The 141319-nt window shown below is 54.0% G+C and overlaps 2 protein-coding genes across 3 annotated transcripts; one reads left to right on the forward strand and one right to left on the reverse strand.

The window, feature by feature from the left end:
* The first annotated feature begins 8780 nt into the window (after positions 1–8780).
* SLC45A4 (solute carrier family 45 member 4) lies at positions 8781–38948 on the forward strand. 2 transcript variants are annotated; one of them, XM_068983675.1, is made up of 8 exons: positions 8781–9355; positions 29630–29818; positions 32708–32887; positions 33398–34431; positions 35086–35185; positions 36192–36403; positions 37281–37638; positions 38103–38948. In XM_068983675.1, the coding sequence occupies exons 1-8, from the start codon at positions 9112–9114 to the stop codon at positions 38183–38185; spliced, it is 2400 nt and encodes a 799-aa protein (XP_068839776.1). In that variant the 5' UTR covers positions 8781–9111; the 3' UTR covers positions 38186–38948. The 2 variants fall into 2 exon arrangements, with proteins under 2 accessions (XP_068839776.1, XP_068839777.1); XM_068983676.1 differs by having other exon boundaries at positions 37281–38202.
* Positions 38949–48604: 9656 nt separating this feature from the next.
* DENND3 (DENN domain containing 3) lies at positions 48605–99462 on the reverse strand. The gene is made up of 23 exons (XM_068983900.1): positions 99361–99462; positions 92194–92473; positions 91574–91689; positions 89302–89444; positions 88988–89099; positions 83304–83423; positions 82844–83062; positions 79866–79981; positions 76844–76999; positions 74996–75092; positions 74115–74218; positions 73397–73596; positions 71162–71683; positions 69275–69534; positions 68991–69161; positions 64169–64298; positions 61297–61404; positions 59390–59529; positions 55204–55364; positions 53851–53984; positions 49125–49243; positions 48906–49043; positions 48605–48805 (listed from the first exon to the last, which is right to left on the reverse strand). Exons 1-23 carry the CDS (start codon positions 99460–99462, stop codon positions 48605–48607), a joined length of 3849 nt encoding a protein of 1282 aa, XP_068840001.1.
* Between the last annotated feature and the right edge of the window lie 41857 nt (positions 99463–141319).

The following is a 141319-nucleotide window of genomic DNA, read 5'->3' on the forward strand; positions in this document are numbered from 1 at the left end:
AAGCTCAGTTTTCCTTGCCCAGTTAGGCAGGAGCAGTGTGGTTTAAAAGCTTGTTGCTGTTTCCATAGCAGCCAAAGCTTCATCCTGACCCCAGTGGCTAAAGTGGCAAATTGATGCTAGAAACATTTACAAGAAGAGGAAGGCAAAAAACCTCTCAGAGATTTTTAATTAGAAAACAAAAAAACCTCCTACTCACCTGACGTGCAAATGAAGGAGACCCGACCCATATAAAGGTCAGAGGCGACCCGTGTAAAGGTCAGAGGTGAGAAGTCAGGTGAGCAGGTCTTTGTTTTTAGCAGAAGGTGAAAGTCGTGGGGAATGTTTTCTCTGGGGACAGGGCAGTTTGTCCTTGTTTCAGGGTCATTTCCTCTGACACGAGCGTTCTGAGTTTTCCATCGAGTGTGGGTAGCAGTTTCCTTTAGCAGAGAGTGAAGACAGCTGCTGCTTGAGAACGTGCTCGGTGTCCACGCTAACGCTCTGGAAGCTGGGGGGAGGGGCGCACTGGGTCTTCGCTGCTGTGCTGGGCGTGCTCTAGTTGCGGCGAGCAGGGGCCACTCCTCGTTGTGGCGCGCGAGTTTCTCTTGGGGCAGAGCGCAGGCTCTAGGCACCGGACTTTGGTAGTCACATCACATGGGCTCAGCAGGTCATGCTTTCAGGCTTCCTTGCCCCGTGGCATGTGAAATCTTCCCAGACCAGGGATCGAAGCCGTGCCCCCTGCATTGGCAGATGGATCCTCACCCGCTGTGCCACCAGGCAAGTCCAGATGGGATGTGCTCTGACTGATCCACTGTTGAACATTTTTGCTGTCACTGGAGTTTGCCAGGTTTGCTTCCACGTGCCCTTCTGCGTGTTTGACCTGATGCCATGCTTTTAGGTGGTTCAGAGCAACTGCTTCCGCAGGGCGTGAGGGCAGGGGCAGCATGGAGTCCCATATGGTGGCGTGCGTCCTCTCTGCAGGGCTCGCAGTCTCCCGCACACCCGCATCAGAGCAGACCAGCCCCCCCGCCCCAGGGTGGTCGGGTGGTGGGGAGCCGAGCCTTCCGTGCTCCCCCTCGTCCTGCTGTACGCTGCCTTCCTAAGAGACGACTTTTAGAAAGTAGTTCTTAAACAGCGTATTTTGAGACTAAGTTGCAGTATGCCAGTTTACAGGCATTTAAAAAACCATCTCTAGGAGGGTGTGCTTCCTCCTGTCCTGAGGACGCACGAGAGGGGCCACATCCCTGCGTCCCTGCCGTGGGGACTGTGACCTGGCCTCCCAGGGGAGTGGGCAGCCTGGCCCAGGTTGGGTGCCCTTGACGGGGAGGTCTCGAGCACTGTCTGGGGAGGGACCAGGGGGCTGGGCCGGGCCAGGGAGTCACAGAAAAGCCGTCCAGGAGAAGCTCGCTGGATTGCCTGGGCCCATGGCTCCTGCACGTTGCTGGGATACTAATCCATTGAGAAACACTTTAATTAGACTGGCTTGTTACAGTGTAGCAATATTTTCATCCCCTCGCTCCCTGGGGCCCCTTTCCAGATTTCCTTTGATTCAGTCTCTGCATACTCCGAGTATTTGACACACGCAGTCACATGCCTCCTTACTCCCCCGCCCCCTCTGCCTGCACCAAGTTCCCAGCAAGCCAATCAGAATGCGCATCCGACATGGTGTTCAGTGTCTGAAGTGCCCTCGGCCAGGTCTCGTGGCACAGAACACACACAGGCGAGGTTACGAAGTCACAGACCAGTCATTTCTACCTAGAGGGGCAGTGGGCTGTTGGCCAGGTGCCTGCGGCCAGCGGCTCCCACCTGGGGCGAGCAGGCCTGCAGACCCTCGGGCCCTTCTCCAGAGCTGTGGTTCAGTGGCACAGAGGAGCCCTGGAGTCTGCGTTTTTAAACATGCTGCCTCGGCCTTCCTGGTTCACACGGATTCAGCGTGTCGGTCCATTCTGCTCCCGTAACAGGACACCACGTGGGGAGGTCCAAGACTCGCTGCTTTTCTGCCTTAGGCGGGCAGAAACCACTGGTCCTGGTACTGTGTCCATAGCTGTGCCTTTTCCAGAATGCCCTGTCGCTGGAATCTGGTAACACGTAGCCGTCGCAGATTGGCGTCTCTCATTGAACTGACATGCACTTAATGTTTCTCATGGCTTTCACGGTGTGATGGCTCGTTTCTTTTTAGTGCTGGTCACTGTTTCATTGATGTGCCGCAGATCGGCGATTCACCTACTGAAGGGCATCCTGGTTGTTTCCAAGTCTCGGTCATCGTGGATAAAGCTGCTGTATAGCATCCATGTGCAGGTGTTTATGGATAAGTTTGCAACTCCTTTGGGAAAATACCAGGGAACACGATTGCTGGATCGCATGCTAAGAGTATGTTTAGTTTGGTAAAAAGCCACCAAACTGTCCTCCAAAGTGGCTGCACCAGTCTGTCCCCACGCAGTGAGCACAGTTCCTACCGCTCCTCGTTCCCACCTGCGTTGGTGCTGGCGGCGCTCTGGGCCTGGACTGTTGGAACAGGTGTGGAGGGCTGTCTCGCTGCTGTTGGAATTTGCGTTTCCCTGATGACAGGCGCTCGATGTGGAGCATCTTTGCGGTGCTCATCTGCCACCTCTGTCTTCTCCAGTGAGCTGTCTGTTCGGGTCTTTGGCCCACCTTTATAACTGAGTTGTTCATTTCCTCACCGTCGGGTTTGTTTTGGATAGCATCCTGTATCACTGTGTCTTTTATAAGTATTTTCTCCCAGTCTGGGGCCTGTCTTCTCCTTCTCTTGATACGGCCTTGATTTTATGTTGGAAATCAATGGCGTTTCTGAAATGCTTTGAAGGACGTGACTTTATGAGCAGATTTTTACCAGAATGTTGTCCGCGTTTGTATCAGGGCCTCTGGCTTTGCTTGGCTCTGCCTTAGGCCTTCTTCCCTGGTGCAGCAGCTGGTCCTCTCTGGCGCACAGCCGTCTGCCCTGTGCCGCCGGCTTCGCTGCTGCCCTCAGGCAGTCGCCTTTGCCATGCATGTCTGGAGGGAGGGCACAGCGGGCTGATGGTAGTGGGGGGCCTATGCTTTGGTTGGGTGGGTTATTTGAGGCTGATAGTTGACGACGTCTTACGAAAACGTTAGCAGTTCTGATGAGTTTTTCCAGGGTAGAGATGCCTGTCTTAGATGATGAGTGTACAATCAAACAGCCCTTGCCACAAAACCAGACACCGCAAAGCACGGGCTGCTCGTCCCCTGCCTGTAATGCTGTGTGCACACGTGTGTGCGTGGGGCCGAGACAGGAGCCACGGCGCTTGAGCCCCCGTCCAGCCGTCCTCCGGCGCGTGTGGGTCCCCGACCTTCAAGATCGTGTTCCCATCGGATACTGTGACTTGCATAGACTCTTTACTGCCTGTCAAAAAATTATGCTTCAGTTAAGGTTTTGGTGACGTGAAGTTTACAGCCAGCTTTTCCACACAGCAGATTGTAGGAAGTCACGTGTCTTGGCATCAGTCCCCCTGAAATTAGAAGCAGGACAATAGAGGAAGTTGTTGATTGGAACAACTGTAGTTCCGCTTGTCTCGGTGCATCTGCGAATCACAACAGTATCGTCGTCAGGCAGGCTCCGGAGGGAGGCCTGACTTCAGAGTCCCTCCAGGCTCTGCAGAGCCTAGTGGAACAGGTCACAGCGGAAGCCTCGCCGCTCCTTCAAGCAAGTCAGGAGGAGGCTTTCGGGAGGCAGCAGCCTAGTCATCCTCAGATTGCTTCCGTGCGTTGTCACACTTTAGCTCGGGCCTCTTACATCAGGTGTTTCAGAGGAGAGCATTTTCGTGGTTTTAGATGTTGTAATTAACAGCCCTAGCCTTTCTAGATGATAGCTTCCTTAAAGAAAGCCCCTTGCTTTCTTTCTTTCTTCCTTAAAGCAAGCCCCTTTGCTTGCTGTACGAGTACTTCACGGCACTGCGTTACAGGAGTGAATCTGGCTTGGCGGTGTCCGATTGTCCCCCTGAATGGAGAGACACCCTCCCCACTCACACCTTCCTTTTCTCCTCAAAGCTGCTCTCCTTCCGTCTTCTTGTAGAGCAGAGCCCCGAGGAGAAGGGGCCCTCGCAGGAGAGTTGGCGGGGGAGGGCACGGATGTCAGAGCCTAGGAAGGGGCCAGCTCATGCCACCTGGGTCCCTGCTCCGTGTCCTGCGCAGGCGCCGTGCATAATTCAGACTGAGGGGACCCCAAGTCCAAGCCTCCATTGAGCTGGGGACTGGATGCATCTTGGTGCTGCTTAGACTTGCTGTCAGTCTGGGTATAGCCTCCTCCCCCCACCCATTCTCACTCAGACAATTAGAGAACCATGTTATCAACTTAAAATACAAATCCATGAGCCTTCAGTGGATGGGAAAGGACCCATGTGGGCTTGCCAGGGTGTTGGAAATGTCCTCCCTGTTGACATAGATTAGTCAAAACTGATTGAGTGGTACCTTTTCGCTGTGTGTGAGTACCTAAGAAAGTGAGCAAGCCCTGGTACCCTTCACGAGCACAGCCAACCACTTGGAAGGTATAAGGCAAGGGAAAATCGCATCCGCAGTGGCCACAGAGAAGATGAAATCACTAGGAAGAAACTTCACAAGAAATGTGCAAAACTGTAGGAGGAACGTGTTGAAATTCTCCCGAAAGGCACTGGGTTTGGACTCGGATATACGGAGACAGCCCTAAGGGTGGTGGCCCTCCTTCAGCTTATTTATAAAATCAGTGAAATCTCAGTAAAAATACTGACATTTCCCTCCAGAGCTAGTCAGACTCTTAAAGGTCATTTGCTCATAGAGTTCTTGCAAATAAACATGCCGGAGTGGATCGAGATTGTGGGAGAAGCCGCGAGAGGGAAGATGTGTTCCCAGCTCAGGACCTGCTGGTGGCCTTTGCTGGCCTCGCTGGACAGAGTCCGTGTGGGGAGAGGGAGGCGAAATTTCCGAGTGCTGGGGTGGGCTTGTATGGAAATCATGCAGCAGCAACCAGACGGCCACTGGGAAGGTGGGGTGTGGGGGGAAGTGGGGGGCAGGCCTTCTGCCCTGAAGCCTGGGTCCTTCCTGCTGCCCCCGCAAAGGGGCATCAGGGCCAGATCTAGAGGGTGGGTGAACCCCCTGACAGGCCACAGCACCAGCCCAACCCCGGCAGGCCCCCCCCTTTTGCGAAGACTGCGCACACTGCTGTGGTTGAGGTCTGGAAGTACACATTTCCTGGGCTGCCTGGTTGGCCAGCAGGACGCCCCGTGTGAGGCAGGCTCTGCTGACCAGTTAGGTGGCCGTGCCCGCCCCTGACCATGAGGGAGACGGCAGGTGGCTGGACCCTCTGCCTGGAAGAGTCCTGGGAGGGCAGGTGGCCACCACCACCACCACTAGGGGCTCCCTCTGAACTTTCTTTCCAGAGACCATGGCTGGGCCATTCTTAGATGTTTGGTGAGGACCCCAGATGTGAGGAGGGTCTCTGGTGTGGAAACTCGCTCTGCACCGCAGAGGGGGCGTGCTCGCACTGGCCTGGTGGTCTGACGGCGGGCGGCTTTCCTAAGGGCGCCGGGCCCTTCGCTCCCCCACGCGCAACCTCTGCCTCCTGGGCTTCCTGGCCATCTCTAGCTCATTCCGCAGGCCCTTGGGCAGGTGCAGCCCTGGGCCTGGGGTTGGATCCCACAGCCTGACCGTGACCGAGGCCAGGCGGCCGGCTGGGCTTCCTTCACTGCCCCTTGGCAGCGCTTACCTTCTCTTGGAAAATAAGTGCCCAGTAATGCCACCTCCTGTGGCCGGGGTGACTGACTGGGAGGGGACTGCTCACACCCCTTCCCACTTAAAAGCCAGACCCTAGACCCCTCCTCTGGGAGCCGGTGTCCTGAGCTCCCTGTGTTTCCTCTTCTGCTTTGGGCAGAGGCTGCGTAAGAAAACAAAGGGGAAGGAAGTGCAGTGGGGTTTGTAAGTTCTGGGCTGGTTGACGGATTCACAGTGTGATAGGGTTTCAGCATTTTAAAGAGCACTTTTCCTCTTGCTTAATAATAACCCTAGGAAACAGTCGTTCTCTGCTGTGGGGCACCCTGGGGCTGCAGGATGCTAAGCCCATCGCTGGACTCTCCCCCAAAGCATGATACCACCCCCTGCCTCCAGTGATAAGACCCAGAAACATCTCCAGGCATCGCCCAGTGCCCCCGGCGCTGAGACTCACAGCCTTAAAATAATCCTAGTGCAGAGCCCTGTTGCCTCAGTGTTAGCTGTTGCTGAAATGACTCTTCACTCTCCCACACGCAGTTGTTGTTCAGTTGCTAAGTCGTGTCCAGCTCTTAGTGACCCCATAGACTGCAGCACGCCAGGCCTCCCTGTCCGTCACTGTCTGCCAGAGCTTGCTCAGATTCATGCCCATTGAGTCAGTGATGCCATCTAACCATGTCATCCTCTGTCATCTCCTTCTCCTGCCCTCAGGATCAGAATCTGTTCCAGTGAGTTGATTCTTTGCATCAGGTGGCCAAAGTGTTGGAGGGTCAGGATCATTCCTTCCAGTGAATAGTCAGGGTTGGTTTCCTTTAGGATTGACAGGTAAGGATTGACTCTCAAGAGTCTTCTCCAGCACCACAGTTCAAAAAGCATCAATTCTTCAGTGCTCAGGCTTCTTTATTGGAGAAGGAAATGGCAACTCACTCCAGTATTCTTGCTTGGAGAATCCCAGGGACGGGGAGCCTGGTGGGCTGCCGTCTATGGGGTCGCACAGAGTCGGACACGACTGAAGTGACTTAGCAGTAGCAGCCTTCTTTATGGTCCAACTTTTAACATCCGTACGTGACTACTGGGAAAACCATAGCTGACTAGATGGACCTTTGTCGGCAAAGTGATGTCTCTGCTTTTTAACGCGCTGTCTAGGATTGTCATAGCGTTATTTCCAAGGTGCAAGTGCCTTTTAATTTCATGGCTGCAGCACAGTCCACAGTGATTTTGGAGCCCAAGAAGATGAAGTCTTCCACTGTTTCCACTTTTTCCCCATTTATTTGTCATGAAGCGATGAGTCCAGATGCCATGATTTTCATTTTTTGAATGTTGAGTTTTAAGCCAGCTTTTTCACTCTCGTCTTTCACTCTCATCAGCAGGCTCTTTAGTTCCTTTTCGCTTTTTCCCATTAGAGTGGTATCATCCGCATATCTGAGGTTGTTGATATTTCCCCTGGCAATCTGAATTCCAGTTTGTGCTTCAACCAGCCCAGCATCTCTCATATTGGTGGCTCAGACGGTAAAGAATCCGCCTGCCATGTAGGAGACCTGGGTTAGATCCCTGGGTTGGGAAGATCCCCTGGAGAAGGGAATGGCTGCCCACTCCAGTATTCTCGCCTGGAGAATTCCACGGACAGAGGAGCCTGATAGGCTGTAGTCCATGGAGTCACACAGAGTCGGACACAACTGAATGACTTCCACTTCCAACTCGCAGAGTTTCCTTTATTTCAGCTTGACTGTCAGGATAGACACACAGTGGGACCAGGGGCGAGGGGACAGAACTGATGGGTTTGAAGATGATAATTAAGTCCTTAGGGTCTCAGAGAAAACGGGTTACTGTCCTTCTTGCCAAGAGTTCAGCCGACCAGGGATGGCATGAGAGAGTGCTGCCAAGGGTTCACGCTGGGTGCTTTAACACTGCTCTGCTTACATTGCGTACCTGAGAACGGGTCACGATAACGTGTGTTTTAGAGAAGAGTGTAGGAAGCTGACAGTTTGGGAACACTGGCCTTAATGGAGATGAGCGATTGTATGGTGGAGGACATTTGTGAGTTTGATGGCAGCCGCGGTGAAGGGTGCAGCTGTGGACTTGCAGCGAAGTGGGAGGTGTAAGAAGCAGATACGTTGGTCGGACCCCTTGGACCAGTCAGTGATTGCCCGAGAGGTTTTGGTGGCAGGAAAGAGAGCATGAGAAAGCCTCAGTTTGGTGGAAGAGTGAGGCGGGGTCTCTGAACCCCCAGGGTCAGCAGCTCAGCTTTGCCAGCAGCTGGGCCAAGGACCCCCTATCACCTCCAAGGCTCCCTGAGAAGGAAGCTTAGTGAAGACTACCCCTCAACTTCTGGTCCTTTCTGGGGTGAAAAGTAGGAGTTAGATGTCTTGGATTAAGTGAATATTAAGCAGAAATATTTTTATTTAAAACAATTGGAATTTTTTGGTAAGATATCCACCCACCGACCCGCCTTAACATAAAGTCACTTGTTGTGTGATGTCAGGTCCCTTCAGCTTGAAAGGAGGCCCCCGTCCAGAGAGCAGGGATGTAAGAGCATCCTTGTCTGGCCTTTCACGGGGGTGCAGCAAGGGGGACGATTCTAGGCAGGTTCTCAGCAGTCGGCACCTGCTCCTGGCGTGTGCGTCTAGGTGGAGACTGGTCACCAGTACCAGGAAGGTGGAAAAGCAGGACCAGGGCCCGGGTTTCAGCACCCCCTGGAGTGCGCCTCAACATGGTGGTCAGCGTCTGGCCCTTTGGGGCCCAGTGCCTGTGGTCGGTCCCTGGCCTGGCCGAGGAGCAGAAATGGGAGCTCTTTCCAAAAGTGCCCTTTTCTCTCGTCCTGTCTCCCGTTGTTGTCCCGGCTATATCCTCCCCCAGGACCGATTCCATACTGGAAAACATTGTTTCTCCGGGGACTGGATTTGTTTTCTCCGCAGGTGACTCTGTCCCCTCCCTGCTCAGAGAACCAAGGGCCCCGGGTGGGCCCGGATGGCGGGTGAGGGCGGGCGGCCCCGGCCCGTGTGACCGGCTCTCGCTCCCTTGCAGATCGCCCAGCCGCTCGATGGGGCACGCCGGCGGCCTACCTCCGTGTGTCACCTGCCCACCTCTCAGCAGCAAGGAACGGAGCTTCAGCACCTCTTCAGTAATGATGATGAAACTGGTATTAACTGAATGGCATTTATGGATTTTTAACTCTAATTCACAGTAAGCCAGAAAGCCATATGTTCAATCCAACCAAAAATCATTCTGTTTTGCTGCGTGTCTCATCCGACTGTGAGAAGTTTCAAGATACCTGTTTGTACAAAGAGGAGTATAAGTGTTACTTGCCGGAGGAGCACAGCTGAAGCAGACAGCGAAGACGTCTTAATTTATCCTTAAAGATATATGATAGAATTATTTATTTAGGTAGAGTAAAGAGATATATATATTTTTTTGGTGGTGATGAAAATGGCTCCGCAGAATGCCGACGCAGAATCTATGCAAGTTCAGGAGCTCCCGGTGCCCCTGCCAGACCTACAGAAGCCGGGGAGGGCGGAGGCGGAGACGCAGGACGAGACCGTCAGTGAGGGCTCCATCGACCGCATCCCCGTGCGCCTGTGGGTGATGCACGGGGCCGTGATGTTCGGCAGGGAGTTCTGTTACGCCATGGAGACGGCGCTGGTCACGCCAGTCCTGTTACAGATCGGTGAGTGCCCCCCGCGTCCCGGGCTGAGCAGTGAACACAGGTGCGGGTAGGCACACGGGCTGACCACGTCCCTGGTCTCCCCTCATGGCAGCCTCCTCTGATGGGCTTTCCTCCTGTGTCGATGGGGGCAGGGTGGCGATCCTCCAGACGTGCACGTGGGGTCAGAGGCCCCGGCCAGGTGGTACTGGGTGTCCGGGTGCCTGTGGCCTTCTGAAGCTCTGACCTGGCACACCCTTGCCTCCCATGAGGTGCCGCTTGCCGAGCCCCGGGCCCCCCCACCCCCCAGTGCAGCCCCCAGTCGTGTCATCTGGCCGAGCCCGTGAGCCCCCACCCCCAGTGCGGCCCCCAACCATGTCATCCTGGCTGAAACTGTGAAGCCCAACCCCACTGCTTTTCCGTGGAGTGAGGTAAATCGCAGGCCAGGTCGGGGGCCAGGCACCTGCTCAGAACAAGGCCTCGCTGTAGAAAACACTGAAGAATTCTGTTTTCTTTATTTTCATCTTGTTATTGACTTAAATAGAAGTTTATTGTGGAAGTTAGCCTGAATGATGGGTATTTCCAGAAATATTGAGATTCTCAGAGAGACACTCTGTCATCCCTTCCACATTACTGCGAGAAATGTCTCAGGCCCTAAAAGAACATGGTCAGAATGTTTAATTTTCCTCATTGTCTAAGAAAGTCTTAAAATCTCTAAGCTCCCAACTTTGTAAGAGATCCGGGTAAGAAGCGTGCTTCATTCTAGAAGTCCACGTGTGCACTGTAAAATATTTTAAATATTTTAAAACTCTGATTTATTTTGGCTCTCCCTGGAATGTGTCTCTCTCTGAACTTGATGGCGTGATTCTTGTTCAGAGAGTACATGCTCAGGCCTGCCGGGCGCCGGCCCCTGCAGGGCGGTGGGCAGGGGCTGGTGCGGGTCCCAGCTCAGCAGGCGCCGCGCCTGCCCACACCGTGGCATCAGGCACGTGACCAAAGGGGCAGGCTGGTCACTCTGCATTTGCATCCCTGTGCTCCCGCGTGCTTTCCCTGTGACACCCCGGGTGTCTGTCTGTCTCATCTTTCATGAGGCTGGAGGGATGGCCCACACCTGGACAAGTCGAGACCCTCTCCTGGGGAGGTCCTGGGGAGCTGAGGACCGTGGGGTTGAACCACGTGGGCTGTGCTCTGTCCTCCATCTGCACGTTGGCCATCCCTGCACTCACCCCGCTCTGCTTCCTCGGGGCCCCCAGGTGCCAGGCCGCTGGGGGCAGATGGAACACCATGTCTGGCAGTCCCACGTGGCCTTGTTCTGGTGCTGGGAGCCAGCGAGTGACCAGCCCAGCAAGAGCCGCTTTGCTGGGAGGAGAGCTGGGCTGAGATGCCGGCCCCTGGAGGACCTGGGAAGACCTCTTGGGGGGAGAGGGTGGGAGTGCGTGGCGAGTCTTGGAGCCCACCTTTGTGGCCAGACCCCGGGCGGGCCGTATGCGGTGGCATGGAAACTTACCAGGCGCGTATTTCGCGCCTCAGATGTGCCGGGGTGTGGGTTCACGGTTGAGGTCATCACGAATGCAGTGTGGCCAGACTCGGGGGGTCAGAGGCAGGTCCCATGTTTACCTTCTATGGTCTCTCACGGTTCTGGCTCTGATATTTGAGGAGCAGGTTGGTAGCAGGAGTGCAGGTTTGGGAGCGTTTCCGTGGTGACGGGTCACGTGTATGGTGGCCCAGCACCCTGGTGCTCACACAGCCCCTTGGCACTTTCACACTGTACAGGTTCTGTGTCTCAGTTTCCACACACCTTACATTTCACTGTGTGGTTCTGAGTGTATACGTATCACACAAGACTTGCAACCATTTCAGATAATCCCGCATTATGTATATTCCAAGTTTTCTATATAATGCCTAGGCTATGCCTTAACTGTAGCTTTTAAAAGTTGCAAGTGTGTCTGTTCCACGTGACCATACACTAGTGATGATGAGAAGCAGGACAGTTGTCATCATAGTTAAACTGTGACGGAACGGCCCAAAGGGGATGGAGGTGACCCTTGTCACTGACCCTGGACACTGCACAGGAGAGCAGGACTCTGGCAGAAGCTGTTTCCATGGGCTGAAGGAGCAGAGCTTAACGAGAGTTGTTCTGAGATGGGCTTAGATAGGAGCCAGACAGTAAGGCCTGATCCTTTTCTCAAGGTTGTACTTGAATTTCACTCTTGGGGCAATGTTCAGTTCAGTCACTCAGTCATGTCCGACTCTTTGTGACCCCCATTGACTGCAGCACGCGAGGCTTCCCTGTCCATCACCAACTCCTGGAGCTTGCTCAAACCATCCAACCATCTCATCCTCTGTTATCCCCTTCTCCTCCCACCTTCGATCTTTCCCAGCATCAAGGTCTTTTCAAATGAGTCAGTTCTTTGCATAAAGTGGCCAAAGTATTGGAGTTTCAGTTTTAGCATCAGTCCTTCCAATGAACATTCAGAACTGATTTCCTTTAGGATGTACTGGTTGGATCTCCTTGTTGTCCAAGGGACTCTCAAGAGTCTTCTCCAACACTACAGTTAAAAGCATCAATTCTTCAGCGCTCAGCTTTCTCATAGTCCAACTCTCACATCCATACATGACTACTGGAAAAACCATAGACGGACCTAGGGGCAATGTAGTGGTCAGAGTGGTCTGTCACACCCAGAAATGCAATGTTTATTATTGGATTTTGTATATTAATAATTATTAAAGCTGAAACGGGAATTTCCCTGGTGATCCAATGGCTAAGACTCCAAGCTCCCAATGCCGGGGGCCTAGGGTTCGATGCCTGGCCAGGGAGCTAGATCTCACATCCCTCAACCGGAGTTTAAATGCTGCAACTAAAGATCTGGCATGGCACAATGAAAACTGAAGATCCTGCATGCTGCAACTAAGACCCAGCACAGCCAAATACATCCATACATATGTGTGTGTGTATATATGTTGTGTGTACATGTGTTGCATATGTACACATGTGTGTTGTATATGTATGTGTGTGAATGTGTTGTGTGTGTGAATGTGTATGCGTACATGTGTGTTATGTGTAAATGTGTGTTGTATGTCTATGCGTCTGTAGATGTGTGTATGTACGTGTGTGGTATATGTATTGCTGCTGCTGCTAAGTCGCTTCAGTCGTGTCTGACTCTGTGCGACCCCATAGACGGCAGCCCACCAGGCTCCCCTGTCCTTGGGATTCTCCAGGCAAGAACACTGGAGTGGGTTGCCATTGCCTTCTCCAATGCATGAAAGTGGACAGTGAAAGCGAAGTCTCTCAGTTGTGTCTGACTCTTAGCGACCCCATGGACTGCAGCCTACCGGGCTCCTCCAGCCATGGGATTTTCCAGGCAAGAGTACTGGAGTGGGGGTGGTATATGTACATGTGTGTATATGTGTGTATGTGTGTGTGTGTTGTATATGTACGTGTGTTGTATATGTACGTGTGTGTATGTGTTGTATATGTCCGTGTGTTGTATATGTACATATGTGTATATGTGTGTGTTGTATATGTACGTGTGTGTGTGTGTCTGTAGCTGAAGCTGTTGTCTCACTGTGGACACTTGGATCCCACCTGATAGATGTCTGCAGGTGTAAGCACCACCACAGCGCCCCCATCGTCCCAGGAGGCCCCCTGGTGGCCCGTCGCATCAGTGCTCCTCCGTGGCAGGGGTCGCCTCTGTCATGGTCCTGCCCTGTCTGAAGTTTGTACGAGTAGAATCACGCAGTAGGTGGTCTGGTTTCTGCCGTGCTTTGGCAGTTGGTTCGTCCATCCTGCTGCACTAAGTGGTCCACTGAGTGGACACACCCCCTTTCCCCTGCTCGTTCACCAGCTCAGAGCGTCTGCGTCGTTTCCATCTGGGGGCTGTTTTAAATAGAGCTGCTCTGAGTCTGCTTCGTTTCCCACAAGTGGAGACCTAGGAGTGGGGCGGCTGGTCCCACGTAAGCGCAGGTTCGCTTTACAGGCAGAGCCCATTCCAACCATTCCCCACGTCCTTGAGAACACTTGCATTCCTCTGACAAATAGCGATGTTAACCATCTATTCCTGTGCCTGTTGGGCATTCGTGTATCTTAGGTGGAGTGCGTGCTCAGATTTTTTTGCTGATATTTCAGTCAGGTGGTTTGTCTCATTAATGAGTGGTGAAGGTTCTTTATTAAGAAGTCCTTTATCAGATGTGTCTGCCCGGGGGCATCCAGTTCTGTCCTGGGGTGATGGACTTGCTCATCACTTGTGTGGTGAGCCCATCACAGGGCCGGGCTCTCACGGCCAGCTTGTTCGTGTGCTCCCCACCCGGGAGACTCCAAGGAGCCACCCGAAGTGCCGTCTTCCCATCACCATTCTGCGCAGTCTCCCCCATCCCCCACCCCTACCCCCCGGGCCCAGAGCAGTTTCAGACGCTCACCAGTGCTCCAGGCCCAGGGGATGCTCAGTGACCATTTGTGGGAGGAAAGAATGGGTGACGCAGCTTAGACGCCCGATGTGTCCGTGTACCTTCTTCAAAGCCCAGCTCCTGGTTTCCTGCCTTCCAGAGTCTGTCCCCGACGGCTGGCCCCCACCCGGGCTCTTGGGGCCTCTGGACCCATTGATGCACGCGACACAGAAGGCCCATGGGATTCCCCAGGGAGCCAGTCAGCGCTCACCCCAGCGGAACCACGTGCATTGCCTCTCATTCAAGTCACACGTGTTTGCTCTGGGAATGACCGGGCCTGTCTCCAGTGGAGATGAGGTCACAGGTAAATACTGTGGACGCAGCGCTGGTCACTCTCCCACCAGCAGGCTTTTTTCTGGTGGCAGCGTGAGGAAGCAGAGGCTGGGAGGGCTGGCCCGCCTGTCTTGGGGGAGCCCACCAGGGGCACATGGGCTGTGTTTAAACCTTGAAGCATCTGGCCTGAGTTTCAGCTTCAGCATCCCGGCCTTTCTGGTTTGGTCCGATGGCCATCCATGAACAGAGCTCGTTGCTACGTCTGCAGGGGGCTCAGATCCCCAGCCCTCTGCCTGGCCCCTCACCTGATATCGTGCATCTGCTGTGTTGAGGACCTGGGGAACAATGGCTGGAAGGCGGAGTGCCCTCCCCACCACGGCCACGGCCTGAGCTTACACATGGGCCCAGGAAGTTGAGTCTAACCTAAATACTGATCCCAGCCATCAGTTCTCAAAGTACCTTGTCACCCCCACCGCCCCGAGGGTGGGTGCGGGCTGAGGGCTGCCCAGGCCGCGGGAACCTGGGAAGAGGTGGTGGTTTCTAAGCCAGGCATGTGCTCCTCAAGCTCCACACCTGCCTGGCATGGCCGCCGGCCTGCGGGAGGAGCTAATTCCAGAGACACCTGCAATTATGAGGAGAGTTATTCCAGCCAAATAGAAAATACAGATTCTACAAAAGCCACTGCCCTTCGGCATGCCGCAAAATTACCATGTCAGTCCTCGATGGGCGGCCGCGGGTTGGGACGCCCGCCACTGGGGAGTACCGTGCAGTGAGGGCGTGGGGGACGTGCCCAGAAGCAGGTGGAGGGAGCCTGCTGGCAGGGGAGGTGAGCTCTGGCCCCGCTCTGAGGGGCCCCGCACCCAAGCTGTTAGGGTCTTGGTGGTCAGAACTCAGACCCTGTGGTGCCTTGTTCACTCCCGTCCACCTCCCCGAGGAAGGGCTCGGCTTCTCGGGGGGAAGGTTACCACTCCTGCTGTGGTCTGGAAGGCAGCTAGGCCTGGCCTGTTGCATTCCTGGGTTTGGGGAACTGAACTATAATTCCAGCACTTGCTTTGGTCTGTCTCTTAAATTCGGCTTGTCGCGTGAGCTGACTTGTCGATAGTCGTCCTAGCTATCACTCTCAGCTGTGCGTTCTTGTGTTTCGTTCACACGAGCTCGCGTCTTGGGGCTTTGGTGTTTGGTTACACGTTGTCTCCTGTGATCCTCAGCTAGTGGCACGTGTGTTGACAGATAGCCTTGGCAGGGCTTGTCTGATTCCAGCTCTGGGGTGATGGAGCCGTTCTGTTTTCATATCTTTTCATGAAGGGGGTTAGAGGACAGGGTCTCTGCCCATCCTCTCCTCCCTCCTCTCTCTGATCCTGGACCCGCTGACCCTGGTGGCTGCTTGGCCACCTGCCCTGTGGGGGGTGTAATAGGAAGTCAAATCACCACGCTGTTTTTGTACAGAGGTGAATAACTTTGGAAAGTGCAGTTTGAATCGCACCTCTGTGAGCCATCTCTGTGTGTTTGCTGGCCCAGGTGCCCCCGCCATCAAGGACACTGCAAGTGCTCGCCCACGGGGGTCCGCCGCAGGGAGGCCTTGCCTGGCCAGGCCGGTACCTGCAGTGAGAGCTCCTGACTCCACGTGAGCACATCTTTGTGCTGGCGCCTCTAGACCAGCAGCAGAGTCATCCCTCAGCGCTGGAAGGGCAACACTGAGCCAGCAGGCCTTGGGGACAGCGGCAGGGGGCTGGCAGGTGTGGCCGGGACAGCCGCCCCTCCTGGTCCCTCTGGCTGGGCCGCAGAGGGGCAGAAGGGCGGTGCGGGCGGGTGGCGCCCACCCCTTTGAAAAGATGCGGGGCAGCAGTCCTGAGACAGCGGCTCCGCGAGCTCAGGAAGAACATGGTACCGAGCTGGGGCAGCCACTGGTTCTCTGCTCTCCTTTGCAGGAGAAGGGCCTTTAAAAACTGGGCCTCTGCTTTCTTGGCCCAAAGCACTTTCCCCAGGTTCAGGATTCAGAGGTCAGGGAAGTGAGACTTCCGTCCGTCTCCTGTCCTCAGCACCTGGTTCTGTCCCTGGAGGAGCAGGTTTCATGAGTCTCCTTCTGGACGTCTCCCACATGTGTGACATGTGAGACACACTGTCCCCACTAGCAGCAGAGAGCGTCATAGACAGACGAGAACCCAGGTCCAGGTCAGGGCAGAAAGCCCGTTGGTTTATCCAGGCTCTTGCTGCGTCCTCCTGGTGAGCCTGCCGACCTTGGTTCCGACCTTGGGGCTGGCCCAGGTGCCTTCAGCCTCACCATCACCCCCCCGTCCCGTCTAAGAGGCTCCATCTCCTAGATCCCCACACCGTTAGTCAAGCGCCTCAGCTTCTGGAGGGGCCCTTTAAAGACACGTACCTTTTTAGGCTTCAGGCTCAGAGTGAAATCGCTCAGTTGCGTCTGACTCTGCTAACCCATGGACTGTAGCCTACCAGGCTCCTCCGTCCATGGAATTTTCCAGGCAAGAGTACTGGAGTGGGTTGCCATTTCCTTCTCCAGGGGATCTTTCCTACCAGGGATCGAACCTGGGTCCTCCCGCATTGTAAGCACATGCTTTACCGTCTGAGCCAAGGGAAGAGTAGCAGCTAAAAATTGTTGCTCTGTTAGTGCCAAGTGGGGTTCTGACAAGTAAGACCCACAAGCTTGCAGCCAAACAGAGGGTGAGAATGTGACGTGTTGGGACAAGGGGCCCACGGGCCCCACTAGGCGTAGCAGCATCCGTGCCTGCCTCCTGCAGGGCCAGTGGTCTGGGGGCTGAGAAGAGGCTGCCCAGGAACTTCTGCAGACCAACTCCTGGTGCGAGCCTGGCACTGCAGGTAGGTGCCCACGGTTTGCACGCCATGTGTGTGTATGCGCGCAGGCATGTATATGTGTGCCCACGTGTGTGATGTGTGCACGTGCTGTGTGTACACTCAGGTGCACCCGACGAGCCTGGCCTCAGAGTCAGGGTCAAGTGGGAATGAGGGGTCCCTGTCAGAGGAGAGTCTGGGAGTAGCCTGCCCAGAGCCAGAGCAGCCCCCCACGAAGCTCCAGAGTCCTCCTGGACGGACACAGTCTGGCCCCACAGAGCTTCCCCCTTGGGAAGGGGCATCTCCCCCCTGCCCCCCACTGGTTCCTTCTTCATTCTCGAAACATCCTTGAAGGAAAAGGAAAGTCCTAGAAGGGTGTCCTGTGGCCTCTCTGCTGACAGATGCATTTCTCTCCTGATGGAAGTTGTGGGGGGGGCGGGGCTGTGCTGTCCCGGAGTGACCAAGTGCTTCGTACATTTATGTATGGGGAAGCTTAGGTTTAATCTTGTCTGTCTCATTCAGGAGGAGTGAAACTGTGTTCATTTTGTGTATGTCTGTCTCTCTTTTTTTAAAAAGCACTCTTCCCACTTTCAGTCCTAACAATGTGAGTCAGAATTCCGAGGATGTGATGTGTCAGAACTGGAGCCTCACCTTGTCTTTCTGTGGGAAAAACCTGCCCTTTAGCAGCCGGCCTTAAAGAAAACACGGAAGCTCGAGGTACCGTAAGTGCCAGTCACTGTCCTCCACTCCCTGGATCGTGGAGAGAAGCGGACAGTGAGGCCGGCACCTGCGGAGCAGCGTGGGGCCGTGACCCGGTGGCCCCCAGCTGCACCCCCTGTAATCCAGCCCCCCTGCCCCCAGGACTCAGTGCCTGTCTCTAAAGCCGTGTGCCTTCTGGTGCCACCGACTCAGGCTAGCGCTTGACATCCATCGGGCAGCGCCCGGAAGCACACACACCTTTGGTGAGAATTGAGCGCTGTGGGCTCATGCTGTATCCAAAGTGAGGAGCGCACCATGCTGAGTGCCTGCGTGCTGGATGGACTCGAGAGCAGTCGTGCCTTGGAGCACACAAGCGTGCCCTGTACCCTTCTCGAGCGAGTGTGGATGTTGCCCGCAGGTGGCCGGTCATGAGTTACCTTTAGCGTCAGGCCTCCAACGTGGCCCTCCCAGCAGCTGCTTTTCACACCTCGTGCTTCCCCAGCTCAGATGCGCTTCCTAGAAATTCCCTTTGTGTATAGTGACCCTCGGGCCTTCTGCAGGGGGCGCTCCTGGTTGGTTTCCCTGTTTTGTCAAAGAGCTGCCAGCTCGATGCCCTGTCTCCTTTGTGCCACCGAGTTCCTAAGGTGCCCCTGTCTGGTTCTTGCGGGTCACCCGGCACTGTTGGCACAAAGCTGCGTCACCGAAAGAGGGACAGCTGAAGGAGGCCGGGAAGAGGGGCAAGTGGTGGAGGCTGGAGTGGTGGTTCTGGGGACCCGCGTGGGGAGGACACCCCACCCAGCCTGTGTCACTGCGCTGGCTGCCGAGACGGCGCCCACAGGCCCTCCAGCCCCTGGGCGGGGGGCTTTCAGGCTGGCTGCCCGCTGCTCTTCAGTGCGTGGGGATCTCTCCCTTTGTGGGGCTTCGGTCCTGGGCTGAGGTTAGCCCAGAGCATGTGAGCTTAAATTCTGCCTTGGTGCTTCGGTCGTTCTTCAGCAGCGAAAACCCCACCAGGCTTGGCCATCCTCCTCCGGTGGTAGAGCGGTCTTTGTGTTGCTTCTGATCTGACAGTTGTTTTCGCATCTGTGAAAGCTGATGCTGTGCAGACCTGGAGAATTTTATCAGCCGCTCTCAAGATGGGTTTCCCTGGGACCTGTCCGCCCTGTCTGGGCTTATACTTGGTCTGCAGGCCCGGAGGGCAGGGTCCCCCGGTGTTGGGGGAGGGGTCCCCAGGCTGCCCCGGGTTGGGACGCAGACCCAGGAAGAGAGCACTGGGCTCCAGGCCCTCATCCACCCCCATCCCAGAGCGCCGTCGGGGGAGGGGCAGCCGTGCCCGCAGGGCTTAGGCACAGAGGAGGATGGTAAGTGGATGAGATGGGCCTTCACAGGCGTCTGTACGAGTGAAACAGTCCAGACACGGAAGGACAAGCGCTGTGATTGCACCTCTGCTCGGGACCCAGGAGGGGGATGTGGGGGCTGAGGGAGGGGCCCGGGAGGGCTTTAAGGGGGACGGAGTTTCCGTTTCACAGGTGAAGGTCCTGTGGGGACAGCAGGGGACATGTACCTGAAGTCACTAAACCAAACTCCTCAAAGCGGTCAGAGAGGCAGCTTTCACACGATGGATATCTTACCCCCCCTTTTTAAATGTGGAAAAAAATTGGACGGGCCGTTCTATCTGGCTGAAAACTGGATTTCCTGCTGACGAGAGTCTGAGGAAGCCTGAAGGGTGACACATGGCCCGAGCTGGGAGGTGGCAGAGGGCCCACACTCGCCCACGGAGGGGAGGTCCAGACACGCGCATGTCCGTGCCTGGGGGGCCCTGACGTGACACCCACCCGGGCCAGGGGACCCTTGCGGTCCCCTCAGAGCCCAAGCAGCATGCTGGAAGGACAGGCAGGAGTCCGTCAGAATCTCCTGGAGTTTGATGAATTAATTGAAGAACTGTGGTGCAGGGCTGTTTTGTTTGGGTTGGGAAGTCTGGATTTCCTCGTGTTTCAGATCATTGTATTTTAGAGACAATGCAATGTCAGCCGCAGTCGCTTTTCCCAAGGAATTCCATGCCTGTTTTTCTTTCATCAAACGCTTATTGAGCACCTACCCGCCAGGTGCCGGGCGTTGTGCCAGGTCCCCGGGCGGGGTGAGCAGCCAAGGCTTCTGCTTCAATGGGGCCATGCACATGCAGGGACTGAGCATGTGGGGGTCTCTGTGGGGTGACGGGCACCTGCGCTCCAGGGACCGAAGGGTCCCAGGTCCAGGGAGGCCTGGAGGGGGTCACCGGTCCCGCACACCAGCTCTGAGCTCGCGGAGCCTGGGCTCAAGGCTGTGGTTTATGGTTTGGAGAAGGAAGGGCAGTCGGAATACAGGCCACTGCCCTCTCCGTTGAAGGTGAGCGTGGGGATGGCAGAAACAGGACAGGAGGCGACAGCTGGGCCCAGAGAGGAGGGGGTGGGGAGGTTCATGGGGGAGGTGGCCTGGCCTCCTGGTTGCCGAATGCACAGGGGTCAGGAGTGAAGGTGAGTCATTGCCACATTCCAGCCTGCGGCGTGGCAGGGAGAGGCAGAGGGAAGTGTGGCCTGCTGGGGGAACCGTGACTAAGTCTGAATGGCACAAGCTTGGTGCAAGTCCTGTTTGGGAAGCTCTGGCTCCTGGCGGGCCAGATCATAGGAGGCCTTAGAAGCCACTCCTCGGAGGTGATTTCCAGAGAAATCTGAGTGATTCTGTCCTTTGCCAATATTGCACACGTGACCCTTAGTTAAAGCAAGAATGGAGCAATTATGTTGCATTAGGTAAGTAATCTTAGAGACAATTTAAAATATATGGGAGGATGTGCGTAGGTTACGTAGGTTACGTGCAGATACCTACCGTCTGTATCAGGGACTTGAGCACCTGTGAGAAAGCTCAGGGAGGGTTCTGGGGCCAGCCTTCTGTGGACACTGAGGGGTGAGTGTACACTTGGGTGAAAGGACAGAAAATGCTGTCAGTTATTCCTGCAGAAAGTGATCATGTCATTTTGTAATGAAAGCCAGAAAGAAGTCAAATAAACTTTAGCAGAGCATTACAAGTATGTGTTGGAATGATAAGGAACCGGGTAACACAGAGCCGGGGTTTGGGGTGATCTGTCTTCCGTGGGTCCCTTCTCAGGAGAGCCTAGCCCACGGGCCTCCTGCTGCTTGTCAAAGCAGAGCTCTCCAGGGAATCACTCTAAATGTTAAGTTTTTCTCTTAAGCTTGCAACAAGATTGTAATCACAGAGAGGAATTTTTTTAATGGTAAATTTTGGAACAAACACTCTCTTTGCTGTTAAAAGCAGTCAGTGTAGAGTGTGTCCACCAGCAAGACATGTCCCTGATGGTAGTAATTTTGTCATTAAAAAGCCAACTATTTGAATCCCATGCAAAATGCATACATGTATAAATGACGGAAATGGTGTGTGGATAGGGTTTGTCTTCGGGTGCAGCGTAAGTAGTTTTCCCCATTGAACTGGAGAGACCGCATGAGTGTGTCTTATAGCTTGTAAGCTTCAGGGAAGCATCACAGAAAGAAACATGAAGGAACTGCCAGCCCTCGTGAGGACATGGGAATGGTTGTGTTAGTACTTTATCTGCAAACCTGGAAAAGCGGTTCCCACCCAGGAGATGTAGCTCACACTGCAAAACTGGGCAGAAACTGAAAGCCTGAGTCTTGCTCCGAGGCTATGAGGCTGGACGCCTCCCTGCTGGGCTGTTGACCGCAGCTGGAAGAGCCCTGCCCTGGGCAGGAGAGATGGAGGTAACTGGCACAGGCTCGGCTCAGGGTTGGGGGGTGGGGGGAGGTGACACCGATTCTAGCGAGTGTCAGGCTTTATCAGTTTCAACCAAGTTACGTGTCCTCAAATTCCCTCTGGATGTTCACGCGTGTCCCTTTCGCTGTCGTTTATTACCGGCATGGTCAGCGGGCATCTCTGCCTGCTCTGATCGATGCCGGGGCATCTCCGTGTGGCCCCCAAGCTCTGCCTCGGCCGAGACCCCGACCCTGAGCACCTCCCTTCCCTCCGCCCCTGGGGCTCTGCTGCCCAGAGCGCTCCACTGCAGGCCCGGCTGGAGCCCTGGGTCCCCATGTCCTCCCTGCAGTCTCTCAGACTGTGAAACTCCTTTCCTTCACCTTTGTCGTGCTAGAGTGTGACTGAAAAGCGGGAGTTAACCAGAGCCAGACAGGAAACGCAGCCCATGTAGACAGAGCCGCTGCCTGGGGAGCGCTTCCCCAGGCGCCCGCCCCTGTAATCGGACACTCATGGCAGATACACGGGGCCTCATGTGCAGCTCATTCATTTTAATCGTTTCACTGAAATGAAGAGCCAGGGTATACGTCTCATGCTGTGGATTTCTCCGTGTGGGGTGGTGGCCAGCGGCATGGCCCCCGAGGGTCAGGCCCAGCCTCGCCTTGGGTCTGGTGAGCAGAGCACAGGGGTGCAGGTCACTGGCATCGCTGGAGGTGGGCCCCCACCCCTTTCGGGGGCCCTGTAGCCCCGTCCTCAGGGAGAGCCGGCCAGCACAAGCAGAGCTCACTCCTTTAACCCCAAGCTCCAAGGTCAGCATGCAGGGCGGCCCCTGCACGCGGGCTTGGAAGCCCCAAGAGCCAGCTGCTGGGAGGAAGGCTCACCGCGGAGCCTGGCGTAGGGGCCAGGCCAGGCTGCCGCCTTCCCCCATTGCGGCTCTGGGCCCTGCCATGCTGCAGGCAGAGTGTGGTGAGACCATGGCTGTGGCCTGTGGGGGAGACCGTGCCGAAGGCAAGCAGTCTAGGACCAGGGTCGGACAGAGCGGCACGCTGCCTGACCACCAAGGCAGGCAGCATGGAGGGAGGCGAGGCTGGGCACAAAAGCTCGGTGTCAAACAGGCCGTGAGCGAGGCTCCCGGGCTGCTCCAGGTGCCTGGCCGTCTCCTCTCAGCCCTGGACAGGTCTGTTCTGCACTCTGGGAGTTGGGGCTCAGAGAGGGAGGTGACCTGCCCAGGGCTCCATGGCCAGAAAGCGTAGAATCAGGGTTTGAGCCTCTCCTTTTCTTCCGGCTGGGCCAGACCGGAGGCTGCCGTGAACTAGGAGAGAGCTAGGTGTTCCCTGCTCTTAGAAACGAGATGTGTGGACCCTGTGGTAACCATGCCAGCAGCAGCTGGTCCAGCGACCTGATCCTCCCACCAGCCTGGAGATGGCGTTACCGTGCAGATTCTTGCAGGGGAGGCAGCCCCCGGCGGCCCTGCCAGCTGTGCTGGCTGCAGCTGTGAGAAAGGGAATCCTGGTCAGCGGGTTTCAAACGTGCTCAAGATCTCTCTTGGTTAAGGTGGTGCAACCTTTCGTATGAATTCCACTTGTAAAGTTTCCGGACGGCCTGCTAGTTTTCCTGCCATCGTGTTTTCAGGAGGCAGACTGCAAAGGCCCTGCTGGCTGCAGCCCGGGGTGTGCCTGAGCTGGCTCCCAAACTTCCATGACTCCCCAGGGCCCTTGGCTGAGAACATCCACTATTTAAAAGTTAATTACACGCTTACAGTCAAATTGTGTTGACAGGAAGCTAGCACACACGCGTGCCTTCCTGCCTACTCGTCTGCACTTCACTGTCCTCGGCCCTTGGGCGATCCCGGCGCCTTGTGTCTGAGCTCCTGGTTCATTGACATCATGTAGGTGTTGTGACGTTGGCCGAGGCAGTGGAAGTCCGCTGGCGCCCCCAGGAGTCCCCATGCCCCTGGAAGCCCCACTTGTTGTTAAAACCAAAGCACTGTGAATCCCAGGAAATAGGGTGGTGCCTGGGGTCCCTCCCCACTGCAGATCGCGGACTCTCGGGGCTGGGAGAGACCTTGGCTGCCAGCACGTCCAGGCCTCCTATAGGCACCAGCCTGAGTCGGGCCCGAGTGGCCACCATGAGGCTCAGGGCAAACTTGATGCCCCCACCATGACCTGGGCACCGCAGCCTGGTGCAGCATCTGTGTCAGAGCCGGGATGCCGGGCTGTGGAGAGCGGCCAGTGCACCTGTCTGCGGGGAGCCACGCTCCTGGGAGCTGCCCGGAGGAGAGGCCCCTGCAGCCGGGCCCCAAGGACCCTGGAGGGGTGCCCACTGGCTTCCCAGAGGCCAGTGTCCAGTCCTGTCCGGCCAGGAGCACCCTGCTGGGCTGTGGAGGCCTCTCCTGGTCCACCAGAGGACCAGTGCCCCTGCGGAGTATTGGGCAACCCCCGTGTGGGGCTGCCAGTCCATTCCTGGAGAACCAGGCCCGGCCTCAGGGCCGACACGAGGGGCTGGAGGAGGTTTATTTTTACCAGAAGGGTTTATTTTGACCGTTCAGAACGTTCTGCTGCTTAAGTAATGGTGCCTTCAGTAAGTCTGAATCGTGCCGTTGCCGAGCAGTCACCTCCCTCCAGAACAGCTCCTTCTATAACCACGGTCCCCCCGCAGGGAGCACGTCCCCCCAAGCTGGACAGAAGTGGCCACGCTACACGGCTCTCCCCTGGCACTGATGCGACTGGCCCTGCGTGGCCTGGGCTCTCGGCCCTGCGCCTTGCACCTTCAGGTGCCTGTCCCGGCGCTTCTACTCTGATGAGGGGCGTCTCATTCAGTTCTGGGCTCCCAGGAACCAGCCCGTCGCACCTGGAGACACCAGGGCTTGCCATCCCAAGGGGGAGGCCCCCGAAGAGACTCCGGAGCGAGTCTTCCTCCTTCGTTGTCCTCTTTCTCCCTGCCTCCCTGGGGCTCTAGAAGCTTCCTTGCAGCTCTGTGGTCCTCCCTCCAGCTGGAGGAGGTGTTGCCTGCTGCCCGGTGCGGACCCTCCCGGCTTGGGGGTCCCGGCGGGGGGCCCTTTCCCCAGGACCCGGCCTCCAGTCCATGCCCGGGGTCTCGCGTGTGTGTTGCTCTTTCGCACCTGTACGCCTCCCCGGGCCCACGTGGTGACGGCTCCCCACGGGGCTGGCAGATCCTTCCGAGGTCACCCCAGGCTGCTGAGCAGTTCCCACGGAGAGCTGGTTCTCATGGCTCTGGTGTTATCATGAAGTTTTTGTCTGACAATACAAGCGTATCTTGATGAGGAAGGCTTTGTCTATTGAGAGAAAGAATGAAGTTCCTATTCCCATTTCAGATCTTTTGTTAAACAATTTATAGGCCACTTTCCCGGTACCCTGGTCCCCTCCCCCAAGAAGGACCAGTTTATCAAAAAAGCAGTTGTGTTGAATGGGAGGCCGCGCGTGACTGAGCGTGGCCGCAGTCGCCCGTGACCTCACTCAGCCCTCGGCGAGCCACGACGCCCCCGGCGTTTCCTGTGAACCGGCAGTCTTCCTGGTCCCACCATTGTTGTTCGCTTTTGCCTGGAAGAAAACAAAAATTATTTACTGCACACCGGTGCTGTGTGTGTTTAGAGCCTTGCTGGGAAATGCCATGTCCGGCTGTCCCAGCGGCAGCCGCGCCGGGGACAGATGGGGGCTGGCCCAGGGCTGTGTTCTCAGGCTCGTCGCTGCCTCAGGGATGTGATGGGACGCGTTCATCTTTGTTGCCCCAATGTTTAAACGAAGACATGTCCCTGCTGTGGTCAGCTCTGGGTGCATCCTGCCCTCCCCAACCCGACTCAGCTGCTGGGGACTCGTACCCCCTCTGTGACTTTCAGGAGAATCGGGGACAAAGCCGGGAGACGGAACCCACCAACGGTCCAGGCGGCCCCCTGGGCTCTGCAGCCTGACCAGCTCCTGGCCCAGCCACCTCTGCACAGAGGCCTCCCTGGGGTTGGCCTGGGGGTCCCGTGCAGGGTGGGGAGGAGCGGGTGTTTGGGGAAAGGGTCCTGGTGCTCAGCGTTGAGCCAGGGCAGCCGGCACGTGTGCCGACACGCTCTGCCCTCGTGGGGCTTTGGCCAAGCCTGCTGAATGCGGGCTGGCTGGGCTGGCAGGCAGGCGGCCTGGTGACCTGCGAGGGGGTTTTGGGGGAGCCAAAGGGGGGATCCAGGCTGCCATGGGTGGAGGGGGACGGTGGGGAGGGAGGTGACAGTGACAGCCTCGCCAGAGGGGATGCAGGCAGGCGCCGCAGGAGGGCCGCAAGGTGGTACTGGCGGAGGCGGAGCCACGACTCCGGGGTGGTCTCGCCCGGCCCCGTGGGTCATGGGCCGGCAGGCCCCGCTCAGGCCCCAGGAACCCGCCGACCAGCCGGGCCGTGTGCACCCGCGGCCACTCCTGCAGGGCCAGGGCTCCGGGCAGCTGATGCCGCGTGGCGGCGGTTTCCCTGGGCGAGCAGGACTCGGGTTTGGGGTGAATTGCTGAGCAGCACCCAGCTTGACAAGCTTCCCGAGATTCGCTTTCAGTTGCATGACCCCTTTCAGAAAGGGTTGACAGAACTCCCCAGGTCACATCTCTGAAGCCCCACAGCCCTGTGCTGTCCCAAAGCCCCACGTCTGAGGGGACGGACGCGCCCACATGGAGAACACGGGTCCCCGAGAGCCCTGCTCCCAAAGACTGCCTTGTGCAGACTTCACACCGAGCACAGCTCGCCACAGAGGCGTTGACCCAGAGTCCTGCACGCAGCAGAAATACCCGTGAGGGACAAAAGGAGGAGAACTGTGGTCAGCTGTCATCAGCAGACCTCTAGGGAATGCTGAAGAAGCTGAAGGCAGTTCTTCAAGCCAAAGGGAAGTGATACCCCGTGACCCTGGGATCCCGAGGAGGAAGGAAGGAAGGGTATGGGGATGGTAAGACGGGCAGGTAAGAAGAAAGACACGTTCGTCTTGGTTTCTTTAGAATGAGCGATTGTTCAGAGCTCCCTGCACACCAGGGTTTATCAAGTCTGCAGACGTTAACGTATGTGCCGCTTTAGCAGAGACGGACCTGGGGTGGATGGGCACAGACAGGTGCCGGGGTCTCACCAGACGGGCACAGTCTCCACTTGGGCTGAAGGTAAATACAGTAGCCTCTAAAGCTGCTGCTGCTGCTAACTCCCTTCAATCGTGTCCGACTCTGTGCGATCCCATGGATGGCAGCCCACCAGGCTCACCTGTCCCTGGGATTCTCCAGGCAAGAACACTGGAGTGGGTTGCCATTTCCTTCCCCAATGCATGAAAGTGAAAAGTGAAAGTGAAGTTGCTCAGTGGTGTCCAACCCTCAGCGACCCCATAGACTGCAGCCCACCAGGCTCCTCTGTCCATGGGATTTTCCAGGCAAGAGTACTGGAGTGGGATGCCATTGCCTTCTCTGAGTCTCTAGAGCAGCCACTGCCAAATAATGCTGAAACGCTAGTGTGCGGATCACCATGGAACGTGAAGGAGGACTTGAGTCACCAAGAGAAGTCAGGAGCAAGAGGGGCAGAGCCGGCCGGAAGGGCAGAGGAAGCAGGCGGTGGAGCGGCGGGCCCAGTCCCCCCACGACAGCTGCTAGCAGCAGGAGGGGCTGAGCACACCCCGGGAGGAGACACAGGAGACGGGGCCCACCCATTGGCTCCAGAAATACTGTGATCCAGAGGGATGGAGGCTGAAAAGGCAGGGACAGGAAGCCTGAGTCGGCTGGGGCAGTGCCGACCCAGATAAAAGGGACTTCAGGTGGACGGAGCTTTGCCCGAGGGGCAGAGAACCCGCTCAGGCTGGGAGGGGCAGCTCCGGAGTGAGCTGCCCGTGTCCCGGGGTCAGAGCCGTGAGACACCCTCTTCCTGCACTGACACAGACCCGGAAGGCAGACTCCAGACACCACGATTGCGCTGAGTCCAGAGCAGGGGTGGGCAGGCGTTTCCTGTCGGGGCTGCGGGGCATGTTCCCCTCAGGGTTCTGCCGGGAGCCAGGCAGGGAGGCGAGAGTCGGCAGGTGTAGAGTCTGGAGCATCTCCTGGTGCCTGAAGCAGGAAGGCCGGGCCCCCCGGGGAGACGGCAGGCATGTGCACACATGCCCGTGTGAGTGTGTGTGACTGTGAGTGTGCATGCGTGCTGCAGCTCTGCACGCAGCCCCGTCACTAGGCTAGTCAGTGTTCAGTAGTAAAGTTGTGACATTTGAAAAAGCCCAGCAAGAGAGACTGTGTCCCCCAGGGAAAGGATGCTCTCCTCTGTCTCTGAAGGTGACCACGGGCTCCCAGGAGTGGTGTGGGGAGGGAGTCATTCCTGAGAAGCCTGCTCTCCACGCCGCCCTCTTGAGGGTGGGCAGTGTCGGCCCAGCCCTGCCCTCCCCTGTGCCGGACCCTGATAGTGAGCGTCAAGGACCCAGGCCCACCGCATAGACCCCGGCGCGTCAGTGGAGCACGCTCAGCAAGCTCCCCATTTCCTGAACCAGCAGCTCATCCTGCTGACTTAGAAACAGGAGCACAGTTCACCCTTCCTAAGGTTCTGGAAAGGTCAAGGCCAACACCTCAAATTCTAGGCTGAACGCATCAATATTTTAATGGGCACGCCTGCAACAGTTCTGAAAGGTGCTTCCCTTTTCTGAAAATGATTTCCTCCTCCTACACAGTTTATTTTCCTTGGTAGTCAGCACGATATTCCGTTCCTCGGCGCCCTCGGCGGTGTAAAACATTCACTGACCCAGTTGCTGGCGGGCCAGAGCACCTTGTATTTTTTTTTAAGTCAGCTCTTCACTGAAGTTGACAAACAGAGGTGCGTGACCTGCATTCTCCAGCCAGGTGAGCTGTCCCCAGGGACCCCCGTCCAGGTCAAGGTCAGAACACACCAGCCTGAAGCCCCCATCTGCCCCCCCCCGACAAAGGGCTACCACCCCCCACCCCGGCCCCGCCAGCGGAGGCTGCTTCCCCGCTGTGTCTGTGGCGTGAATGGAACCCACAGAGTGTGCAGGATGCGGCCGAGGTGCATCCTGGGCGTAAGCGGGCCAGACCCATCTCTGTCCCAAGGATGGCAGGCCTCAGGGTTGTGTCAGCGGGTGACAGCGTGGAGGGTGGGGCTGGGGAGGGTCCGTGCTTATACGTAGACACCAGGCAGCCCTGGGTTTAAATGCTGGGGCTCCTGCTTTCGTGCTCTGTCAACGCAGGGCAGATCACCTGACCTCTCTGAGCTTCAGTTTGCCCGTCTGTGAAACGGGCATGGTCATCTCTGCCTCTGGGTGGGTGAGAAGGTTAGGTACCAGACCCGGCCTCCTGGCTCCAGCTGGACACACATGGAGGCGTCCCCTCTCATCACCCTCAGTAGCCACTTGGAAGCCCACTGCTGGGGCCGTTTAGCGCATCAGTGGCGCAGGGTCCCTCTGTAGGGCCCTGGTGATAGATTTTGGTCAGTGAGGCCCAGGGTCCCAGGATCACAGGTCCTCTACTCTCTGAAGCTGTAGCCCCCTGCCTTATGCCATGTTCTGGGCTGATATGGGCCCAGTCCCTGAGGGTGACATTGAGCAGCGCCCCTGAAACCCCAGGCCCCGATCAGCGCCAGTGGAGCGAGAGGGCCTCACCCTCATGCCATCACCCCCATGGGTGCCAGCTGCAGGGCCTGACACCATGTTCTCCACGCGTGCACGGCAGCCCGGGCCCACTGGGTCTGGGTGCTGCTCTGAAGGCTCTGTGCACCCCCGGGGCCGGCTGCATAGGGCTGACACCATGTTCTCCACGTGTGCACGGCGGCCTGGGCCTGCTGGATCTGGGTGCTGCTCTGAAGGCTCTGTGCACCCCCAGGGCCAGTTGCATGGGGCTGACACCGCATTCTCCACACGTGCACGGCAGCCCGGGCCCGCTGGGTCTGGGTGGGGTCTGGGTGCTGCTCTGAAGGCTCTGTGCACCCCCTGGGGCCAGCTGCATGGGGCTGACACCATGTTCTCCACGCGTGCACGGTGGCCCGGGCCCGCTGGGTCTGAGTGCTGCTCTGAAGGCTCTGTGCACCCCTGGGGCTGGCTGCATGGGGCTGACACCATGTTCTCCACGCGTGCACGGCAGCCCGGGCCCGCTGGGTCTGGGTGCTGCTCTGAAGGCTCTGTGCACGCCCGGGCCCGGCTCCACAGCCCGGGTCTGGCCTTGGGCCACTGGATGCTTCCCAGGTGGGCTTTAGTTGGTTTCAGACACTGGGCCTCGTGGGGGACGCGTGCCCGAGGGGTCTCCAGCTGGCGGGTGTGTGCGCAGGGCGCGTGCTGCCAGCCACCCACCTGCCCGAGGGTGACGGCCGTGTGTGTTGCAGGCCTCCCGGAGCAGTACTACAGCCTCACCTGGTTCCTGAGCCCCATCCTCGGCCTCATCTTCACGCCTCTCATCGGCTCCGCGAGCGACCGCTGCACCCTGAGCTGGGGCCGCCGGCGGCCTTTCATCCTGGCGCTCTGCGTGGGCGTGCTCTTTGGAGTGGCGCTGTTCCTCAACGGCTCTGCCATCGGTGAGTGTCCTGCCCCGGGGTCTGGGGGCATGGAGCCGGGCTCCACCGGGCGAGCAGGTATGAGGAGCCCAGACCGCCGATCCTGGCCGGGGCCGCTGGCGGGCGTCCTTGGCCCCGGGCGGTGGCCAGGCTGTGGGCCCCACGTGGGAATGCCATGGGAACCTGTTCTCAGGGAGCGCTTCCTGTTGTGACCCGTTTGTTTTTAATGCGTATCTGACACCACGTCCTGTTTCCAGCATTATTTCAGAAATTATCTTTTCTTTTTTTTTTTTCCTCCTTTTCTCAGACTTGGTATTGAAAATGTCCAGACCTAGTTTGCTACTTGTTTTTTTGGTTCATGTACTCAGGGTTTGTTTTGTTTCTTTCTGTTGTTTGTTTTCAGTTAAAGCAGCTATTTGTGGGAAAATAGCTTTTGTCTTGAGAGAACCGATCAGGAATGTGAAGAAGCAAAAGTCTTGTTTTCTGGTGACAGCTAAGACAGAAGCTTAACCTGTGTCCTGACACAGTGAACTTGCCCGCGTCCACATAGGTCCTCGGGCAATCACGGACGCTGGGAGGCTCAGGAAGGGAGGTAGCCGAAGAGGTCCGTGTGCAACAGAGCCTCGCTCAGCTCCTCCAGGGCCCGCGTGTGCTGGCAGGGTGGGTGCAGTCCCAGGCTTGGAGGGGGTGCAAGAGGGGCTTCCCTGAGCTGTGCACCATGCCCCGCCCCAAGCTGGCTGTCCCTGGGTCAGGAGTCCACAGGCTGCTACCCCCCAGGCACTTGCAGGCTCAGTTCAGAAGGAACACTGGTCTTTGCAGGGACCTGTCTGTGGGGGTGGCCCCAGCCGACTGTGGCCCACACACAGAAGTTGGAGCTCCTGACCCGCACCCAGGTGCGTCTCACTGTACCTGCGTCTCTCCTGGTCAGAAGCCCCTTTCCCAACCCTCATGTAGGGCAGGGCTGTCTGGGAACCCCCACTTGCAGAGTTGGGGGGGTCCCAGGCCCCACAGCACCTCTGTGCCAAGAGTGTTCCTCATCCAGTACAACCAGCAGCAGCTCAGCTGCTGGGGTCCAGCTCTGGTGGATCCAGGGTGATTCGAAGGTGGGGACAGAGTCGGCGTCCTTGGAAAAATACATATTTAATTACAGATATATAGAGAGATTAGAAATGGATAGTGTAGTAGGAAAATTAGTGGAGAAAAGAGGCTGAATAACTTGGTTTATGTGGAATAGCATCCATGCTCCAGATGGGAATTCAGCCAGAGAAACGGAGAGCAAGAAAGAAGCGACATGGGGGAATCAGTCTTTCCAGAAACTGATCCGATTTCTTTATTTTTGGGTTTGCTTATATACCTTTTGTTGCACATAGGGATGAATACAGTCACGCGGGGGTCAGCAGTCCTGACCTTTATCAAAATCAGGTGCTTCACATAAATGTATTAAAAAAAAAGGTCCTAGGGGTTTTACATCATCTTCTGGCCATGAGACCTGCTGACATTTTACGACCCTTTCTTTCTGATAACCAAAAACTTATTTTTTCCAAGTGTGTGTTTTCTTAAGCCAGGCACCACCCTCCAAATAACGTTGCATTCCTATAGGGTGAGGGTGTAGTGAGTTACAATCAAGAAAGGAATTTATTTAACCCATGGTTAACATGATTAATCTTAAAGGTTAATACTTATTTCTCCTATATGCTTAAAGGTTAATACTTATTTCTCCTATATGTTAGTTATATTCATTATAAGGGCAGGGAATATGGAGATTTAGCAGCAAACATTAGCCCAACAAATGAAAATCCTTTCCCCAATGTTCGCCTTAAGATCTATTTAGTCTTAAGATAGTGATAAAGTTACATTTTTACATAGCAAGGACACAGTGATTTATAACAAAGTACAGTGATCTATTACAAAAGAGAAAATCCATTAACTCAAAAAGTCTAGTATTGCTAACCTTAAAAACTACTATATTTCCTTTTCTATATTCCAAATACATTGATTAATATATTCCCAGGTGCCTAAGGATATGGAGGCCTGGCGGCAATCATTGACTCAACAGTGAGAAAAGCCCTATGCTAATTAAGACTGTCAAAATACTCCAAAACTCTCTGTGCTGTTTATGGTTGAGAGGTTGTAAACAATCATGTGCATAGTGGCAAGAGTATGGATAATCCTGTCACACAAGCTAGTCTGTCAGCAGAGAGGTTTGACCTGAGACACCCTTGTCACACCCAGGGCAGATAATTAGCAGTAATTATTGACACAACAAATGAAAAACCCTTCACCAATATAATTCCTAACCAACCCACTATACTGACAATTTCCCAAAAGAATTTGCCTTTAGTAAGTCTAAAACATCTCATGCCTCTCAGGTTGGGAGGCTGTAAACAATCACATGTGGCTGGACGAACCTATACAGGCGGGCTAGATAACCTTCAGAGGAGTCCGTAAGCTGAAACACTCTTGTCCCGCCCAGGAATTTTTATTGCCTTGGAGCTGCACGTTTACTCCTTCTCCGAGAGAAACGGTTATGGGGAGAGCCCCCCGTAAAGTCAGAGGTGTAGGTGAGAGCATAAAGCAGACTCTGGTTTTGGGGTAGATGCTCAGGAACAGGGGGTTTCCTGAGGCTTGATCACGCCTTTGCGTATACCAAGCCTCCTTCCTCATGACCTTTGCCATGGGCGGAGTTCCTCACTCTGGCCCCCGGCACTCAGCTTTCAGGGAGCAGGCTGGTCTCCGGGTTCAGGGGCAGACTCACCTGAGGCAGGTGTGAGATTACGGCTCATAACCCGCTTCAAAGCAGCGGGAGAGACGAAGCCTGCCTCCCGTGTGGTGAGGCTGCACCCAGGAGTGCAGAGCCCCCTGAGGCGGCCATGGGGGCCACTGAGCCGCTGCTCCTCTGTGCCCTGGCAGGCCTGGCCCTCGGCGATGTCCCCTCCCGGCAGCCCATTGGCATCGTCCTCACTGTGCTGGGGGTGGTGGTCCTGGATTTCAGCGCTGACGCCACGGAGGGGCCCATCCGTGCGTACCTGCTGGACGTGGTGGACAGCGAGGAGCAGGACATGGCCCTCAACATCCACGCCTTCTCTGCTGGTGAGCAGGCCCTGCCCCAGCTCTGAGCCCCACTCCTGGATCGTCGGGTCCAGGGGAGGCTGCTTCATGGCCCCCGAGCAGCTTCATGTAGACCCCGGTGGGTGAGGCAGTGAGCAGGGACTCGGCAGGGCCGAGTGACTGGTCTGAGGTGGGGGGCGTGCGAGGTTGCTGGCCCGAGGCCAGGGCCCCGTGCTGGCTGCCTCCTCCATTCGGGCAGCTTTCCCATCTGATGGGAACGTGGGCTCCTGAGCTTCGGGGATGGTGCTCAGTGGGGAGAGAGTCCCGGGCGGGACCAGTTTCCCTCCTAATTCAGGAAGCAGGAAACTGTCAGGTCAGGATTCCAAACCTGGGCTCAGCTGTCGTGCTTTATCCCTGCTCTTCCCGTTCTCTCTCTGAGTGACCCGGGAACCCCCCTTGGTGGGGGGAGTTGTGAACACCTGTCTGAGCTCTCCGCCCCGTGACCCGTGCCCCTGCTCTGCTCACATCTGCGCCATCCCCTCCCGTCCCCAGGCCTCGGCGGGGCCATCGGCTACGTGCTGGGTGGGCTGGACTGGACCCAGACCTTCCTGGGCTCCTGGTTCCGGACGCAGAACCAGGTGCTGTTCTTCTTCGCGGCCATCATCTTCACGGTGTCTGTGGCCCTGCACCTGTCCAGCATCGAGGAGGAGCAGTACAGCCCCCAGCAGGAGCGTGGCGGGGACCCGGCTGGCACGCCAGCCCCCGGCCCCCGCACCTGCGTGCTGGACGGCGGTGCCCTGTTCCTGGACGAGGTGCAGTCGGAGCATGAGCTGGCCCTGGACTTCCTGGACGAGGGCCTGGTGCGGAGCAAGAGCGATTCGGTGTTGCACGTGCCTGAGGCTGCACTGGGCCTGGAGCCCGAGCTCTTCCTGCAGGACGTTGAGCCCTCCATCTTCCACGACGCCTCCTGCCCCGGCACCCCCCGCAGCACCAGCCAGGAGCACGCCCCCACCCGGCCGCCCCGCCGGCCCCTGCCACTCCGCGCACCCACCAGCGAGGACGAGACCCTGCTGGAGGAGCCCCTGAGCGCAGCCAGGCTCCCGAACGGGGGCAGCGCGGGGCTGCAGGACGGCCCGGGCACCTGCATCTACAGCCGGGCCGCCCTGAAGGCCCCCGCCACGGCAGGCCCTGCCCGCCGGCGCCGGCACGTGTTCCGCCGACAGGCCTCCAGCACCTTCTCCTACTACGGCAAGATCGGCTCCCACCACTACCGCCACCGGCGCGCCAACGCCGTGGTGCTCATCAAGCCCTCGCGCAGCATGAGTGACCTCTACGACCTGCAGGCGCGGCCACGGCAGCACCGCCGCCGCCACCAGAGCGGGGCCACCACGTCCAGCGGGGACTCGGAGAGCGAGGAGGGCGAGGGCGAGACCACCGTGCGGCTGCTCTGGCTGTCCATGCTGAAGATGCCCCCCGAGCTGGTGCGCCTCTGCCTCTGCCACCTGCTCACCTGGTTCTCCGTCATCGCCGAGGCCGTGTTCTACACCGACTTCATGGGCCAGGTCATCTTCGAGGGGGACCCCAAGGTGAGCGCCCGGGCCCCCCTGCCCTGTGGGAGGGGGCCTGGGTGGCAGCCAGCCCGGATGCGGCCCTGTTGGGAACGTGGTCAGGGGTCCTCATGTATGAATGCGAGACGGCATCGGGCCTGGGTCTGTGGTGAGCACACCCTGCCTCGCCCCAGGCTTTGGAAGTGCGGGAACACCGGGAGCTGGAGGCAGGCGGGCCGGCTCTCTCATTACACAGGTGGCCGCAGAACCTGCAGGTTGAAGCAGCTTTCTGTTGTTGCTTGTGTCCAGGCCACGTGGGCGTGGCTTCTAGGCCCCAGGGCGTCCACGGGTTCACACCTGTGCTCCTGGCCCAGAGTGGCACCAGGAGGTCCAAGGTGGTCACGGCTCAGGCCTCCCTGCCCCACACGGCCCACCAGGCCGAGGCTGCTCCACGCAGCCACTGGGCTCAGGGAGGCCAGAGGCGGGAGCAGCAGGCATCCTGGGCCCAGACAGCGGAGTAGGGCTGGGGGAGGGTGCAGAGGGCCCACCACGGGCAGCGGCCTGGGCCGTGGCTGCTGCTCCCTGTGGCACCGCGGTTGAGATGCAGTAGTGATTTCGGGGTGAACGACCCCTCCCCTGGAGGCGCAGCACGCTGGCCCCACCCCCCGAACCCTCATCTTGTGTCCGGAACAGGCTCCATCCAACTCAACGGCGTGGCAGGCCTACAGCGCGGGTGTGAAGATGGGCTGCTGGGGCCTAGTCATCTACGCAGCCACTGGTGCCACCTGCTCAGGTAAGCGGCCCCCAGCCAGGTGAGCTGAGCACCTGGACTCACTCCGTGACCCGAAAGACCGACAGGCGTCCTGCTCCATGGGCCGCAGGCCCTGCCTTGACGGGGCTGGCCCTCAGGGACAGCAGCAGCGTCACCGTTCATCGTTGCCTGGAGGCGGAGCTGCTCGTGCCGCTGCTGCGAGCCCTCAGCTGTCCTCCACACGGCCGCCTGCCAGCTCCCAGGGAGGGCCTGCCAGGGCTCAGGGCGATGGCACGCTGCAGGAGCTGTGCTCTGAGCCTGAAGGGCAGGCGTCCCAGGTTCTGGCTGAGCACACGCAGTGTGTCTGGGGTCTGCTGGAGGTCGGGATGTCTGGAGGAGACAAGCGGCCTTCCCTGGGGTCCACTGTGCCCTGGAGAACAGAGGGTGGCAGTGACAGGCTTCAGGCTCAGGAGCGGGGCGCAGGCACGCCTTCTGGGAACGGGGCAGAGCCGCGGTTACGGGCCTCTGGCTGATCCTGCCCTGGACCCTGCTCAGTCTCTACCTGAGGATGATGGGGGACAGCCAGCCTGACAGTCACAGTGCTGTCTGCATTACTACAGGACTTCTCAGGAGGGCTGGGTCAGAAAGCCTGACCCAGAGGGGTCGGGACTCGCGAGGAAAACCAGCCACAACTCAGTCCCCGAGGCAGGGCAGGGCCCAAGGCCAGAGAGGGCACCGGGTGGGCCTAGACTGGCGGAAGGGTCGGAAGGCCTGGCTCTCCAAGGTGGGGAGTCCCCACGGGGCTGCAGGATGGAACCAGGTTATAGGTCTGGAACCACGAGGGTCAGCCTCCTTTTGAGGTGTGGAGCCCCTGGCGGTGGATTGGGGCACGGTGAGCTGGGGGCCCATCCAGGGGCTGTGCATGGTGGCCGGGGAGTGAGAGACGAGGGGCGTCCCGCCCCGGTTCCCGAGCCAGGCTGAGTGCAGTGGAGGCAGGGGAGCGAGCAGGCCGTGTGCCTCCCGGTCACCAGGCGGCCCCTCTCTGCAGCCCTGCTACAGAAGTACCTGGACAACTACGACCTGAGCATCAGGGTCATCTACGTGCTGGGCACGCTGGGCTTCTCCGTCGGCACGGCCGTGATGGCCATGTTCGCCAACGTCTACGTGGCCATGATCATGATCAGCACCATGGGCGTCGTCTCCATGAGCATCTCCTACTGCCCCTACGCCCTGCTCGGGCAGTACCACGACATCAGAGAGGTGGGCGGGCGGGCGCTGGAGGGCAGGCCCAGGCCACGAGGCCACCGGCTGTGGGCGGCTCTGCGGCTCTCACTGGCGCTTTCTGTGTGGAGCATTCTTGCCCACGTCTTCCCTTGCACTCACGCCCTCGCCTGTGGTCTGCCTGGGACAGAGTGTGTGTGTGTGTGGTCTTAGGTCGATCAGAGCTTTACGGCTCCCCCAAGTAAGGATGGTCATGTGACCGGTGTCCTGTCCCTCTCCCCCCACGCTGCCGAGCATGGACGTGGGTGGGGGTCTGGCTGGGGGATGTCTGTATTCCCTTCCATGGCTCGCTCTGTCCGCTCACAGTGGCTACACTGTCTTAAGTAGTTTTACAAGAAGAGCTGAATGAAACCTGGTAGTGTTAAGTTCTCCAGCTTGGTTTTTCAACATTGTTAATTGGTTACCTTGACCATTTCCTTTTTATTTAAATATTAGGATCAGCTTCTGGACTTCTTTTTTTTAATTGAAAACACATTGATTATATGGATCTATTTGGAGAGAGTTAAAACTTTGTAGTATTGAGCCTGTATAATATTCCCTAAATATGGTATATTGTATTAATTGTCATAGCATATTTATAGATTCTCCCAGGCTTTCTGCACACACAGTCACATCCTCCATGGGTAGTGAGTTTCATTTCTTCCTTTCTAATTCTTAAGGGTTTTATTTATTTTCCTTGCCTTCCTGCAGTGGCTGGAACCCCCAGTACCGTGTTCAGTATAAGTCGGGCGGACAGAGAGCCAGGCAAGCGAGTGTGTAGCCGCTGAGAGGAGGCAGTTCTGTCCCAGACCCTGGGGATGCCGGTGCATGGCTTCCCCTGGGCCCTGCCCTCATGCCCTGCCCGCCTCTCTTGCAGTATGTGCATCACAGCCCCGGCACCTCCAGGCGTGGCTTCGGCATCGACTGCGCCGTCCTGTCCTGCCAGGTCTACATCTCCCAGATCCTGGTGGCCTCCGCCCTGGGCAGCGTGGTCGACGCGGTGGGGACCGTGCGTGTCATCCCCATGGTGGCCTCCGTGGGCTCTTTCCTGGGCTTCCTGACGGCCGCCTTCCTGGTCATCTACCCAGAGGTGTCCGAAGAGGCCAAGGAAGAGCAGAAGGGCCTGTCTTCCCAGCCGCTGGGCGAAGGCTCGAGCGGCAGCGCCGAGAAGCCCACCGTGCTGAAGCTGTCCCGGAAGGAGGGCCCGCAGGGGCTCATCGAGACCGAGTCGATGGTCTGAGCCGCGGACGCACACACATTCCAGGGCGGCAGGGAGGTGGGGGTGGCACCCGGCAGGCCGGCTGCCGTGGCCTTGGCGGCCGCGCGCACCAGAGCCCTTCACCGACCCTGGTGGAGGCTCAGTAGCTGTAGGGTAGGTTTGCGCCAGTAGGTGAAAACACCTCATTAATTACTTTTTCCATAATTAAAATGAATCATTTTTTTAATCGAAAAACGATCTTTTAATTTCAACTGTCTCTTTTGTTCTGCAGGTATATTATTCTGCACGTTTTAAAATTATAAACCAGATTTACCATATAGAGAAGCGATTTAGAAAAAAATAAGATTTTTCCATTTCTAAAGTTATAATTGAAAGCAAAAAAGTATCTGATGTATTTTGCTATATCTTATCTGAATTCTTCAGATAACGGTTGTGTAGTCAGTGACTAAAACACTTTTTATCACATTTTTTCCCTGTGGATGCCTACAGGTATTTGGACGTTCTGTCAGATCTCGTCACATTTTGTTGGTGCTGCAGCTATTGGAGAGTATTTTTCTCTATGATTATTTTAGAAAAAAAATTTTTTGTCTTTATTTTCCAAAACTGTGGTTTTCTTGAAGAACACACCTCCTGCTTTCCTGTTTGACACGTTGTACCCGGGCGGCGGGCCGCAGTAGCTGTGACACCAAAGCTGGGAGGAGGCTGGGCCCCCGGGACACTGGTGGGGAGGCCCGCCAGGCTGGGCCGGACCACCCCCCAGGGGCAGCCCTGGAACTGGCGGAGCCGTCCCTGCACCGCCCGCATCTGTGCCCACGCCCTGCCTGTCGTCTGGTCCGGAGCTCCTGGCGACGCTGTGACTCTTTCATTGCACTTTGTTTTTGAACCATCTGGGGGGAGCCTGGGGGCAGAGCTCCTGGCGTGGCATGCCACCCGTGCCCGCCGCCAGGCCCACACACCGGACACTCCACGCCCGTCTGACCTCTGCGCCTGCTCACCCCCGAGTCAGGACCACCCCGCCGTGAAGAAAGCGAGCCTTGGACGGGGGACGGTCCGCCCCACAGGTCAGCTCAGCACGGCATTTCTGGTTTCAGCGCAGAACCAAACTTGCACCCCGGGGAAGCACGGTCGTCACATGCTGCAGCTGTTTGGAAATGCTTTTCAAACCACAATCTCTTTCTAAGTAAGCAGTTTCTGCTTTTCTTCTTTGGGACGGTCAGTCTAAGTCCGCTGATCTCAGGAGAAAGAGGGAGGCCTCCCACACATCACCCGGATAAAGTGAGAGGACTCTACCTCTTCGCTGCCTCAAGTCAATATGTTTTTAAATAAAGTACTTTAAAACGCATGAGAGTCATGCTGCAATATGATCATTCTAAAGCAAATATATATACATAGATATATATTTCAAGATGAAACTACGCAGTTTTTAAATAAACTACTTGAATTTCCTGTGTGTTGAGAGGAACAGCCGTGCTTCGTGTACTTGACCGGCCTCTGGTCCCATCCCGTCTCTCTGTCACTGGCGGCACTTTGCAGGTTGCAATTTGTCCCTGAGGAGCAGCAGTGCCTGTCCGTTTTGGATGCAGCCGCAAGCCACGTGTCCTCCCCTGGAACCCCAGGGTCACGGAGAACCAACTGGGAAATGGGAGTGTTTCTGACGTGCATCACGGCTGGAGAAGGGCCTTGGGGATCCTGTGCCCAGACGGGCAAGTCCTTCCCACTCCTGAGCCCCACATCCGGTCTGTGCTCCTCCCCTCGCCCCCCCGGCGGGTACCCAGCAGGTCACTTTGATGCCGTTCGACAGCCTTCGTGGCTTTAGGATGGAAAGTCCTCCTCCTGTGACTCTAGATCGCAGCCTCTGTTTAGCTGCTCTGGGTCTCCTGACAGAAAACGGGGGAGGGCAGTGAGCTGAAAATGTAGGGGTGTGGGGGAGAGCCCGAGTCAAGCTCTGCGATGAACCGGCCGGAAGGGCCGCACATCCTGGGCCCACCCTGTCCACAGCCCGGCCGGGGCTTGCTGTGTAGGAGCAAGCAGGGCCCCAGGGGTGCCAGCCTTAAACCTGGTCTGAAACAGCGAAGACACGGAAGGACAAGAACAACCCTGGTACGCGCTCGGGGCAGAGGCCCGCTGGGGAAGGGCGTCTGTCGGCGGCTGATGCAGAGAAGTGAGTGCGTGTGCGGCAGTCTCGAGTCCTGCAGACCGCCAAGCCTTCTGCCTGTGTGTGACTGGAGTGTGTCTTACCGTGTGGATCTGGGAGGGCGGGTGCCTCGTGGCCCGGGTCAGGAGACAGCAGTTGTGGAGCCAGCCTCCACCTCTCGACTGGCGATGAGCTTTGTAGGGGGGTGTTGTGGAGTGAATGCTTTTGCCTCAGCCCCATCCCCGCAGCGAGGTTATTCCCAGGTTGCACTGACCCGAGGCTCTGGCGTCACCTGGTGTCTTAAGCGGAGCAGGCTGTCCACGCGGTAGTGGCCGGCCGTGGCTGGGGGCTGTGGTTGGTTCCTAACGCTGTACCTCAGATAGCTGTGGGGTCCGCCGGCAGGCTGCTCCGGGAAGTGTGGCTTTGGCCCCTCATTGAAAGGTCCTCTGTCCGGTCTCCGGCCAAGGTGACCAGTGGGTGGTGCCACCCACGGGTGGGCTGGCCAGGTAGCCGATGCTAAAGTCGAGCCTGGAGTTGGCCTCGTGGGCCCTGGGGGTCATGGGCACCAGTCAGGGCTGGGTGCTGTGAACAGAGAGCTTGGTAGGGATTTGGCTGGTTGCCGGGTCATATCGATGGACTACCCAGATAGGGTGGCATGGATTTGGCATCTTTGGTTTCCTAAAAAGTCAGCTCGGTGAAGACAGGCAGCACCCTGTCCCCCTTTTGCCAGCAGTCAGCGTTGGCGATGTTTCTGGGTGGGTGGAGGGCTGCCACTCCCCACTGTCCCTTCTGGGTGGGGTGTCCCTGCCACTCCCCACTGTCCCTTGTGGGGGGCAGGCAACGGCTGGGCCCTAAGAAGGTCATTGGCTCCAAGTAGTCCTCAGGTGTGTTTATTAAAGGCATGAGCGTGTGGGGAAGTAGCTCTCTGCCCCCCAGAACCCCAAAGTCGAGCCTCTGAAGGGGCTGCCTGTGTGGTGTATCTGAAGAACACTCCAGAAGGTCCCAGCCGTTCCCTCCTGTGGCCAAGGGTGTGGGCTGCTAGCGCCAGAGACAGCCACTCGGAGCGAGTCTGTCAAACACCACATTCATTGGACAGAGCACCTTGAGCTGTTGGCTCACACCTGAGTCTCCGTCTCCGTTTGGCCACCCCCGCCCCGAGCACAGGCAAGGACCCTCCCGGAATGTTGCTACCAGTGACAGACGCACAACCGTTCACGTTCCATCTGCAAGTGGCTGCTTCTCAGACTCCCCATCTGTCTTCTGCCTGCTCCCCGGCCTGGGGGCTCAGGCCGGCCTAACGGGGCTGCCGGGGGCCCACTTCCTGAGCGCAGCTGCCCAGGGAGTGGTGTCCGCTCAGTGCGGCCCTCAAGCACGCAGCACGTCGGGGCCTCCCTCACTACCTCCTGGTGGGGAGCCGGCCCCTGCCATCCTGCCCCCTCGCCCAGCCTGTCCCTGGGTGTGGCCGCCTCTGCTGGGCCCTCCCCCAGGCGACCAGGGGCACGGCTCTGTGTGCTGTGGACCAGGACTGTGTCTCGGTGGCAGAATGAACTGATGATTGGAAATGCCTCTTGTTACCAGAGGAACTCCCCAGGCGTCTCGGAACAGGACTTAATTGGTTCCATTGTGAACTGGCCACAGGACAACATTTTTTTATCAACTTATTAAGTTGGAGCACTATAATAGCTCTTGCTGATTTTAGCAGTGATATAAGTGTGTGTTAAACACATAACATTTTATGAGGAAAAGGGATTATAAAGAGTAATATCGCACATTACTGAATTTTGTATCAGGTGGGCACAAGCAGCCTGGTGTTTCTGTGTCTCAGCGCCGAGCCCCCGGTCTCGCAGCTGCTCCCGGGGGCTGTGGCTGATGGCACTGTCTGCCCCCCCGCCCCCCGACACGCACAAGGTCCTATCTGTAACGTGCTCACCGCCCGGTGTAGACCGGGCTCCCCCTACGTCTGTTTCGCTCTGTTACTCTGTGGTTGAAGCTTAATAAACCTTTCCCTGCCAGATGCCAGTGTGGGTGTCTCTGCTGTGTCGCCAGAGCTCCTCCCTTCGCCCCTGCCTCCCTGCAGCCTGAGGGCCCAGTGTGGGGAGGGCCTGCCAGTGGGTGTGGGCTCCTGGGGTGGTGCTCAGAGGCCCTCCCAGCTCCCAACCTGGGGCCCATGTCTGAGCCCCCAACACCCTCGGGGCCCCTGCCTCACCTGGCTCAGGTGTGGGCTCAGGCTGAGCCAGCAGGGGATGAGACCCACCTGGCATCCGGTGACCTGGCAGAGCCCTTTCAGGCCAGACCCCGGGCTGGGCAAACGTCTGGCAGACCTTCCTTCCCAAGGCCTGTCCTGGTGGGTGGGTGGTAGGGTCCTGACTACTGGTAAGCGAGCCTTCCAGGAAAGAGCGGAGCTCGGGAGCCACCCTGGTTACCACTTGCCAGCCAGAGGGGCCAGGCTGCCATCAGGCAGGAGATGGGTGCCACAGGGCCTGGGTGGGGCCGCAGGCAGCTGCCAGTCACCGCCACCCTGACTTGGCAGTGGGGGTAGTGGAAGGGGAGGGGTTTGCCCAAGGTCACACAGGTGGTGAGATGTGATGCTGGAGGGGCTGATTTGATCAAAAGGGTCTGCTTGACCTGCACTGGAGGAGAGCGTGCATGCGTGTTAAGTCGTGTCTGACTCTGCAACCCTCTGAACCGGTGCAACTCACCAGGCTCCTCTGTCCATGGGATTCTCCAGGCTAAGAAGGCTGGAGTGGATTGCCATTCCCTTCTCCAGGGGGACCTTCCCACCCTAGGGATCAAACCTGCATCTCTCATTTCTCCTGCACTGGCAAGCGGGTTCTTTACCGCTAGCCTCACATGGGAACCCCAGTGGGGAGCAGGGTGGCCCTTAATTGGGGTTAGCAGAAGCCGGCCCCAGGATGGGGGATGGGAGAAGGGGGTCGGCTCGCGCAAGTCGGAGAGGGGGTGCGGTCACCAAGGGGCCTATCAGGGCGATCCATCCTGGTCATCAAAGGGATGGAGGCTGGGAGGCCCCGGGGCCTAGTCCTGCGCTGTGCCATGAGCGCCCCGCGGGCGGAACCCGAGCACACCTCCCGGTCGGAGGGACCAAGGGGCTCCTGGGGACTAAAGGGGACCATGCATCGCGCCTCCTGCGGCTGCGCCGGCCGTGAGAGGCGGGCCCTCCCTGCGGGGCGGAGCTTGGAGTCCGGGCACCGCCCTCGTCCCCTTCGCGGCCGAGCGAGTTGGCAGCGCCCTCTGGCGTCCGCACGGGGTGCGCAGAATCCGCGAGACGGGGGGCGGGCCGGGGCCTCCCGCCCCGGGGGCCGCACCAGGCGCCAGCAGGAGGGTGCGCAGGCTCGAGGGGTATGTCACCGAAAACGAGCGCCTCGGACCCCGTCTCAACCCGCAAGCCTCCACATCTGTCCCACCGCTGTTAGTGCAGAATCAATGTTTTGTTTGGGTTTTACAACTGAACCACCCAACATTTTGTGCTTTCCTGGTGGTTCAGCGGTTAAAGCATCTGCCCTCAATGCGGGAGACCTGGGTTCGATCCCTGGATCAGGAAGATCCCCTGGAGAAGGAAATGGCAACCCACTCCAGTATTCTTGCCATGGACAGAGGAGCCTGGTGGGCTACAGTGAACAGGGTCACAAAGAGTTGGACACAACTGAGCGACTTCACTTTCACGTAGAGTTTGCAATCTACATTTTTTGTTTACTAAAATACTTGTTCATCTTTCTTATTAGCACGGATTGGTCTACTACATTCTTTTAACAATATGAACAGAAGTTTTTGCGTGGGATGTTATTTTAATTTTTATTGGAAAATCAGAGAAAATTGTATTTATATTTTGTTCATCTTGTCTATTATCACCTGTCTGTAACTCATCTGTCATTGTAAAAATTCAGATTTGTGTTTCTGGTAGGTATGCCTTAGGATTTTCCTGGAAGTGGGGGAAGAAAAAATTATTAGTGAAAAGAGTTGAATTCTTAGTGGGAAATCTCACATTTGGCTTCAAACTCTACAGAGAACACACTGGCATTAATTACAGACTTTTTATCTGCTTCCCATTTGCACAGTTCTTTTTGCATCATTCTGTTCACATCATGCTTGGTTCTGCCAACAAAATTGAGAGATTGTATAATTGTATAACAATTATATAATTATATATATTATATAGTTATATAACATATATATATTATATAGTTATATAACATATATAGTTATATAACATATAGTTATATAACAATTATATATATTTGGCTGCACAGCACAGCATGTAAGATCTTAATTCCCCCACCAGGGATTAAACCTGTGCCCCCAGCAGTAGAAGCACAGAGTCCTAATCACTGGATTGCCAAGGAAGTCCCTGTATAATAATTTTTAGGTCAAGAAACTGAGCTCTGATACTAGAAGGTGGACACATAGTGTCTTTCCCAGGTGCTCAGAAATGATAGACACACACACAGATACACTCAAGGACAAGGCAGGACTCTTCCAGAGGTCCATAAACCACGAGGGAGCCTGGAAGGGTATGCAGTGGCGTCTCTGTGGTCTTCATCTGTGTTTCCTTAGATGCTAAGCATCTTTTCCTGTGTTTGCAATTGATGTATCTTCTCTGGTGAAATCTCTACCCTAGTTTTTTGTCCTATTTTTTTTTTGGTTGTTTTCCATGTTACTTTTGACTTCTCAGGATAGAATTCCTTTATCTGACATATAATTTGTAAAGATTTTCTCCCAATCTGTAAGAGAAAGAAGTCTGCCTTATTTCTGATTTCAGAGTGAAAACACTGTCTTCACCATTAAGTACCATGTCTGTGGGCTTTAGCTGCTCTTTATCCAGCTGAAGAAGTTTGCTTCTATTCCTAGTTTGCTGCGCGTTCTTAACATGAATGGATATTGAATTATGTCAGATATTGTTTCTGAATCTATTGAGGTGAACTTGTGTTTTCTCTTTTTGCATTTGCTAAGATGGCGAATCACATCAACTGGTCTTGAATACTAAGCCAACTTTGCATTCCTGTGCTGAATTTCCTTGACCATAAGGTAATGTCCTCTTTATGTACCGCTAGATTTGACTTTCTACACTTTTTAAAAAGATTTTAATGTTTATGAGGGAAATTGGTATTTTTTTTCTTTGTAATATCTGTTATTTTGTAGCCAGGTAATATTAGTCTTATTAATGCGATAGGAAGCATTCAACTCTTCTGTTTTCATGAAAAGAATGAGCAAATTTGTATTATTTATTCCTTTGTCATTTTTTTCCTGTCGTTTTTTTAAATTATGGATTAAATTTCTTTATTGTAAATAAGTCTATTCAGGTATCTATTTCTTCTTAGTCATGGTTGTTTATATCTCTTACATAAATTTTCCATTCCATCTAAGTTTGATGCCAAATTTACTGGCATCAAATTCAAAATATTCCCTAATTCTTTAACATCTGTAGAATCCGTAGTGATTTTCTTGTTTTTTTAAAGTGAGTGAATTTACACAGTGACACGAACAGGTCCAATGTTCTATGAACGTTCTGATACAAGCCTACTCCTAATACTCAATCTGCATGAAATGGTTTCTTCAGATAATTCTCTCGATGCCTTCCAGCTTACCCCTGATCCCCACTGATATGAATTCAGTTATCATGATTGTTTTTGTCTGGTTTGAACTTCATATAAACGAAAACAGCAGCCTTTGTGTCAACTTTGCCCAGCATGTTTTGGAGAATCAAACACGTTGCTGTTCCTTTTTTTTTTAACTGCTGTATAGAATTCCATTCTGCAGCTATATTATATCCATTCTCCAGCTGATGGGTGTTTCCAGCTCAGGGCTATTACAGATAAAGATGCTACGGAGATTCTCATGAGTCTCTGCGTAGACATATGTTTTGCTTTATCTTGGGGAAAAAGCTAAGCATGGCATTGCGGAGTTGTAGGGTGGGTATGTGTCTAAAAGAACCTGACAGCTTGCCCAGTGGTTCTGCTGTTTTTATCCAGTTATGGACACTCCATCTGCTCCACATCCTCTTATTTGTTGTTGTGAATCTTTAACATTAGCCATTTTCAAGTATACAAGTGTTATTTCACTGTGGTTTGACACTGCTGATGACTCATGATTTTAAGCCTCTTTTCAAGCTGGCCATTGATATACCTTCTTTAGTGAAGAATCTTTTGCCCATTTAAAAAATTTTCTTTTTATTGATCTGTAGGAGCACTTTATATATTTTGGATGCAAGTCTGTGTCAGACATAGTACTGTCAATATTTTCACCTCATCTGTGGTTTCTCTTTTCATTTAATGGCATATTTTGATGAAGCCTAATACATTAATTTCTTCTTTTGTATTTAGCACTTTTTGCATTGTTTCTAAAAAAATAATCTTTGTCTATACCAAGGTTGCAGATATTTTAATATTTTAAAATTGAAGTACAGTTGGTTTATAATGTACAGCAAAGTGATTGAGTTACACGCAAATATACTTTTTAAATATTTTCTATTATGGTTTATCACAGGATATGGACTATAGTTCTCCGTGCTATACAGCAGGACCTTGTATGTCCATTCTGTCCGTGAAAGCTTACACCTGCTAACCCCAGCCTCCTACCCCATTCCTCCCCAACCCCCTTACCTACCACCAGTCTGTTCTCTGTGTCCTTGAGTATGTTTGTCTCACGGATAGGTTCATTTGCCATATTTTAGAGTCCACAGGTGAGGCTTAGCACATGGTGTTTGTCTTTCTCTCTCTGACTTACTTCGCTCAGTACGATCCTGTGTAGCGGCACCCATGTTGCTGTAAACGGCGTCCTCTCGTTCATTTTATGGCGGGGTAGCATTCCACCGTGCGTACGGGCCCCATCTTCATCCGCTCTGTTGATGGACATCCAGGTTGCCTCCATGTTCGGCCGTTGTGTATAGTGCCACTATGAACAGGGGTGCATGTGTCTTTTTTTTTTTTTTTTTTTTAATATTTGGCTGTGTCGGGTCTCAGCTGTGGCTCGTGGGCTTAGCTGCTCTGTGGCATGTGGGATCTTAGTTCCCCGACCAGGGATCAAACCCATATCCCCTGCATTGCAAAGTGGATTCTTAACCAGCAGACCACCAGGGAAGTCCTGCATGTATCTTTCTGAATTATAGTTTTCTCTGGACATATGCCCAGGAGAGGGATGGCTGGATCATATGGCGATTCTATGTTTAGCTCTTTAAGGAACCTTCATGCTGTTTTCCGTAGTGGCGGCACCAACTTATCCACGCACCAGCAGTGTGGGAGGGCTCCCCTTCCTCCGCACCCCGCCAGCGTTTGTTATTTGTAGACTTTTGCACGATGTCCGTCCTGACTGCTGTAAGGTGCTACCTCACTGTCACTCTGATTTGAATTTCTCTGATAATTAGTGATGTCGAGCAGTCCTTTACTATTTTAAAGAAGCCCCCCACAAGTTAACGTTGGCTAAAGTACAGAAACTGGAAGCAGTGTTAGTACATGAGAATTTATTCCTGAAGAGGTGAAAATACCTGGGTGCACGTGGATGGGAATTCAATAATTTATGTGGATTTCTGACGGGCTTTTACCCTAGTTTTTCATGTGTGTACAAAGCCAGAATTCCACCTTCTGCCCTCTGCTGCTGGTCTTGTCTTCCCTCTAGAAGTCAGGGGAACACACCTTCCCCAGAAGGACGGACTGGGAGGATTCAGCCGCCTGGCTCTTCTCTGCACCACAGTCTCAGAACATGATCAGACCTTCCAGAATGTTTGGGTTCTATAGACCCAGCCAGAGGCTGGGCCACAGCTCTCAACCAACAGTCACTGCAGATGCCTCGGAAGCCTGGCTGTGTCCTGGGGGCCTGACAGAGACCTCGCTCACAAGGTCTGGCAGGATGTCTAACCAGGTTCCCCAAACCCAGGGCAGAGGGTGTGGCAGCCAACCTCCTGTGGCGGAGCGCACCATGGGTCCACGGGGGACAGCCTGGGGCCCGGACGCAGCGCTCCCTCCGTGCCCAGCAGCCAAGCCGAAACAGGGACGAAAGCTCAATGTTACAGTAAAATTGTACAAAACGTCTTTTGCTAGTATGATTCTCTTCAGTTAAATAATAAGGCACTGTCTACACATACATTACGCGCTGTGCGCCCAGGATCCAAATGCAGCAGAAATGGACACGTGTGTCTGGTAAGGGTCTGTTTGCACTGTTTTAGATAGAATGCTGATCTTTGGTATAAAAAGGGTCTCTTTTCATTATAAAAACACTGCATTTGTTAAAAAGAAAAAACGCAGAGCCTGTCTCAGCCCCATGCAGACAGCCTCACCCCAGTGCTGTCCCTCCCTGGGCAGGCTCTGCCACCTGCTGTGACGGGCAACAGCAAGGGCAGGTGCAAACCTGCTCAACCACAGTGCGGGCATTTAAAAGCAGCCCTTCTCGTGAGCTTTGCTGGAAACAGGAGGTCAGCGTGCGGCCGCCGGGCTCCTGTAAGCCTGGCGCCTGGTGTCTGGCGAGTGAGTGCGGGAAGCGGGCGGGAAGGCACGGCCAGAGACCAGCGGTCTACAGCTCACAGGTCCTTTGGCCCAACGGCTCCCTGCTGGCCTGGCGCTGGCCCAGGGCTTAGATTCTGGAACCATCCAGACATCACAGGAGGGCTTCTCAGCAGAGGCTGCCTGAGAAACCTCACCCCCAGCCAAAACGGTCCAGTTTCATCAGCCAGCATCCAGGAGGGGAAGTGTGCCAACAGCGGTCAGAGAGCCCAGCAGGCCCTGCAGTGGGCACCCCCCAACGCCGGGCGGACGGCCCCAGCCGGCTCGGACTGCCTCCCTTGGGGAAGCACCAGCAGCTGGCTGAAGGCACGTCCCTGGCTCACAGGGCACACACCCCCTCGTCACTCGACCTTCCAGATGGCGATCTTCCCCTCCTCACGGCCGGCGCCACTCAGCACGTATCTGTCCTCCGCGGAGCACAGCGTCTTCACCGTGTCCGCGTGGGCCAACAGCTCCTTCTCCACCGTCCTCCTCTCCGCATCCATCACGTAGATCTTCCCCTTCAGTCGCCCCTGCGACAGCCCCGTGGCGCCTACCCAGATCTGCCAGGAGAAGCGGGCATCACATGTGTAGCCCAGCTGGGAGGCATCTGGGGCCGCTGGGCAGGCAGCAAGGGGTACCCCTGGGCCCACATCCTCTCACCTGCTTCTTCACCTTGATCATGCAGTTGATCTCAGAGCAGTCCTCGAGGTGGATCCTCTGTGGGGGCTGGGCTAGGTCCTGCAGGCTCCAGACGTAGACGTCGGGGTACCCAGCACAGGCCGCCCAGAGCTGCTCCTGCTAAAGTGAAACGGGTCAGGGCGAGCACAGTGGCAGTCCCGCGGCTCGGGGGCACCAGCCCAGCCCAACGTGCCAGGGTACCTCAGGCATGAGCTGGAATCCCCGGAAGGAGGAGCCCGTCTCTTTAACTCTCCCGCTGATCTTCAGCTCTTGACAAGGATATCCATTCATGCTCACCACCAGGATGCTGTCTCCAGCGCCTGCAGGACCGAAGAGCGGGATGAGGGACGGGCACAGTGAACGTGACGCGCAGGGACGAAAGGGCCGTGAGGGCTTGGGGTGACCGGCAGGCCACGGCCCCTTCCCCACATCTGAGTGCGGCACGAGACACTCTGAACTGTAGCCTCCGTGTTACAGGCCTAGACAGCATATTAGAAAGCAGAGACATTACTCTGCTGACAAAGGTCCATCTAGTCAAAGCTATGATTTTTCCAGTAGTCATGTATGGATGTGAGAGTTGGACTATAAAGAAAGCTGAGCGCAGAAAAATTGATGCTTTTGAACTCTGGTGTTGGAGAAGACTCTTGAAAGTCCCTTGGACTGCAAGGAGAGCCAACCAGTCCATCCTAAAGGAAATCAGTCCTGAATATTCATTGGAAGGACTGATGCTGAAGCTGAAACTCCAATACTTCGGGCACCTGATGAGAAGAACTGACTCATTGGAAAAGACCCTGATACTGGGAAAGATCGAAGGTGGGAGGAGAAGGGGATGGCAGAGGATGAGATGCTTGGATGGCATCACTGACTCAATGGACATGACTTTGAGTAAACTCCAGGAGTTGGTGATGGACAGGGAGGCCTGGTGGGCTGCAGTCCATGGGGTTGCAAAGAGTTGGACATGACTGAGTGACTGAACTGAACCTCCACGTGGTGCTTTCACTCTTCCCTCAGAGACCTTTGGGCGGTTAGCACTATTTTTACCGACGAGGAAGCGAGTGGAATTCTTCCTGCTATGGTTATTTGCAGCCACGCCATGTGCTATCCGCATGGGTAAAGATCAGAGCTCTAGCTGATGGTTCCCAGCCTTGTGGGACACATCTCTCTGTTGAAGCTCCTCTCTGCTTCTGTTAATCACTCAAGCAAACCAAGTCTCCATATCATGAGAGCTACAGGTCATCAAAATTATCCAGCAGCGAGGTCATCAGATCAAGACTCCAGGGGAGATGGAGTCAGGTTCAAGATAAGCTGAGGAGCTGCAGGGCTGTCCTCTCGGGGTTTTTATTGCCTGCTCCCTCTGCCTCCCACTCTCCATGAAGCCACAGGGACAGGAGGACGCAGCCCCGCCCCGCGGGCTGCAGAGGGAGGAGGTGCAAGCCCCCATAAGGGCTCCAGCTTCCTGTCACAGTGGGTGGACTCCAAGCCCACCGAGAAGTAACCCTTGGCAGAGCTCAGGCCTCGGGAGCTCAGCTGGGCTCTCAGTCACAGGAGGCGAGAGCCTCCTTCCTGCCCGAGGCCTAATAGGAACCCCAGCATCCCTCCAGAAAGGCTTTCATCCCGAGATGCCATCATCCGCTTGGCCTAGTTACGAAGGTCCTTTCAGATGCTTCTACTTGTTAGGAATACCAGGGCAGCAGGACGTCCTGCCAAGAGGTGCTAATGCCCCCAGGGACCCCCCTCTTTAGTGCCGACCAGCACGCTCACTGCCCACCAACACTGCAGAGGGCGGCAGGCAGACTTCACAGCCACCCAGCCTGTGTGAGCGCACAGGGGCCTGCTGCACATGGAGCAGGGGGTGGGGCCACAGATGTGGGTGAACTGATCACTGGCCTCGAGGTGCCCAACCCACCAGGGCCGCCTTCTGGCGCAACTGTCAGTGACCTTCACAGTCACTGACACTCTGAGGCCCACGTTCTGCCTCTAGCATCTCCCAGCTGCCAGCCTGCTCTCCAGGGGAAAGATGATGGCATTTCCACCTCACTTTTGAGAGGAGCAGAGAGACTGAGGTGCCAGGGACCAGCCCAAAGTGACCAGTCGTCTGTGACGACCCCAGATCTGACACAATGCACACAGAGGCTGCAGCCTGGACCACACCTGCACCTCCCGGTGCCCACCTCCGACCACAGGGAGCAGGACCGGGTCGTTCCCTCCCAGTGACCGGAGCCGCGTCCTGTGAGGGGTGCTCAGGCCTAGGGGGCGGGGTGGTGCTGCAGCAGACGCAGACTTAGGAGAGGGCACAGAGGGTCCGGGACACTGGCCAGACTGGAGAGGGAAGGCAGGACCCCCAGGCTCGCCTCACCCGGGCCTGTGGGGGAGTCAGAGGCGTCACCCAGCCCCTCCACACTCACACCCTTTCAGGCTGTACCTCGGCGCCCACAGACCTCATCAGCTGAGTGACCGAGGTTTTAGCTTGTTATCCTTGCTTATAGACTTGGAACAGCACCTCACAGGAAACGCTGTTCTTTACCCAAAGAAATCCTGCTTTCCCCTTGTGCTTTTCTCATTGTTAAATAGGAAAACTACCTACTGTACTCATTAACTTGAAAACTATGAGGAATTCCACCCTGAAAACGAGGTTATCTACCCTTATTCTAATCTGTTGTATCCCTCCCCGTATTTAACAGGGACCTTTAAGTCCCAAATGCATCCGTGAATGGACACACACACATCTGACAGTCACCGGAGACCAACCAAAGCTGAAGGATATAGTCTTGGGAAGCACAAAACTTGGTGAGCGGCACAGTTCCCGGGGTTCCCCTCAATTCAAGAAAGTAAACCACAAGCAAGATCAACACAAAGCCCTTCACACCCAAGCACACTATTCCAACTCCTGCAAACCAGAGGCAGGACCTTAAAAGCAGCCACTGACCCCAGACACTTTCTGTTCAGCAGAACAGTGGGAATGACGGCCAACTGCTCATCAGGAGCAAGAAGAGCTGCGAGACGATGGAACGACATTTCTAGTGCAGGGAAACTACACCTGTCAGCCTGGACTCCGTTTACAGCAGACACAGGTCATCGGAAATCCTAAGGCTAAGAGGCAGCGTGATCCAAGGCAGAAACCTGAATTTTCAGAAGGGATGAAGCGCACCAGAAATGATAAATATATGGAACAAAATAAAGTTTTTTCTTAATTTCTTTGCAAGACCATTGAGTACTTGGGCAAAATTTTCTAAAATATGAAGTTTATCTCAATCATAGCAATAAAATATGGCATTTAACAGCAATGGGAAGGGGAAAGAAAGGTAAGTGGGATTGATTCTACTGCTGTGTCCTGTGTCCATTATACATGAAGTGGTGTAATAGTCACTGAAGGTATGTAGTGAGAAGTAAAGGCTACATATTGAAATTGAAATCCTTAGAGCTGTTGCTAAAAAGCAGAACAAAGCCCCAAGAACTAAAGAGACAACAAAGAAGATTAAATTGAATATTTAAAATAAAATTTTAAAAAAGCCCAAACGGAGGCAGGAAAGAAGTAACAAAAGAAGTACAGATGGGAAAACGGAGGAAAAAAAAAGAAAGGTTTACACCCAGCCATGACATGACTCAGCGACTTCCCTTTCACTTTTCACTTTCATGCACTGGAGAAGGAAATGGCAACCCACTCCAGCATTCTCGCCTGGAGAATCCCAGGGACGGGGGAGCCTGGTGGGCTGCCGTCTATGGGGTCGCACAGAGTCGGACATGACTGAAGCGACTTAGCAGCAGCAGCAGCATGTCATTAATCGCCTTGAAAGCAAGAAGGCCTATGACCACAGGATCTGAATAGCCATGTCTCTGAAGAAAACACAGACATGGCAAACAGTCCGAGTCATCAGGGGAAATGCAACCAAAGTCGCAGTGAGATACCACTTCACGCCCACCGGGTCGTTATAATAAAAATAGATGACAGGCTGGGTTAGCACGGGGAGGGACTGGAAGCCTCATATACCACTGGTGGGGGTATAAAACGATACGGCAGCTTCAGAAGATGACAGTTTCTCAGATGGTGAAACATTGCTAGCCCAGGTCCACCCCTGGGGAACCAGTAACATGTTGCCTGTCCCGAGCTGGATGAAAAGAGTGCACGCTGTAGAGCCCATCTACAGCAAGTTCGGGAACCAGGAAAACAAACCCAGAGAGAACTCAGAACAAGCGCTTCCCTGGAGAGGGGCACGGCCGGACCAGCAGCCCGGATGGAAACGTTCTGTGTCTCCTGCGTCAGCTGTTATGTGGTGTGCACTTTCAACACACAGCTAACTACACACACATTGTGCGTCTCATCACAAGTAAAACAACCTTCGATTTAGAAAGGTATACATGACCATCATGCGTGGGATCTGGCACACGCTAGCGAAGCCTTCAAAGCGCAGGCCACCTTTGTGGTGTGGCGTTCATATATACAGAAGCCACGCCTCAGGCGTCTGCACCTCCCCATCACCACCTGGCCCCCTCGGCGAAGTGCCTGCTTAGGACCACACACGTCAGCACACAGGATGGGGCCAGGAGGGCTGCAGAGGAGCAGCCACGGCCCCAGGGGCGAAGCGAGAGCAGGAGGGGAGGGGCAGTGGGAGGGGGAGGGGCAGTGGGGGAGGGGCAGTGAGAGGGGAAGGGGCACTGGGAGGGGGAAGGGCAGTGAGGGGGGAGGAGCACGGGGGAGGGGCACAGGGAGGGGAGGGGCAGCGAGAGAGGGAGGGGCACTGGGAGGGGAAGGAGGAATGGGAAGGGGGCACGGGAAGGGGTGGGGCAGCGGGCAGCCGCACACTCCGAAGGGATGTGGGGAGCAGGCGCGCAAAGAAGGAACCTGCATTCTGAAGCCCCATTCGAAGCGGAAGAAAGGGCGTGACCTCTTCCTGGCCTGGCGGGGCAGGGGCCGGGCCGGGGCACTTACAGCACCAGAGGCGGCCGCCGTGCAGTCTGATAGCCGAGAGCCCTCCACCGCGCACCTGGAACCTGCCGGTCACCTGCAGGGAGCTTGCGTTCCACGCCAGGACCGTTCCGTCCGCGCTGCACGAGTACACGGTGCTGGGGGGTGAACACACGCACACTTAACTGCGGCCCCGAGAAGACCACACGGTGGTGACGATGACGCTGATGATGGGAAGATGGCCCTTCCATCCAGAAAGAACTAGCTGCCACCCGGCACAGCACGTACGGCCCCGCCCGCGGGGACGCCAGGGTGTTGGGGGTAAGCTCAGCGCCCACGCCTGCCCCCAGCACCTCCCACCACGGTTCGCTGTCCCTCCATCAGGGATTGTGAGCAGAACCTCACTAAAATCTACCTCCCCCAACAAGGGGCCAGAAACCCAGTGCTCCCTGCACCCCTGCACAGGCGAAGTCAAGGGTCAGCAGGGCTCAGGCACTGGCAGCTGTAGGGGGCAGGCTCAGCTAGTGCTGTGTGTGCCCTTCACCTTCTGACGGCGTGTCACTTTCGACTGGGGACACACAGCACCCCTGAAACTCGGGGGACAGGAGGGTGTGGGTGGCTCCAAGGGAGCCCCCAAAAGGAGCCATGCCATGGTCACTTGTGCCCACTTGCTCCCAGGCCACAGTGGGAAGCGGGCTCCGCAGGGTGCTCAGTGCCCCCCACCCCTCACCTGCTGCGTGCCAGGCCCTGATCCAGGCCCAGGCCACAGCGAGAGGACAGACAGGGGCTGCCCTCGGGGCCTGCCAATCTCAATGAAGTAAGGACAGTGAGGAATGAGGTGAGGTTCAGCAGCTGGCGGGCTGAACTGCGGTCCCGAAGAGAGATATGTTGATGCCCTTACCCTCCGGCACTTCAAATGCCACCTCAGTTCACAGCAGCGTCTTCACAGAAGTAGTTAAATGACGCTACCAGGGTGGACCCTCATCCAGCTACTGACCAGCATCCTGATAAGAAGGGTACAGCTGGACACAGGCACACAGGGGTCCCATGAGAAGACGGAGGACTCCAGTGATGCGTCCACAGGCCAAGGACAGCAGGCCAACCCCAGAGCCAGGGAACAGGCGGGGAGGTGAGGGGCCCACTGCGTGCCCACCATGCTCTCCCGGAGGGGGTCTCTGACCATGTCTTCGGACCACTTCTCTGTACCCACAACCAGAGCCACACAGGGATGCCCCCTGGCTCGCAAAGACCCGCTTTGCTCCCCCTGCCCGGCCCGGGCCCTGCCAGCCGTCACCCACGGCCACCGAGATCCTGCCCTCTGGGACCCCGACCCCCCCATGAGCCAGGCAGCGCCCCACCCAGTACAGCCCGCCGCACCTGGGCGCCTGCAGCCCGTCCTGCACGGCCAGGCCCGTGACGCTGGCGCGGTGGTCGGTGAGCTGCTTGTTGCAAGACATGCTGTGGACATTGATGATGTAGATGACCGAGTCCTCCGAGCCGACCCACACCTGGCTCTGCTCCGCCATCACCATGCAGTTCTGTCGGCCCAAGGAGACAGCAGCGTGGTCAGCGGCTCGTGTGTCCCGCGCCGAGCCACCGCTCCTGGGGACCCACAGGCTCAGGTTCCTGCTGGCCTCAGGTCACACCACTGTCACGCGATCAACACGGCATCACTGATGTGCACTTCTGTTTAAGGACACCTTTGATCCTTGAACAACGCAGGTCCGAACTGCGTCCACACCTTCTCCATGGGGCTCTTCAGCTCTACACTAGGGCACCATTTTAAACAGCAAAATCACACACACACACACACACACACACACACACACACAAAGCACAAAAATGTGAAAAACGTGGCGCTAAATAGGCCGTGAAAAGGCCACCTGTGCACAGTTTGAGCTGACCCTAGAGGCAGAGTCGCCTCACCCGACCTCAGATAAAACATGCACTCAGCTCCCGGGCCCTGGACAACCACGAAAGCTCCATTAGCGTTTGTTTTGGGGCCACAAATCAGTGAGCGATGAGGCGAATCTGCAGACCGTGATGACTGACTGCACACTAGCAAGAAACAAAACCACCAGCGCTCCCGCAGACCACCAGCGCTCCCGCAGCTGGAGACAGCCCTCAGGGATTCCGGCGTGGCAAAAATGACAACAGTGGTTATCTGTAGAGTTTCCAAAATTAGAAATTAAGGGCCAAAACACTGAAGAGTCATAAGAGCCACGTAAACGTGTGAACTGTAAGTGTGTCTGCTGGTACATCTCAACCAACCCAACAGCATCCCTAAAAATGTCCTGAGCTGGTGTCCGACTTCATCCATGACACTAGCAACTTTTTACTGAAACTCAACAGATGTCTCAGGTTTCCAAAGACAAGAATAACAGTTACATCATGTTGGAGGGGCTGAGGCTAGATCTAATACAGTAAATCACTATCAGTGGTGGCTACTGTTACTTTATCTGGTGGTTACCATTACTTATCTGGTGGTTACTTTTACTTATGGTTGCCACATGAAAGAGCTTATAAAAACTGATAATTTTACCAATACGTATTCTCGAAAGATGCTACTTTGCTAATTTCAGAATTAATTATTTTAAAAAGCCCTTTCTTTTGTGGCATCTACCAGAGAATTATTATAATTTTAGTAAAATGTCTTTCTTTAGTGGCCCAAGGATATCTCAGATAACCACTCTGAACTTCAAATTTCAGAGGAGGCAGCATTTTCTAGAGATAATTGCCCAAGTTTCTGCCTTGTCAAATGATACAAAATGTCCCTCTGAAACTAGTGGGAAGATATTTTCACATAATTTGTTAACTTTCTGCTTTAATTAAATGTTGCCTGGCCTAACTGGCGATCAATAGACGATACAAAATGCAGCCATTCGATTTCATTTTCAAGAGGATTTTAAAGTTATTCTATTATTAAACAGTCTTTGAAATGCTTGCAACTAAGAAGCAACAGGAAAAAATTAAATTTTAGAGGAAGAGTGATGTCCTTAATTGTTCCTTCTTGTTTTTCGTTTGATCTAAAGCATTATTAGGCTTCTATAAGTATTCTGCTCTAGTGTGCCTTGGATCCCGTTCCTTTATCATCCGAAGCTCATCATTTGAGTGTGGAGGGGGATGGTGCTGAGCAGCTTTAAGAATGATCCCCATCCTTTGGCAACATGGACTTGAATCACAGTGTGTCTATCTCAGCCCAGTTCTGGAGGCATAGACCATGCCATAGATTGTCCCCTTGTTTTTAGATGATGGAACGTGACCATCAGAGTGGATATAAGCTGAACACTTAGGTATGCAAACTTCGCTTCACCTTGCTTTTCACATTAAAAAAAAAGAATTGTTTCACGTTAAAGGAGTTGGCATGAAAATTTTCCTAGCAAGACCCCTTGGGACAGTGGCTTCTTTTGTACCCTCTGAGGGTCCTGTATGGATGTGAGAGTTGGACTGTGAAGAAGGCTGAGCGCTGAAGAATTGATGCTTTTGAACTGTGCTGTTGGAGAAGACTCTTGAGAGTCCCTTGGACTGCAAGGAGATCCAACCAGTCCATTCTGAAGGAGATCAGCCCTGGGATTTCTTTGGAAGGAATGAGGCGAAAGCTGAATCTCCAGTACTTTGGCCACCTCATGCGAAGAGTTGACTCATTGGAAAAGACTCTGATGCTGGGAGGGATTGGGGGCAGGAGGAGAAGGGGACGACAGAGGATGAGATGGCTGGATGGCATCACTGACTCGATGGACATGAGTCTGAGTGAACTCTGGGAGTTGGTGATGGACAGGGAGGCCTGGCGTGCTGCGATTCATGGGGTCGCAAAGAGTCGGACACGACTGAGCGACTGAACTGAACTGAACTGAACTGAACTGAGGGTCTTGACAGGATGAAGCCCTCCAGAGAGTAGGTGTGACAGCATTTTGAACAGCAGGGTAGTGTCGCCAAAGACGCTCGAACCCCACCAGAAAGAGCACCGATCACCCCTCTCCTGGAAATACCAGAATTCACAAGGCCCGTTCCAGGTGTGGTTGTGTTAGGCCCTGGGGCATGTGGGTGACATCACACAGAAACAAATGATTTTCAAAGAGCCGTGAGGGGCCTTGAGAAACCTCCAAAAACCAGTGGGCTGATCCTGGTAGCACTAATGGCTAAAGACCTAACACTTGACCCTGGGTTTCTAGGGGGTCGGGTGAGGTGGTTTTTGCATGAAATTAAAAGACGCTTGCTCCTTGGAGGAAAAGCTATGACCAACCTAGACAGCGTATTAAAAAGCAGATATATTACTTTGCCAACAAACGTCTGTCTAGTCAAAGCTATGGTTTTTCCAGTAGTCATGTATGGATGTGAGAGTTGGACTATAAAGAAAGCTGAGCGCTAAAGATGCTTTTGAACTGTGGTGTTGGAGAAGATTCGTGAGAGTCCCTTGGACTGCAAGGAGATCCAACCAGTCCATCCTAAAGGAAATCAGTCTTAAATATTCATTGGAAGGACTGATGCTGAAGCTCCAATACTTTGGCCATCTGATGCTAAGAACTGACTCATCTGAAAAGACCATGATGCTGGAAAAGATTGAAGGAAGGAGGAGAAAGGGACGACAGAGGATGAGATGGTTGGATGGCATCACCGACTCAATGGACATGAGTTTAAGTAAACTCCGGGAGTTGGCGATGGACAGGGAAGCCTGGCGTGCTGCAGTCCATGGGGTCACAAAGAATCGGACTCGACTGAGTGACTGAACTGAACTTTCTTTTAATAAAGTAAAGTTGACTAAGTTATCAGTGTAAAAGCTCAAACAACTGAAGTTTCTCAACCACGTGATAACTATAATATTACGCCAATTTTATTTAAGTGGTTCTCAGTCTTGACCCCAAATATGTTAAAATAATTCCAGTGTCTGTTTTTGGTGACTGAAAATGTAAATGTGAGAAGACAGCCCTGCCCTTCACAGGACTGAAATCCAGTTTTATAATAGTTTTCAGAGTGCGGGGGGGTGGGGGGGGCAGGTAAAGCCATTATCTGCTCACTTAAACAAGAATAATTAAATGAAAGAGCAGGTTCACATTCAATTTAAAAGCTCGAGATAAAAATGAAAACCCCTCAGGCTTCCTTGGTGGCTCAGTGATAAAGACTCTGCCTGGAGACACGGGTTCGATCCCTGATCCGGAAGATCCCATGTGCTGTGGAGCGGCTAGGGCCGTGTGCCACAACTGCTGAGCCTGTGCACTGGTGCCCAGGAATCACAGCTACCGAAGCCTCAATGTTCAGGAACCCGTGCTCCGCAACAAGAGAAGCCGCTGCAATGAGAAGCACGGTGGCTAGAGAGTGGCCCCTGCTCACCACACCTACAGGAAAGCTGCACAGCGACAAAGACCCAGCACAGCCCAAAGCAGAGAAATGGAAACATAGAGCTTTAAAAAAGGAAAGCCCTAACCCCGACTCAACAGGACTCGGTGATGCCGTGGGCTTCAAGTATCCGCTGCCTACGCAGGTGGACATGTTCGCTTTCCGAAACCGCAACTTAACCCAGAAGCGGATGAAAACTGTCCACACTGACAGCACACTGTTTACTCACCAGCTTAGAAGTGCCCACTCTAAAGCAGTGCTGGTGAATCGTCCAGGAGGAAGCGTCGAACACGATCACCTTGCCCTCGTTCAGCGCGCACCATAATTTGGGGTGAGCGTCCTCCACTTTTTCCGCTGGGTCAAGATGCCCTGGAGAGGAAAGCAACCCGACATGTTGAAAGAAAACCCCCTGCCGCATCGGCATGGGATTTGTGATTTGTGCCAAGACGCAGGTCCTGCTCAGTGCCAGGTGCCACCCTGGGCGCCCAGGCTCCAAAGGCGAGCACAGCCTGAACCGCCAAGCCCCTTGGAGCTCAGAGTCGTGGACCGGCTGGTTCAGCCAGAGAAGCACAGACAGACCCCGCCCCCAGGCAGGATGGCAGGAGGCCTGAGCATTCTCTGGGGCAGCGCTTCAGGCAGCGGGAAGGGGGCTCAGGAACAGAGGGCAGGTCTGCGGCCACCGCACACACCCCCCCACCCCCCCACCCCCACCCCCCGCCGCCGCAACGAGCGCAGCCGGGTTCCTGCTGTACCCACGTGGCCACCCACACTGGGCACCATCGGTCTTTCCCACCGTGGCCACTCTGACACCGTGAAGATTTTGATTTTTCACTTGTGGTTTGTTTGCATTTCCTGGGCGCTCATGAGGCTGATGGCTTTAGCTGGGTGTCTGGATCTCCTCCATGGGAAAGTGTTTAGGCCTCCTGCCTGCTTCTGAATCGGGCTCTTACTCTCCTTGACTTGTAGCCGCTCTTTAAACACCACCGACTTAGAACACCCCGTGTCGAGTCTATTCTCTTACGAACATCCTTTCCAAGTCTGCAACCATCGATTTCACTCACTTGAAAGTTTCTTTTAAAAATCCTTTATATGGTCAAATTCACCAACCTGTTCCTTTATGGCCCGTAGTTTTTACGTGCTTTGTTTCCTTATCTTGAGGTCACGATTATCGTCTGTATTATCATCCCCAAGCTTCATTTGCTTATGATCGCTTTTGCCTTTCACGTTCTGATCTCCATCCCTGGAGCCGATGGCCGTGTGTGATCTGAGCTGTGCTTGAGCTCCATCTTCTCCACGTGGACCCACAGCGTCCCAGGGCCTCCTACGATGGAGACAGTCTTCCCCCAACCCCTGCTCTGTAGCACCAACCTCAGTCCTAGTCCAGGAAGTGTGAATCTGCCAGTCCTTCTGCGGTGTTCATGCCTTGGTCCCCTGGCCCCGTTGGGGTGATCTGCCCACTGAGACGCAGTCTGCAGTCCCCCAGAGCCTGAGATGCTCCGAAGCCAGGCTCAGTGCCCGGGGCCTGGCTCCCTGGCTCCCAGCGTTCTCGGAGGTGTTGACTGGTGCGCCCCTGGTCCCTGACCGGGGGGAACAGCCAGCCGTGTCATCAGACGTGCGCATCAGCCCAGGGTGGGCCGTCATCCCATCCCAGTGACACCAGGCTCGCCCCGACCAAAGATGAGTGTGCAGGGGCTTTATCCGTTGGACGTGAGAATGGCAAGGCTGGATGGGGACTCAGCCACGCACGGCCCCTTGTGGCCTCTGAGTCCGCAGAGCAGCTGCACCTGGTCACCCAGAGTTCTGCCTCCAACGGCAGAAAACCACCTGGGCCCTGTCCACCCTCATCCTGCCACTGCCCTTCCACTTCAGTGCTGGCCTTAAACACAAGTCTCAGCTCCCAGATTGTTGAAAAGAACAGCAGCAACACAGACAACATGGCCCTACTGGACAGCGCAGGGATCCGTAATCAATGTCCTGTGATAAACCACACGGGAAGAGAATATGAAGAAGAATGGGCACACGTGCGTTAACTGGATCACCTTGCCGTACAGCAAAAATGAACACAACGCTGTAAATCAAGTAGACGTCAATAAAGCTACGAAACCCAGCAGCGACGCAGCCAGGGTCAGGCCTCACCTGGGGTGTAGAGCAGCACGTCAATGGCTCGTGGGGCGGTCTCCCCCGCTGAGGGGTTGATCTTGTGTTTCAGGGTTTCCGAGGTTGTCTTCGGAACCGCCATGGGCACTGAAACGCAGACACGTAGGGGTCAGGTCCCCAGACTCCAGGACAAACTCGCACACTCTGCTTCCCTTAGGATATTAGTCCTGGGGTAAAGCCAGGATTTGCGAAGATGAAGCTCTCTTTAAACTGGACATAAGTAAAGCCAAGCATTTCCGGCCAGAGGGTGAGTGTGTCCCAAGGTCTCACACTGCTTGTCATCTAAACACAGCTGTCAAGCTAAATGACCTAACACTCAACTGGTAGGGACGCTCCAGCAGAGAGAAGACTTTGAATACTTCTCTATCAGTCTAAGCCACGAGCAGCTTCTCACCCCGCCCCATGGCGTGGCTGCTGTCGGGGGAGTCCTGTGCACTGCAAAAGCTTTAGCAGCATTCCTGGCCTCACCTGGTCAGGGCCAGTAACAACGCCCGTCCCCTACTCCCCGACACACACACAACAGATATCTCCAGTGCTTGCCAAGTGCCTCCCTCCAGGGACGGGGTGCAAACTTCAGAAAGTTTCATTTTCAGACCTTCCGTCACGAATGGACCACAAGCTATCACTGAAGCCCAGGATCACGTATCACTGCCTCATTACGCTTCATGCAGAGCAAACAGTCCTTGATTGGGAATGAGGGATCCGGGACACTGAGCTTGGGGGACCGCCCCTGCAGTATGGGGTCAAGAGTGAGTGTCATGTGCTGGGTCCCTCCATGGAGACTGCGGACGCGGTGCCCAGAGTGAGAAGGCTTTTCTGTAAACTCTTGACAAAGATCAGGCTTGAGCATGGAGTGGTCTCCACAGCTCAAGTGTAGGGTGTATTTGATTTGGTTCCTAATTAAGGGGGAGAAAAAACCCTGCCATCAACATCTGGCTCCAGGACTGTTGACAAGAGCTCTTCCAAGTCCCTCCAGCAACTGGAGCATCCTGGCTGCTCCCCGAGAGTGGGGTCCTGGGATGTGGGGGCAGTGCGGGGGGGAGGGTGTCCGGGGATACAGGAGAGGGGCTCCTGGCACCAGGAAGCACTAGTGATGTCACAGTTAGTGACAGACACGGCAAAGAGCAAATCGCCCCGAGGGGAATGAACACAAAACCAGGTTTGTTTCCCCTTATTCTGTGATGACATTTTAAACAGACTCTTCCTGGCTATTGACTCAAGAGGAATAAAAACATGTCCAAACAACAACTCGTATGGGAGCTATTCGTTAGACACAGTGTGTGCAACAGGTAGGAGGCGGAAACCTCAAATGGTCGGCGGAGGGAGGGATAAACTCCACTGTATCCACCCAGCACAGTACATTCAGCCACAAAAGCGCTGAAGGAGTGGCCCCTGCCGCACGGATGCACCCTGGAGTGCGTCACCGCGTGAAGGACGCCGGACACACAGGACACCTCTGCTGTGAGTTCACGTGTAGGAAGTGTTCACACTGGGCAAAAACGGGGCATTTCCCCAACGACAGAAAGTAGGTTAGGGGTTGCTCAGCAGCTGAGGGGCGGCTGCAAAACGTATGGGGCTTCTTACTGGGGTGAAGAAAATGTTTGAAACCCACTGTGCTCACGGCTGTAGAGCTCTGAATACACTCGAACCAGTAAGGTGTGCGCTGTGAAAGAGAATGGTGTGTGAATTATCTCTCAATAAGACTGCTACGTTTTTTAAAGTGCATGCAAGCAAAACTAGTTGTCATCTGAAAAACATCCCTACAGGACTTCCCTGGTGGTACAGAGGATAGGAATGCAGGGGTCACGTGTTCAATCCCTGGTCAGGACTATCGCACATATCCCAGAGCACCTAAGCCTGGGAGCCACAACTGCTGAGGCTGCGCACTGCGGCTATGGAAGCCCGCACGCCCCAGGGCCTGCGCTCCACAACCAGAGACGCCACCACTATGAGCGGCCCGCACGCCGCAGCAGAGAGTCGTCCCTGCTCGCCACAGCTAGAGAAAGCCTGCACCGCAACAAAGACCCAGCATGGCCAAAATAATTTTTAAAAAATCCCTACAACGTGCTCATCTGTGTTTCATGAATTCGCTTCACGTGGTGGGTTTAATCGAGCACATGGGACTTCCAGCACACAGCAAGGCTGATAGAGTTAGTGGTCCTCTATAGTCTCTGCTTCTTTATGCAAAGCGTAGGACAGCTCGTTTTAGGAGATCATTTAAAAGCGGACACAAAACAGAAGTAGCTAAAAATGTTGTGTAAACCTATTCTTATCTTCTATTTCCTGGACTTGAAAAATCTTCTAAAAATAAAAAACTGAGCTAACCACTGACCACTATGGCTTCCAGAATGTGAGAGCCAGATCTAAACCTACAAGCAAGAGACCAGAGAATTCCTAGGGGCGGGGAACTGACCGAATCAAGGGAAAAAAGTGAGACGGCCGTCGGGGGTCTCCCCACGCCCGAGCAGTGCAGTCCAGCAGTCAAGGACAACCACGCACAGGGGTCCCTGCAGCTCTGCAGCAGGCGTGTGTCTGACCACAGAGCTCCAGAGACTGCGATGGCGATTCTGTGAGCCACTCAACGGAAACCCTGTTGTCGGGTCACTGGTAATTCAGATTCAGGACCAACACCATACAGGGTAAAGTGGGCTGTTACTCAGACAATGAAATGGTGAGGTGCCTCAGTGTGTGTCTTGAGGAGCACAGAGCTCCAGGGGATTGCTAAGTGAGAAAAGGAAAGACGCAGAGGGAGATGTGGTGTTCAAAAGGGAAAAGTGCAGAAGAAAGAAGTTCGAGACATTTGGGTTGGTTCCAGCTGACAAGACAAAAGGCAACCAGATAAAAACCTTACTTTCATTCTTCATCCTATCAAAGTAGGACAACTTGGAGGCTGCATAGATGGCTCCCGGTGACTGCAGCGTGCCGACGACCGCGTCCATCAAGAGAATGTGGGTCAGCGCCTGCTGTACGTACTGGGGGTCCTGTGGGAGGCACAGTCATCTCCAGCACAGTGTCTCTGAAATCACGTCCCGCTAAGACTCTGTCCCATTACACACAGCAATACTTCAAAAAACGTGTGGTTTTCAAAGCCACCTGCAGAGTTTAAGTCTGGATTTCATGTCATGTACTTATGTTCTCTTAGTTGCGACAAATACTGGTTGTCTCCACCCCTTCCCCAAAATAGTTGGAATAATCCTCCCACTCACTAGCCTATAAAATTACCCAGCCAGTAAAAGCTAACAACCGAAGAACCAATGCTCTTGAACTGTGGTGTTGGAGAAGACTCTTGAGAGTCCCTTGGACCGCAAGGAGATCAAACCAGTCAATCCTCAAAGAAATCAATCCTGAATATGCATTGGAAGGACTGATGCTGAAGCTAAAGTGCCAATACTTTGGTCACCTGATGTGAAGAGCCAGCTCACTGGAAAAGACCCTAATGCTGGGAAAGGTTGAAGGTGGGAGGAGAAGGGGGTAACAGAGGATGAGGTGATTGGATGGCATCATTCGACTCAGTGCATATGAGTTTGAGCAAACTCCAGGAGATGGTGATGGACAGGGAAGCCTGGCTTGCTGCAGTCCATGGGGCTGCAAAGAGTCAGACACAACTTAGCAACTGAACAACAACAGCAACTTACTGCCAACAAAGCTAGTGGAAGTGATGGAATTCCAGTGGAGCTCTTTCAAATCCTGAAAGATGATGCTGTGAAAGTGCTGCACTCAATATGCCAGCAGATATGGAAAACTCAGCAATGGCCACAGGACTGGAAAAGGTCAGTTTTCATTCTAATCCCAAAGAAAAGCAATGCCAAAGAATGCTCAAACTACCGCAAAATTGCACTCATTTCACATGCTAGCAAAGTAATGCTCAAAATTCTCCAAGCCAGGCTTCAACAGTACGTGAACCGTGAACTTCCAGATGTTCAAGCTGGATTTAGAAAAGCCAGAGGAACAAAAGATCAAATTGTCAACATCCGCTGGGTCATGGAAAAAGCGAGAGAGTTCCAGAAAAACATCTATTTCTTCTTTATTGACTATGCCAAAGCCTTTGACTGTGTGGATCACAACAAACTGTGGAAAATTCTTAAAGAGATGGGAATACCAGACTACCTAACCTGCCTCTTGAGAAATGTGTATGCAGGTCAGGAAGCAACAGTTAGAACTGGACATGGAACAACAGACTGGTTCCAAATCGGGAAAGGAGTACATCAAGGTTGTATACTGTCACCCTGCTTATTTAACTTATATGCAGAGTACATCATGAGAAATGCTGGGCTAGATGAAGTACAAGCTGGAATCAAGATTGCCAGTAGAAATATCAATAACCTCAGATATGCAGATGACACCATCCTTATGGCAGAAAGCAAAGAACTAAAAAGCCTCTTGATGAAAGTGAAAGAGGAGAGTGAAAAAATTGGCTTAAAACTCAACATTCAGAAAACTAACATCATGGCATCTGGTCCCATCACTTCATAGCAAATAGATGGGAAAACAATGGAAACAGTGACAGACTTTTATTTTGGGGGGCTCCAAAATCACTGTAGATGGTGAGTGCAGCCATGAAATTGAGAGATGCTTGCTCCTTGGTAGAAAAGTTATGACCCACCTAGACAGCATATTAAGAAGCAGAGACATTACTTTGCCAACAAAGGTCCATCTAGTTAAGGCTATGGTTTTTCCAGGGGTCATATATGGATGTGAGAGTTGGACCATAAAGAAGGCTGACCACCAAACAATTGATAAAAAGCATCACTACGAACAAAGCCAATGGAGGTGATGGAATTCCAGTTGAGCTCTTTCAAATCCTGAAAGATGATGCTGTGAAAGTGTTGCACTCAATATGCCAGCACATTTGGAAAACTCAGCAGTGGCCACAGGGCTGGAAAAGGTCAGTTTTCATTCCAATCCCAAACAAAGGCAATGCCAAAGAATGCTCAAAGTATCACACAATTTCACTCATCTCACACACTAGTAAAGTAATGCTCAAAATTCTCCAAGCCAGGCTTCAACAGTACGTGAACCATGAACTTCCAAATGTTCAAGCTGGATTTAGAAAAGGCAGAGGAACCAGAGATCAAGTTGCCAACATCTGCTGGATCATGGAAAAAGCAAGAGAGTTCCAGAAAAACATCTATTTCTTCTTTATTGACTATGCCAAAGCCTTTGACTGTGTGGATCACAACAAACTGTGGAAAATTCTTCAAGAGATGGGAATACCAGACCATCTGACCTGTCTCTTGAGAAACCTATATGCAGGTCAGGAAGCAACAGTTAGAACTGGACATGGAACAACAGACTGGTTCCAAATAGGAAAAGGAGTACGTCAAGGGCGTATATTGTCACCCTGCTTATTTAACTTCTAGGCAGAGTGCATCATGAAAAATGCTGGGCTGGAAGAAGCACAAGCTGGAATCAAGCCGGGAGAAATATCAATAACCTCATATATGCAAATGACACCACCCTTATGGCAGAAAGTGAAGAGGAACTAAAAAGCCTCTTGATGAAAGTGAAAGAGGAGAGTGAAAAAGTTGGCTTAAAGCTCAACATTCAGAAAACGAAGATCATGACATCTGGTCCCATCACTCCATGGGAATTAGATGGGGAAACAGTGGAAATAGTGTCAGACTTTATTTTTTGGTGCTCCAAAAAATGGTGGCTGCAGATGGTGACTGCAGCCATGAAATTAAAAGACGCTTACTCCTTGGAAGAAAAGTTATGACCAATCTAGATAGCATATTAAAAAGCAGAGACATTACTTTGCCAACAAAGGTCCGTCTAGTCAAGGCTATGGTTTTCCCAGTGGTCATGTATGGATGTGAGAGTTGGACTGTGAAGAAGGCTGAGCGCTGAAGAATTGATGCTTTTGAACTGTGGTGTTGGAGAAGACTCTTGAGAGTCCCTTGGACTGCAAGGAGATCCAACCAGTCCATTCTGAAGGAGATCAGTCCTGGGATTTATTTGGAAGGAATGACATTAAAGCTGAAACTCCAGTACTCTGGCCACCTCATGCAAAGACTTGACTCATTGGAAAAGACTCTGATGCTGGGAGGGATTGGGGGCAGGAGAAGAAGGGGATGACAGAGGATGCGATGGCTGGATGGCATCACTGACTCGATGGACGTGAGTCTGAGTGAACTCCGGGAGTTGGTGATGGACAGGGAGGCCTGGCGTGCTGCGATTCATGGGGTCGCAAAGAGTTGGACATGACTGAGCGACTGAACTGAACTGAAACAATAGATGCTTTTGAACTGTGGTGTTGGAGAAGACTCTTGAGAGTCCCTTGGACAACAAGGAGATCCAACCAGTCTATCCTAAAGGAAATCAGTCCTGAATATTCATTGGAAGGACTGATGCTGAAGCTGAAGCTCCAATACTTTGGCCACCTGATGCGAAGAACTGACTTGTTGGGAAAGACCCTGGTGCTGGGAAAGACTGAAGGCGGGAGGAGAAGGGGACGACAGAGGATGAGATGGCTGGATGGCATCACTGACTCAACGGACATGAGTTTGAGTGAACTCTGGGAGCTGGTGATGGACAGGGAGGCCTGGCGTGCTGCAGCCCCTGTGCGGGTGGGCAGGGTGCGAGCCTGTGCGGCCGTCCCGGGTGCCTGCCGGCCACCAGCTGTGATGCGCTTTCTTGTTGTTGTTCAGTCGCTCAGTCGTGTCTGACTCTTCTCAACCCCATGGGCTGCAGCCCACAGGGCTCCTCTGTCCATGGAATTTTCCAGGCAAGAATACTGAAGTGGGTTACCATTCCCTTCTCCAAGGGATCTTCCCGGCCCAGGGATCAAACCCACATCTCCTGTGTTGGCAGGCAGAGTTTTTACCAGGGAGCCACCTGGGTTGTGCTAAATAGCCAAGTGGACGTAAAATCAGAGAGTCCGAAAGTCACAGAACATTGGAATCTTAGGACCTAGTCCTCCCTTTCTTATTTTAAACAGAAGCCTCCTTCCATTTCCTTGACCTCAGGCTCCTCCAGGGACGGGACGTCCATCACAGAGGGCAGCTCTTCCACTCCTGGACGTCCGTTCCTCCTGAAGTTTGCCACTGGGTGGCTGCCGCCCCCACCTGCGTCTCCCCGGTGACCAGTGAACTGCAGGTCTCAAGAACTTCAGAAACCGCTCCCTGTATGAGTTCCCAATTTAGACCCTTTGCTCACTCTGTTGTGGGTTTCCTGTCTCATCTTGCCATTCAGACAAGGCAAACATCGCCCCTCGTGTGTTACCTCCATCCAGGGTACCCTCCACGACTAGGAAGTCTTAACTTGCTGTAATCAAAGCCATCAATCTGGCCCAAAGTAAGTGAAGCTACAAACTTCCCTAGGATTTTGACCGTAGCCCTGTGGAAGGAACCTAACACACTCCTGCCCAGAACCCTAATCCCGTGAAGGGAAAGAGTTGAGAGCTGAGCTCACATCTGCCAGAGTCCAGCCCCGACGCTGCCCTCCCCGGGCGTCACCTGGAGCCGAGGAGGCGGAATGCAGAGGCCAAGCCCAGGTCCGCGCATACCGCCCTGCGGGCTGGCCTCCGTGTTTGCCCCCAAGGCCTCCCCCAGCACCCCAGGGCCTCGCACCGAGTCACGTGGAGCACAGCCACCTCAGTGCCTCTGACGAGATGCTGCGCCCGGGCGCTATGCTAAGCATCGCCGAGAGACCGGAGCCGCGGGGTGGGGACAGACCTTGTGGTCGTCGGCCAGCTTCCTGCCGGCCCACATCTCCTTCACCATCAGGTGCCAGAGGTCACACTCCGTCTTCAGGTTAGCTTCAAAGACTTCCTTCTTGGACGCCGTTTTGATTTTTAACGTGGGAATTCTCAGGAGCAGAAAAGTGGCCATGGTGCTTCTGACGTCCTGCAGAGGCAGCAAGAGAGGTGGGAGAGTGAATGTCGGGCCTGGGCGGGGGCCCGGGGTGAACAGCAGCCGCGAGGCGGGCCCACGGCGGGCGGCCCCAGGCCTGGCCTCACCTCTATGTTCCTGAAGGTGGAGATCTCCGCGTAGCCTGGCCGCCCGTCTGTGAGGAGGAACAGGCGCTTCTGGGTCATGGCGATCTTGCCCACCCCGCGATTCGTCTTGACGGAGCGCGACAGCTTGTACACACACTCGTTTTTGTCCAGCTGCTCCATCACCGACAAAGGCAGGCTGACCTCCTGCGCCTCTGCTTCTGCCTCCTTCCAGCAGTTGTAGAAATCTTTGAACGTTTCTGGGTCAATCTGTTTCTGGTGTCCTTAGTTTTATAAAGATAAAAAGAGGTTCTTAAAGCCACGGACACCTGGACGCTGCGCATTCCCCACAGGAGGCAGCAGGTGGCGCCAGCACCTAAGTCTACCTGGACGGGAAGCACGGCGGAAAGAGTCCCCTTCTCACCCAGTTTCCGCAGGCGGGCGCTTGGTCTGGGCTGAGTCCATCTGTCCTCTCTAGCCCCTACCTAGGCAGGCAGTCTCAGTGCCTCCCAGGGCACCAGTTGGGGACCCTGGGACAAGGATAGAGGAACTGGTGGGCAGCCATCCTGGGGCCAGTCCGAGGGTGTAGCTAGCACTAAGAGATCCTCAGACACTCCCTCAGTGCTGGATCAAGCCTGGCCTGAAGGCTTGATCTTTATCTCCGTACTCTGGTTACGTGAACAAATGCATCATTATTTGTAAGCATGATGATCTTAACTGATTCAGTAACCTTCCCAAATGTCCAATATTCAGAGGCTCTAGAGCTGGAGAAAGACCCAAGTCCAAAATCCAGCGTCACTGCTGCTCAGCCGTGTGATCACAGGCAAGACACGGAGCGAACCTGGCTCCCTATCTGTAACACGGAGCTGGGACCACCCCCAACTCCCACTCAGCTGCTGCGAGAAGTGGCTCGTCTTAACCCTGACGCTCCCCCGTGTCTGGCTCCTGTGGCTCCATTCCACGTCGTGGATCCATCTGCCCTCCATCCTCAGCGGGCCCCTCACACCCTGCACAGGGAGTGTCCCCCAGCAGGCCTGTTTCACTTCACGCCCAGGCTGAGGCTCCCCCTGCTCATGAGGCCGACTCCTCCAAGGTCAGGCCCCTCCTCCGGTCACGCTCTAGCCTCCCAGCACAGTGACAACATGTGGTAACATGCCTCTGTACACACTGCTCTGTAGTGCCCAGACCAGAAAACTCCTACCCATCCTTCAAAACCCAGATAGAGAGTCCATGGGCAGCCTTCCTGGACAAGGTGGTCTTCCTGGCTGGACACCCCCTGAGCTGGCATGCTCTTTCCTCATGGCGTCTAATAACACTTCCTGTGCTCTACCCTCCACACAGGCCCAACCACTGTGGCACTCTGTCACAGGGAGACTGAGGCCTGGAAGGAAACCCTGCTGGCTGGTGGGCAGGTGCCAGGCAGACGGCCCCACCAATGCTGTGCTGCTCTGTGTGCTCCTGGGCCTGTATGATCCGCTGGGCTCCTGCTCCAAACGCAGGGACCTTCCCATCCCAGCCGTGGGTCCCCATGTCAGAGGGAGGGATCATCACACCGTGAGCAGGTCCCCCAGGACCGATATCGCCAAGCTTCCCCAGACCCTCCGCCTTTCTCGGCCAGCTGCTGGGTCCGTCAGCAGGTAAAGCCCCCACCCATGAGGCTTTCTGGAAGGCAAAAGTGGCTCAGACAGTAAAGAATCCACCTGTAGTGTAGGAGACCCAGCTTTGATCCCTGGGTCAGGAAGATCCCCTGGAGGAGGGCATGGCAACCCACTCCAGCATTCTGGCCTGGAGAATCCCATAGACAGAGGAGCCTGGTAGGCTCCACACTGAGTGACCCACACACACACGAGGCTCTCCCTGGCTGGGCCAACCTGCCGTCCAGGGCGGCCCCGGCCACAGGTGTCCTCCTACCTACAGTCAGCGCCTCGAACAGTCGGTGTATGACACTGGTGTCCTTCACGATGCCCGACTCCTGCACCCTCTTCACGAAGTCGTCCAGCTGCATGTGCTTCTTGGGCAGCTCAAAGTTCTTGACGCGGTCGTCGGCCTTGGGGGCGTCCGCTGGCCTGTCCATGACCTCGCTGATGAGCCGGAGCAGCTCGGGCGTGCGTTCGGCCTGCGTGCGCTCGGGTGCCGACAGGGACTCCACGGTCATCTGGACGAGGTCGGCGGGGAAGACGCACACATCGGTCTTGTACAGGCTCTGGAAGTCCAGCAGAGCGCCCAGCAGCTGGCCCTGCATCAGCCGCACCAGCCCCCGCAGGTAGAAGTACCTGGCCAGCAGCACCGAGTTCTCGGGGGTCAGCGAGCCTATGGCCTTGCTCAGCTGGGCCACACAGTCCGCGTAGAACGCCTGCACGCACTGGGCCACCAGCGGGAAGTGGATTTCTGGGATCTTGAAGGTGTGCGTCGACTTGGGGGGCATGTCCAGAACTGGGGGTGAAGGGGAAGTGAGCGGTAAGCGCAGACCTTAGAGGCAGACGTGCATTCCCACCCCAGCACTCTGTTGTTTCTGGGCCCTGGGTACAGCATGGAGCAGGAACCAGGTACATCTTCCAGGAAGTTCCACGAACCCCACGCTAAAGGAGGCCCCCAGCGGCCTCCTGTGGCACCCTGAGAGTATGGCATTATTTTATTTGCTAAAACTGCTGATGGCTAAATTGAAACACGTGATGCTGAGTCTTTGCTGGAGGATTAAGCTAATAACCTAGGTTGAGAGGTACCTGCCAGGCAAGCAAGCCCTGTTAAACAGCCATTTCTTTTACCTTAGCAGCAGCTCTGTGCACGGGTACTGTTGCCACACTCATCTCACAGGTGTGGGGTGGAGGTCTCCACTAGCCCCCAGCACACAGCTGCTGCATGTCACACCTAACCAGCCGTGTGTCACGCCAGTGCCTTCCACAGCCTCACCCCCATGGCTCCTGGGCAGCGCCAGTGGACGAGGCCAGGCCGCAGGAAGCAGCTCACCCCAAGGAGGTGGGGTCTCAGTAACAAAGCCTGGAGGATGGCGGAGGAGCCTGGGGGAGGGGCAGAGGGCAGAGGGAGTGGAACATCGTCCTCCAGCGAGCGGGCCCAGTGCAGAGCACAGAGCCCCACGATGCTCTACAAGAGAGGGCGTGCAGGCCCAGAGAGGCAGAGCGGCATGCCCAGGGTCACAGAGCTGGCAGGCAGCTGCGCAGGGGACTCAGACCCACCAGGGGCCTCCAGAAGGTTGCTCATTTGGACACACAGCCCCTCCCGGCAGCGAGGACATGCTCCTCCCTCAGCCTCTGGCTCTCAGGCCAATGCACAGGAGACACCGGCTGGTACCCGGTGCCTCCACCCACAGCACCGTCTCCCCCCTACTTCTCCGTCCACTGAGGAGGGGTGGAGACCCCTCCCTGGGGCTTCGAGGAGAAGCCCCAAGCACCCACAAGTGGCATCACACGTGACCGGCTTCGCTGCGGCTCACATTGGAAGGACACAAGGGCTCACACAGGTCCAAACGGGTTTTACAGCAACTCATCAGCAAGGGGACCCGAAGCAGATGCTCTGCATGTGGGTGGAGCTGCAGCCGCTGCCTCCCATGGCACGCCCTTCCCCTAGCGTCCACCTCCTGAGACCACAGCACAGCCCCCCACCCCACAGCACGGCCCTGCCCGTCACCACCCTGACCATGTCACGATACTGAAGACCTCAGCTAACCCCCCACCAGTGTTACGCATTTCTATCATCTGCCTTCCTCCCCATCCACGGGGGCAGGGCACTGGCCTGGCATCACTGGAGGCTTAATAGTCGCTGCACCTCATTAGACAGTGATACACGTAAACAGGTGTCTCCTAGGTAAATATGCATATACACGCATATACCCACACATGTTTGACAGACATGAAAACCATGAATAGCTGTGGTCTTCAGCAGTTGGGAACCAGGTGATTGATGGAAAATACAGACAAGAAATCATTTTCTATAATGAACATAGTTTGCGAAATAAATATTCTAAGAATATTTCAAATAATCAAACTATTAGAACCTGCCCCCTTCCACCACCCCCCCCAAAAAAGGCCCATTCCCTTCTCCTGGAATGAGCTCTGACTTCTTTCAGCAACTGGCAGGGTTAGAATCACGTGACTGGGAAAGGTCACGGAAGGGGTGTGGCTGGCCCACCTGCGCCGCTGCTCCCACACTCCGTGGTCTGTATCTTCCGAAGCGACGAATTCCGGGGCGGCAGCTCTGGCACTGCGATGTCCTGCAGGTTGGGCATGCTGACCACCATGCGCCGGTGGGCCGCATGTGGGGTTGAGGACTTCCGGCTGGCCATCTTCTCGATCGTGGGTCTCCTCGGACTCAGGAGCATCCCATTTATCCTGGGTGGAAAGTCCCAACATCTTACGTGTACAATAATGATCAAAGAATGGGCTCAACTGGGCATTTTCCAAGTGTCCAGTATCCCCGTGCCAAGGGAGAAATGGCGGGAGCTTGCCTGGCTCTCCCACGTGTAGTGAAGGCTGAGTGCAGGCCACGCCCCCCCAGGAGAGGTCTCACACACAGGATAAACGAGGGCATTGCTGACGGTGATGCATGTTTCAGGAGTTCAGGAAAAGCAACACAGAGGAGGCAGGAAACGGCGAAGATGTCGGGAGAGCGTGAGAAGGAAGACGGGGAGAGAACGGCCCGAACGCAGAGCCGGAGCTGCTCTGGGGGCATGTCAGTGTCCCCCCCACAGGAGACAGAGCCGCCGGGAGGAGCCAGGCCCGCCAGCCAGCTCCCACACATCAAAATGTCAGACTCCTCCGATTTATTGTTCTTCCGTCCAGAGACAGCTGCTGCTTGAGCGTCTCGACCCCCAGAGAGCGGCGCATCCTTCAGAACCTAACGTGCATACCTGTCCTCCTCAGACTGCGTGTGGAGGTCCATCTGGGCAAAGGCATCCATCCTTCTGCTGAGCTGGGCCTTGAGGAAGGCGTGAAACATGTATGTATCCAGGACCTGGAAGAGACGCCGAGGGGCGGTCACTGCGCCTGCTCCACTGCCCTTCTGAGCCACCAGGGGCCCTGCAGCTGCTGCACGAGTGGCCCTTCCCCAACCCACCGAGGCCTCTGGCCAGCACCTCTAGACCCAAGTTCCCAACACAGGCAGCTTTCTTAGTTCATCAGAATCTAAACTAAGATCCTCCTCAATCCCTCACCAGCCAACCTCAAAGAATAAGACACTCTTTACGTTTGAAAAAAAAAAACAAAAAATTCGAAAGCCCAAACCACTCTGCCCTCTAGGACAACAGCAGCTGAGTCATCAATTGTGGGATCTCCTGGGGATGGTGGCCTCCCCCACATGCCCACCTCACAGCCACCCCACCCACCCACAGACTCACGCAGAACAACCTCCCAGGCAGATCCCAGGGAGAGCGGACATGGCGGTGAGGAGGCGGTGATGGGAAGGGCATGGAATTGTGCGGGCTGATAGGATGCGCCCAGATCCAGGCTGAGGAAGGGGCTACCAGGCATGGGCCTTGGCCACAACTCAGCACTCCACACTTAAAACAGGTGCACTGAGTTACATGTATATCACTCTAAAAAGCCGATCAAGAAAATAAGAGCTGGGCAAAGGATCAGCAGGACCCACGCTCAAACAAACTTCTAGAAAAGCTAAAACACCGAATAAAGTATTAACAGATGCTGGAAACCCTGGATGTGAAAAGTATTTTAAGCACAGAAAAGTGCGAAGGATGGAATATAGACACGCACACAAACCCCATACGCCTCTCACCTGTTTATAAAACTGCTGGTCCCCTAGAGCTCTTGTTTTGAGAAACTCTTCACTATTGAACACTCTGTGTTCATAATTCAAGTGATTCTTCACTTCCCTGATGAAGAAAGACAGTCTAAATGTTGAAATGCTTTCAAACACATGAAAAGCATATTGTGTTAGCAGAAAAATGATGGCAAGAAACACACAGTTTGAAAAGCCCTGTCTGCACAAGGATTATTGAGCTCCGAGGGTTTGAGTGTAACCCGTGGTCAGGCTGGCCTGTCACTTCAATATAGCTTTCCTCCAGCTGGAATGAAGCTCTGGGGGGCGGGCAGGGGGACGTGGGTCTGTCTTGAGCCCCTTAGCTTCTTATTCAGATGAAGAAGATGTGATTGTCCGTGATTGTTCATGCTAATAAGACTGAGTTCAGGGTGATGACACAGGAAGGGCAGACAGACCCTGGGCATTAGCCCAGCTTGGCTGCCAGCTGGGCCCCTACTGGCCACTTCCAAATCTGCATTCCACGGGGACTGGGCCACACGACGCCCCAGATCTCACGAGATAGCTACCAACAGAATCAATAACCATACAGAGCATATTCAGGACGTGGATGTTCAATGTTTTCCCTCTCCTGTGAGGAGAGGCGTGACTTCATCTAGGGGAAGCCAGCTTTTAGAATCATACTGTCTGCTTTTTAATGACCTAAACTCATCAAGCTTGCATGTTCATGCTCAGTCGTGTCCAACTCTTTGTGACCCCATGAACTGTAGCCCACCAGGCTCCTCTGTCCACAGGGATTCTCCAGGCAAGAACACTGGCGTGGGTTGCCGTCTCCTACTCCAGGGGAGCTTCCCGACCCAGGGATCGAACCCTTACGTGTCTCTTATGTCTCCTGCATTGGCAAGCAGGTTCTTTACCACTAGCGCTACCTGGGAAATCATTCATAAAAGATTCCATATTAAAAGAACAAAAGGAAAACAACGTTTCTACGACCACACAAATTGCAGTGCCTTAAGCAGAGAGCTAACGCAACCCACCTATAAGGTAACATCCCATTTTTCTTCTAATAGATTATTTGCTTTATGTAAGGAAAGACGGCTAAAAAACACAACCGTTAAAATGTTGAATCACACAGTGCTGTCAAGCGGGCCGGCTCTGGTCTAAACCATTCCCAGGCTGGGTCCGTCCAGATCAGAAGAGGACCTGGAGTTGCCACTTTCCCTGCCACGCACGACCCAAGGGCGGGAGGAGGAGCAGAGGGGTGAGACAGGGGAGAGAGAGGCTGCAAGACAAAGCAGAGAAAAGAGAACTGGAAGGAAAAAAAGGCTTTCCTACCAATAACTTTGCCACAAAGTTAACATGAATGTCGGCATAGACCTATCGGACATTCCTTAAAGGACTGCACATTTAGGCCAGAACAGCCACTGGACCCTGCGCTATATCTCGGTACAGCAAACACACTGCGCTGTCCCCTCGACCGACTGGGCTCAAGAGCTGGCTCCCAACAACACACAACAGACTCCAATGCTGAAGGTGACGGCAATGGGGAGAAAGAAGAAAAGCTTCTAATGGGGGCCAGTCCTGGGTGCTAACCAGCCTGGGCTCTCCTTCGGGTGGGCTGCAAGCCCCAAACAATCCATCTGTCCCTCGACCCGGGGCTGACCGCCCACAGTGGTCCTTTGCAGGAGAGAGGAGGGGGTGGGAAGGCCCTGGGCAGGGCTGACACACTCCCAGGGATCCTCCTGGGTGCAGGGGCCTCTGCCGCGTCAGTCCTGGATTTCAGGCCCTGAGCTCTGGGGCCGCGGCCGGCGTGGAACTGGGAGCGGGCTGGGGACCAGGTGACAACCCTGGAGGGGCTTTAAATACCTGAAGATGCTGACGAGCAGCTGCAGGGTCATCTGCTGGATCTGGCAGTTGAGCCGCTGCTGCCAGGCCCGCCTGGAGGCCCGGCCCTCGTTCACGTCTGTGCTGGTGCAGAGGTGAGCCAGCTCCAGCTCGTGGTGCAGCTGAAGGCTCTGGACCCTGGAAAGGAACAGAGGGATAGTGACCACAGCTCAGCCCACAGCACGTGACCACTGCTCACGGGCAGGAGAGACTCCTCCAGGGAGAGCTAAATTGACCTTCTTAGGATGCTCAGAACACCTATCAATACCGGGGTGGGGGTTGGAGAGGGGATGTCATTAAAAACACATTCTGGCTGGGAGTCTACTCAAGTCCCAACACAAACAGCTCACTAGTGAGGAACCCACAAAGGCCTTGTCTTTGGACCACAGGTGTTTTTGTCCAAGCTGAGTCATCCCGTCCCTCTTTTCAACACTCCCTCTTCCACAACGGCCAAAGGGTTCCCAGAGGGCCTGGGCACGAAGGCCCTGCCCCAGCAGGTGCCGGTGCTCGAGGCGTGGCCACCTGTTCAGGGGCGGTTCTCAGGGACGGGGGCTCCCAGGGGTCTTCATCACACAGGACCCCCGCATCCCCAGCACCAGCCATGACTGCACCTTTAGATGTGACTTTGAACACCAAGGAGAGAGTCGGAGGCTTTAAATATGCAAATAAACCCACATGACACGTGTCTAGAGATCCGGCGGGGCAGGGGGGGACACAGCAAACACATGCTCCGCTCAAGGCGAGGAAGGCAGCACGGCACAGGGCGCCCAGGCGCAGGGGCGTCTTCCCACCAAAGACGCTGGGTGGGTGCTCAGGCACCTGGTCCCCAAGAGGAGGCCCACGGCCATGGCTCGGATGACGGTCCCAGGGCCCTTCACAGCCATGCCACCAACCACGCACAGGTTAGTTCACGTTTATAAACAGCCCCTCGTGGTGAGCCTGAGACGCCACCTCCCACCCCTGGGGGTCTGACCAAGCGAGAACCCTGGGAAGGTTCTAGAATTCTCACAGTAACACGTGGGCAGAGGCGAGATCTCATCTCATTGGATGTGCTCCACCCAAGCAAACACTTGAGAAGCTTCGTCAGACGCTGGCCAAGATCAGTCCTCAAAAATCGGGGAATGCAGACTTTGCTTATCAGAAACCCAGACGGTGAGGAATGTGGGTTTCGCCTTCTGAGTTCACACAGGGAGACACTCCACCAGGCCACCTGGCTGGGCCCCGTGAGCACGACCCACCAGCCACGCGGGCCTCCACACCCGCAGCCCAGGCTCTGGGTGCTGTAAGATTGTTTACGATGGGAGGACCACTGATACAGGTGGCGCTCCCACCGACTGTAGAAACCATCCAGGGAGAGGGGGTAATCAATGCCAAGATGTGACAGGCTGAACTGTCTGTTCCCCAAATTCCCACGTCGGAGCCCTGACCCCCAGTACCTCACAGCGTCTATGTTTGGAGTTGGGGCCTTCAAAGAGGCAATTAAGTTAAAATGAGGTCATAAGGCTGGACCTACTCCAATACGATGGGATTAAAACACGACACCCCCGGGGGCACGACCACGTGAGGACACAGGGAGGAACCAGCCCTACTGGCACCTTGACCTTGAACTTCCAGCCTCCAGGACTGGGAGGCAGTAGATGTCTGTCGCTTAGGAGGTGTCTGTTACAGCAGCCCCCGCTGACTGGTACACAGTAAGAGGCACAGATGAGAACAGCCAAGTTATGGAGCCAGAGGAGGACCACCCGCTCCCTCCCCTGCTCTCAGGCCTCGGCTCAGCCTGTGTCTGACCTCCTAACGGCAGACAAGATAAAGGGGGACAGTGAGCACAGACGGGAGACGGCCAGTAGCAGCTGCTGCGCTCACCCCCGCCCCTCGCCCTGCAAGGGTCTGCCCACGAGTTCCACACCCGGGTGCCTGCGGTCCACACTAGGGCTGGAATACTAAAAGCAGGATCTCTCCCACTACCACCTTATTAGGTTCCAAGAGGGGAACGTCCCTCTGCAGGACCCCCTGAGGGGGCCCGGCTCTGTCCTCGCCCACCCTGGATCCACCTTCATCCGGGCATAAGTAGTGACCACACCTCCCCCACTCGCCCCCGAAGACACTCGTGGGGCGGCCCCTCACTGCCACGCCTCTCCCACCGCGACAGAAGCCGTGGGACCTGCGGAGCCTCACCAGTTATCACCTGCCCTCTTTGGGAAAAGCGCGTCAGGCCTGAGCTCGGCCAGTAAAGTGTAGTCAGAGAGACGGCCACGACACAGTCACAGAAAAATAGCAGCACTGAGAGAGAGCTCTGTGTGGGGGGAGGGGTGGGGGCCAAAGGGGAAGACAGCTGCCCGTGCAGGGAAGGGCAGGGGGCACGGCCGTCAGGGTCCCCCAGCTGACAGTGCCACGAGGCGGGGGCCACGTTGGCTTGCTCATTATACAATACTCTGCCTGCTGCACTGGACACATATCTGGTGAGTGAATGGGTGAAGAAATGAATGAAGGAGAAGGGACTTCAGAGATCTTGAGTCCAGAAGGGGGCTGGGAGGTGCCCCAGGGGTGTGACTCCTCTGGTTCAGGGGCCACTTAGTATTTAGACAGGATCAGAATAAAGACAACCAACTTTTATATTTAAGCATTCACAAGTAATTTCCAAACTATTAAATACATTTTTTTTTTAAAGTAAAAGTGTTAGTCGCTCAGTCGTGTCCGACTCTTTGCAACGCCTTGGACGGTAGCCCGCCAGGTTCCTCTGTCCACGGAATTCTCCAGGCAAGAATACTGGAGTAGGAAGTCATTCCCTTCCCCAGGGGATCTTTCCGACCCAGGGATGGAACCCAGCACTGCAGGCAGATTCTTTTTTTTTTTCTGCCTGCAGATTCTTTACTGTCTGAGACACCAGGGAAACCCCATTAAAAACATAAACCATCGGTTAATATAAGAATGGAAAAGATACTCAGATGTGGCAAGTACAAACCTGAGCAAGACTTTCCCAAACATACACGATCTCTCCCCTTACCTCTGAATAAACGTCTGCGCGGCCAGGAGAGGGATGTCGGGAACATCAACCTCCTCATCGTTAGAGTAGGTGATGTTCCCATTGTCGATGTTTATCAGAATTAAACCATCGGCTTCCTATAAAATAAGTGTGTAAAGATCAAAGTAAGAATCTGAATTTGTATACATCTTTGAAAACACAAAGCTACATTTTGCATTCACTAAAATCAAGTCATCATTAATTAAATTATTATATATTTAATATGCACACAAAGCCTTATGTTGTCTGCTCCAAAATGCAATGCATACCCTGAGTCAGGTTAATAAGCTAAGGTGATTAAACATGCCTTGAGTCAAGATTCCAACACAGGAGGTCAGGCCTCCCCCTTCCCTGGTACAAACACTCCATGGACCACTTCAGGGAGCCGGAGAGGACATTCCAGAGCTCCAGCCAGAGCACCCCGACATTCAACACTCAGGGTGCCTGCTGGGCTGCACGGCTAGCTCCCCACCCCCAAGGACCAGAGCCCAGGTGGGCCCTGGGCTCAGGGAGCCCACACACTCAAGCATTCTTGAGACGTGTGTGTGGCTTACTTGTGAAGTCTTATCTGTGATGGAACACACAAATACTTAGTCACACCCCTAAGTTCTGCACTTCAACTGTCTCGGGAACACGATGCCAAACTCTCCCTGGCTTTCCTGCCGGGCCGGCCTCTCAGTGTGTGTTCCGCACTGCAGTATGGAGTATGCGTGCTCACATGAAGTATGCAAACACGTGCCCCAGAGCAGAGGACTGCACTGGAGGGGACAGGCATCCTCGGCGTGTGAATGCCCAGCTTTTACAAGGACCCCGTCCACATGCCCAGCACCATCAAGGAAACATCCAAACCCCAAACGCGTTCAGTCAAGACATGCTGCCTTGCCCTGACGCCTCCCGGAGCAGGAGGCTAGGAGGACTTCCTTCACGGACTTCCTCTGCGGAGCGGAGTCAAGTCCCTGTGCCTCCTGATGGGCCCAAATGAAGGCGGTTTTTCCCCTGACGACTGAAAAAAGAAACCCAGTTTTAACTCCAGAGCATGGCTATTTTTGCCTCATTTCCAAGAGTGACGTTTTTCCGTTCCTTCCAGGAGGTCTGAATGGCCTTTTCCCAAAGCGTGTTTGTCCCCGGTGAGTGAGTCACCGAGTCTGCCAAGAACACAGACATGCCAGCTCCACCCCCAGGAGGGGCACAGGGCTCAGCTGTGCTATGCTGCAAACGCCAGGAAAAACCCGGACAACCTCCGAGGACAGAGCGGGCTGTGCAGCAACCCACTCCTCTCGGGTTCTGCGCACACGGAGACATTTTTGAAATAGCAAACACAACGCTGTAAATCAACTACATGTTAATTAAAATTAAAATGAAAAAGTTACATGAGAACCCACCTTGGACCAACTACCAATAAGCACCAGAAAAAGACCTCCACGATGCCAGTCAACCAAACCGGCCAGCAAGAGGCTGAAAACAGAAAGACCGGTGACACGCACTGAGGGGAGGCAGGAAGCCGGAGCCCTCCCCATGCTGGAGGGACGGTGAGCCAGGTAGCTGCAGCCTGGACATCTCTCCAGGTTAAACACAGTACTAGCACTGGCCCCAGCAATTTCTCTCCCAGGTGTGTTCCAAGGTGTGTACCGAGGTAAATAAATGAACGCATGTCCACACAAAGACCTGTACGTGAGTGTTCACAGCCTCACCGTTCACAACAGTCAAAACATAGAAACAACCACAAATGTCCTCAACTCATGAATGGATAAACAACTGTGGTCTCTTCATTCAGGGCAACCCTACTGGGCAATAAAAATAAAGGGCTGCTGCATGGATGAACCTCAAAAACACACCACTAAGTGAAAGCCAGTTACAAAAGACCACACACTGAACGATTCCACCTATGTAAAATTCACGTATACAGAACAGGCAGGTCCACAGAGCAGGCAGCGGTGGCCAGGGTCTGGGGGGGCGTGGTGGTGGTGGGGTGACTGCTAACACAGGCAGGGTTTCTCTGTGGGCTGCCCAAAAAGTCTAAAATTAGTCACCACAGCTCCACCAAGTTACTAAAAGCCACTGAGTTGTACATTTTAGTCCAGGAAACTCTGTGGTATGTAAATAGTATCTGAAAAAAAAGCCATTTTAAGAAATCCCAATCTGCTCTTACTGCTGGCGATGTCTACGGCCTGAGCTCCCCTTTGAAATGCACCCCGTCGGCACAGCAGCAAAAACAGCTGCCCTTATGAAGCACCCACTGTTTGCCCCAACGCTGCCTAATGCTGCAGCCAGCAGCGTCCCATCAGGACCCAGGTCTGCCCCCGAGCGAGTAAACGCCACTGGATTTAGCAAGGCCCACAGACCCCTCGGACACCAAGCACGCACCTGCATTCATCTAGGAAGTAGGTTCACAGTACTAATGAACAGCAGAGGCTTAATCAATAACAGTGAAAATGGAAAATATGGAACAGTATCATGTATCATGGTGGCTTCCATCCACCAAGCCCAGTACCCTGCCAGGAGGGACAGGGGACATTCCTGAGCCAGAACCCTGCCAGGAGGAATGGGGGACATTCCTGAGCCAGAACCCTGGCCAGGATGGAGGGGGGACATTCCTGAGCCAGAACCCTGCCAGGAGGCCACGGCCATGCCCACTTCACAGATGAGGAGACTGAGGCTTAGCAAGGGCCAATAAGCCATTCAGGGTCGCAAAACTAGTACACAGCAGAGGCGACACTCGAAATCAGTTCCCTCGATTGCGACGCCTGCCCTCGCCTCCCTGAAAACCTGAGAAGTGGTGTCAGGTGTGATGCTCGGAGCGCGGGCCCTGAGTACACCCCGAGGACAAGGAGGGTGCACCGGTGCCCTGTGTTGGAGCCGCCCCAGTCCTCTGCGCTCCCCCCCTTCGCTGCCCAACAGCTCCCCATGCATCCTCCCAAAGTCGCTGACTCAGCGCCCTGAATCCAGCAGTGAGTGCTCACCTTGCTGACCTCCTCAAAGTGGTCAAGGTGGCAGCCCATGAGGAAGGAGGTCGGCGCCATGAGGAAGTCCAGCATCTGCCCGGACAGGATGGGCACGAAGGTGTGCTGCCACTGCAGGGGGTGCAGGTAGGCCATGAAGCACTCGGCCACGAGCGTCAGCAGAGCCCAGCTGGACGAGAAGAAGACGATGCGCTGCTCCGTCAGGAGGCAGGTGAGGATCTGGGGGGCAGGCGGGGGACAGCACAAGCCTGAAGCATCGTGAGGGTGCCGCCCGGGAGGCCGGACGCGGGGCAACTCCCTCCCGGCTCCCCCAGTCCATTTGCCAGAACCCAGACCACCCTGACCCCAACAGTGTGCTCTGCGGTGAAGGTTGTTTTTAAGCAAAAAAGGAAGAACCTCTCTTTGATGTCCCGTTAAGTCAGTTAGCATGAAGTGCTCACAGGTGTGGAGGGACGCATACCTGCAGCACCTTCTCAGGTCTGAAGCACAGCAAGGGCAGGTGAAGGTCCAAGTCAATGAGGGGGCTTTCGGGGTCCGCTCTCGAGGGAAACACGATCTGTAGTGGTTTCATGTTAAATATCTGCAACAACCAGTTTCCATCATTGGCTCAGGGAGCTGCTTCCAGCAGAGGCTGAAATGCACTGAAATTCACCATTTGGGCTCAGAAATCATCTGAGTTAGAAGACACTTTCGAAGACTCATGCTGTCACCTCCAATGTCACAGAAATAAAACCGTCTAGAGATAAACAGAACTCCCAGGAACATTTCATGACAAACTGAGGACCTAATGTCTTTTGGGAATACCAGACCACCTGACCTGCCTCCTGAGAAATCTGTATGCAGGTCAAGAAGCAACAGTTAGAACTGGACATGGAACAACAGACTGCTTCCAAATAGGAAAAGGAGTACGTCAAGGCTGCATACTGTCACCCTGCTTATTTAACTTATATGCAGAGTACATCTTGAGAAATGCTGGACTGGATGAAACACAAGCTGGAATCAAGATTTCCGGGAGAAATATCAATAACCTCAGATATGCAGATGACACCACCCTTATGACAGAAAGTGAAGAACTAAAGTGTTGGGACCAGCCCAACAACGAACCGACCTCAGGGAGCGGTACCGCAAAAGAATCAGGAAAAATAAGACTCAGAAATAAGGTGGGGATCAGGGGGCTGATGCCACTCACAGGCAAAAGCCCAGATCCTAATACTTGCATGCTTTTTATTGCTAACATCTACTTCCTTGTAGGTGCTCTAGAGATTTCTGTTTTTTAAAATCTCAGATGGGGATAAAGATATGCAATGCACAGTCCTCAATATCCAACCTTCAGGCCTTTCATGACTCTGTTTAACAGCCCCTCAGCTAGTGACAAATTTTCTCAGCAACTCCCTCAAGGCTCTGGTCAGGAGAAGAGTCACTGATGGTTTTCCATCAGTCACATCAGTAATTCAACATCTTGTTTTCAAGATGGTTTTCTACGATGTACTTTTCATTGCTCCCAGCCCTTTGCCTGGGGGCTATGAGGAAGTAGTTCTTATTCTTCAAAGAAGCTCTGTTAATTACAGTACAGGCCTATGCATAGCATATTCCCTACACTAAATGGCCTCTTGATGAAAGTGAAAGAGGAGAGTGAAAAAGTTGACTTAAAACTCAACATTCAGAAAACTAAGATCATGGCATCTGGTCCCATCACTTCATAGCAAATAGATGGGAAAACAATGGAAACAGTGACAGACTTTTATTTTGGGGGGCTCCAAAATCACTGTAGATGGTGAGTGCAGCCATGAAATTGAGAGATGCTTGCTCCTTGGTAGAAAAGTTATGACCAACCTAGACAGCATATTACAAAGCAGAGACATTACTTTCCCAACAAAGGTCCGTCTAGTCAAAGCTGTGGTTTTTCCAATAGTCACGTATGGGTGTGAAAGTTGGACTATAAAGAAAGCTGAGCGCAGAAGAATTGATGTTTTTGAACTGTGGTGTTGGAGAAGACTCTTGAGAGTCCCTTGGACTACAGGCAGATCCAACCAGTCCGTCCTAAAGGAAATCAGTCTTGAATATTCACTGGAAGGACTGATGCCAAAGCTGAAACTCCAACACTTTGGCCACCTGATGTGAAGAACTGACTCATTTGAAAAGACCCTGTTGCTGGGAAAGATTGAAGGTGGGAGGCGAAGGGGATGACAGAGGATGAGATGGTTGGATGGCATCACCAACTCAATGGACATGAGTTTGAGGAAGCTCTGGAGTTGGTGATGGACAGGGAGGTCTGGCTGCAGTCCATGGGGTCCAAAGAGTTAGACATGACTGAGCGACTGAACTGAACTGAATGTCTTTTTTCACCCAGACTCCCTTAAATTCTTTAATTAAACAGCAAATTGTTCATTGACACAACAAAGATAAACTGCCTCCCAAATATCCAGTTTGATTAGCACCAATTCTTGATCAAGCATGTTCAAACCAATCTTAACCAGTATACATTATTTGTGGTTACTACTTATTATGTATTTGCTTATAGTTTCAATTTAACAAAGTTCCTTGAGAGCGTGCTAAGTCGCTTCAGTCATGTCCGACTCTTTGTGACCCCATGGACTATAGCCCACGAGGCTCCTCTGTTCATGGGATTTCCCAGGTAAGAATACTGGAGTGGGTTGCCAAGCTCTCCTCCAGGGAGTCTTTCCAACCCAGGGATTCAACCTGAGTCTCCTGTGGCTCCTGCACCGCAGGTGAGTTCTTTACCCCTGAGCCACCGGGGACGCCCCAGAGCTCCTTAAAGATACGGAATTCAAAACAATTTTAAGGACACTTTATCTTTCTAAATGATATTATTTTAAAATGACGCTTCAAATTCAAATCCCACATTCACAAGATGCTTATTATGTGTTAAAGGTTGAAGCAGAAGGCAGATGTGAAGGAGGAAGACAGGGTCCCTCTGAAGAGGTGGAGAGCTGGGGACAGCACTGTTAAGCCTGCCCTGGCCTCAGGCACACAGGAGCACTCAGCAAGGGCTCTCACACAGGCAGATGGGGTGTCTGACACTGGTTTGCAGTGGGTTCTGGAAAACACTGCTTAATCAGCTCCCACATCAGATGAAACTGACCTCTTAGGTTTCTTCACAAGAGTCAACAGCCACAATTCTACAACACGCATTACGACAGACGAAGGCCACCATACCAGCTGGGACCCTACAGCTAATTAGATTTGTTAGTGGAGGAGCCTAGGGACGTCTAATCCAAACGTAGCCCACGACAAACCACAAGCCCCAGCACTCAGGCCCTGACTCAGCACTGCTGGTGATGCTGGAACATCCTTTCGTTCACTCACTGAACAGTGCTCTGTGGGGCAGAGGCCAAGTGCTGGAAATACAGCTCTGAGCACGGCCTCTGAGCTCCTGTGGCCCAGCATCCGATGGAGGAACTGGATGTTAAACAGAAAACAGGCACACTCAAGCCCACACTGCCGCTGTGCTGAGCTCTGCAGGAGAGCAAGAGGCTGTGCTGGACAGTGTGAGAGGGGCTGCTCTGAGACCTGGCACCTGAGCCAGGCCTGAGAGAGTGGCAGGAGCTGAAGGGGCACCAGCACGTGCAAAGGTCCTGTGCAAGGGACGACAGGGGCCCAGTGCGGCCGAACGACAGTGAGCCAGGACTGCCTGGTGCAGACGGAGCCGGATGGTAACACGGGGCAGGCAGGTCTGGGTGGAGGGGCCAGGGAGAAACCAGTGCGGGGTCTTAAGTCCGAAAGGAAAGAATAGAGTTTAAGGATCTCTTTATCCACTGTGCAAAGGATAGACTGAATGCAAGGTCAAGACTGGAAGTGGAGGGCTTTGCCGGTGATTCAGTGGTTAAGAATCCACCATCAATGGGACATGGGTTCAGTCCCTGGTCTGGGAAGATTCCATATGCCACGGGGCAACTAAAACCCATGCATCACGACTACCAAGCCTGTGCTCTGGAGCCCAGGAGCCACAAGTACCGAGCCTGAGTGCCGTGAGCCCACGCTCCACAACAAGAGAAGGCCGTGCGCTGCAACTCTGCTGACCACAACTGAAGCCCGCTTGCAGCAACGGAGACCCAGCACAACCAAAGATAGACACATACATAAATAAAAACTTTAAAAAACAAATGGAAGTGGATAGCCCAGTGGTTCCCTAAGTCATGCAGGTGGGAGAAGCTGGTGGCCCAGAACCGCGGGGGCAGTGGAAGCAGGGGAACTGGAAAGAGCTGCTGGAGGTGGACCCAGATGTGACTGAGAGGGTGGATGTGGGGCAAAGAGGCATCCAGAAGATGCCCATGAACCTGCCCCAAAACAATTTCCCCAGTAAGCTTTCCCACTCCAAATGGTAGAAATGTAGGAACAAAGTATTAGTTACTCCAAGAGTCTAAGATACAGAAAACTGGTTTTAAGTACTATTTACACATGACCTATGCTCAGAGGCAGACTACTACAAATTATAGGCAACCCCAACACTGTTCTGAACTCAGGGAGTTTGGTTCACTGCTGTAGCAGGGCCTCAGTGAGCAGGGGTTGAGTTTCTAGAATAAGAACATAAACTATGATGATTTCACTGCAAGAAAGTACCAGTTATCCACATAGTAAAGATGACTGCCTGAAACAGAAATCCAACAAACATTCCCCACAAAGCGTTCTGAGACTGGAACCCAGACAGACAGACATCGTGCCCTGCCTTGAGCCGGGAATGTACTTGGTGGGATGTCCCTCCCAAGCAGACTGCTGGGTTTAGCGTAATACAAAAATGTACATACTTTAATAATTAATAATAATCACAAATATCCTAATAATTTCTCAACTGTCCATAATAATCAAAACATAGAAAAAAACAAGATGTATAGGTAAAATCTTCCCGAACGAACTACCAGAGTGAAATTAACATTTACTATGCGCTTCAGGACATTTATTTAACACGTTTGTTTCCAAAAAAAAGGAAGCATCCCGCAGTTAAATTAGTTTGGAAATCGTTGACTCAAACAGGTTTCATCACACAACTTAGCAGTCTGGCATGTTACCCAGCAAAAGGGGAATAAGTCTGTCTTTCTTCAGCTTTCCTTAACCTGGAAACCTCCCACCTCAAGAGAGCCAATAACATGTCAACCAGTGTTTCACAGAACCCGGTTTGGGAACCCTTGTCTATCAATTAAATAACACAAGGGCACTATGAATAACAAAAAAACCAAACCACTTGCTTTTTACTAACTACACTGGACAAGAAAAAACATCAATAAGTTAAATATAAACCTCATATTTAAGACCAAAGAAAAGGGGGGGCGGATTTGTAGTATAAGTAAATTTGATGTGTTTTCTGAATAGCCAGTAATGAATTAACATGTTAACCACCAAAGGGGCCTATTACTAGCTCAATATCTGTTCATCATGAGCCACTCAGCAAAACTCAGGCCTAGATATTTGACTTTAGACTGAAATTTTATTTTTAAGGTTTTAGAAGACAAATGTTCTAATTTACCTCTAGTTTCCTAACCTTTGGACACAAGGCATAAAATGCTTCTGAAAGGAACTTGAGAAGCAAAATTTAAACAAAGCTAGAACTGAAAATCATTTAAAAGAGTTAAGCCATCTCCACTGACGTGGGACCTATATACGATGGACTGCTACTCAGCCACACGAAAGAAGGAAATCATGTGATCTGCAGCAACATGAAAGCAACTGGAGACCATCAGAGCAAGCCAGAAACAGAGGGACGAGCACCACACGGCACGAGCTACCCGTGAAACCTGAAATATGACACTAACGAAGCTGTCCATGACAGACACAGACTCACGGATGCAAGAACAGACTGGTGGACACGAGAGGGGAGTGACTGGGGAGCGCTGGGGTGGGAGTTTGGGACTATCAGATGCTAACTATCACACACAGAATGGATAAGCAGCATCCAACAGTATAGCACAGAGAACTATATTCAACATCCTACGATAAATCAGAATGGAAAAGAACATACAGAATGTATACGTATATGTCAAACGGAGTCACTTTGCTATATAGCATAAATTAACACGTTGTAAGTCAACTACATGTCAATTAAAAATAAATAAACCATCTTCATCATATTGCTTTTACTATTTGCAAAGAAAAAAAAAAAAAAAAACAAGATAATTCGGATTTCATTACCAAATGGAGTGGTCCAGGGGGCGGGCTGGGTATTAAAGATAGTTTTGCAGCAAAGTCTTTTATGTGATTGTCAACTTCGAAATCTTTACAGAACTTCAGATGAGTCAATAAACTGAAATTGAAAGAAAAATCACACCACAAAATAAATATGAGCATCCAATCATCGTCTTCTGAACTGCTAATCAGAGCTGAAGTCTCTGCTCCAGGAGTTCCAGGACTTCTCACTGCCAGGAGAGTACTCTGGGTGTGGGATCCCAGAAGTCCGGCTGCCCAGGGTGCAGGCAGGCTTTCTGGGGGGCTGGGTGCAGACTCACCAGGAGAGACAGTCCTTGAGGGCGTTGTAATAGGGGAATCTGGAGACCACGCACACCGCGAAGGGCACGAAGCAGCCGGCCGCGCCCCCACCTGGCCCCAGCGCCTCCCAGTGCGTCTTGCCGTTGTAGAAGCAGTACTCATCCTGGAGAAAAGCAACGGCACCGTCACCTCCCGTCAAATCCTGGCAAGGCCCGGTCTCCATTTTCAATGGTGCTGGTATCTCCAGACGGAGAGGAGCCCGGACGGGGGCTGGACAGCCGTCTTAAACACATCTGGCCGGTCCCGCCTGCGTCATCGCCTCACAAAAGAGAGCACCAACCTTTCCACCAATACTGATGGAGCCTGTGGGAAGCTCGCTCTGAGTGAGGCGCTGGGCTACAGAGACGGTAAGACTGGCCCCTGCCCAGGAGAAGCTCCACTCTCTCCACCAGCACTGACGGAGCCCGTAGGGAGCTCACTCTGAGTGAGGCGCTGGGGTTACAGAGACAGTAAGACTGGCCCCTGCCCGGGAGAAGCTTCACTCTCTCCAGCACTGACGGAGCCCGTGGGGAGCTCGCTCTGAGTGAGGCGCTGGAGCTACAGAGACGGTAAGACTGGCCCCTGCCCGGGAGAAGCTCCACTCTCTCCAGCAATGACGGAGCCCGTGGGGAGCTCGCTCTGAGTGAGGCACTGGGGCTACAGAGAAGGTAAGACTGGCCCCTGCCCGGGAGAAGCTCACTGCCTTCAGTGAAAGGGGTGCACAGTCAGAATACAGTGAGACACAAGAAGGGGGCCCCACTTAGGCAAAAGGCCATATTCAAGAGGGCTGGGAGCCAAGTGGGCATCGTGCACTGAGGAGGGGGCAGGAGAGGCCTCGGCCCATGATGGGGGGATATCCACCAGAAAAGAACACAGCAGAGGGATTCACAGCTCACAAAGGGCACAATATTGGAGGGCCCACCGTGTGTGTGGAGAAAACATAATTCCAAAAGATCCACGCCCCGCAAGGTCCACAGCAGCACTGCTTACAGTAGCCGAGACATGGAAACAAGCTGTGTCCCTCCACAGATGAAAGGATGAAGAAGAGGCGGTGAGTGCACACGGTGGAATATTACTCAGCCATAAGAAAGAATGAAATAAATGCCATTCGCAGTAACGTGGATGGACCTAGAGATTATTGCACTAAGCGAAGTAAGCCAGAGAAAGACAAATATCAAACGACACTGCTTATATGCAGAATCTAAAACGATGCGACAGTGAACTCATTTACAAAACAGAAATAAATTCACAGAAAACAAATTTATGATGACCAAAAGGGTAAAGGGGGAGGGATAAATTGGGATTTGGGGATTAAAATGTGTATACTTCTACATATAAAATAAACAGCAAGGACCTACTGTATAGCACAGGGAACTATATTCCATATCTTATAATAACCTGTAAAGGAAAAGATCTTAAAAAGTGTATGTGTGTATATATATATATATATGTATAACTGAATCACTTTGCCACACACTGAAACTAACACAATATTGTAAATCAACTATATTTCAATAAAATAATTTTTTTTAACTATGCAAAAAATATCAGGGACCCCTCATCTGGGCCCTAGGGGAGTCTTCTTCAGGGTTGGAAGTAGGCAGCTGATTACCCTGTACTTTACGGTCCGTCATGGTCCCTACAAACCCCCCAAGGCCAGCTGGGTCACACACACCTGCCCTGCCCAGAAAGCACTCCCCAAATGCTTGATGACTGAGTCATCTTCTCAAAACCTAAGCCCAGGCACCTGACACGCAGGAAAACAGCCCCAGTTCCCTCAGCTGAGGAACGGAGAAGCAGGATGTGGTTTACATACACCATGGAATATCACAGCAGCCGTGAAAAGGAGGGAAGCCCTGGCACCTGCTCCAACATGGGTGAGATCTGAAGACATCACACTAAGTGGGAAAAAGCCAGATACAGAAAGACACGTGTCATACGATTCCACTGACACGAAATGTCCAAGACAGGCAAAGCCACAGAGGCAGAGAGCAGACAAGCAGTGGCCCAGGGCTGGGGGCAGCGGGGTCTGGGGAGTGCTGCTAATGAGACCCCACGGCCTTCTGGGGTGATAAAGACGTCCTGGAACTAGACGGCGGGGATGGTGGCTCAGCACCACGAATGTACTTAACGCCATTGAACTACACATTTTTTAACGGTTAAAATGGTGATGGCCACGTAGTGTGTATTTCACTGCAAAATAACCCCACTACCTAGACGCAGTTTCAGGAGGAAGCTGTGCAAACCACGTACGTGCAGGGGTCGGTAGTACTGCGCCACCACGCCGTAGGTTCTGTTGCCGCAGACGTCGGTCAGCACCAGAAAGTGGACACAGTCCTCTCTGGGCTCAGAGGCCACACACAAGCCCCCTGTAGGCAGAGAAAAGAAAGAAGGAGCTTCAGTCCAGCCATGTGGGGTCTACCCTGAGGCCTGGGCTAACCATAAGCGACAAGACACGTCCTCCCCACCCCGTGGTCACATGTGGCTCTTTGACGGCCAGTCATGCTAACTCCTCCGGCCATGCAGCACCTTCCTCGGTGAGCCCCAACCAGCAGCAGTGTCTCTGCAGGTGCTCTGTGCTCTGAAGCCTTCGTGAAGGGTCAGGGGGACAGGCCCCCAGGCAGAACCTTCAGGCTGCACCTGGAGTAGAGACTGGGTCCCAAGCCCAGCGGGGAAGGGGTGTCCCTGCCTCTGCAGGTTTTAATCCCGAAGACCAGGAAACCCATCAACTTCTTGGCGGAGTCTCCAGACAGGCCCTTCTGTCAAGTCCTCTGACCCAAGTTCTCTACAACCAGGGAGAAAGTGAAGCCAGAACAGAAGCCCGCTCATCAGCAGGCACTGGCTCGTGGAGGAAAAGGCCATCCCACGCATACCTGGGAAGCAGAGCTGCGGCAGAGCGAGCAGGTCCACGCCGTTGGGGATGTTCACGTCCTCGGGGTCCGGGCCCCTAGGGCCGCCAGGGACGCCCTTCCCCAGCTCCACTCTGGGCCTCTCTCTCTTCTTCCGGAAGGAGCGCTTCCTGTTCTTAACCAGCGTCATGGAGTTCACGGCGGCGGGCTGACTGTCCTCCTTCATGACAAAAGGAGGCACGAAGACCGACAGCACCTCCGGATCTAGAGAAGACGGGCCCTTGACTCCCTTCCTCTGGGCAACCTGGGGCAGGCGGAAATGAGAGTCAGCACCGAGGCCCTGCGCTGTCCAGCCCTCATGGGAGCATCCACGGCCTGTCTTCTGGCCTCTCCAGCCCCCAAACCCCAGGCGAGTTCAGCAGCGTGTGCCTGGCTTGTTCCACCAGCAGCTCAAGATGATAAGACCTGCTTTTAGGGACTCTCAGGCCCTCTCTCCGCGAGCGACAGACCCTCTCAGAGCCTGGTTGTTCAGCCGCTGATACAGACACCAAACTGGCCCTCGGCTCCAAGGCTCTGGCTCCAAGGCTCCAGCACCGTGATAGAGACCAGAGTTCAGATCCCAGCGCCACGAGAACCACAGCAGATACCTTGGCCCCTCTGAGCTTCCCTTTCAAGAGGTGAGTTCAGGGACTAAGAGAAGGGACCCAGTTCAAGTCTCCTGAGCCCCCTCAGAGACTGGTGCAGAGGGTGAGCCCCGAGAAGGGCTCTGCATCTTATCAGATCCACACAGACACATTTGCTGACACGTGCCTAATGCCTGCTCCTTGGAAGAAAAGCTATGACATAGACAGCATATTAAAAGCAGATATACCATTTTGCTGACAAAGGTCCATACAGTTAAAGCTATGCTTTTTTCCAGTAGTATCCAGGTATGGATGTGGGAGTTAGACTATAAAGAAGGCTGAGTGCCAAAGAATTGATGCTTTCAAACTGTGGTGCTGGAGAAGACTCTTGAGAGTCCCGTGGACAGCAGGGAAATCAAACCAGTCAATCCTAAAGGAAATAAACCCTGAATGTTCATTGATGCTGAAGCTGAAGCTCTAATACTTTGGCTACCTGATGCGAAGAACTGACTCATTAGAAAAGACCCTGAAGCTGGGAAAGACTGAGGGCAGGAAGAGGGGTCGACAGAGGATGAGATGGTTGGATGGCATCACTGACTCAATGGTCATGAGTTTGGGCAAACTCCAGGAGATAGTGAAGGACAGGGTAGCCTGGCGTGCTGCAGTCCATGGGCTCACAAAGAGTCAGACACGACTTGGCAACTGAACAACAAGACTGCCATGCCAGCCGGGCCACCACGCACGTTGCTTGTGTCACCTCTGACGTAGAGGGACACAAAGGGGAGTGAGGGAGGCCCTGCTGGACACAGAGAGGAGCTGCCTCCTCCCCCCTGTCCACATGGCCGCACCAGCATCCACAAAAGGGGCTCTTTTAGCCTCAATTCTTTTCAGCTCTAACTTGGTCCAAGATTTTTTTAAGTTTTATCTTTTCGCTCTTCCCCCAAATAACATAAGGCATCTTCTAACACCTTCCTATCAAACTAAATATCTAATGGAGTTCTTTCTGGTGAGTTATGACTAAATAAACACAGGCGCCAGGTTGATGTCAGATTTTCCGAGGAAGGTATATGAACCTCAGTCTGTGAGTGAGAAGGAGGGGTGCCAAGCCAGCTAAAGACAGACAAGTTTAAAACAGGACTCTCTGGGTATAAAAGGTAGGGAAGGAAAGAGGTGGCCTGGGGCACGGTGGGGAGTGGGTATCCTAAGGCCTTTGAGGAACCCTAGACATGACGTGAGGAAGAACACCACTGTCACCAGGAAAATGTGACCTTGCCTGGCAAATGAGGAACAGCCAGCAACAACATTTCAATAAGAATCAGAGGTGTAACAGGGGACGCCTAGACTTCAAAGGACTTCTGTAATGACAGCATTTTCAGTCACTAAATACACTCTAAGCTCAACAAGCTCATTTTCATGAGATGTGATCTGAATTCAGATAACAGTTTGTTTATTCTTAGGGGGAAAAGTTAATGACCAGCAGGTCCTTCGTCAGTAGGAACCAAGATCAAACATGGGAAATCCTTATTGTATAATTTAAAATCTTCATGTATGAAAGGAAACCTTGTCTTCACACATTTAAAACCTTCCCTAAAACCTTCCTATCAAACTCCAGCAGTTTGGACCAATCCACTATGAACACGTGCTGGTCTACTTCCTCCTCGTGTGAGATGTTGCATCCACAGAGACTGGGCAGCGCCGCCCCTCAAGGTGCAACAGCTCCTAGAGCAGATCACAGTCCACAGCCAGAGAACAAACAAGCCCTCTCCACACGGCATGAGACAGCTTTTGTTGTTGTCGTTGCTAGAAAAGTGAAAGCGAAAGTCGCTCAGTCGTGTCTGACTCTTTGCAACCCCAGGGACTATACAGTCCATGGAATTTTCCAGGCCAGAATACGGGAGTGGGTTGCCATGCCCCTCTCCAGGGCATCATCCCGACCCAGGGACCGAACCTGCATCCTTACGTCTTGTGCATTGGCAAGCTGGCTCTTTACCGCTAGCACCACCTGGGAAGCCAGACCTAAAAAAAGGTCTTTGTTTCTACTCATTACCACCCTCACTAAGTACTCCACGCAGGGATCCCACAGCGCATCCCGGGTCAGACAGGCCCCTGCACTGCTTGTGCACCCGGGCAGCAGCCGGCCCGCTTCCAAAGCCAAGGAGCCCAAGCTGCTGGTGCCCGAAGTCCTCGGTCGCCTCGATACACGCGCCTGTCACAATCCCGTGCTTCTTCCTGCTCTTTGCTCTGTGGGACAGTGCCCAGCTCGTGCCTCAGCCCCCTCCTCACCAGCAACCGCTCCTCTCTCACACTCACTGGAGGGGGCCTCTCCTCACCCTGCAGCCAGGGCCACACGCCCCCTGCAGCCAGGGCCACACGCCCCCTGCAGCCTCACGCCTGGCTCATCACCTGCTGGAATGTCACCATTCAGAGTCCACCTCCCCTCTCACAGCACCGCCAGAACATCGCCGCCGACACAGTGGCCCTGTGTCACCCTCAGAAGGGTGGGGCAGGGATGCGCTGCCCTCCTCTTTCTGGGCCCACGGTCAGCACACAGGATGGCCCTGTGGGGGTGCTGCTCATCCAGTCCCTCCCTGGCACTCGTGATCTCTGGAGGCGTGTTCAGTCTGCACGGAAAATTATGCTAAAGCCCATGAACTCTATAACTCCCACGACTTACCTTCAGTCACTGAAAGTGATGTGGCCACAGTGCAGCCAACCTGGTACTTAGCAGTTCATCACACATCTGTCTGTGTTTTCCCCAAAATGGAAATCCCTATTGTCTCCTCTGATTAGATAAGCAATACAGTCTCATTTTTACAAAATAATAACAATAATATAGAAATAATACTAGGAAGGGAATACCTCCCCCATAATCCCGTGACTATAAAGCAATGCTCTACATCGCATGGGACACAGGCTGATCATTTCCTAAATGTATAAATGATTTTTTCATAAACGCAATCATCATACTTAAATGTTTTCATTAGCCTTTCCCCATGTAACCATACAGTATGCTGACTCCCCTGTTAACACTTTGCGCTAAGTCTCTCCAGTCCTGTGTGACTCTTTGTGACCCCACGGCCTGTAGCCTACCAAGCTCCTCTGTCCATGCGCGTCTCCAGGCGAGAGCACTGGAGTGGGTTGCCATGCCCTCCTCCAGGGAATCTGCTCGACCCAGGGATCAAACCCACCCCTGTTACGTCTCCTGCACTGGCGGGGGGGCTCTTTACCACTAGCGCCACCAGGGAAGCTCATGTGGACACTTTAGGGTGTCCCACTGCGGACAGTTTAGCACTACTTTTGCCCAATCCCCTTCTGACAGACAGCTGGGTTGTTCTCTAGTCTTCATCACGCTAAACAACGGGCAGCTACCCGTACGTGCTTGGGCATCTCTGACTCTATAATTAGACTAAACTCCTGAAAGTGCAACCCTTGACCCCAAAGGGTTCATATTACTCTCTGATACATATTGCAACTGCCCCTCACATCGCCCCACCCCCAGGAGGAAGACTGAGGTCCTTTTTCACAAACTCCACCCAGGGTAGTTTCCTGCTCTGGTCTCCCAGACAAGAACTTACTAAAAAGTAAAAACCACAACACTCTAAATTCGTTAGATGATATAACGGCATTGATTTTCACTATGGGACTGGCTGTCATTTGTGAAATAAAACAGAAATAGATTTTTTTTTTTAAATGCTCTAGGAAAGTCCAACACAGTCACCAGTAGCCACATCGGACTACTTAAATTAATTAAAATTAAATGAAATATAAATTTAGTTCCTCAGAGGCACTAGCCACACTTCAAGCAGCCAGTAGCCTCCTGCAGCCAGCTGCCACCACACTGTGTGGTGAAGGTGACCAACACTGGTTGCCATCATCCGGAAAGTTCTGTTGGATGGTGCTGCTCTAGAAATTGAAAGCCAGAGGCCTTCCGCTAAAAAAAAAAAAACAAAAATGTGCTTCCATACACAAGATTTATGCCAGCAACCTACACTATGAAAGGGGCTCTGAGCACTTTTCCATCATCCTGTGACGGATTTATGATGGATGCCTTCGCATCTCTGTGTCTAGTCTCCATAGCAACCAGGGAGTGGAGGGAAATGTAACTGACCACAGTAACTCACTAGGGATTGAACTGTATGCTTGCATTCTTTGTCACTAACCTCAATAAAACAAATACCACCCCATCTAAGGAATAAATAAAACCAAAAGTTAGGACACTACACTATCCTAACATCAAGCTGGTTATGTCTCATATCTCTGGGCTTCTGTTTTCATGTGTCACCAAATAGGAATGACTGAATCAGAGACAAATGATGATTTTTAAGAAGTAAAAGCTGAACCTCATTTAAAACTTGGAAAACAGTGGAAACAGTGGCAGACTTTATTTTTGGGGGGCTCCAAAATCACTGCAGATGATGACTGCAGCCATGATATTAAAAGACGCTTACTCCTTGGAAGGAAAGTTATGACCAACCTAGATGGCATATTAAAAAGCAGAGACATTACTTTCCCAACAAAGGTCCATCTAGTCAAAGCTGTGGTTTTCCAGTAGCCATGTATGGATGTGAGAGTTTGACTATAAGAAAGCTGAGTGCTGAAGAATTGATGCTTTTGAACTGTGGTTTTGGAGAAGACTCTTGAGAGTCCCTTGGACTGCAAGGAGATCCAACCAGTCCATCCTAAAGGAAATCAGTCCTGAATATTCATTGGAAGGACTGATGTTGAAGCTGAAACTCCAATACTCTGGCCACTGATGTGAAGAGCTGACTCATTTGAAAAGACCCTGATCCTGGGATAGATTGAGGGCAGGAGGAGAAGGGGACGACAGAGGATGAGATGGTTGGATGGAATCACCAACTCAGCGGACATAGGTTGGAGTAAGCTCTGGGAGTTGCTGATGAACAGGGAGGCCTGGCGTGCTGCAGTCCATGGGGTTGCAAAGAGTCAGACATGACTGAGTGACTGAACTGAACTGAAAAGACTTGGACATTCAAAACAATATAACAGCTGAAAATAGAACTGAATGAATGATATGCTATGTTTGGTTACCTGTAACATTAATGTTGGTCTTAGAAGGAGGATGTTACTCCACCCCACAACACTGCTTTTTCTCCTGCTCCTTCAACCACTGTTCCTTCCATCCTCTGCCCAAGCCCTAACAGAAGCAAAGTATAGAAAAGAGGATGAAGACTCAAATGCAGAATGGCCGACTGCCCACTTGCCTTGGGAAATGCTGTAGTCTGTTTAGCTCAGGAAAGTACCACTGTAAATATTCCAGTTGATTCATCCCTTCACATCACAGCAACTAAGAGACAGTGTTGTAATCGCCAGAGACACAAGACAGCCTAACTGCAGAGAAGATCACAACCGAAACCAGGTCATTTCCCGTCAGAAGAAAAAGGGGGGAACGCCACTTGGCACTGAAAGGCAGGGAGATGGTTCGACTCAATCCACAAGGGTCAGAGGACACGAGAGACCAAAGGGGGACCCAGACTGAGAGGAGGGACTGAGAGAGGAGGGAAATGCAGAAATCGTGGAAATTGGCCTTATACTAAAGCCAAGGAGTAGAGACCACTAAGCCATTACCAGACATGCATCAGGATCATTTTACAACATTTAGCGCCTCTGGGTAATGTCCATTCAACCCGGCAGCCTTAAATACTTAAATGCCTTTCTCTGCCTTTCCTTAATGTCATCTGGAACCAGAGGAAAGGACCTGCCAGGGTAAGGGCAGCAGGGTCAGGGACTCTGAACACACCGGGCATCGCCACTAACAAGAGAGAAATGACAGCGTCACAGGCATCTGGGGCAAGGGAGAGGGTCGCAGACCCACTCCAGAGAGAGCCAGGGCTCCGGAACTAAGAAAAAGTGAGAGCACAGGGAAGAGACAAGGAGAATGTCTCAAGCTGCCGTCCCAGAGAGAGGGATAGGAGCTTGCCACTTCGGCTACCAGGGTGCAGAGCGGAGAACAGGGAGAGGCAGATTGTAAAGTGTTTTACAGCGAAAAACAGCTCCTTTCATCGCTTACCATCTAAATGCAAAATACATTAACGCGGTCCTTAAATCTACCAAAAACATCCTTATGACCTGCCTAGAACAGCCCCGGCACCTAGGAGACACAGAATCTGTGGAATGACTGAAATCACTCAACAGAGGACAAAGATTTGGTCCTGGAGGGCTCGGAAGTGCAGGCGGCCCGGCCGCGTCTCCACCTGGCCCAGATGGGCGTCCTGAGACAGAGAAGCCGAGCGGCCGAAGCGCTTAAGAAGCAGGCCGACGGACGCGCGCGGTCTCCAGCCTGCTCTCCGCGGTGCGCCTGCACGGGGTCCCGCCAGGGCGGTCTTCCGGAAAGAGGGGAGCGGGCGGGAGCCCCTAGCCCGCAGCCGCTCGCGACTCCACCGCGGCCGGGGGGCCGGCCGGCAGCTGCTCCCACACCCGCGGCTGCAGGCGGTCGCCGCGCAGGACCTGGACGCAGCGCCCCAGCCCCGCGGACGCCTGGGGCTCCGTGCGCACAGGCCTGTCGCCGCTGCCCCGCCCCGCCCGCGCCGTGACCGCGCCGCGCCCTCACCTGCTCCGGGCCGCGAAGGCTGTCCCGGGGGGCCCCCAGCAGCGCGCACAACTCCAGCAGCCCCGAGGGCAGCGCCGGGTGATGCGGCGCGGCCTCCGCCATGGCTGCTCCGCGGCCGCGGCCGACTGGGCACACCGGGCTCGGGCGCCTCGGGCCACCCGGCCCGGACTTCGGGCCGCAACCCCGCCCGCCGCTTTGGCCAGCACCCGCGCGAGCGGCAGCCGGCCGGTCCTCCGACAGCGCTGCCCGCTGGGCGGGGCTCGGGGCGGGGCCAGGTGTGGGGGCGGGGCCTTGAGAGGCGGGGCGGGGAGGTCGGGGCCCATCCGAGAGGGGCGGGGCCTGGAGAGGCGAAGCGAGGAGGCGGGGCCTGTCGGAGAGGGGCGAGGCCTGCGGGGCCGGCCCAGGGCATCGGGCGCGAGCTCTTCCTTTCCTAAACGGCTCCGCGGGCTCCGGCGCGTGCGCGGCGTCTGCGAGCCCAGCGCCCCAGTCCGTCAGCCTATCCTCTCTCCCAGCGGCCGCCTCCGCTCCCGGGAAACCCGGAAGAGGTGGGCAGGGTCGCCAGGTGGGCTCGGACCAGCTCACGAGCGCCGTGGGTGCGGGAGTCTCCTGCAAGTCCCTGAGCCCAACCCTGGAAGGAGTAAAAGGCCAAGGCCACCTTGTGCCGCCGCCGACTCCAGGAAGCCCTCCTGCAAGCAGGGCCGTCGAGTTGGCCTGCCCGGGCGTTGGATGGCAGGAAAGGCCGGCGAGCCAAGGGCGCCCGGTTAATAACTTTGCCTGCTTAACCTAAGACTGCCCAAATCCGCTATGAGATTGAGTAAAATTCAGCAGGAAAGGGGGCGGGGTGGGCGGTGCTAGAATAGAACCCGGGGAGCGCGGGACTGAGGAGGGTCGGGGGATGGACAGAGCTCTTCCCCTACAAGCAGGCCTGGCTTGTTCCCAGTGGACCGTGAGCCTCCCCAGCCACAGGCTGGGGCCAAGAGGCTGGTTTCGGTGCCTGGCCACCGACACAGAATTGGACACAGGCCCCAGTCCTATTTTTGCCTCCCAGCAGACCTTGGACAGCATCTGTAAAACCGGGTGGGAAATGATGGCAAAGGAACTCTTCTAGTTCTAATTATATATGATTCTTTAAAAAAAAAAAAAAACCTGAAATGCTTAATAATAATGTCAAACAGTAACGACAAAGCAAGGTCAAAATCAAAATAGGGTTGGGGTGGGGTGGATCTGGAGGCCAAAGGATTCCTTCAACGTTTCCAGCCTGGTGAGGCCCCACCAGCTGCAGCCTGACTCACGCAGGATTTGTGTTTCACTGTTAAGTCATCAAAGATCATGAGTCAAATCTGGCGGCTGCCGGACATCCCTGGCCTTCATTGGTAAGCCCTGACCGGTAGTGGCAGCCACTGACTTTAAAAGAAAGACAGATTTTGCTCACACTGGTCTGGCTCTCTCCACTGTGTTGGGGTTGTTGGTGGTCTCGGTGGAGGGCAGAGTGGAGTCTGTCACCTGAGAACTTGCAGTCCTCAGGAGGCTCACAGACGCCGCTGGAGGTGTGCACAGCAGAGTCGTGGGCTTGCAGGGACCTGGGCTGGCGTCTGCCCCAAGTGAGCTGCGTGACAGTCGCTTTCCTCGCCGCCCCAGCCTTGGCTTCCTGTCTGTTCACACGCTGCCCGGTGTGGCCAGGACTCAGGAGGTAAACAGGAGGCATCCCCCTCGGTGGGGACCTGGTGGGGCTCACACAGGCACAGGTGTCCCTTTTCCTCCTGCAGGTAGAAGGGTTTAAGGAGGGGAGCTTAAGAAAGTCCCGCCGGGCTGTGGACGGGGCTATACAATTCCGCCTTTTCTAGGGCCTTCCTTTCCTCATCCTTAGCATTGGAGAAGGGACCAGGTGACCTTGAAGGGGCTCCTGACACCTCACTCTTGCTTTTTGATGAGCCCCTGTTGCTCATTCCTTAGGGACTTCCTAGTGCCTGCAGTAAGATTTGCCCCATTCTTGAGAGTGCTGATGGACTGGAGATAGAAGTGGACGTAGCCAGCAATCAAAATCGCCAGTGCCTCTAGCTGACATGCAGATGAGGGAGGAAGGGAACCACTGAGCCTAGCTGACAAGCCCACTGCCAGGGTGGGTATCGTCAGAGTCAAGGTGAGAACTTGAGTTCTTTAACTTGATGAGTTAAAGAACATGCTGGCACAGTACCTGCCTGGCAACAGTCTTTCACAAATAGTTTCCCCTCCCTCCCCTCCAGCCTGTGTAATTTGTTTACTGTTCTGTCCGACTCTCAGGATTACTGTGCAGATCAAGTGGGAAAATAGGTATGAAAATGTTTCTGAACCATAAAGTACTGATGCAGAAATGGGGGGCACGCACACCATTGTGAATTTATTAAATGACACTAAATTGTTTACCTTGAAATGATTAATTTTCTGGAATGGAATTTGGCTTCCATAAGTTATTTTTTTAATAGTATTTATAAGGACTGCATCTATCAACACTTCTTTGGGCATTTTAGCAAGGATTAGGTGTTAACTACAAGTCTTTTGAAAAAATATAGGGAATGATGGAGGAGCTTCATAGCATTGGATTTAGCAGTGATTTGCATCTGACATCAAAAACACAGGCAATGAAAGGAAAGTAGATGATTTCATCAAAACTAAACAGTTTTGGTGCAACAGAGGGCAACGTGGAAAAAGCAAAAAGGCAGTCCACAGAATAAGAGAAAATGTTTGCAAATCATATATCTGATAAGGGATTAATAGTCTATAGCTCAACAGCAAAAACAACCCAATTGTAAAAAATGTATAAAGGATTAATAGATGTTTCACCAAAGAAGATATACTAAAGGTACAGAAATATGTGTTCACTAAGCACCAGAGAAATGCAAATCAAACCCCACCCCACCTCACACACACTAGGATAACTACTATTAAAAAATAAAAGAGGACTACTGTTTGCCACAGTGTGGATAAACTGGAACCCTTGTACACTGTTGGTAGGAATGTAAAATAGTGCAGTCACCGCAGAAAATGGTATGGCTGTTTCTCAAAAAATTAAGCATAGAATTGCCATTTGATCCAGCAGTTCAACTCCTGGATAGCTGTGCAAAATAACTGAAAGCAGGGACTCAAGTATTTGTGCTCCCATGTTTTTAACAGCATTTTTAGAATAGCCAGAAGGTAATAACCCAGACATCCATCAGTGGATGGATGGATAAACAGATATTCTGTTACTTTCAATAAAAAAGCTGTGACCTCACTCTATTTCACATGTCTCCCCAGCTGGTTTAGTGCCGAGATGCATAGCTTTCTCTACTGTTTGCTTTGCTGCTTCAGAGCCATATGTGATAGGATGTAATATCTTCATATGTAGATATAAATATGCAAATGCAACCAGTTTATCGAGGACTTGGTGGTTGATATGAAAGTGAAATGGTCTCCAATGAAAAAACCTTGCCGTAACAACCACAGACATAGGGGACAAACACGTCTGGTCTGGCAAACTCTCGTAGACATTCTCAAAGCAACATCCCTCTGTCCCTTGAAGAAGGGAGAAAGTAGGTGATCAGTGATCAGTAGGAGGGGTCTTGTCCACATGACAGCACGTGGGCACTGTAACTGTTCGGGCAGGCCAGCCATCACTCACCCCTGGATTAAACGTCCGCCCTGGGGGCCCGCTCCACCCCACCTCTGCCTGTGCCCCTCCCATGCTCCCCAGATTCGCCGGCATTCCCCCAGATGCGTGGTACTTTCAGGCTTCCCTGCAGGCTACCTGACCAGCCCCTGCCCTACCCCACCTCCTCCCACTCGTGCAGGAAGACCGCACGAGGAACAGGCAGGCGGCGGGCAGAGGAGCCTCCGGGACAGAAGACTTTGGCAGGCCTGTGGACATCGGATGGGACACCCTGCAGGCTGCTTGTGTGTGTCTGTGGTTGGGGGGTCTGGGCCCTTTCTTCCCTCTCCTGTGGCAGAAAGGGTGGGAGAATGTAAGACAGCCAGAGAGGGCAGTTACAATAGACGGCATGTAGGCTCTGGGCAGAGGGTGTCACGTGATGCCCACATCATGGAGAGACGCGAGGTGATGGGGTCACAGCAGACAGGGCAGGCGCTGCTGGTCGTCAGGGTAACCACAGTGCAGGAAGGGCCCCCTCACCCAGTGACCCTGCCCTGCCCAAGCAGCGCGCTCCTGCCCCAACCAGCCATACCCCCTCATTAAACTTTGCTTCCTCTTTAAAAAACTAATGAATAAGAGGAAGCCGTGTGTTGGGAATGCAAACCACCCGGGCCCACATGGAGACTGCCCGGTCTGCCCTCAGCATCTCGGGGAATTTTGCAGAGTGCACACAGTCTCTTCATGTTGGCTGCAGGAAAGGAGTCCGTGGAACGCTTCAACAAACTCTTCTGCCAGGCCCTTCCCTGAGCTGTGGAGGACCGGGCGTTGGCCGAACCCCGGCAGCTGTGGTCCTATAGGCACCCTGAGCGACCTAAGCCAGGCTTCAAAATCACTGAGCTGATGCTACATTTTGTCAGTTGCAAAATGGAAATAATAGACTTCCCTCCTACAAATAAAAACCTTTAGCTCTGCTCAACAAACATTTATGCCAACCATATGCTGATCGCAGTCATGCGTAACAACTTTGGCTAGTAGCAGAGCTGAAGAGTCCCTTGGACTGCAAGGAGATCAAACCAGTCAGTCTTAGAGGAAATCAACCCTGAATATTAATTGGAAGGACTGATGCTAAAGCTCCAATTCTTTGGCCATCTGATGCAAAGAGCTGAATCATTGAAAGACTCTGATGCTGGGAAGGATTGAGGGTCAGAGGAAAAGGGGGCAACAAAGAATGAGATGGTTGGATGGCATCACCGACTCAAAGGATATGAATCTGAGCAAACTCTGGGAGATAATGGAGGACAGAGGAGCCTGGCATGCTGCAGTTCATGGGGTCACACAGAGTCGAACACGACTTAGGGACTGAACAACAATCAAGTGCTGCCCTGACACGGATCCTGCCCGGTGCTCATGGCCGGATGACCCCCGGCACGCTGTTCTCACCCTGTCATCTCGGTTCCCAGTGCCCAGCTCTGTGTCTGGCACAAAGTACTAGGTGCACAAGGAGTAGCTGACAAATAAAAGCATAAAGTTCCGCTGACCATTGATCAGGGTCCACCTGTACAGTGGGGTGACGTTTAGCAGTGATTCACTGACCCGATAGTGAGTAAAAAGAACAGTCACAGGAAAATATACACTATGATGTCACTTAATAAGCGTGGACAAAACACACACACATATAAGGAAGCCCTGGAGAGCCGAGTGTGGTGACAGCAACTTCAGCGCAGGGACAGGCTGGGTCTGTGCTCCTTCAGTGAGTGCAGCTGGGGGTATCTATATGAGGATGGATGGACATGTCCTTTGTAAACACCTTATCAGGAAAAAAAAGAGAAAGTGGATGGTTTCATCTATTTCTGGAACTCTATTGTGTTTAACATAATACAATTACAGTAAAGATACTTCCCTAAATTCAATCACCAAGAAACTACCTCAGCCCCCTGGTCCCTGAGGAGGTGGCCTGGAGCTAGGGAAAGGCTGAGATAGGACAGATGCAAGATGAAACGAGTGACCTCTAAAAGAAGCAGGGAAGACAGTCCGCTGCCTCCGGGGCTGTCTCAGGGACCCAGTGGGCTGGCAGCCCAGGTGATGTCCACTCTGAAACTAGACCACACCCCAAGAAGGGTCTCCCTTAAAGAAAATTCTAGGCAGGAAAGGATGATAGAAGGAAGACCCAGGAACCTGTGGCCCCGGTGCCAGGAGCCTGCATAGACGCCTGCTGCTGCAGAATCAGAGCTGCCCGGGAGGCGCGGGCTCGGGGCGTGCACAGCTGGGTAATGGCACTCCTCCTCCTCTGCGCGAAGGCAGACAGGAAGCTGCGGTCCAGCTGCCTCTGTGTGCTTGGGCGAGAGGAAGGTGACAGATGTGAGAGCTGTCTTAATTCATCCGGACTAGGAATCAAGACAAATAAAAATAGACAGCTGACAGTAAACGGGTGGGAAAAGAGAAGTCAGGTACCAGCCCACTCAGGGGCCCCAGAGGGAAGCCCAAGGTGGCTCAAGGTTGTCTCCCACTGCACCTGCTATTCCCACTGCCCTGGAATGCATGCCCCCCTCCTTTCTCTCCGATAGCTCTGACTTACCTTTCATTGGCTCAGATACCCCCTCTTCCAGGAAGCCCTCCCTCCCTGCTTTCTGCACCCAGGCTGGGGCGACGGCCCTCCCCACCTCGTTGCTTCTCTTGAAATCTCGTCAGGTCCCTCTGACCATGAGGCTCATATGCCCTGTGCCTGCCCTTGGGCTCCAACCTTGGAACCAGCCTGAACTCTTGGTTGATTCTGGCTCCAGAGCCTCAGGTCAGCCCCCCATCACGAGGGAACTTCTCCTGAGACAGGGTCCTGCCCAGCACCCATCAGATTGACAGGGTACCTGCACTGGATGCAGAAAGACCCATGACCAGCCTCAGCTTCCATCCTTCGAGGGTGATGGCCATGCCAACCCAAGAGGCTGGGGTGAGGGCAAAGGGGACCCTTGGGAAATGCTGATGCCCCGCTCCACTCTGCCCCAGATTCTCCCCTCCTTGGGACCCCCAGCACGCTGCAGAGCCTGGCTGGGTTAGAGGGAGACGAGAGACCACCCACAGCAATGGTGTGCCAGTGGCTGCCGATTACACACCTAATTGGTGCTTTATGTGCACAGGCATGTTTTCTTATCCATCACCCCTACCGCCCATGACCAGGTGTCACTTCATATGGCAGACAGGACCCACGGCCCAGCAAGGTAAGCCCCTTACCCCCAAGCACACAGCAGTCCTCGTGGGGAGGCAGATGTCTCTGAGTGGGTCACCTGTGAGAGCCCAGGCCCCCGCCAGGGGCGGACCTGCCCTACACAGGCCCCTCTGCAAGTGGTGCTTGCTTGGAAGTCATTAGGGCCTCACACGCTGGAGCATTGTCATTAGACAAGGTTTTCAGACCGTTTGGCCAAACCCACTCAACTCTTACTTCCCAGGGCAGTGAGAGTTCAAACCTGGAAGCACCCACTTCCCGTCACGAGGACAGATTCCCGAGAGAGGAGTTAGTCCATGGAGGCTCTTAAGGAGTCTGTGGAGGCCAGTCCTACACAGGGACGTGGTCTCCCACTGGCCCAGAGGTGGTCCTGCGCACACTAGAGGGAAGGACGCTTTCTCCAAGGGTGCCCGGCTTGCCCAGCCTCATGGGGCAGTTTCAGCCTCATTACAGAAGCCTCCCTCTCCCCAGGGAATCTCGGGTCAGCTCCGAGCTCAGTCCCACTTCACCTCAAAACCCCAAGCCAGGCTGAGCCCACGGGTGGGAGGGGCAGTGGCCTGAGGCCCAGCTGCTGCCCCGTCCCCTCCGTCTCAGCTGGCCACCCACAGAGCCACCAGCACCCATTTCCTGGTGTGCACGTGTGCGTGTGTGTCTGTGTGTGTGTGTGTGAGCTTGGGGGTGTTGACAGCCACCCTGGTGGAGGGTGGCCAGGGCGAGGGAGGACCCTGGACCTGAGTCTCCCTGGCCCTGGCCCCCGCCCACCAGGGTGGCCCGCTGAGACATCCTTTCCAAGCACCTGGAGTCCTTCCAGGAACCACGCACAGGTCTTCCCGGAAGGAAGGAGCCGCTCCCACGTCTAGGAGTGCCCCTACTGGAGAGTTGGGGGGGTGGGGCGGGTGTGACATCAGCCTCAGATGAAGGCCTGGGGAGAGAGGGTGGGTTCGTTTAAAATGTCACTGCCTGAGACACGGCCCTTGCCCCACGGCGGGTTCCGTTTGGGGAGCTCCTTCCCATGCCAAGCCCTGGAGAGGGAGGGAGGCGCGACCGCCGTGCTCACCCGCCTCTGGCCCCAGAAGGGTCCTCAAGTGGGTCCTGCTGTTCTTGCTGCAAAAATTCCTCCGCAGCTGCTGCCCACCCCAGGCCAGGCCCCCAGAGAGGAGCAGAGGCCTCCAGGCCAGGGTGTGGAGCTCCGGGGGGTCAGGAGAGGGCCCCGCCTGGCAGGTCTGCCTCCTGCTGCTCCGTTCCGATGCGGTGCCCACACACGGCCCTGCCCTTGTCCCTCCACCCACGCTCACTGGTACTTGGCACTGGGTTTTTCTAGTTCTGCACTGCCCAGCTTAAAGGACACCAGCCACACATGGGCCAGCACTATCTCGGGCAGGGGTGAAGGGTGTTGCTCCCAAGTTCAAAGTCAGCACGGGAGGAGAATATCAAGCACCTCCTTACTAATCTGTACATTGATCCCAGCTGAAATGGTAATACCTTAGATGAGTTGAGTTAAATAAACGAACTATTAAAATGAATGTCATCTGTGTCTTTTCACTGTGGTTAACGCGGCTGTAGGATTATGTCTGTGGCTGGCCTTCTGTTTCTCTTGCACAGCCCTAATCTGTAATGATCCTTGAAAACGAAGTTCGGAAGACGAATTCATCCGTGCACATAACATTGATGCTAATTGACATCTACTGTGTGTCAGGAACGCAGACACAGCCAGCTGGGTTCCTACCCTCCAGAACCTCCCTAGAGGGCCAGGTACCTAACTGAGGCGACGCTCCAAGGCAGTGGGGGCCCAGGACTCAGACTCACATCTCGGGGGCTGCTCCACACACTTGCCCCCAAGCGCCCTGAAGTCTTGCTCAGTGTGGATGTCTGCTTTTCCTTCTTGGAGACGGGCCAGCACGGGGCAAGTTCCCTCTATGCCTCTCCTTTCCTGAGTGGCTGTCTTGTGCCTCTGTGTTTCTCTTTAAGTCCAACAGGGTGGTCATCTCAGTGGCTGACAGGGACCCTGAGCTGGGGTAGGTGATGTACGTTTCCAGGGCCAGCCCCCAGCAGCATCTTGGGCCATGGACTGGAACCTCATCCCACCAAACATAAAAGCGGGAAGAGGGATTCTAAAGATGGTGCCTATAGTTTAGTGTGCACTGTGGCGGATTTCTTACAATCATTTCGAACCTATTTTTACTGAGCGCTTTATAAAGACATGTAAATGAAGGTGCCGAGTCAACATGCAATTCTGCTCTTTCCCTTAAGGTGAAATCTTTATTTAGACTAAAATTCGTTTATGAAAAATAAGCTCTTCTTGAATAAACCAAGTTCTTCTCATGCCATGATGTCTCCCCAAGTCTGTTTAAGCCCCAAGTCAGTCAGAAAAGGCATCTTGTCGCGTCACCATGCTGGCTGCCATTGGCAAGAGATCCCGAGTCCCGGGGGATGGTTTTTCGGAAAGGAAAGCGTCTCAGTTCCACTCTGATTTTTGCCACCTTACCAATAACCTCAGATATGCAGATGACACCACCCTTATGGCAGAAAGTGAAGAGGAGCTAAAAAGCCTCTTGATGAAAGTGAAAGAGGAGAGTGAAAAAGTTGGCTTAAAGCTCAACATTCAGAAAACGAAGATCATGGCATCTGGTCCCATCACTTCATGGGAAATAGATGGGGAAACAGTGGAAACAGTATCAGACTTTATTTTGGGGGGCTCCAAAATCACTGCAGATGGTGACTGCAGCCATGAAATTAAAAGACGCTTACTCCTTGGACGAAAAGTTATGACCAACCTAGATAGCATATTCAAAAGCAGAAACATTACTTGGCCGACTAAGGTCCGTCTAGTCAAGGCTATGGTTTTTCCTGTGGTCATGTATGGATGTGAGAGTTGGACTGTGAAGAAGGCTGAGAGCCGAAGAATTGATCCTTTTGAACTGTGGTGTTGGAGAAGACTCTTGAGAGTCCCTTGGACTGCAAGGAGATCCAACCAGTCCATTCTGAAGGAGATCAGCCCTGGGATTTCTTTGGAAGGAATGATGCTAAAGCTGAAATTCGAGTACTTTGGCCACCTCATGTGAAGAGTTGATTCATTGGAAAAGACTCTGATGCTGGGAGGGATTGGGGGCAGGAGGAGAAGGGGATGACAGAGGATGAGATGGCTGGATGGCATCACGGACTCAATGGACATGAGTCTGAGTGAACTCCGGGAGTTGGTGATGGACAGGGAGGCCTGGCGTGCTGCGATTCATGGGGTCGCAAAGAGTCGGACACGACTGAGCGACTGAAATGAACTGAACTGAAAGAGTCGGACGCGACTGAGCAACTGAACTGACTGACTGACTGACTGACTGATCATGAAACAGAGCATCCATGCCCTGGTTACACTTCCTGGCTCGTTCAGACCTGACGAATGCTCAACTGTACTCTAATTGGGAAAAATTAGAGAGAAACATGTAAATGATATATATATATAGGCTTCCCAGGTGGCTCAGTGGTAAAGAATCTACCAGATTCAAGAGACGTGGGTTTGATCCCTGGGTGGGAAGATCCCCTGGAGGAGGAAATGGCAACCCTCTCTAGTATTCTTGCCTGGGGAATCCCATGGACAGAGAGGCGCCTGGTGGGGTACAGTTCATAGGGTCGCAAAGAGTTGGACAGACATGGCTGAGCGACTGAGGCTGCATTTATTAATAGATATACACGTAAGCAATATATTTATCATATATATGAGATATACAAGGTATCACAACTTGCAAAACAGCAGAGCTTCTATTTTTGTTTATTTTAATTGAAGTAAAACAAAATTTTAATTTTGTTTAACTTAAAGTTGATAAGTGACTGAGTTATGTATATATACATTCTTTCTCATATTCTTTTCCACTACGGCTTATCGGTCTGTTGACTACAGCTCCCCACCCTGTGCAGTAGGACCTTGTTGCCCATCCATTCTCTGTGTGATGGTCTGCATCTGCTAAGCCCAGGCTCTGAGTCTACCCGTCTCCCTCACTCCCACTTGGCAACCACAAGCTGCTCACAGAGCTCCTTTTTAAACACTGAAGTGAAATCTGCCGATCGATAACCGTACCCCTTGTCGTTTTAGAATTATCTACGTCCTTTATCGCTGAATCCACACCACACTCCGCCAGATAAGACTGAATGTCCCTTTTGTTGTTGGGTTTTTTTTTTTTTGGCCATGCCCCGTGGCATGTGGGTTCTTAGTTCACCTCCTCCTGTAGAACCCACTCGGTGCTCTGGGCCCAGATCTTCACCAGGCCTACTTGATAAAACTCAGGCAGAGAGGAGACCCACGGCAGCGGAGTTGGGAGTCCACCGGAGGCCCAGGGAGCCCTCCGGTGCAGCAGAATGAAGAGCTGACTGCTGCTGCCAAAGCCTGGTGTCTCCCGCCCGCCACCACCTCAGCTCAGAGCATCTGTGTTTACCTGGCCTTTGGGGAGGGGCCCCACCTGCCCCCCCGCCATGGTTACTGGTGACCACCCCCAGGCTGCCCTCCTTGCTCAGCCTGGCCAGGTGGAACCCCCTGAGGACAGGACCCAGCTTGGGGGCCTTGGCCTGACCTCACCTGTCGTCCTAAGCCGACACTGTAGCCCCAGGGAGCCAGGCGGGCCCCTCGTGGCTGTTTCCCCACACACAGGTATGCACTGGCAGACGGACCAGCCCCACCGCCTCCTGTGGGAAGAGTCCTCAGGGCCGACCCAGCAGAGCAAGGGGGGGTGGGGGTGGGGTAGCACTCCAGCCCCTTGGTCTGTCTGGGCCCCTCCTCTGCCCCGGCCCCTAGGTTGCTCTCCCTGGGGCAGCACATGACAGGGTCATCATTCACCTCCCTGCTCAGGGGGATTTGCTGGTGCAGCCCCCTTAGCACAGCGCTCCAGCCCCCGCAGGCGCTCCAGCCCCCGCAGGCCAGCTTGTTCAGTCTCAGCTCCTGCCCACTCCCACCTCCCACTGAACTAGACTGGCTTCAGTAGCACTTCAGTAGCAGCGAACTCTCCAGGTCCTTCTAAGCCATCGTTCCCTCCCTCCTCCGCCACCCAGGGCTCAGAGGTGTGGCTCCTGGGGGCACTTCTGCAGAGAGGTTTGGGCTGCCAAGGCGGGTGTCCTCCAGACCTGTCTTCTCTTGGTGGCCAAGCAGCCCTGCTGGTCTGTGCCTTGGGCCTTCCAAGCCCTTGCTGTGGTTTTGGGGCAGTGAGGCACTTCCTTCTTCACTTTCAGAGCTATCTTCATGAGAAAGGGGTCATTTTAAAAACCTATTTTAATTTTTTCCTGATATTCAGATAACTGTTCCTTATATTTGACTCATGATTACAGGTAATAAAGAGCCATTTTGACAATGATGTCTATTTTATAAAACCACTCAGTAAGGAGGATGCATACGACACAGCTGATCGCTCTAATATTCCTTTTCCCTTGCTCCTTACTAACAGAACCTTTACAAGTGTACACTATAGTGAGTCACAATTACTGGGGATGGCAAAGTGCCCAGCCAGAAAAAGGAAACTTCCCAGCCTTCTTTGAAAAGAGTGAGTGAGGAGCCATTGGGTATAGCTTCCAGGAAGGTTCTTATGCACTACCCTGTTTCTTTCTGTTCCCCCAGAGCTGGGATGTGGTGGCTGGATCTCTAGCAGACACTTTGCATCACAGGTGATAAAATGGCAGAGCAGAAAGCTAGAAGGCACCTGGGTATCTGATAACTGCGGCCTTCTACACCAACCCTGCACTGTGTAGTTTCAGATTTTTCTAACATGAGAGAGCTTTTATCTTGCTTAAACCGTTGTTATTTGAGATTTTCTGACATGTGTTGCCTAATCTATTCCTGGCGGCTATGGAAGCTATCACTCTTACCTTTATTTTATAGAAAACAGTGCTGAGGACCTACTATGGGCTAGTCTCCAAGCTGGGATGTGTGTGAAAAATTGAAGTGCTCGTCACTTAGTCGTGTCCAGCTCTTGGCGACCCCATAGACTATAGCCTGTCAGGTCTGTCCGTGGAATTCTTCAGGCAAGAATACTGGAGTAGGTAGCTGGGATCGTGACATCTATTGTCTCATTCGTGCTCACAGTCATTCTACGAGGCAGGTGCCACTACCCCAGGGGACTGCACTCAGGGAAGGAAAAGGACCGCCAGCAGAGAGCAGGGCAGAGAGGAACTCTCCGGCCCTGGTCCCTTCCTGCTCCAGCCCAGATCCCACTTGGGATGACTAGTTTTCTGACCCCTCTCCTGCAAAGCCACAGTGTTGAGGGCTTGTCTGTTCACCACAGTCATGAATCCTCTTTCTGGATTCACTTGAACCCTTTGGCACTCAGCTTCTCCGCCTGTAAAGTGGGGTTGGGGGGTGAGGCCGGTGTCAGACCCCCTCCTGGCTTCCACCTCTGGGATTCCAGCACAACCCATTCTGGGACTTCCCGCTGGTTTGGTTTGGTTTGAACCCTCCCCTTTCCACAAAGGGACAACTCTAGAAATGCTAACTGACACCCTGTCCAGATGGGGAGGAAAATTTTTCTGTAGTTTGAGAACCTTCTGGGTCAGACAGGAGCCCGTGGAAGCGAAAGAGGAAGTGCCCGTCTGTTTACCTCCCTCTGGTGACATCATGCTTCCTTGCTTTGTTGCAGAACCTGCAGGCCACAGACCCGCCCATCCCCCGGGAGCACCTCACTCAGCTGCTGCTCCGAAAGGGCTCACGTAGGGCGCTGGCCTGTGCTCCAGAAACAGGAAATGCTAGTGTGGAGCTGGAGGTCCTCTCGTGGAGGTCTTTTCTCTTTAAAGCAGTTCTGGCTGCTTTTAGGGACAATTCCTGGAGTTCAAGCCCGGGTTAACTGGGCCTCTCGCAGGCCGGCTCATAGTGCAGTCAGGGGGAGCGAGTCTGGAGGGAAGGGTCTGGGAGGCCTTGGAGGAACACAGAAGGGACAGGTCCTGGCCCCAGCTTTCCAGTTACAACCCAAGGGACCCCACTCAGGTCACTGGCTTCTTAGAACTGCACTTCCCACCAGGATGTGGAAACAGGATAAAGTGGTGAAGTGGGTGGACCCGAGGACCCCCAGGGGGCTCCAGTGATGGTCTTGGGGCCACTGATGGCCAGCCACATAGCCTCGGGCAAGTCACAGCCTCAGTTTCTCCATCTGTCTAATGAGCAGGTTGGAGCAGCTTGGGTCATGGTGAAAACTGGACACAATGAAATTGAAGCTCTAAAACTGTACATGCTCTATCTAAAATAGTATCTTAAATAGATCAAAATCAGTAGTCTGCAGAGACACGTGGACACGTAGTGAATGGAGGCAGGTGGGCAAATGCAGAATTCCACAGTGGATGCGAGGCTGGGCGCTGAGTCAGACGCTCACTCATCTCTACCTACTGGGTGCCCACTCTGTGCCAGGCGTGTACTGTGTGCCAGGCCTGCCTAGTCGCTGGAGAGAATGGCAACAAATGAGAAGGACACAGTTGCCTCTCTCACGGATCTTTTTTCCTAGTGGCTGGAGGCCAACAATAATACAAATACAGCAATGAAATAGTCTCAGTTTGTATCAAGGGCTGGGATGCAGTGGAAAGTGGGAGGGGACCCCTGAGCAGGGGACCCTTGAGCTGAAATACAGAAGATGAGAAGGGGGCAGCCAGGAGAAGACCTAAGAAGGGGGCTATTGGAGGAGGAAACTGCTGGGCAAAGATACTGATGGGGCTGGGGGGGTGGGGTGGGGGTTGCTGGGTCCTGCGTGGCTGACCAGGGCAGTGAGCCTGGACAATGGGACCAGCTGATGCAAGGCCTTTCCAGGCAGGGTGGGAGGCTATGTTTAATCTGAGTGCAGTCGAAAAGATGGGTGGTTTTCAGCCAGCAGAGCAACATGGGTCTGGTCACGGCCTCTTCCAGATGCTGGTCCTGGGCTGGGCTCTCCTTAACCTCTCTGCGCCTCTGTTTCCTCTTTTCTAAGAGGAGACTGAGCCTCATCACTGCTTTACAAGCCTTTAGCGGTAGTTCCTGGGAGGAACGTGTGGACAGCTGTGTAAGCTCGTGCGTGTACACAAGGCCTCCCACAGAATAAGGGCTCGATAAGTGTCAGCGTGGCTGTTTATTTAAATGACTGAAAAACCTTTGAGAATCCTCCCATTGAGGGGTCTGCACCCCCTCTTGAATCTGTTTGGCAAGTACTCTGACCGATGCAGCAGAGGTCACAGTGTATGACCCCTGAGGCTGGGTCATGAGGGGCCCCGCGGCTTCTGTCCGATTCCTGAGTACCGGAGCCCATCACCCACTTCCCCTCAGGGCACTCCCCCTTGGAACCCAGCCACCACGCTGGGAGGAAGCCCAAGCTCCACGGGGAGCCACAGGAGAGAACAGACCCAGCTGAGTCCGGTCTCTGGGTCACCTGAGCCGGCACGGACCAGCCTGCAGCCGCCTGGGTCACCCCCGGTCACTGGCGTCGTCCCGGCCGAGGCCCCAGCTGAGGCCCTGGGCTTCATGGAGCAGAGACAAGCCGTCCCCCTGAGCTCTGTCCAAAGTCTCAACCCTTAGGCTCCAAGAGGACCAGAGCGTGGCGGGGGGTTGGCGTGGCTTTCTGCACACATAGCCATGTACTGTGGTTGCATCAGCTGCCCCCCACCCCCTCATCTCCAGGCCTCCCCGGCCCACTCTGTCTTCCTGTGAGCACCCACAGGAGCTGCCTTTAATACTCATTTTGGCTTAATCAGAAATGATCTAGATTTGTGCTTTGATAACTTGTTTTTAAACAGTACAATTCTTTGTTTCAAATGAAAGCTCCAGGAGAAGCCCAGTGGAGCTCAGGTGGGGAGGCCAAAGCAACCTTCCCTTATGCTATCTTGCTTCACAGCCCCTGGGACAGCAGAGGGACTGGGGGGCCCCAAGCACACAGGTCTCCCTGGTCTGGGCCCCTGGGACTGCTCGTGTCTGTCCTGAAATAGCCGATGACACAGCCAGCGTCATCATGGTAGTGGCAGCTGTCTCGTCTGTCACTACTGTTTCCTGCCCAGCCTCTGTTTGCGACTGTCCCAGGTGTCCCAGGACACAGGCTGGCCCAGCCACCTACTCCTCTGGTTATTTGCTCACAAGGAACCCACTCATGGGGTTTTCTAGAATTCAGGGAAGTGGTGTAGAGGATGGGTTGAGTCTAGGCCTAAGCACGCAGAAGGGACTCAATGGGACCAAACAAAAGAAAGTTCTCAGGACACAGTAGGTGCTTAATGTGTGCTCAGTTACTCAGTTACGTCGTCGAACAACTCTTTTGTGACCCCCAAGGACTGTAGCCCACCAGGCTCCTCTGCCCATGGAATTCTCCAGGCAAGAATACTGGAGTGGGTTGCCATTTCCTCCTCCCAGGGATCTTCCCGACCCAGAGAGCAAACCCACATCACCTGCACTGGCGGGCGGATTCTTAATCACTGAGCCCCCAGGGAAGCCCAGGTGCATGATGAAGATTCGGAAGTCACACGTTCCTTGGGAATCAGGACACCCAGGTTCCGGCCGGGCTGTGCCTGCAGGTGCCCCCAGATCTCAGTCTCCCCGCAGAGAATGACACCGCAGTGACTGCCGTCGCATAGGGGCTTGCTGATCCTGAAGCTGGTGGCCGCGGCCAGGGGTGCTGTTTCCACTGACCTCTGGGTGATGCGGGCAGGGCCCTTCCCTGCCCAGCCCAGCTTCCTCCTCGGTCTGGGGAGGGGGGTCATGTGCTCTGACACTGGAGCGTGTCGGTGACCAGACTTCATCCTGACTCTGGCCACAGCCAAGGTCACGGGCCTCTCAGGGGGATGGGGCCCTGGTCCGGACTCCAGAAACGCCTGCAGGAAGGCCCAAGGTCGAGCAGGAAAAGGCCTCCTGCGAGGCCTGGGCCAGCAGCCATTCTGGCCTCTCACAGGCCCGAAATCTAAAGAAAGGCGAGAAGCTCCTATAAGCAGAGACCCTCCCAGAAGTTCCTGGTCTCTAAGTCATGGCTCATCTGCTTATGGTTCTCTAAACCAGCAGTTCTCAGCTGGGGAAATTTTGTCCCCAGGGGGTGTTTGGTAATTTCTGGAAACGCTTTTGATGTCACATCTGGGAAGTAGGGATGCTTCTGGTGTCCAGTAGAGGCCAGGGGTGATGCTGGATATCCTACAATGGACATGGCAGCCCCTCCACAACAAAGAATTCTCCAGCTCCAAATTTCAGTAGCATCAAGGTTAAGAAGTCCAAACCCAGTGGTCTCAACCAAATCCTGTCCACAAAAAGACCTTTGTCCCCCCCAGAGCTGCCCTATAGGCCTCATAACGATAGCTCTGCCTGCCCTTAAGTCACCACTGTCCTGCCCTTTACAGAAATAGCTTCACTATGGATCTTGTTTTACACTCTCATCACCCATATCCATCTCTAGACAAGATATTTTAATCCTTCCTTTTTGAAATACTTGTCTTTCCTTTTATTGACTGGTTTTTAGGAGAGTTAATTCTCTCCCTTTCATCTTCCGCAGCTTACCAATCAGGGGTTTTGTTTACTATCACTATGAACACATGGCTTTACACACATTTGAAAGTTTTAATCGACTGCAATTACTGCCCTTTTCCAGGCTCACCCTGACCCATCTTTGGCCAGTAGACAGCCCAGCAGGTTGAATCCTTCCTACGGGACCCTAGTCTTTGGCAGTTTTTTCTCTCTCTGGTGTGTCAAGATGGTCCAGGCTCATCTTGTATATTTCCTACCCTAGCCCTGGAACCAATCATTTCTCCAAGAAACCCTGGTTTATTTTTGTAGGAAATTGCATTTCAAGACCACACTGTGGATTCCTGGGATTCTAATTTCTGATGGGTTAGTTTTGGTTTTTTATTTTACGTTTTTTTTTTATTTTCATAGAATTAGGAAATATACCAATATTTCTTCTAAATATAAAATGCCAGACTTCCCTGGTGGTCCAGTGGTTAAAAATCTGCCTTGCATCCAGGGGACAAACTGATACTTTGAGTGAAAAACTGAGGACTACAGCATTTTGACTGAAAGTCATTTACATTATACCCTTTATCATTTATCGTCTACATTTAGAATTCTGGCTCTTCAGTTCAGTTCAGTTCAGTCACTCAGTCATGTCCAACTCTTTGCGACCCCATGAATCACAGCACGCCAGGCCTCCCTGTCCATCACCAACTCCCAGAGTTCACCCAAACTCATGGCCATCGAGTTGGTGATGCCATCCAGCCATCTCATCCTCTGTCGTCCCCTTCTCCTCCTGCCCCCAATCCCTCCCAGCATCAGAGTCTTTTCCAATGAGTCAACTCTTTGCATGAGGTGGCCAAAGTATTGGAGTTTCAGCTTTAGCATCAGTCCTTCCAAAGAACACCCAGGACTGATCTCCTTCAGAATGAACTGGTTGGATCTCCTTGCAGTCCAAGGGACTCTCAAGAGTCTTCTCCAACACCACAGTTCAAAAGCATCAATTCTTCGGCACTCAGCTTTCTTCACAGTCCAACTCTCACATCCATACATGACCACTGGAAAAACCAAAGCCTTGACTAGACGGACCTTTGTTGGCAAAGTAATGTCTCTGCTTTTTAATATGCTATCTAGGTCGGTCATCACTTTCCTTCCAAGGAGTAAGCATCTTTTAATTTCATGGCTGTAGTCACCATCTGCACTGATTTTGGAGCCTAAAAAATAAAATCTGACACTCTTTCCGCTGTTTCCCCATCTAATTCCCATGAAGTGATGGGACCAGATGCCATGATCTTCGTTTTCTGAATGTTGAGCTTTAAGCCACCTTTTTCACTCTCCTCTTTCACTTTCATCAAGAGGCTTTTTAGCTCCTCTTCACTTTCTGCCATAAGGGTGGTGTCATCTGCATATCTGAGGTTATTGATATTTCTCCCGGCAATCTTGATTCCAGCTTGTGCTTCTTCCAGCCCAGCGTTTCTGGTGATGTACTCTGCATATAAGTTAAATAAGCAGAGTGACAATATGCAGCCTTGATGTACTCCATTTCCTATTTAGAACCACAGTCTGTTGTTCCATGTCCAGTTCTAACTGTTGCTTCCTGACCTGCATACAGGTCTCTCAAGAGGCAGGTCAGGTGTAAATACAAATATAAAATCAAATATACAAATATACGCTATCTCACAGTTATTCATCTGTTCTATCCCACACCCACACGCTCAACAGTCTTGGATGATGATACTAATATCAGCAGCACAAATACGGTTGCTGAAACAATGGCATTTCCGGCGTGTTCCCCCTTCTCTGCTCCCTCCCTCCGCGCCTCGCGCCTCTCCTGAGTCGTCAGGCGCTGCCCTCTGTTCACCCAGCCTCAGTCTACATCCCCTGCCCAAAACTCAGCCTCTGATAGAATCCTCAGGACCCTGGGACTGTGGTTCTAACTGAAGGAAAGTTACACGGCTCAAAATAGCCTGGAGTTAAAACTCCCCTCCGGGTCCTCCCCACCATTCTATGCAAAACAAAGAACTCTCTCACCCAAAGAGAAAAATGGACATTAAGGTTGATTACGCCCAGCTCCCAGTTGGTCCCAGCCTCTGCCGATCTCCAGAATTCCTTGCCCCAGCCGTTTAAGAGATAGCTTACTCCAAACAACCTTAGAGAAGAACAGGCCCACTTAAGACAGTGGTTTTCCACATACAAGCCTATAAATAAATACTTACTCTTCTCTTGGGTTAGTGCAGCAGCTCACTAATCTGACTGCTGACCCTTCTCGCCTCATTAAAGGTGAACTGTTCCTGTAAAGTGCTGGTCTGGTTCTTTTTCCGAACCTCGCCTTCTCTAGCTCCCTTACCCTACAATAATATTTCCTGATTTCTTACAGGCTGCCCATTGCCTGTGATTCTTATGCTTGAAAGTCTGTTTTGCCAGCTATACAGTATTCAGCTCATGTGTTCCCTCTTGAATGCTCAATGTGTTTCTCTACATTTTCTGGCAGAAAGCACTGCTATGGCAAAGTCTAAGGACAATTGAATTTTCATTTTTTCATAAGTTCCTTGCTCTCTTTACCTAGATTCCAGAAGGATTCTTTTTCTTTGCTGCCGCTGCTGCTGCTGCTAAGTCGCCTCAGTCGTGTCCGACTCTGTGCGACCCCAGAGACGGCAGCCCATCAGGCTCCTCTGTCCCTGGGATTCTCCAGGCAAGAACACTGGAGTGGATTGCCATTTCCTTCTCCTTAAAGCTTGGCAATTTTACTAGAGCATAGCTTGGTGTTGGTTATTCTAACTGGAGATTCTCAAATATGTGGTGAGCTCTTTACACACGTAGTTCCAAACCTTCCTAGATCAGTAAGGTTTTCTGGAATTACAGTGGTGAGTGTCTGTCTGTCTCTCTCCACGACTGTCTTCCCTGGGGACTTCTAATATTCAAGTGTTTGATCTTCTTTGCCAAACTTCCATAGGCAAGGGGTTAGCTTTCTCTCAAACACTTCTCATCTGTGTCTTTGAGTCTCTCTCATTTAAAAAATGTTCCTCCCGTTCACTTTTTAAATTTCTCTTAAGGCTTTATCTACTGTGTTCTTTCTAGCGTTGTCTTTATTTCTGAACTTCCTTTTTCCTTTTTTTTTAAGTCTTCCCTGAATTCTCTTTGTGTCGGTTTTTCCCATTTCTGATTTACATTGTTCTTTCCTGCCTTTTATTATTTCCTTAACATCTTTTAGCTCATTTTGGATAAATGGCTACTTTTTTGCTTTCCTCATGTTACATAGAGTATTTTCAGATTCTGCACACCGAGTACAGTTTTCATCTATTGTGTCTTCCTGGAATTCTATCATTATTTACTAGGGTTATTATTCTGTCCTTAATTATCTTTTTAAAAAATAACTCTAGAGACTTCCTGGAAGTGCAGATTTGATCCCTGGATGGGAAACTAAGATCCCACACCTCGAGGCCAAAAAATAATAATAATGTTTAAAAAGTGTTAAACCCTGTGCGGGATTTATCCCAGTGCTTTCGTCTTGCTTATACTTGTGTGATCTTAGTTGTTTGTTAAGCTTTTTAGCTTTGTGGCCCAGGACAGCTCCCTCTCCAGCCTGGAGTCTTCAAGACACGTCACGTGGCATCTGGAAACGCGGCCCCACACTCTCTGAGATTGCTGAGCTTTGCTCCCCTCCCTCTCCTTTACTTGTTCCTTCTCCTTCTTGTTTCTGGTCCCTGTCCTGCTCAATCTGACTCTTTTCAGCAGCTTCTTGTCAGTGTGGACCCCGACCTGGAGGGCGCCCCGGCAGTTCTGAGGGTTCAGGGGGGCCCAGCCCTCATACCTCCCTGCAGTCCCTTCCACCTGCCTTCAGATGGCTGAGGCCTCTCGCGGTTCGAGCAACTGTCCTCAGATGGCTCCGTATGCTGCAGGCGACCACGTGCAATGCAGGGGGTCATTTGGGGCTCACCTGCTCTCAGGCCCGTCAGCTGCCCACTCATGTCCTCCTTCCTCCCACTTGGATGTAGAGACCTGACATGCAGATATGGTTTCCTTTGGAAAAACCTGGTCAACTCACCTCCCAGGCTGCCCCAGGCTGGGGCGGGTGGTGAAACTGCAGATAGATTTAGGTAAACTGAGATCAGAGGGACCAGAGCCCCCTTTCCTGGTAGAACCTGAAAACCCTGTAATTATTCCCACCTACTTGTAATCTGGGGTTCACGAGGAAGTCCTTGGCCAAGTCTGTTTGTAAACACTATTCTTTTTTGGGTTTTGCTAGCTAATTATTTGTCCAGTTCAGATGCCTCTCCCATTTATTCCCCCTTATCACCCTGCAGCAATGATCAACCAGGTGCCAGGCTCAGAGAGTGGAGCAACTTGCCAAGGACCCTCAACTGGCGTGAGGCCAGGAGGACTCTGCCTCCAGAGATGACATCGTGGGCTGTGAAAGCGCCTGCACCACGCCTGACACCGAGTGAGCCAGCAGGTGCCCCTCACTTACTGAGCTCCTACTGTGCGCCTGGCACTGGGCCAGGATGGAGGCGGGGGAGGCACTTGATTCTCCCAGTAACTCAGACTGTACTGCCCCTCCCTGCTGAATCTGCACTCAGACCCCTCACCCACCAGCCACTGCCCAATTTAGGCTCTGCGCCCTCTGTCCCTGGACCATCAGAACACCCCGCCCCCATTCAACATCCTTGCGGGCTTCCCACCCCCAGTGAGAACGGGATCAGCCCCTCAGTAGGGGGATCGGGCCCCTCGGAGCAGTGCCTGGGCTGTCCCTTGTCACCCTGGTCTCTCTGGCCACATCTGAGTCAGTGCTATAAATGGGCTGATGTTCTTGAGATATTAACCACCATGGGTTTCCCCAGACTTCCTGCACCCATGAGCCTTCCCGGATCTGCTACAGCTGGGGTGAGTGTTCAAGGTTCCCGGCCTGGGGAAGGGATGACAGAGCCACTCACAGGGAGAGGAAGAGTTGAATCAGGGCCGCTTCTCAGCTCCAGGCTCAGCAGGGCCCCATAGATGAGGCGCGTGTGCCTCAGGCTCCACACCCACCACCCCGGGATGCTCCCGCAGAGGCAGGGCCAGCCTAGCCCTGCCCCGCCCCCAGCCAAGTCCCTGTGACAGCACCGCAGAACATCTGGAGGAAACTAAGGGCAGATGGGAAGCTGGGCCTTCACTCCAGGCCTGAGTCACATCTGTATCTGGGGGCTTCCCGGGCAGCTCAGGTGGTAAAGAATCCACCTGCCAATGCAGGAGACCCAGGTTCCATCCCTGGGTCAGGAAGATCCCCTGGAGGAGGAGATGGCAACCCACGCCAGTGCTCTTGCCTGGAGAATCCCATGGTCGGAGGAGCCTGGTGGGCTACAGTCCATGGGGTCGTAAAGAGTCAGGCTCAAGTGAGTGACTAAACAACACCACCAGGACAGAGCACAGGGCCCCAGAGCCCCAGCAGTGGCACGGCAGGGGCAACCCCACAGGGGCTTCGATGTCCAACCCGGAGTGCACGGCCAGAGGTGTGCACCTGTGCCCAGAGGTGATCAGAACAGGGCCATCTCCGCATTTGCCAGCCAGGACAGGTGAGACCCAGACAGGTGAGGCATCTGGGCAGACCCCATGGCCTGCCCCTGGGGCAGAGTCTAGGACACAGCAGTGGCCCCAGAGGGACTGAGACAAGTGCCAAAGTCAGGAACCACCCACATGGTGTCCAGCCCCAGAGCTTTCCCCAAAAATGTCTGCAGAACTGGAAACCCCACTAACGACCATGGAGAATGGGCTGCCTCTGTCCGACAGATCGGGGAGCCTGGCAACTTGCCCGGATCACCCAGCAAGAAAGTGGGGGCGCTGGGGTCTGACCTGGGGATTCTCTCTCTGATTCAGGAGCCCAGCTTTCCCCACATGCCCACTGAGCGCCGCCCCACGGCCCAGCCTGCCTCCTGGCTGTTCCAGATGTGGCCTCATGGTCTGGGCAGGCCACAGGGGTGCTGGGGTCAGAACAAGGTGCCTGATGCCACTTGGGAAGGGAGCAGGGTGTTCCTGAGGCTGCGGGTTGCAGTGCTCAGCTTCCGGAGTTTTGGGGAGAGACCCTCCCAAAAACTGGAACAGAAAGAGCCTCTCAAACCAGTTCCCCAGGATCTGGCCTGACCCAGTTGTTGGCACTCCCAACGTGAGCCAGGCTGAGCCAGGTTTTACTTCCTACTGGACGAGAGGAGCCCTAGGGCTACCTGGGCCCCTTACACTCTAAATTCAAGCCCAAGGGGCTGCCAGTGGTGGCCCATTCATTCCAAAAATTCTGCGTGTGCATCAGCTGTGAGGGGGCTTTCCCAGGGTGAGGGGGCGGCGGAGAGCAGGTTGAGGAGGGTCCCGCCCTGGTAGGGGAGACAGACGACCAGAGACATGGCATTAACGCTCACAGCTGGGAGGATGCAGACGACCAGAGACTTGGCATTGACGCTTACAGTTGGGAGGATGCTTATACTAAGTCTTGTGACTGTCACAGCATAGTAAGCAGTGCATTCCTATCCCCACTCAGCAGCTGGGAGATGAGGCCCCAGAGTGTGGGAGTTCCCGGTTCACATGGCGCCAGTACAGCTGCTACACAGCTCTTACGGCCTGCCTGCTGTGTCCCCTAAAGTGAACGCCATTCAGGCAGGTCTGACTCTTCGTGACCCCATGGGCTATACAATCCATGGAATTTTCCAGAATACTGGAGTGGGTAGCCATTCCCTTCTCCAGGGGATCTTCCCAACCCAGGGATAGAACCCAGGTCTCCCTCATTGCAGGCGGATTCTTCACCAGCTGAGTTACCTGGGAAGCCCCTAAAGTCTGTGCCAAAAGTTTTGTGTCCCCTAAGTTCTGTGCCAAAACCCTAACCCCCATGGAATGGTATGAGGACATGGGACTTTGGAGCGGTCATAGGTCAGGAAGGCGGGGCCTCCACCAAAGAGGAGGAGGAGCTAGCCTGAAGGGGCTCACCAAACCCGGCCATGAGGGGAGCCTGAATGTGGGCTGCTTGTACCCAGGACCGGGCGAAAGAAACATTGTTGCTTAAGCCACCAAGTCTGTGGCATTCTGTTACAGCAGCAGTGTCCGAGCCAGCCTATGGACCTGGGAGGTGTGAACCAGAGTTCGTGAAAAATACGTCAAATAACAGCGTGTTAGATGGTGGCACATGCAGAGCAGAAAAGTAAAGCAGGAGAGAGGAATCTATCTGTGTGTGCACATGTAAGTGTGTACATATTTGTATCTGTGTGTATATGTATGTATGTGTCTCTGTGTTCACGTATGCCTGCTTGTATGCGCGTGTGTGTATACGTATGTGTCTGCCTGTGTATGTGCCCGTATGTACATCTGTGTGTCTGGCAGTGTGTGCATGTGTGTCTATGTGTGTGCATTTATGTCTTGTGTATGTGTATACATATGTGGCTGCCTGTGTGCACACGTGTGTGTGTGTATGCATGCGTGTTCACAGACGTGTTGGCAAGCTTGGTTGAGGGATTTAGGAACTTGATCTCGGGGCTGGCATCGGCCCTCCGGGGACGCTCCCTCGTGCCCCTGCTCATGCCTGGGGTCTCTCCCAGAGCCTGGGGGCAGGCTCTGCACCTTATTCATGTCTGGGCTCTCATATGCCTGGCAAGGGCATCTCACAAGCTCTCCATCAGCCTCGTGCTGGAGGGGGTGTGTGGACGGCCCCTGACAGCGGGGACTGGTGCAGACGAGCATCTGTAGGGCACCCACCGCTCGGGGGCATTGTGCTAGGGCCCTTGGGGGCGTCTCATTCAATCACCCTGAGAACCCGAGGAACCTCACCCGGAGGCCTGACAGATGGGGAAGTGGGGTAACGTGACCGAGGTTGCACAGAGCAGGCTTCCGCTCAGCAGCCACCCCTCCTGGACCTGGGCACGTGGACCTGGCAGCCGGCCACCTTCCTGCTTGGCACAAGAGCCAGGCCCGCAGGCAGCCCACTCCTTCATTCATTCACTCCTTCATTCTCCCGAGGGGCGCACCCTGAGCCCAGAGGGGGCAGACAGTACTGCCGGGACTCAGTCGGACCCCAGGCACGCTTCTGCATCTGTGACTGGGGGCCCAGAACGCCCCCTGGGAAAGCTGCCCTGGGGCTGGGGCTGGGGCTGCACCGGATCCTCCTCTTCCCCCGGCGCGATCATAACCACCCAGCCCCCAGCTGGCCCTTTCACAGCCTGGGCGAAGGCCTTGACCCCTCCCTCCTGTCCTGGGTCTGCAGGGGAGCCTTGGGCCACCCCTCACCCACCCTACAGGCCTGGGCAGGGGGCTGGCAGCCCACCGCCTCTGAAGAGGAGGTGCCCGACCGCAGAAGCAGGTGCCCTCGGATGGGCAAAGTTGGGAGGGTCTCAGAATGGAGAACCGGAGCCCAGAGGAGGGCAGTATGTCACCCACACACCCAGACTCACCCTAACAGCTGGGCTTTGCTCCGGGGCAGATGGGACTGCGCCTCGGTGCACTGGGCCGGGAAATCTGCCATGTGGTAGCCCCTCCTGACCTCTGTGTAAACGACACCCACCAGGGAGGTGCCTGGGGGCCTTCTGCCTTGAGATACCCCAGGCAAGGCAGCCACAGGCCTCCTAGGTGGCCTAACAGTAAAGAATCCACATGCCAATGCAGGAGATGCAGGAGACGCGGGTTCGATCCCTGGGTCGAGAAGATCCCCTGGAGGAGGAAATGGTAACCCACTCCAGAATTCTTGCCTGGGAAATCCCACGGACAGAGGAGCCTGGTGGGCTGTAGTCTGTGGGGTCACAAAGAGTCAGACACAACCGAGCGACGGTTGTATCTGACTATGCACGCACAGGCAGCACGCCATGACGTATTGTCAGATGAGGTGACGTCATACCAGAGCCCCTCTCTGTAAATGAATGCTTGTTTTTTCTTTTGCCATCCCCTCCAGATTTGACAATGTCCAGCACATAGTAGGACCTCAATAAATGTGGATAAACTCTGAATGGATAAATAAATGAACAAAGGATTTTTACCACTGGGTGGCAGTGGGATTATAAGTGATTTTTTTTTTTTACTTTAAAGTATTTCTTTGCAAAAATTATATAGAATTTCTAATGTAAGAAAAAATGTAGTTATTGCAAAACCTGCACAGCTGGTGTGGCCACAGGGAAATGAAGGGGCTTTTGGCTGAAAGCAGTCCTGCAACCTAGGGTCACAATGACTAATGTGACCTCCACACGTGGCTTGGATGTGGACAGAGCCCAGGAAGAACCAAGCAGTGGGGAGCTTGGGTGGGGCTTCTCCTCTCTCGTCTCTCTCTCTCTCTCATTTCCTCTCTGGTTATCACATCGCTGGGCAATCAGTTCAACTCAGGAAGGAAAGCAGGATGGTGGTGCAGTTGGTCACAGCGGTGTTGGGCTATGGGGTACGAGAGATGCAGGGGTCCAGGCAGCTCATTTTACCTCCAGGAACCTTCTCAGTTTTCCCACCTGTAGAATGGGGTGAAGGTACGGACCTCTGGCTTTTATGAGGAGTGCTGGCTCCCCTCCTGGGCTTAGTACTCACCATGTCCTCAGAGCGGCCCCGTTTCCTTCCCTTTTTCCTGCCCCGCTGCTCACAGGGTTAAGCAAGACTTTGCTGGTGCTTGTTTGCCAGCTGCAAGATCAAACCCTCTAGCAGCTGGCACCTGAAACAGACTGTTGCTGAAGCTGGTCCTATCAGCAGAGGAGAGGAACGTCCCAAGGAGCGAGGGTCCACGGCCAGGAACGGGGCTCATCCCTCAGCCTGGGGCCGAGTCTCAGCTCTGTCACTTAGCCGTGGGCACTGCACCCTCTGAAAGTGGGCACAGCGGGGCCCGCCTCCCAGTGCTTTTGACAGGGCTCACTCTTCCAACACGTGGCCGTGCCTAGAGGACCCTCTGTTCCCAGTCCTTCCCTCCTATTCAGAGCCAACAGCTCTGCCTCCAGCCTCTGCCTCTGCAGCCCTGCCCACCTGTCCTCCACCCCTTTCCAGAAGGCCCTGAGCTGGCCCGGAGTGAAGCTGGGGCTGTGCTCTTCTCTCAAAACTGAAATCAAAGGCTTGAATCATGGAAGCATCTGTGTTACTGCTTAGTGATTTAGGAGAAAAGAATAACTGTGAGGCAGTACCTTGGAGAGTCAGGGCCTATCTCCATGTTAAACTCCCGCTCTGAGCCTTTTCTGTGCCAGATATCCTATAGCATGACCCTGCTGTGATATCCGGAGAAGGCAATGGCACGCTACTCCAGTACTCTTGCCTGGAAAATCCTATGGACGGAGGAGCCCGGTAGGCTGCAGTCTATGGGGTCGCTAAGAGTCGGATACGACTGAGCGACTTCACTTTCACTTTTCACTTTCACGCATTGGAGAAGGAAATGGCAACCCACTCCAGTGTTCTTGCCTGGAGAATCCCAGGGACGGGGGAGCCTGGTGGGCTGCTGTCTATGGGGTCACACAGAGTCGGACATGGCTGAAGCGACTTAGCAGCACCAGCTGTGATATCACTGTAGGTAAGTCGTCCTCACCTTACAGAAGAGACCAGGTTTATCACACAGTCAGCAGAGTGACTGGCTCCTAACAGACTTTGAAAAACATCTGTGGAATTGGTAGATGGATGACTGATGGATGATGGATGGACAAACATGTGGATGAATGGATAGATGAGTGGATGAAAGGTGGGGGGATGAGTGGCTAGATGGGTGGTGAATAGGTGGGGGGATGGATGAGTGGGTAGTCAGGTGGATGGGTGGGTGATGCATGGATGGGCAGATAGGTAAGTGGGTAGATGGGTGGATGGGTGGGTGAACAGGTGGGCGGAGAAAAGGTGGATGGGTGGGTGATGGATGAGTCGGTAGACAAATGGGTAGGGATGGGTGACTTGGTGGATGGAGGGGTAGATGAGTGGATGGCTGAGAGTTGCCTCTACGAGCTTGTCAGTGGCAGAGCTGGCGAGGGTCTGAGTTCAAGTGCAGACACTTCCTACTCCTCTGGAGTCTGTCACTGAATCTACGTCAGCAACTCGCACGTTTATCCCTCCACTGAGTCCCAGCACCCTCTGTATAAGGATATGTTTAGTTTCTCCTCCCGGATGGACCAGTTCCACAGACATGCAATGTGCCCAGTCGCACTGGCCCCACACCCCGCAGCTCGTCTGCTGTCAGCACCATGAAATCATCGATAATTTTTTCCTTTAAGCTCATGTTTCATGAGTGGAGTCTGATGGGACGATGGAAGGGGCACAGGAGCAGGGAAAGCCCAGGCAGGACACTTATTTCTGGTGCCCTGCGTGCACATGGCGTCTGAGCACAGAGCTCTGGACGCACCCTCTGCCCATCCACCCGCTCGTCTCCAGCATCCGTCCATCCATGCACCCACCTGACCACCTTCCATCCGTCCACCTGTGAGCAGAACATGTGCCTGCCAACAGAAGCGCTGGAGTGAGTTTTGTGTACTGCTCTTCTGGTGAAAACGAAATACATCTGCACACACAAGCAAACACAAACGGTGTAATTTTGATGAGCCCACGTACAAGCTGAACACTTTGCACAGTGTGCATAGCGCAACGCAGACGAACAGCAAAAAATTCGAAACTTTGTTTTACTGGTATTATTAATTTTATTGGTATCTATTCAAAATGCCAAGGATCTAAGTTTTAACTTTACTTAGAACGGCACTAAATAGCAAATTTAAAACACCCCAACAAGTCACGAGGAATAAAAGGGCTGGGAGGAGGCCCTCAGAAGGCCGGGACCCTGGGTTTGGCCCTCCGGGGCGCGGGAGGACTCGGCCCCCATCTTGCCCAGGAGAGCAGGTCCAGTCGGAAGGGCTTGAGGAGGGCCAGCTGAGAAGCCCGGCCCCGCCTCCCCGCCCCCGCCTGCCCTTTCTACGGTGGGAGGCTGCGCCCCCTGGTGGGGATGGAGAGAAGAGCCAGGCTGCCTGAATCTGGGTCGTTCAGCTCTGAGCCCCACAGCCCAGCTGTCAGTCCCCTCTGACCCTGCCACCCCGCTTCTAGGAAAGCATGTGCACAGGCACACGGGCCGCATGATGGAGACGACATGCGTACACGATCATCATTGAATGAATAAGCAGAGTCAGGTCAGCACAATGGAAATAACGCCATGCCATGCAGCTGCGCTGGGGGTCTTGGCTCCTGTTCCCAGCAGTGCCCCCGCGATGATGATTCCTGGGGACGCGGGGGTGGGAGGTGGGGGGGAGATGCCAGGCGGAGGGCTCTCAGGGGAGGTCCCAGGAGGGGACTCCTGAGAGTGAGTGATGCTCATAACCCTGGGGATGAGTTACATCGCCCCCCCCACCCCCACAAGGCCTGGGAGGAGGGCTTTGATCTCCCTTACCTATTGCCCCAAGGTCAGGGCTCCAAGTAACGGCCCAGGGCAGCCCTGGGGACCCTCCCACTCTGCTGGTGAGAGGCTTGGTATACCATTGCCAGTCTCAGGAAAAGTCAGCCTAAGATGGGCTTTTGAAACCCATGGATCTTGTTTCCATTATTATTGCGGCAAAATATACATAACACAAAAAAGTGAGAGTCGCTCAGTCGTGTCCAACTCTTTGCAACCCCATGGACTATACAGCCCACGGAATTCTCTAGGCCAGAATACTGGAGTGGGTAGCCACTCCCTTCTCCGGGGGATCTTCCCAACCCAGGGATCGAGCCCAGGTCTCCCGCATTGCAGGTGGATTCTTTACCAGCTGAGCCACAAGGGAAGCCACATAACACAAACTGTACTATTTTAACCATGTCTAAGTATCCATCTCAATGGCATTAAGTATATTCACATTGTTACTTTAAAAAGATGTCCACATTGCTGTGCAGCCCTCATCATATCATCCTCCAGAAACTTTCCATCTTCCTAAACTGAAACTCTGTCTCCATGAAGCACTAACTCCCCAGCCCCACCTTGTCCCGTCCCTGGCCCCCGCCATCCTGCTTTCTGTCTCTGTGAACAAGACTACACTGGGTCCCCTGTGTAAGTGGGATCCTACAGCATTTGGCCTTTGGTGACCGGCTTATCTCACTGAGCATACTGCCGTCCAGGCTCATCCGGGCTGTAGCATCTGCCAGAACTTCTTTTACTTATTTTTTAAAGATTGAATATTAATAATATCTTCTAGTGTGTGTGGCTCCCTGTTGCTCATCCACTCATCGGTCTGTGTGTGGACCCCCTTTGCTTATCCATTCATTGGCCTATGGGTAAATAGGTTGTCTCCGCCTTTGGGCCATTGTGAATAACGACGCTGTGAACAGGTGCACAGACATTTGATTGAGTCCCCGCTTTTAATGACTTTGGGTGTATACTCAGAAGGGGGGGGTCTGTAGATCTACATTTAATTTTTTGAAGAATTCCCATACTGTTTTCCACAGTGAAGCCAAGGGATACGGAGGGCTTCACAGACAGAGCAGCTCTCCTGGATCCTCGCAGGAGGGGAGGGGGACTGTCCCCTGCAGCCAGGCTAAGCTGGTCAGAGGTCATCTGTAGGGATGAGGACCATGGACTTGGCATCACACAGATCCTGGTGCACAGCTCTGCCACTCGGAACCAGGAGCTCTGTGGAGCTGGTTCTCCGACCTCGCACAGCTCTGGGAGATTTAAGCAAGCTGGTGTGTGCAGGGGCCCAGCCGGCTCCCTCACTGCCAAGGACCAGAGCTGTTGCTGATTTTGTTGAATCTCCTTCAAAATTCAGCCAGCCAAACAAAACCAATGCCCACAAAGCAGGTTAAAAATAAACCAACCACATGGGACACCTCTGAGGACGTATAAACCAAGTCATGGGATATGAGGCCACCGTCTCCAGCAACATCTCCAGGTCTGTGAACCAAGAAGAAGCAAAGGCTGCGGAAGGATACAGGTCCTCAAGTCAAACATGAAATCCTAGACTCTTCCGGGCAGCTGTACGACACAGCACACTAGCCTGGGGTTTCGGCGTGTTCAAACCCAGTTTAGCGCCTCTAGGTGTGGGCCCTTGAGCTTTTCTTCTCCTCTGTATGTGCGTGCATGCCAAGTCACTTCAATCATGTCCGATTCTTTGCAGCCCTATGGACTGTAGGTAGCCTTCCAGGCTCCTCTGTCCATGGGATTTCCCAGGCAAGAAGACTGGCATTGGTTGCCATTTTCTTCTCCAGGCGATCTTCCCAACCCAGAGATCAAACCCAGGTCTCCCGTGCTTCCTGCGTTGCAGGTGGATTCTTTACCACTGAGTCACTGGAGAAGCCCCATTCTCTGTAAACTGGGGCCTAGTAGCAGCCACCTAAGGGGCCATCATCGGAGAAGGCAATGGCACCCCACTCCAGTACTCTTGCCTGGAAAACCTCATGGATGGAGAAACCTGGTGGGCTGCAGTCCATGGAGTTGTGAAGAGTCGGATACGACTGAGCGACTTCACTTTCACTTTTCACTTTCATGCATTGGAGAAGGAAACGGCAACCCACTCCAGTGTTCTTGCCTGGAGAATCCTGGGGACGGCGGAGCCTGGTGGGCTGCCGTCTATGTGGTTGCACGGAGTCGGACACGACTGAAGCGACTTAGCAGCAGCAGCAGCAGCAGCAAGGGGCCGTCATGAAGGTTAAATGAGGAGACCCAAGTGACCAATGAGCTTGAAGCCCACCTCTGTGTCAGGGCTTAAGCCCTGGGGCTGGTATGACCCCGTCTGGCCTCTCCGGGCTCCTAGCCGACCCCATTCCCCCCAGTGCCTCAGCCCCAGGGCATCAGGCCCCCTGTGATGACCCCCGAACATCAGCATCTTCACTCACCTACTCTGCCTCCCTTGGCTCTCCCCTATTTGACCCCACTCTTCTCACACGTGAACTAACTTCACTTTCTGTAACGGGTCCGACTGTGTCTCCTCCCCGCTAAAGGTACGCCCTGGTACCTTGAATGTGACCTTATTGGGAAGTAGGGTCTTTGCAGATGGTGGGTTACAGTCCATGGGGCCAGAGAGAGTCCGACATGATGGAACCATTGAGCGTGCACATGCCCAGATGGAATAGGGTGGACCCTACAAGGGGGATTTGTACTTATAAGGGGGATTTGCCCTTATAAGGGGGATTTGCACACAGGCACACATGGAGGAGAGAGAAGGTGGAGTAACGGCTCCAAGGCAGGAACACCAAGGGCCGCTGGCAGCGGGCAGGAGCCGGGAGAAGGCAAGGAAGGATCGTCTCCCAGAGCCTTCAGAGAGAACACAGTCAACACTTGATTTCACACAGTCAAGTCTCTGTTGCCCTAAGCCACCTGGTTTGTGGTATTTTGTGGGCAACCCGAGGTGAGCAGCTCCCTTACCCAGTCCGCTCCACAGCATCACCACCCGCCAATATGTCCCCCTTCCAGGACAGTTCCAAAACCCACCTCTTCCTCCGAGAAGCCTCCCCTGAGCAACTTCACGCCTCCTCCTCCGTTGCCGTTTCGGCAAGTGACTGCCCCCCACAGCACGTTGCTTGCAGTGTCTTCCCCTAGAGTGAAATGCGCTCGGAGACCTATTTGAAGGGTTTCAGAAGAGGCTTCCTTTCTGGAAGAGGTGACCCTGAACAGGGATTTGACGGATGAGTAAGAGTTTAGTAGTTGGAGAAGTGACAGCTGGGTGCCAGTCGCTGAGTACACTTACTTAGCCATGTAGCCATCCAGCCAGCATACTGAGTGGCTTCTGCGCTGACTTGTTCACCAGAGTGTGGCCCCAGAAGCAGGACAGCACCTCATCTATCTCTGGCCGCACGGACCCCCACTCTCCAGGAGCTCCTAGCAGCCCTGGGTCGGCCTGAGTTCATGCCCAGCCCAGGCATGCGACTCGAGGGGGTGCTTGGGGATGGGCACCTTTGGCAAGAGGAAGGGAGGGCAGATGGCTTCCCAGGTGGCACTAGTGGTAAAGAATCCGCCTGCCAATGCAGGAGATGTAACATATGTGGGTGGGTTCAACCCCTGGGTCAGGAAGATCCCTGGAGGAGGGCATGGCAACCCACTGCAGTATTCTTGGACAGAGGAGCCTGGTGGGCTACAGTCCCAGGGTCTGACTGAAAAGACTTAGCACACAGGGAGGGCAGAGGGACTCAGAGCCTCCTGGGGAAGCAACAACAGGAACCCTCGTATCAGCTGGGGCATCAGTCCTGATTCCAAACCCAGGCTCTGCCACTTTCCAACTGAGTGTGAGCTGGCGGCTCTAAGGCCTGGTTCTTACCTATGGAATGAGGATATCTGGCCAAGGTCCTCATTCATTGGTGAAAACCTTCTGCAGTAAGGAGCACCAGCCACCAGGGGACGCCGCTCCCTGCTGCATCAGGAGAGACTGGAGAAGGGTGGGCTGCAACAGTTAACGGTTGGCAGGTGGGGAGAGGATGGGAGGCTGAAAACTGGTTTGGAGTCAGGCGGTCACTGCGCTGCCCTAGGCCCGTCCCCCTTGCCACGTGTGGACAGGTCCCAGTTGAGCTCTGGGGTGCCGCTGGCCTCAGGACCAGGCCCTGGGCACAGTGCTGGGGGAAGCCAGGGTCTGCCTCCGGGGGCATCCCGTCGGAGCCATCATCTCCCAGGGCCACAGGCCGCAGGCTCTGATGGTAACAACACCTGGTGCTCTGCAGAGCTGCCCACGTGCAAACACACGCCTAACTCACCGCAGCCGCCCAGCAGCCCGTGGGGGCAGTCATCCTCACGTGTACCCACGAGGAACTGAGACACAGAGAGGTGTGGGAGCTTGCCTGAGATGGCACAGTACAGAGGCAGAGCTGGGGTGAGCACACAGGTGCTGTCACACTCACCGTCCTGCCTTATGCCCTGTAGGAGCAGCCCTGGCTGCGAGGACAGGGGCTGATGATGGGCAAGGAGGTGAGGAGGACAGGAAAGGTGTTCCGTCAGAAGGAACCGCATGAACGGAGGCCCAGAGGCATGAAAGGGTGGGCAGAGGCGCAGGGCGTTCAGAATTGCTGCCCCAGGCGGAGGCTCTGGAGGGGGCATGCAGAGGCTGCTAGTCATGGAGAACCGCTGGCAAGCTGAACACAGGGAGGGGCTGGGCTTGGAACCTTCCCTGTGGCCTCGGGCTGGAGAGGGACTGGAGGGGGCCAGAGGGGAGACAGAAGGACCAGTGAAAAGGCCAGTGCAGTCCAGGTGGGGGACAGAGAAGCCTCTGGACCCTCCAGCTGCCGTCAGCAGGCTCCTTGGTCAGGCCTCTCTTGGTGACCAGAAACAGAGAGGTCGGCCAAGGGCAACTTAGTGAGAGGCCGCAGGGGGACCTCCAGGGGCAGCAGGCAGCCGGCCCTGGGAACGAGATCGGGGGTCAGGATGCGTGGGGACCCTCTTGGCTGCGGATCCCGCCCTCTCCTCCCCTGCGGGAGCTGTGGCTCCTCCAGGGAGCAGGCTGTCAGCTCCACCGGGCACCATCTCTCCTCAGTTAGTGCAGGAAGTCAGCTGGGTGGTTTGTGCAGGATCCAGAATCGATCTTCTTTTCAAGGTAAAAAAAAAAAAAAATCTGCCAGAGCAGCAGGCAAGCGGAAGCCAAAGAATAAATAATGGTCCTTCGTCATCTGAGCCACAGATGGAGAGGAAAGGAGGCAGTCTCCACGCGAGGCCCGCAACTCACCAGGGCGTGGCCCTGCCAAGGGCACCAGCTGGGGGGACAGGGCGGGACAGAGGGCAGACTCCTAGGTGCCAGGGTGAGGGAGGGGCTCCCCTTGCTGGGCCAAGCCGAGGCCTGCTCTGACCCAGCACCCCAGTATCTCCAAACTGTCAGTAGTTAGGCCTGCACACAGGTCCCCACTCGGCCGTCAAGGGAGGAGTATCTGTTTGCTAGGAGAGTGCAGCTCCAGGTGGGTGGGGAGCGGGACCCTGGTCTGGATTTCACAGGCCGCCCCACCCTGGCCACTGCCTTCCAGCACAGGAACCAAGGAGAGCGTCTCAGGAACCAGACAGTGCGCCTGGGGCTGAGCGGTGGGCCCTGGTGGGGGCTGCTGTCATTGTTATTGTGGGGGCCGCTGACGGGGAGGGGGGCCCGGGGCCAGGGGAGGGCGGCTGTGCAGGGGGCGCTGGGTGTAGGGGGGCTGTGGGAGGCCAGGTGAGAACCTGGGGTGCCCCGGGCCTCCCCAAATGAACTTGGCCTGGGAGGGGCCTGGCAGCCGGGAGCTGGACTCCTGTGACCCTACTGTGTGCAGCCCACGTCCGCCCGGCTTCACGGGGGCCCCACCTGACTCATTCCGCCTGGTTCCCAGACCTTCCTGGAAAGGGAGGAGGAAGGGAGGCAGTGGGGTGGGCCGGGAGCTGCCCGTTCTGAGTTCCACTGGGAAGACCGGAAACTGGGGCAGGAGGAGGGCGGGAGGACCGGAGAGGCCCCGAAGAAGAAGGGGAGAGCAGGAAGGGCTGGGGAGGAGAGCAGGGGGAGGGGCTGGGGAGGGGCTGGGGAAAGAGAGCAGGGGGAGAAGGGGCAGTAGAGAGGCTGGGGAAGGAAAGGGAGCCGGGAAAGGGGAGGAGCAATGGAGGGGCTGGGAGGGGGGGGGGAGGGGAGGGGAGGGGAGGGGAGGCCGGGCCACTGAGAAGGGGTTTTTTCTGTACTTGCTGCCTGGAGGTCTGGCTGAATGATCCCAGGGAGTGGTCAGTGTGAGTGTGTGTGGTTGCGTGTGTAAGCGTTCCATGTGAGAATAAGTGTAACAGGGCATCTACATGTGCAAGTGAGTGTGTGAGTGTGTGTGCCGAGCTGGTGGGACCAGGAGGCCAGATTCCCGAGGGGCTCTGGCATCCCCCAGGGCGAGGGGCTGCACCCGGGGCTCTGCCTGCTCAGCCCCCACATTGGGGGTCCCCAGCTTCTTCACAGGGCCCTCATCCCTCCTAGAGCAGGGCTGCTTCTGGACTGGAGTCACTCCCAGTCACCCTGCGGAGCCTCCAACCCCTCACAGTGTTACCCTATCTCACTGAGGAGGCAACTGTGGCTCCAGGGGGGGACCCTGGGGGGGCACACCCCTTCTCACCCACCCCCTGTCCAGGGGAAGCACCCACATTTCTGAGGCCCAGGGTCATGCTGGGCCTCAGGGTCACTCGCTGGGGCCTGGGAGGAGCCTCCAGGGACAGCAGGAGGGAGGTCCTGGCCATCGCGGGCAAAATGGGAAATGACAGTGCCCTGTGTGCCTCTGTGTGTGTGTGCACGCACGTGCATGTGTATGTGTGTACATGTGTGTAGATGTGCACACGGGTGTATGTGTATACGTGTACCTATGTGTCCGCATGTATGTGTATACATGTGTGGTTGTGTGTATACATGTGCACGTGCATGTGTGTACATGTGTACGTGTGTGTACATGTGTGGTTGTGTGTGTGTGTGTATACATGTGTGTGTGGTTGTGTATGAGTGTGTGTGGCAGGGTGGGGAGGTGGGGACAGGGACCCTCCTGGCTCAGTCCCACCTTCTGTCTGCCAGTTCTTTCCACGCAGACACACACTGACCCACTCCCACCTCAAAAAACAGGCTCCAGCGCACCTTCTGGGACCCCTGATCATTACCCCAAGGGCCCCTCCCCAGGACCCTGGCTTCACACTGGCCTGGAGCTCCCACCCATGCTGCCCAAATGAGGCTTGTAGTAGGTTGAAGAGTGTACCCCCACAATTCATGATCACCCAGAACCGCAGCATGTGACTGTATTTGGAAATAGCCTTGGCAGATGTCAGTGGTTAAGGTGAGGTCAGAGCGGGTGGGGCGGGAGCTGGATCCAGGGACCAGTGTCCTTGTAAGAAGAGGAGGGACAGAGACCCGGGAGGAGGCCACGTGAGGACAGAGGCAGAGACTCGAGTGAGGTGGCCTCAGCCACGCGACATGGGGAGCCACCAGAGCAGGGAGGGGCAGGAAGGACCGTGCCCTGGAAGCTTCTGGAGAGAACTGGGTCCTGCTGGCACCTTGATTTCAGATTCCAACCTCCAAAGGATGAATTTCTGGCTTTTTAAGTCAGTCTCGGGCATTCGTTCAGCAGCCCTGGGACAGACACAGGGCTCACCCCTATCCCATCTCCTCAGCTCCGATACTCTGGCCAGGGGGACAGATCTGGGCAGTGGGGCGCCCAGGAGACCCCCACTCAGACCTCCAACTGTGGGTGGCCTACCAGGACCCGCCTGCCCTCTCTGAACCCCAGTGCTCCATTCAGGCCACACCCCGTCTCCCCTGGGCTCCTGGGCCTCAGAGATGAGCCCAGCGGGTGTGGAGACCTCTGCGTGGCCACGTGGCTCAAGGTCTCCCCGATGACGATGACCCCCTGCCCCGAACACTGAGATTCAGGGAAGGGGAGGGCCGCCCAGGGTGCTCTTCTAATTAACCCTGCTGGGATGTCTGCTTCCCAGAGGACCTGGGCTGGATACTGCATTGTTACCCCCATATTACAGACCCCAAAACTGAGGCTCAGACATGGGGAGCGGCATGCCTAGCCCCCAGAGCTGCCCTCTCCCCCTCCTGGGGCTGGGAGGGCCGGGAGTGAGAGCAAGAGGTCTTTGCCCCCAGCCCAGCTCACCCCCATCCAAGCAGCTCCAAGGCTCCCACCCCCGCAGGCAGATCCCCCAGCTGCGCCTGGTTGCCATGGTGTCGGAGGAGGAGGAGCAGATTCCTGAAACGCATCCAGAACTTCACCCCAGCCCCTCCTTCCTCACTCCCTTCTCCAACATCAAAGCCTCCTTCTGTCAGCTGAGGCCTGGCTACTTCCTCCCCAAGCAGCCAGGGAGCACAGGAGGTCAAGGAGGTAGAGGGTCCCGGATGTGAGTCCCAGGACTCCAGCCCAGCCCCTTCCCGGAGCAAGGGCTCCAGACACCCACCCCCAACCTCCCCACTGGACTGGCCGGACTCCCCATCACTGCTCACAGTTTGCAGGGCAGGCGGGCTGGTTCCAGCCTCTGTGCCTGCAGTTCCCTCCAGCTGCAATGCCCTTCCTCGTCCTGGCTTCCTTGAGTCTCGAGGCTCCCGCTGCCTCCCACACCCGCCTTCATCACAGCCATTTCCTTGTTGCACGTGGACCTGACACTCCCATGGGACTGGGAGGTCTTAGGGATACAAACTTCCATGTCGGCCTTTTCCTGAACCTCCAGCCCCTGGGCCAGGCAGATGCTCAGTGAAGACACAAGGTGGGAAAGGAGGGAGGGAGGCAGGAAAGAGGCAGGGGAGATGGGGAGGTGTACGTCCATCAGGCCACCCTCCCACGTTCACACGGACTCACGCAGGCAGGCTGCTTCTGCTCACCATTGCCGCTCACACTTCCCAGCACAGATATCACTCCTCTGTGGCCGACAACAGCTTCCTCCCTGGTCCCAGCTCACTGGGCTCTGTTCCCTGAGGGTCCAGCGTGGAATCAACAGGTGACAGACTGTCATCATCGTTGGATGGCATCACCGACTTGATGGACCTGAGTCTGAGCAAGCACTGGGAGTTGGTGATGGACAGGGCTGCAGGCCATGGGGTCGCAAAGAGTCCGACACGACTGAACCACTGAACTGAACTGAAACCGTCGCTGGGTTCAGGAGGCTTCTGTAAACGCACGCATTCATCCACACCTCGAGACTTGAAGCACAAGCAGGCCTGCTACTTCCAAGCCCAACATAGGTCACAGGAGGGCTCAAGGTGGGAAAAGGGAGTAAAAGATGGATATTTATCAAGGTCTGAGCGGGGCGTTAATCCCAGTGCCTCTCAGCCCCCGCAACCACCCTGGCAGTTAGTTTGAGGAGCTACAGATGAAGAGACCAAGGGTCCAGGAGGCAAGGTCACTGGCCACGAGCAGACTCTGCGCCAGCCACCCGGAGAGGAGGAGCAGGTTATGCCCAGAAGCCCTTGGCCATGGGGCCGGCCAGCTGGGGCATAGGCAGCGCTGAGAGGGATACACGGGCCAAGGCAAACGGTGTTATATATGCACGTCGGAGCCCCTCTTGCAAGCTGGACCCATCTCAAGTGGGGAGCAGAACTGGTCAGACCCATCGGTCTCCCCAGACTTTCCACTGAAGACAAGTAGGTCCAGCAGAGGCCGCCTCTGAAGACAGAACCGGGACCAGGGTTGGGAGGAAAGGACGGTGCGTAGCACTCTCTTTGCACAGTTCTGGGACTATCTGAATTTTACCAAGAATGTGTGTCATTGTTATTACTGAAAAGAAAAAGTGGAAGTGTTAGTCGCTCAGTTGTGTCCAGCCCTTTGCGACCTCATGGACTGTAACCTGCCAGGCTCCTCTGTCCATGGGATTCTCCGGGCAAGAATACTGAAGTGGGTTGCTATTCCCTTCTCTAGCAAATCTTCCCCACCCAGAGACTGTACCCGGGTCTCCTGCATTGCAGGCAGATTCTTTACTATCTGAGCCACCAGGGGTGAGAAGAAAATGAACATCTGATGACCCTGAGGTGCTTCTGCACCTTGAGACAGTCATGGCAAAGCCCCAGAGAGGCTGCCTTCCCCCGGCCCTCCGCCTCCTGTGGAAGTGCATCCCGCAAGCTAGGCCCCAGACCCAAAGGTGGCCATGCATTCATCCCTTCCATCATTCATTCTTTCACGACTCTGTGTTAGGCCCCTGCCCACCAAAAGTTGCTGGTCTAATGGGGAGACAAGCACAAGGACCACACACCACAAAATAAGGCAACTGGTTCTGGTGAAGGTGGTGCAAGAGTGTGCCTGTGGGAGCAGTCTGGGAGGGCTTCACAGAGGAGACAGCTTTGAGTGGACACCTCTCACAGGATCAGAGATCTTGAGCATGAGAACCTGGGCTCTGGGCTGGCCAGAGCAGAGCCCCAGCAGAGCTCACCCCCTTCCTTCAGCCTCCACACACTCCTGGCCGCCTGTACCTTCTGCCTCATCTGTTTGGAGCCAGCTCACTGGGGAGTTTCCATACCTGCAGGCCTGTGTCTGCTACCAATTAGGAGGCAAGGTAATTACACCATGATTACAGACACGCTCTTCCACTTCTTAATGAGCTACGTGGGCTTAGGCAGAAAGGTCTCTGCTGTCTGAAACTCAGGGACCACACAAAGCTGCAAGGCCTGTGTGCTAGCCCAGGGGAGTCATTTTCCAACTGCTTTCAAGCCCTTGAAACAGATGAAAACCACGCTATTTGGGTTGGGGTGGGGGTGTTGAAGGGGGCTCTGGGAGAAGGATCCAGGGTCTCATTTGCTCTGTAGCTCTGGATCCTGGGGAGATGGGGGCTGGGACTGGTCCTGGGGGTGGGATCAGGGTGGCCAGGACAGAGGGAGAGTGCTGGGGAGAGAGTCCACCGCCCACGTCTCCCAACTGGCACACAAGGACTTCAGGATCTTCAGAACTGTGTGCTCGAGCCCGTGTGTCTGGCCCAGTTAGCCCATCTTTCACAGCAAGCAGTGAGTCTATGCAAACAGAAATAGAAATATGACCTTGAAAGGTGTCATAAAGGACTTCAGCCGTTTAATAACTCCACAGTTTCCTCTCTTAAATTTACAGGGATGTTTAAGGGAAAACACCTCTTCTATACAAGGAATATTTATACGAATTCAGCAATTCTATGAACTCCCTTCTCTTTTTCTTCTGTTCAAGTAAAATTAGATTAAAAATAGAATCCAAGATATGAGTCTTCTGGTTTTATAAAATCATTTCCACCCATCTGTCCCTTACTCACCCTTCTGGTTTTTGTGTATTTGTGGAGTTGTTCAAAATGATGTTCATCTAATGTTAATGGTTTGTGTTTTTTTTTGGGCCATGCCACACAGCACTCAGGGTACTAGTTAGTTCCCTGACAAGGGGTCAAAGCCATGCCCCCTGCAGTGGAAATAAGGAGTCTTAAGCACTGGACCCCCAAGGAAGTCCCTTCTAATGGTTACTTTCAGCTGGTTGGATTTGGGTTGGTTTTTTGTTTCTGTTTTTGGGATTTTCAGCGTATTTTGAATTCTTTATAATTAACAGGCGTTACTTATTTTTTAATGTGACTTTTTTTTCCTTAAAAAGAGAGATGGGAAGGAAACTTATCAAGCTTGTCAGCCAGAATTAATAGTGGAAACTGAGTACTGAGATGATGAGATGATGGTTGATTGCTATTTCTCCCCACCCCCTTTAATTTCTAAAAGAAAACAACTTGCTTTTAAAATAAGGAAAAAAGAAATCACGGGGACTGTGAAACAAGACCAGTGGCAGACCACTTGGCAATGATCTCTTCATATTTACTGACCAACTTGATGCCAGGTTCCAACATTTACTGTCTCTTTATTTAGGGTTTTTGTTACTACACTTGGTAAAATGCTCTCATACACTTTCCTTGCAATTATATATGCTGCCACTAGTTGGCAGTAGGCATATCAGTATACTGGAAGGTGTGAGTTTTGTCCGCGTCTCAGGTAAGAAGGCATCTATTACAGTTCGACTTTTTTGAGAGTTTCTTTACAACTGATAGCCCAGTTGAGGCCGCTCAATTTCTTGTCTTCCTCAAATAAATACTTCAGACACAAGTCAAGTTCAGTTCAGTTCAGTCACTCAGTCGTGTGTGACTCTTTGCGACCCCATGAATCACAGCACGCCAGGCCTCCCTGTCCATCACCAACTCCCAGAGTTCACTCAAACTCATGTCCATCGAGTCTGTGATGCCATCCAGCCATCTCATCCTCTGTCGTCCCCTTCCCCTCCTGCCCCCAATCCCTCCGAGCATCAGGGTCTTTTCCAATGAGTCAACTCTTCGCATGAGGTGGCCAAAGTACTGGAGTTTCAGCTTCAGCATCAGTCCTTCCAATGAACACCCAGGACTGATCTCCTTTAGGATGGACTGGTTGGCTCTCCTTGCAGTCCAAGGGACTCTCAGACACAAGTCAAACAAGTGATTAAAACA

This window comes from Capricornis sumatraensis, chromosome 11, assembly GCF_032405125.1.
Source record: "Capricornis sumatraensis isolate serow.1 chromosome 11, serow.2, whole genome shotgun sequence".
NCBI lineage: Eukaryota > Metazoa > Chordata > Mammalia > Artiodactyla > Bovidae > Capricornis > Capricornis sumatraensis.

What these genes read in the sequence shown, in the direction of transcription:
- DENND3 (XM_068983900.1), bottom strand. Translation starts at nt 99,462, where the DNA reads ATGGCGGAGGCCGCGCCGCATCACCCGGCGCTGCCCTCGGGGCTGCTG. An exon ending in GTGTGGGAGCAGCGGCGCAG is followed by an intron (nt 71,684 to 73,396) that starts GTGGGCCAGCCA and finishes CTTCACCCCCAG; the next exon opens with TTCTGGACATGCCCCCCAAG. An exon ending in GAGTGGGCACTTCTAAGCTG is followed by an intron (nt 55,365 to 59,389) that starts GTGAGTAAACAG and finishes TTGGGCCGACAG; the next exon opens with AACTGCATGGTGATGGCGGA.
- SLC45A4 (XM_068983675.1), top strand. Translation starts at nt 9,112, where the DNA reads ATGAAAATGGCTCCGCAGAATGCCGACGCAGAATCTATGCAAGTTCAG. An exon ending in CCTCAACGGCTCTGCCATCG is followed by an intron (nt 29,819 to 32,707) that starts GTGAGTGTCCTG and finishes GTGCCCTGGCAG; the next exon opens with GCCTGGCCCTCGGCGATGTC. An exon ending in CATCCACGCCTTCTCTGCTG is followed by an intron (nt 32,888 to 33,397) that starts GTGAGCAGGCCC and finishes TCCCGTCCCCAG; the next exon opens with GCCTCGGCGGGGCCATCGGC.